Genomic DNA, 144,179 nt, shown 5'->3' on the forward strand with positions numbered 1-144,179 from the left:
CAGAAGGCAGATACTGAATCCAAACCCACACACACTTGGCTCTGGAATCTACCTCATTCAGTGGTCTTTTAGTGACACATAAAGCAAATAGACACCGGTGATTTTTTTTGAACATGTCTTGCTGGTAAACTCACCATTCAGCCTGACTGCAGATGTTTCTCAAGAAGAAACCGAGGGTTTGGATTCATAATGTCAGTGAGTAGGGTCAGTTGAGCCAAGTGATGACTAAGCTGTGATGCCTAAAACAGCCCATGAGCTGGTAATGACCCAAATTTCAAGGAAAAGTGGAAAAAAGTAATCTAGCCCAACATGTGGTTCCACTGGGCATAGTGTTTACACAGTTATACAAGTGCAACAGTAAATAATGAAATAACCAAAATCATCATCTATTACTGTATTGGAAAGATAGTGGCAAGGGAGAGGATATGATGCATACAGGAGGGGATAGAATTCCTCATCTCCCAGGGCAGGAAATCAACAAATTATTCCTAAAGCTGCGAGTGAAGATGGTGAGGAACCCATGTGAGATGCTATTTAGAGACATGAAAGTGAATTTTCCAGAGAATCAGTTTCAAGAGTTAAAGTGGTTACCCTTGGAGTTGGATCAGGGCTGCAGTTGTTCATGATGAACTCTGTAGAGATCTCTGATGCTCTGATAATGATGTTCATGTGCTAACATTAAATAAATAAATAAAATCCAAAGCAAAAGCAAGAAGGAGAGTTCTGATCCCAGATGGGGTTGGGACAGAGATGAACAGGCTGTAATGAAGAGGACGGGGACCTGGGAGACTGGGATTGTTTGCTCAGTCACAGAAAATTTGATGGGGCCTGAACTAAGATTGTGGCTTTTGAGGAGAGGTCATTAGAATGGCTGCGTCACTTGAAACTGGTGAGGTTATGAGAAGGTAAGAGAGTTCCAAAAAAGCAGAACCAAAGGAGAACAAGAAAAGAAAGTGTGGTTATTACACAGGCAAGGTCATGCTCCTCTGAGATCTTTAGCCCTTTGTTGGGGGAGATGACTGAGTGGGCCCTTGGGTTACACAACATAAAATAAAGGTGTGATCTCTCCACCCATTGGGAAAGTTTCCACCATGAAGCCAATGTGTCATTGAATGATGGGAATCACTGAACTCAACCATCCCTGGGGAGTTAGGCCCACACACTGGATACCCCGGATGTTGTGGCCCATGAGGATCCAGGACATGAATGTGGCAACAGTCTGAAGCCCATGCGTACTCTTCCAGGCTCCTGAAGATCAAACGCCCACAGACCTAGAAGGAATCCCAGGCCTGGCTCAGGGCTGTGTCTCTCTGGAAAGACAGCCCTCTGCCTCCAAGGGAACTGAGTAAGCTCAGAGTCTGGGCCCAGAGAGGCCGAGAACTCCAGACCTTGTTCTCTCCTCCAGAATTACAAGGCCTCCTCCAGGAAGATCTTCCAATGAGCTCACCAACTCCCACCTTGCCCTTCTATCACTAGCTTGTTATGGTCTGACTACCAGATATTTAGTCTGTAAAGGACACCTCGGCTCCTGTCTGAGAGATACGTGGTGCAGTAGGGGGAAGCCCAGTCCTTAGCATCCCAGTCCTGGGTTTGAATTTCTCAGCTTTTCTGCATCCTAGCCGTGTGGACTCCTTGAGGCTCACTTTCCTCGTTGGGCACTTTAAAACTGAAAGGCTCAGTTCCAAGAGCTATGAGGCTTAACAGTGCTAACCTGGGCTAAGTGCTGGTCCCCGTGGAGATGAGCTGGAAGGATGACTGAGGCTGCGGGGCTGAAGTGGGGTGGGGGTGGGGGGTGAGTGGTGGTGGTTCTCAGGGGAGTGGCAGAAGGCGTTCCTGCTCAGTCCGCAAGGCCAGCTGCCCTTCCTCAGAGGCCCCTCTGGACTGGGTCATGCTCACGTCCCTCTCACAGGGGCCGGAGCCCTTCTGGCTGCGGTGTCTCGGACAATTATCTACACACTAGAGAAGCGGCAGCTGGTCAAAACCTGCATGAGATGCTGGCTAAGGGCAACCACCCTCGAAGTTCTCTAGGAAACCGAAATCTGTCCTCTGGGCCCCGTTCACAAGGAAAAGCAGATCAGTGCACCGTTCTGCTTCAGACTAGGCTTTGATCTTGCTCTCTGTCCCTCCCCATTCCCAAATATGGGTTCAGGTGGCACCTGCCAGCTCCAGTGCTTCTCTTGTACATTCTCTGGATGGCCCTGTGTCTGTAACCATGCCACTGGGGCCTCCAGCCAAGGTACATCAATGCCCACACGGTCCCCAAATTCCAATTCTCATTCTCCCTCTGTCCCCATGGGTCTCACCAACACCTTTTCCCACCTTTTGTTTTCTTCCATCGTCACAACAATCCTGGGACAGGTGTCCGGGAGGGCAATCCTCTCCACTGTAGAGATGAACAAACTCACCAGAGAAGCAGAGCGTCTCACCATTTCTGTCCAGCCCGCGGGCCCCACAGTTATCTTCCTAAAGCCAGGTGGGCCTTGTAATTTCCCTTCTCATACCTTTCTGGCCGCTTCCCAGGGCCCAGCAAGTGGAAAGCCTGGGCTGACCTGCCCAGTGCCATCACTCCCATGTCCCTCCCTGCACCCTACACCGCATTGATCACCTGCTGTTTTTACTATCTATTTTCCCACCTCCCTGACTTCATTCATGCTATATCCTCAGCCTGGTACTCTTTCCCCTCCTCTGAATGTCAAAACTGAATTAATCCACTGAGGTCCAGCTCAAATGCCACCACCTCTTTCGGAGGCCCCCCTCTGCCATTCCCCAGGAGATGATTGTTGCTCCTTTCTCGGCACTTGCTGAGAGCTCTGCACTTACCTCCCTCGGTCCATCCATTGCACTCTGACCAGGTTTGCACAAATTAGTCTCTCCCAGGGTCGATGAGCAACTTGAAAGACAGAACCCCAGTACAGTCACTTGGCTCTATGACCTTAGGAAGTAACTTTCTGGTCTATTAACGGGAATAACACCAGCTTTTCCTGGTTGGGGTGAGGATTAAACAAATCGCGCAGGTCAGGGCCTTCACTACCTCTTTGGAGAACGGTGGGGAGTGATGACTGTGAACCAAGTCAGTTACAGCTTGGGGTGCCTGGCCCCTGGAGCCCAGGAACCACTGTGCTGTTCCTGCACCGCCTTCTTCCCAGGATGTCTAAATCCACCTGGGGAAACGAGACGGTTGTGGTTCTTAAAGGCAGCTACATATTGGAATCGCCAGTGACCTGTTGCATTGGAATCCCTCAGGGCGCCTGCTGGAAATGCAGAGTACTAGGCCTCACCCCAGACTGTCTGAATCACCCCCTACCCTGGGTGGGGTCCAGGAACCTGTGTTTTTAACAAGCTTCCCAGGGGATTCTGATGCAAGAGCTCTGATCACACTGGGTCACAGTAAACTTGGAGGCCAGCTGGGGTGGGGACATGATATCCACACCTCCCGCTTTGCTTAGGTGACAATGGAGGTGGATCTGGGGATTAATGATGCCAACGGCCAGTGCCACTCCCGCTCCCCAACCAGTCTTTCTTTGAGCCCCAGCCCAGAGCTGGATACAGGGCTGGTCAGCAGCCAAACTCGGTAACTGTCTCCCAGCCATCGACAAAGTACCTTGCCAAGCCTGGGTGCGCAGCAAATATTTGTTAAGCCAACTGAACTCCTCTGGGGTCACTCCAGCAGAAGACCAAGGACCCAGCCTCTGGGCTAGGCCCCAGCCCCTGTCCTCACTCTGAACCTGGCTGTCTCCCCGACAGAGCCAGTGGGGACGGCCAGATGGGTATCTTGGGAGGGTTGTGCAGAGTGGTGGGGGAGTGAGCCGAGGGGAAAGTCATTCTCCAAGGAAGGGAAGCTGGGGACAGGAGTAAATGTCTGTTCCCCTCCCCGCTTAGAAATAGAGGCAGACACCAGTCAACAAGAATTTACTGAGCTGAGACCATGAGCTCTGACTTAAAGCTTGCCCAGGCCTCTCAATCCAGCTGCACAGTAGAATATCTGAAGAGGTTTGAAAAATACCCGGGCTTGGGTCCATATCATGTCAAAACAGTCAGAGCCTCTAGGATGGTGCCCAAGCATTGATATTTTTTGTAAAGCAACCCACGTAGTTCTGTTGCGTGGCTAGAATTGAAAAACTGCTGGACTGGCCCCTCCTTTCCTCTCCTTTCTCCTCCTAATTCTTGCAGCCTCACATTACCCAGACACTTATAATAATGACTGCAAATCTGAGTGAGCCCTTTCTGTGTGCCCAGCATCACACTGGTTACTGTAGGCACAGTAGGGAATAGGCTAGACTTGGCTCCTCCCTTCACAGAGCCCACAGGCTGGTGGTGAAGACAGACTAGTAATAATTCCTAGTTATTTTAATACAGGGTGTTGGGGGGGGTGCCCCGGAGAAGCCCCTGCCTCAACTGCTGAAGTCTGGCAAGGATGAGGGAGGTCTTCTGGAGAGGGCAGAACTTATGTGGAGGTCTGATGGATAGGTAGGACAGTTGGGGCTGGCCAGTGGGGAGGCAGAGAGAAATGAGTCAGTCAGGCACACGTGTGGGTGCGTGCTGGGTTGTGTCCGACTCTTTTCGACCATATGGATGGTAGTCCGACAGGTTCCTCTGCCCATGGGGATTCTCTAGGCATCTCTTATGTCTCCTGAATTGGCAGGCGGGTTCTTTACCACTAGTGCCATCTGGGAAGCTCCGAGTCAGACATATGCAAAGCCTCAAAGTGAGACAGAGCTTGGTTCATGGAAGGCAAGAGGGAAGTTCAAGTCTGCTGCATTGTGGATGGAGGGCTACCCATGGGAGGGGGGAAAGACAGACAGGGCTATATCACACCGAAGTTTGTAAACCATGTTCAGGAATCCACTTTTTAAAATACTTTTTTTTTCTTGACTGCACCGTGTGGTTTGTGGGATCTTAGTTCCCTGACCAGGGATTGAACCCAGGCCCTCAACAGTGAAAGCTTGGAGTCCTAACCACTGGACCTCCAGTGAATTCCCAAGGAAGCCAATTCGATCCTAAAAGTAGTAAGAAGCCAATGATGGGTTTGTGAGAGGGACAAGTAGAGGTTGACACGGACAGATTTGTGTTTCACCTGCTGCAGGGCACAGAATGAATTGTAGACGGGGGTGTGGAGGCAGGGAGACCAGTTTTCGCAAGATGATGTAACAGTCTGGGTGGGAGATGACGGCTGCCTAGACGCAGGTGGTAGCAGCAGTGGAAGTAGATAGGTGAATTTGAGAGCTCCAGAGGAACTGGCGTTAACAGGGCTCAGTGGTTACGGGAAACGGGAAGAGTGAGGGTGCCCAGGGTGATGCTTGAGTTTCTAGTTTGCAAAGCCAGGTGGGTGGGGTGCCATGTACTGAGCTGTGGTCCAGGTCGAGGAACAGGTTGGAAAGGAAATAAGGGTGTAGTTTGAGGCCTGTTGAGCTTGAGGACCAAAACTGTTCTGGCTATCACTGTTCCCCTTCTGACAGGTACAGAGTAGTAGCCACATAGTCATGGAGGAGTGGAAATGAGATGTCCAGGGACCACCTTCTAGGTTTACGACTCCCCATGTGACACTGACAAGCCCCTGACCGTGCCGGGGGCCCTCTGGTAACAGGGCCGATGGGCCTTCCGGGCCCTGCACCGCGTGGGCCTTGGAGGCCTATCCCCACCAGCAGAGCTCCTGGGACTGGGCCTCAATGCCTCTCAGGGGTCAAACGCTGTTGTTCTTGGTTCTCCCAGCCAGGATGTTAAGCAGGAAGGGGGCCTGTGCCCCAGGGAGCCAGGGAAGTGCAAACAACTCGGAGTTGGCAGCGGCGCCCTGCTCCGCCTGCTGAGGCTTCCTCCGGGAGGTGAGCTCCACTAGGTCCCCAGGCAACCTCGCTTGGACCCAGGAGGCCTGGCGCCAGGGCTGTGGGGAGCTGAGCCCCAGCAAATTCTGCTTCTGCTCCTTCAAACACCAGGGCCTTCTCTCCTCCTCATCTCACTCTCCTGCCTGCTCCAGAGCTAAGATTGCCAGATTCAGGAGAAAAAAAAAGGATACCCATTTAACTTCAGTTTCAGATAAACATTAAAATATTGTTTAATATAAAGTCCCAGGCAGTATATGGAACTTACTTACACTCAGAAATAAACTTGGCACTTATCTGAATTTCAAATTGAGCTGGACATCCTGTACTTTTATCTGGCAGTCCTTCCCAGAGAAGATACAGGAGCCAGCCAACCACCAAATGAGAAGAAAGGGCTGGTTCTTCAGCCCCTCCCCCCTACCCCGCTCCACTAGCTCCAACGGAAGGCTGGTGAGAACTTGTCATTCCCCAATCCTTGGCAAGCTACACGCTTCACCAGATGTTAGGGCTGGCTTTGGAGCCAGGGTATCTTTGGAAAGGTGTCACGTCTAATTAACCTAATAAGTAGGTTGTAAGCTCAGACCGGAACCAGCAGAGGATTCACCCTGACAGATGGGGAGGAATGGGTCACACCTGCTGCGGGCGCCTGCCAAGAAGCCACTGGTATGGCCTGCGGAAGAACTAATAGGAGGCTTTGACTCTGCATCAGATACGAGGCCAGCAGAAGTTACACCAACATCATATTAACAGTGATAATAACCGCCATTTACAGAGCCCTTACTATATGCCAAGCACTGAGTAAGCATTATCTCATTTAATTCTCACAACTGTAGAAGGCAAAGGCTATTATTATACCCATTTAACAGATGATGAAACTGAGGCCACAAGAGTTTGAGCAACTTGCCCAAAGTCACATAGCTAGAAAGGGATAGAAATGGGAATTTCAACAGCCATTTGGACTCTAGAGTGCTTTTAGCTGCTGACTCCTTGCTTCCTTCCCTCACCTCTTCTCCTTACCCTCAATCATTTCCAAAACATTTGGTGAAAGACATATATAGTGAGATGGAAAGAAAGTCCATTTATCCCTTCCATCAACTATTTTTAATATTTATTTATTTATTTGGTTATACCAGATCTTCGTTGCCGCATGCAGGATCTTTAGTTGTGGCATGTGAGCACTTAGTTGTGGCATGTGGGATCCAGTTCCCTGACCAGGGAATGAACCTGGGGCCCCTACACTGGGGAGCTTAGCGTCCCAGCCATTGGACCACCAGGGAAGTCCCTTCCACTAACTTCTGAATCATTGTCTGTGTTTAAGACATGTGGTAGTCTAGTGGGAGAGACAGGTATCAGTAAATTATTATTAAAGAAATGAAACAAAAATGCTTAATGGGACTTTCCTGGTGGCTTAGTGGTAAAGAATCCGCCTGCCATTGCAGGAGACAAACGTTCAGTCCCTAGTCTGGGAAGATCCCACATACTGTGGAGCAACTAAGCCTCTGCCCTACAACTAATGAGCCTGTGCTCTAGAGCCGCATCCCAGGAGCTGCAACTACTGGGCCCAAGTGCCACAACAACTGAAGCCCTCGCAGCCTAGAACCTGGGCTCTGCAATAAGAGAAGCCGTCACAATGCAAAGCCCACACACTGCAACGAAGAGGAGGCCCAGCTTGCTGCAGCTAGAGAAAGCCCATGAAACAGTGAAGACCCAGCACAGTCAAAAATAAAAACTAAATTAAAAAAATGTTTAATGAAAGAGCATAAGTGCTATAACACAAGTTGCTATCAAGAGAAGCAGTAAAACATGGTGGTCAAAGGGTAACTTACTTTGTTTCTTTGCACCTCAGTTTCCCTGTCTGCAAAATGGGCATAATACTACCCACTTTACCACGTTGTAAGGGTTAAATGAATTAATACTTGGAAAGCACTTGGATAGTGCCTGGCGTGTAGTAAGGACTTTATTCAACAAGTACTTTCTGAGTGGCTGCAAAGTTCCAAACACTGGTCTCAACTATTGGGATACATCAGCAAACAAAACAGATTTAAAAACCCTGCCTTTGTAGAGTTTGTACTATTGCTTACCTTCTCTTGACAGCTATTATTATTTTTACGTGAACTATTATTACATAAATAATATTAACTGTTAGCACTTTTAAATTGCTATTTTAGGTGATCTGTTATTATTTAATAAACCATGCTCTGTTGATCTTCAGAGGGCACAAAGCTGAGAAATACTGAATCCTCTGAGTTGGCCCAAGGACATTTCCTGTGGTTTCAGAGGTGGGTGGGTGAATTCATTTTAAACCCCTACTGAGTCTGGAGGTGCTTGAGGCGGTTGATAACCTACCAGCCTCAAGGCACATCAGTTGAAAAGCTGAGGAGTAACAGGTCCTGCAGGATCAAGGTTTAGGGGAGCCCAGGAGTCAGCAGGGGGTGGACAGAGAAAACTTGGGCGTGGAGGGTGAGGGTGGTTTGCCTGCAGAGGCGGAGAGGGTGGGTGCCGGTCTTTTCCTGAGAATCCTTGTGCAACGTTGGTCTCAGGAAAAACCTGGCCCGAATTAGGTGGCTAAAGTCCATAAAGGCTAAGGGGGGCAAGTGAACTTGGCTTTGGGAGAAAGGAGGAAATCTGCCACCGCTTCTGGCAGCCCTGATGAACTGCTGAAAACAGGGTTCCAGCCACGGGCCTCTCCACACTCCAGGGCCCCACAGACTTCTAGGCCTTCAGCCTTGGCCCCCCGGCCCTGCCCCCTAGCCCTGATACACACCTGTTCAGCAGAGAATGACTTTTGATTTGTCACCTGTCATGCTGCCAGCCTGCTCCAGAGGGTGGGGAGGGCCCCGGAAGCTCTGTGGGAAAACCGAAGCTGTTGTGTAGATTAGAAGGGGGAGAAGAGGGAGGCAGGTGTGTCTGGGAGAGCCCCGGGGACCAGGTGCCCTGTTCTCACGCTCTCATTGTCTAGAGGCAGAAGGAGCCTCTGGCTGAGAGCAGGGATGTCACATGTCCAGCTGGGTGGCCCCCCTCCCCCAGCCTGTGTGCCAGATATGGGGCTTGCGGTCCTGCAGTGTGTTTCATTCATAGTCAATGAGGGCCCGGGAGGCCTCTGGGACTGTTTTTGTTTAGAAGAACACACTTGAAACTTCTGGTTAACAGGAAGTATCTTTGGCCCTGGGGATGAGGGGGATTTCTGGCCCACTGGTAGCTGGAAGTGCACATGTGTAAATGCAGCATGCTTGTGTTGAGGAGGGCATGTCTGCTTTGCATGCCTGCACTCATCTCTGGATAAATCTGCGCGTGCGTGACTGTGAGTCTGTGTATATACATGCTGCTGCTGCTAAGTCACTTAAGTTGTGTCTGACTCTGTGTGACCCCATAGACGGCAGCCCACCAGGCTCCCCTGTCCCTGGGATTCTCCAGGCAAGAACACTGGAGTGGGTTGCCATTTCCTTCTCCAATGCATGAAAGTGAAAAGTGAAAGTGAAGTCACTCAGTCATGTCCGACTCTTAGCGACCCCATGGACCGCAGCCCACCAGGCTCCTCCGTCCATGGGATTATCCAGGCAAGAGTACTGGAGTGGGGTGCCATTACCTTCTCCGGTGTATATACATGAGTGTGGTCTGTATGTTGGTTTGGGGTGAGCAGGAAGGACTCTACAGAGCAAGTCTGAAAATGTCAGTTCCCTGGGTCTCCTCCCAGCTGGGCCTCTCATGGAATGAGCTTTTGGGGGTCTTGCTCTGCGGGTCTCCCCTGCCACAGAGCCTGTTACTCAAGCTCCACCGGCTGGCGCTGGTGATCCTGAGGATGCTGGGTTCTCAGCACAGTAGCCTGGACTGGGGAAAGGATCTGGGGCCCAGGAAGCCTCCATGGATGGGCACAGGGTCAGAGGATGCAGCCCATGACTGGCTAATTGGCCCCTTAGCATGGGCCCAGGCGCCAATGTCCTGGCACTGCCGCCCTGTTTCCAGCCACACCCTTTCAAACAGGCTGCTCTGGGGGTAGAAAGAGAAGCTCAGCCAGCCTACAGGCCCACCCAACCAGCAGCCAGGCCAGGAAATAAATCAGTGTTCAGTGCTCAACCCAACCTCCTGGTCCTGGCCTGCTCTGTCCACTTCTTGTTGGAGGCAGAGCCTTTAGGCCTCTAGACCTCATGTTGAGAAAGTGACATTTTTGGAGAAGCTGCCCAGCATGGATGTTGGCAGGGAGGGGGTTGAGGGTGGTAGCCATCCCCAAGTCTCCAGAAAAACTGGGAACTCTCCTGGTGGTCCAGCGGTTAAAACTCTGTGCTCCCAATGCAAGGGGCACAAGTTCAGTCCCTGGTGGGGGAAGTAAGATCTACATGCCACACAGCTTGGCCTGAAATGAACAAACAAACCAACCAAAAATTTCCATGCCACCCACCCATTTCTGCTCAGACTTCCTCTGTCTCCATCTCTTCCTCTTGTTCCCACGCTGGTTGCCCTGTTGGAGAAATTGTAGCACAAATGCTCTCAGTGGAACTTTCTGCAATGACGGAAATCCTCTCTATCTGTGCTGTCCAACGTGGCAGCCACCAGCCACATACATGGCTACTGAGGACCTGAACTGTGGCTAGAGTGATTGAGGAACTGGGTTTTTCATTTCATTTCATTTTGAAAAACACAGCTCTAGTAAGCCAGTTCCTACAGAAGGGACGAAAAATGCAGTTGCCTCCAAGATGCATGTTTGATGCTGTATCAATGCCAAGTTCTTCCATGTCCATCTTCTTTGGAGCCTCCCAGCAACACTGCCAGGCCAGGGCAGGAACTACTAACCCCCTTGCACAGAGGGCCAGATGACTTGCCCAAGGTCTCCCTATTAGAGACAGGGTGGTAGAGTTGCCCAGGTCTTCTAGTTCTAGAAGTAAGACTTTCTCCATCACTAGCCTCTTCCTAGCAGACCTGCAGTCAGGCACTGAGAACAAAAAACAATGCCTGATGCTAGAAGTTCAGTCCAGGTTTGACCTGTAGAGAAGAGGTTTCAGGGGTGGTATTGGAACTTCAGTTTCTCACTCTTTGTAGATGAGGAGAGGGAAATATGGATAGGTCTAGGGGTACTTGTATGCCAGACACTGTGTTAGGCTCTTTGCAAAGCTTAGCTCTTAACCTTGGCAAGGTCAGGTGTTCTCCCCATTTTACAGATAGGGGAATAGAGGCTCAGAGAGGTGACTCAAGTTGTCCAAAACCATACAGCAAACGAGTGGGAGCTGGGCTTTGAACTGGGCACTTTGACTCTGCAGGTTTCTCTTCCACTCAGCTAGTAAAGAACCCACCTGCCAATGCAGGAGAAGCAAAAGTCGCTGGTTCAATCCCTGGGTCAGGAAGATCCCCTGGAGGAGGGCACGGCAACCCACTCTAGTATTCTTGCCTGGAGAATCCTATGGACAGAAGAGCCTGGTGGGCTAATAAAGCCCATGGGGTCACAAAGAGTCGGACATGGCTGAGCTACTAATACACACCATCTGGTTTGGGATGTAGGCCTGATTTAGAAAAAACTGATTGTGTGAGTCAGATGGCACTCTGAACTGGGCTCCCACTGTGTGTATATCTGTAGCTTAGGCTCCTCGGGGGTGGGGGGATGAATAAGGTCCCTTGGACCCCAGCCCTGGAAACCTTCTGTCTTTGCTCAATAAACTGACACAAGTGAGCCAAGTATTGGCCCATAAACAAAGGAAAGGGATTGAAGTGGCCTGGGTGAGCCAGGCTGGTTCTGATCTGCCTGGAGAGACTTCTCCAAGGAAGAGAGAAGCAGCTTGTCAGTGATTCACCTGCCTGGCTCACCCAGGCCTCTCCAGTCCCATTCAGCATCTCCAAGGGCAGCTTCCTGACCCATTTGTTTCAAGTATGGGTTGTAAGTAACAAAGTATTTCAAACATAGTGGCTTAAAAGGACAACAGTTCATGTTCCGGGGGCCCAGGCAGGGCTTGGAGGGTGGGGACAGCTCGCGTCTACTCACATGGCATCAGCTGGAACTGTTCTTCTGTTTGTCTTTCTGGGGGGAAGGGGGTCATGTGTGAGGCTGCATCATGCTGGCTGGGGGGCCGACTGAGGCCCGGGCTCAGTGGGAACACTGGGATGGCTGGGTTTCTCTGCTTCAGCATCAGGTCAGCCCCTCTGCAGTTAACCCCTCCAGAGAAGAACTGGACTTAGCCAGAAGCTGAGGGCCCCGAAGAAGCTGCAAGGCCTTAAATATTGAGGCCCAGAAAGAAAGAACACCAGACCCTGTCTCGTGGGGTCATTCTGAGGTTGCAGGATGGGATGTATGTGCAGACCTATCCTGGGGTCTGGAGCTATTGCCAGCAGCTCGCTCTGGTGCTATGTCTAAAGCACCAGAATCGGCCTCCCTGACCTGGGTATGTGACGAAGCCCTACTGAGCCTTCTAGTTTTATCTTCAAAGCTCCTCCTCTTGAAGTCCCCTCACTAACTGAATGGCGCTTCACCAAATACACCTGTACCTTGGGACCTCTGCACGCTCTGCTTCCTGCCCCGCATGCCTGCCCTCCAGTCACCCCTCCAGCCCATTCTCCATCAGCTCCTTTCCTCCCAGGACTCTTCCTGACCCCCTGCCCCAGAGCTGGCTTCCTCCACTCTTCCCCACTCATTCATGGGTCACAGAGGCTCACCTGGACAGTGGAGGCAGGCAGGTCCCGAAGCTTGTAGAGTCCTTCTCAGCAGCCCTGCGGGAAAGACTGCAAGGGAGTCTGGCCTTGATAATGACAATGGACCCCAGTGATCATACGCAAGGGCTCTGGAGCCAGGCTCTGTGGTTCAGATCCCACGTACAACCTAACAGTTCAGTAATGTCTCGTCTGTACAGTGGCGATAAAACAGTACCTAGCTCCTCAGGTTTGTTGCAAGAGTTCAATGAGAAGATGACATGGAAGGTAACATGTTCTATGTGGTTCTAATGCTCCCTAGTTACTGCTCTTACTTTGTTAACACGTGCTGCTCTTAGGCCTGGCTGGGGACGTCTGACCCCCTGAGAACAAGGGAACCGAGGCTGACCCCGCTGTGACCTTCGGTCAGCTCCTCCCTCCCCCAGCCCCTAGAACCCAGCTGGAGCCACTGTGCCAGGTGTCGTGAGGTGTCCTGTGGCTTAGCTCCCAGTCCCCAACACTCTGGTCAGCGCCTCCCTGCCTGGACCTGCCCGGCCACTGACCCCAGGCCGTCTGGGAGGTGTGAGCAGGAGGCCACGGTCCTCCAGCAGCCCAGGCTCCATGTGTCACAGGAAAGAGAGGTCTGACACGTCCCCTCTCCTGGCTGGGCACTGCTCTTTCCCTCTCCAGGTAGGTCTGGCAAGGTGGGCTGTGGAATAGAGTGAGGTCTGGGCCCCTTTCCCGAATCTGGCTGGTGACTCAGTATTAAGCTCATACCCTTTGTCACTGGGCCCTGAGGCATGTTTAGGGAGTGTCAGCCTCAGAGTATGAGGTGGGCCTGCCTACTTAGCTAGTCAGTCAGTCACTTCTGTTGTTCTTTCTTTTCTCCATTCCACAGTCTCCCTGAGCACCTACTCTGTACAGATACACTTGTAGATACTGAGGATATAGACAGAGCAGGACTGATCAAAGTGGAGCCTGGGAGAAGTGTGCCAGGCCTGTGAGTGAGCAGCCACTTTGTGGCCTTGAGTTCTGTGGGCCCTGTTTGGTCCCCTCTCTCACATCTACCCATGCCAGGCAAAGGAGCAGAATATAATCTCTGGACTCCACAGTCAGAATCCAGTCCTGGCTGTGCCTCTTACTCACTGAGTAACAACTTGGCTCAACTCTTAAATCCTCAGTGTTCTCATCTGCATAGTGGGTGTACCATTAAGAGGGCCAAGGAAGCAACACTACCAAGGATTCAACACTGCGGCAGAAGCTTCTTATGACACAGCAAATGGCCTTCGTCCACCTACTGCCATCATCTGCCACCATCTCCCACCTTGCTGGGCTGGAATCTTGCCCTTCCTTCTGACTTCCTGGGCAGCATGTGGCTTTGCTGACAGTAGCCAAGTCGCCTTCTGGACCCCGGAGGATGCCGGAGACCTTTCTTGTGAGCCATTTGCCCCCTGATGCCGGGGTCACAGAGGTCTTCAAACCTCAGATCAGAGAAAGATGAGGAGGAGGGTGACAGAGGCCATATTTCAGGGGCCTGGCCCAGCTGTTAGCAGGGATCCCTTCTCCATCAAGGACAGATGGGACCAGCCCTCCAGAGTCGGGATGGATTGGGCACCTGGGTGGAAGCTGACACCAAGGGTGAGAAATTCATGTGACCCTGTCATCTCCCATCAGGAGACTCCCACACTCTTCTTCCTGCAGCCAGGAAATGAAGTGACAGGTCACTCTGAGGGGCAACTGGTGACAGGCCCCCTCTATAACATTTTTTAGAACTGGCAGCCCTGTCTCCTTCCAAAAGGGACTAAGGGACTGCTCTGACATTTGCAGGAGGACTACTGGCTAACCAGGCCTTTCTGCATTCATGCCATCATCAAATTCCCATAAGAACTTCCACTTCAGTGATGAGGAAACTGAAGCTCAGAGAAATAAAGAGACTTGCTAATGTTACCCAGCTAGTCCAAGGCAGAGAAGCCTAAGGAATCCGGTTCCTCTGACTGTTAATTTTTGCAGATATGACAGGATGACAACAAACTGAAACCATAAATCTATCAAAGGACAGAGAGAACAATGTTCTTAACTTCCAGGAGAACCTTCTGAGAAGAGGATGTACATAATGCACTTATAATACTGATAAATGAGGTCAATAGTTTCTGCAGGGATATATAAGAGGCCATGAATAGCACAGCCCTTTGGGAGGAGAAACTGGTATGGGGGAGGGATAATGAGAGAATTTTGCATCTCATTCTATGTCTTTCTGTAGCAGTTGAATGATTTTCCATAAGCATTTAATAAGCAGAAGTAAGGGGTCATCAACTAGTAGGAGTATGGATCATTTTTCATTGTCTTCTTGATTTTTTTCTGAGATAGGAAAAGAAAGAGGGAATTTCCTGACAGTACAGTGGTTAGGATTCCAAGCTTCCAATGCAAAGGGCCACGGGTTTGATTCCTGGTTGGGGAACTAAGATCCTGCATACCACAGGCGTGGCCAAAAAAACAAAACCAAAAAAAGAATTATATTTGTTTAAAAAAAAAAAAAAAAAGACATCAGGAAGTTAATAAAAACTGAATCCCAAGAAAATTTCACAAATACATTCATTTGTACAACTAAGAACTCTTTGGGACTTCCCTGGCAGTCCAGTGGTTAAGAGTTCACCTTCCATTGCATGGGGTATGGGCTTGATCTCTGGCTGTGAGCTAAGATCTTACATGCTTTGGGGCCAAAAAGCCAAAACATAAAACTGAATCAATACTGTAACAAATTCAATAAAGACTTTAAAAATGGTCCACATAAAAAGAAAAAAACAAAACAAATATTTGTTTAAAAAAAAACACCTCTTTCTGGGGAAGATTAGAATAAATATCAGAGGGAATAAATTACTTAAAAGCCAAGCTATACCAAGATTTTCATGACTAAAAGCAGGATACAGTTTTCTGATATCTGCATTGAAACTGCTGTCATCAATAATTAAACATGGAAAAACTAAAACATAGGCTAATGCAGTTTCTGGAATGAAATATTTCATTTTACTTTGAGCTCCATGCCTTAAATGGAGCCTGGAACACAGTAGATACCCCCCAAAATCCACTGGTTAATGGATAATTGACTTGTGCTCACAGGATCCTGAAGTGGGTACCCAGTCAATACCTGCTAATGGAAATCAATAATAAAATGCTATCCTTCTCAACCACTATCCCTGGATCTCAGCTTTGACCCTAATCCAGGGTGAGTGTCATCAGCCTTGGCAAGGTTGAGAGACTCTGAGCTCCCCTCCCTGGCAAAAGGAATGGGTAACCAGAGGGACCGACCCCATCACAGCCCAGTGTCTGGGAGTGGTGAGCACAGGCAGGTCTTTCTGTCCTGATTGCCCTGTCAATACAGGCACAGAGGATGTGCGGGCTAGCCTGATTCAATATTTACTGCCCTTTCCCAGCCTACCCTGCCTCCTGCTAACACAGGTGGGTGTGCAGAGGACCAGACTGAAATCCCCATTCTCACATCTCTCTAGGAGCCAGAATCCAGCCCCACAGGATTCCTCTCCTCCGACCCAGGAGATGAGCTAGCATCGTGGGCTTGCCATGGCCTTGAAAACAACACAGCTCCACCTGAGTGTACCATCTTCCTTCAAACCAGTCCTTTTCAGCTTCCCTCTCTGACCACAATCTCACATTCCCCTCATCAGCCCATCCTACAGCCTCCATCTCCAGCCCACTCCTCAAATCCACTCTCCAGTCTCTGGGTGTTAAGAGCACTTCCTCTATCAGGTCCACATTTTCATCCCCTCCAGTCTTACTGACAGCCCTTTCACCAATCATCTCATGCCCGGACCACAGCAGTAGACCCCTAACTTGTCTCCCTGCTCCCAGGGCCTCTGTCTCCAAGCCAGCCTGCAAAGAGATGCAGTTGAACCAAAGTAGAGAACCCTTTCCATCCATGCAACTTCCGGCCCAGAAATAGCTAAGAGCTTCCAGTTGCCTTTAGAGCAGGGTCTTACTTGCTCACCAGCATCCATTCAACTTGACCAACATCTATATATCACACTCACTTGGGACCAGGTACTATTTGGTCCAAGTGCTTGCAAACATGAATTTACTTAAGCCTCATAAAATGAGGTCAGTACTGTTATGATCACTGCTTTACAGGTGGGGAAACAGGCATGAAGACGTAAAGTAACCTAAGGTCACATCATTAGTAAATGACAGAAAGCAAATTTGAATACAACTAGTCTAGCTCTGGGGGCTTCCCAGGTGGCACTTGTGATAAAGAATGCATCTGCCAATGCGGGAGATATAAGAGACACAGGTTCGATCCCTGGGCGGGTAAGACTCCCCTAGAGGAGGGCATGGCAACCCACTCCAGTATTCTTGCCTGAAGAATCCCATGGAGCTCTCCAGGCTTTGGTCCATAGAGTTACAAAGAGTCAGACATGACTGAAGCAACTTAGCATGCACACAAGCAGCCTGTCTAGCTCTGGAGTCCACGTTCCTGTCCTTGGGCATCTGCGGCGAGGATGTGTGGGCCACATCCCCCTTGTTTTCCTGACCTTCTCTGCCAACCCCTGGGATTCATGAGCTGATGAGCATGGGCGTCCTCTGCTCCTTTTCTTCCCACGAGGATGCCTTTGCACGGCTTCCCTCCTCCTCACTCCCCACGTCCTCCGCTCTGTCCAATTTTCTGCCCTCTCAAGGCTAAGTTCAGCCCACTTCCCTGACTCCTCCGCCCTCCAGCTTCACTCACCCGCATCTCCTTTGACTTCCCTTCAGCCCTCCTCTGGTGTTCTTATCCACAGACTGCACTGTCTTCCTTCTGTGGGGTCCAAGTAGAGTCTTTCTCCCCCATTCCGTGAAGGCAAAGGGAGAGCATGTTGCAATTCTCACTCATCTCCCATCACAACCCATCACCAGAGGGAGCAGGGAGAACCAAGGGAGCCAGCGAAACCAGACCAATAGTGAGGCAACCACAGGAGAGGAGGGTGAGGGCTTCTTGGAGGAGGTGGACTTGCACGAACTCATCGGGCCCTGCAAGGAGTGAAGGGAAGGTCCTGGGGATTAGCCTGCTACTGCTGCCCCATCACCCCTCCTCATCAAATTCCTGGCACCTTCCTCCTGATTCCTGTCCTGGGGCATTTGTGGCAGAAATGCTTTTCCCAGGGTGCTTGCAAGACGGATTCTTCAAGAATAACCTCCTCTTCAAGCCTTTCCCTGACTGCTCTCTCTCATGCTGCTAGTTCCTTGTCTCTCTCTCTTTTGCCCTGTTTTATTTTTATTTCTGATATTTCTCAGTTCCCAAAGGTCTTTACTTTTTTCCCTTGCTGTTGTTTGTGGCTCCCACCAGCCCATTTAAACCTTCCTTCTTCACCTCTGAATTCCAGCAGTTTGTGCATACCTGGCACATAGTAAGTCATTAATAGTTATTTATTGAATGAGGAATAAATGAAGGGCCAAATGAGAGCATCTTGTTTGTTGTGGACCCGGGGAAACACAATAGGGCTGTGGTTCTCCCACCCTCTTTGGTTGGGAAAGACCACTTGGGCCCACACGTGGCTGCAACACAAGACCTCCCCCAGACGAATGCCTTTGGCAAGACCCCAGTGAGGCACTGGGGGCCAATAGGGGCAGTCAGGACACAGGGGTGGTCTTGGTCCCCAGAGTTTCTAGTGAAATGAGTGTCTTTGGTTTCAGTCCTGAGGCAGATCTTTCATATGTGTAGGTCATTTTGACCATTGTGGTAGGCAGGATTAGTTTAATGTAGATATAACTATCTTAACCAACCATTTTCTTACTGGACTCTTATATGAGGCCTAAAAGGTAAGTAGGACTCTGTTTTAATGGAAGATGAAGTAAAGGTTCAAAAATATTAAACTATTCATCAAAAATTACTCAGTTCTATGATCTTATTTTAGATCAGAGTATTATTGAATGATGTCTGATCATTTAATTCTTTTGGGGGGTAAAGGGGATATTTGTGTAGAAAAGATCCTAAGAATAATAGGTATCAATACTATTTAACCCTCGGCAAGCTATTTCTATGTGCCAGGCACTTTTCTGAGATAGTTACATGTAGAAACTGATTGAATCCTGACGTTGCCTTGTGAGAAAGGACCAATTGTAATTCTCAATTAACAGATGGAGAAACTGAGACACAGAGAGAGTAAGCAACTCACCCATGGACCTATAGCTAAGCAGTGGATGTGATAACAATAGTATGTGTCTGCAAACACACCATTTGTTTCCGACCTTCTTCCAATGAAGCTGAGACTTGTTCTAGTCAATGAAATATGAGCGGAAGAGACATCTGTCACGTCCAAAGGGAGGCCAGTGAAAAGCCCAGGCGTGAGCCTCCAGTCTCTCCTTTCCTCTGACATGAAACAGCAGTGATGTGCCTACGGCACCTTCAACCACTTGCATCCCTAATTCACTGTGTGGAGCAGAGTACCTACTCTGCTGCCTTACATGGGACATGCAGCTTGGGAAGAAATAAACTTGCATTATGTCAACCACAGAAATCTGGGGGGTTGTCTGTCACCATGCACCTCCTGGTCAGTCAGTAGCAGATCAAGGCTCAACTAGCTCAGTCTCAACTGGGGATTCTAAGGCTCAACCCTTAAAGTATCTTGGTATGAATCTTACCTGTGATGGCCACCAAAATCCCCAGAACAAATCTGTCATTTCTCTCCTTCCCCTGCCCGCTGCAAATTTGGAGAGGACATAGCTCATGGAGCCCCTGTGCGTGTTAAAGCCCTTATTAGTAACACCACTCTGTCCATTTGGTTCCGGTGGAGCCCAGGACCAGCCTGGCCAGTGAGAGCACTGAATCCTCCAACCCTTAATGACTGTGCACAAACTCTGGTTGGTGCAGAGAGGGCAAAACCCAGGGCTTGTGTAGGATTTACCAGGGCAAGAAACACTCTCTCTTCTGCTCATCCTTGGAGGGTGGAGGCCTGAGCCGATGGCCATTTTGCCACCCCATGGGACGTAGGTGTGAAACCAAGCCCCATGTTGAGTGCTGAGCTGAAAGGTAAGACCCACTGGTGCCATCTGAAGCACTGGACTCAGCTGGGTCTGAGACCAGCTCTACTCAAATGTCTGTGGTTGACCAAAGCAGTTTGAATGGAAATTTTCTGTCACTTGCAACCAAAAGGTTCTGAGTGGGATGTCACTGCGCCCTGTGGCTCTGTCGTGCTGCAGAGCACTGTGTGTTCTGGATGGAGGCAGGAGAGATGCCTTGGGACCCAGGAGCAGGGAGCACCTGTAGTAGTCAGACTTCTGGAGGAGATGGTGGGCTTGGGCAGAGCAGGGCTGGGGTGCTGGCAGGATGCCTGTGTAGAGGTGCTTGGCAGGTGGGGAAGGAAGAGTGGATGCCAGTCTGAAGGGTGCTAAAGCCTCTGATGCAGATGAGGGAGACAGCCACTGAGTGTGTGGGAGGATGTGACCATGGGTGGAGTCAGAAAGAGAACAGAAACAAGAATGGAGTCCAGACCTCAGGGAGCGGGACCCTCACTACAATAGAGAAGGAGTTCAGAGGGAGGTGTGTGTGTGGCCTGGGGCTGGCTAGCTTCTGCGCTACTCTTACCCTCAGTCTCTTTTTTGAGTTAAATGAGTTCACGGACTCCCAGTGCCATGCTGCGGTGAGGATGGAGGTGGCAGGGCCAGCCCATCTCTGAGTGCTGGAGCTCAGCCCGCCTGAGCTGGTATTAATTAAGTGGAAGATGGGAGGTGGAGGATACAGCAAGGATGTGAAAGGAGAGGCCTGTCCAGGAAGGGTTGCTTTCTCCCTGGTGTACCCCGAACACGGCTCTCACAGCCTGTTCTTCTGAAATTGCCTGTTGCCACCTGAGTTCCTCAGGTAAGAAGCAAGACCTGTTTTCTTTGTATCCTAGAGGCCAGCTGGTACAGGGCTGCCCCGGGCAGGCACTGGGGGAGTGTCGAGGGCAGGGGGTGGTAGGGGTATGGAAAGAGGACCAGCTGCCCCACTGACCTCTACAGAGCAGGAGGAGGAGAAGCCCAAGAAGAGGCCATGCAATTTGTCTCCTGAGAAGCCACTGGTGGGATTTCCCCAGCGGTCCAGTGGTTAAGAATCTGCCTTCCAATGCGGGGGACACGGGTTCGATCCCTGGTCAGGGAAGTAAGATTCCACATTCTGGGGGCAACTAAGTCCACAGGCTGGAACTACTAAGTCTGAGAGCGGCACACCACAACAAAAGCAAGCAAACAAACAAAAATTAAAAAAAAAAAAAAAGAACTCACTGGTGGCTGTTGGGCATTGCAGTGTTGACCTAGGATCTGCAGCCACTCCTTGTGTCCCTGTCCTTGCAAAAGTCACTGCCCACCAGCAGCAAGTGAAAGGAACTGGGGGACAGGAGCCTGTGCCTGTCACTGAGTTTCCCAGGGGCAGCCCAGACTGGTCACCAGTTGGCGGGTAGCCAAGACTGCTGCCCCCTCAATGTGGTGGGGGCTCTAATCTCAGCCGCTGGGGGAATCTGACACCTTTGACCCCCTTTCATCTCTTCCGGGGCAGTCCAACAGGCAAAGATGCTCCAAACAGCAGCTGGGTTGGTCCCCAGGGGGGCCATGCTTGTATCAGTGATGGTAGTACCAAGGCCAGCCCCCAGGAAACCTGCATCTTGAGGATCTTGAGTGATGTGGGGGGTTAATCTGATGTGGGCTGGGGCAGAGATACCTAAGAGAACCCTCTGCTCCTAGGAGAACCCTCCGCTCCTCAGTCCCTACATTGCAAAACTTCGTTGGCCTTGCAGCCCTGCATTCCACCCTTCGGCTTGCTGTGAGTCCTCCTTTAAGATGAAAACACCCCCCAGGGTAGGACACATTCACTGTAGAGAATAAAAAATAGCCCCACAGCTGTGGCCTTGAGACTCAGGCACAACAGAACCGGCTGGAAGGGAAGACACAGAAGAAGTGGAAACAGACCTCAGCAAACCCTTCCCTCCTTCACAGTGCTGCCTCTTCACGGTGGGGTGGGGCTGAGCTTCCTCCTGCCTTTCTTCCCTTCCTGACTCCATGCCAGTTTCTGGGTCAGGTGACAGGGACATCTGCTTCGTTCAATAAGTCCCTTAAGGTGAGAGTGAGGCAAGATCCGCAGAGCCTGGAAGTGAGCCCCTACCTTGCACCCCTCTTGCCTTCCCCCTTGTCGCCCGGTCCCGTCTCAGTGCAGAGGAGAGGCCCAGGCCCAGGGACAGGGCTCAGAGGACAGTGGGGGACTTGGGAAAAGCCACCCTTGCCTCTGGATCCTCAGTCCCTGACTGCGGTGGGATGATCCTCCAGGGTCTCTTCCAGTTGAGACCATCGCAGTCTTCAATGCCACCCATCTCATCATCCTGACTCTTAAGAGGAGATGGTTTCCCCTTCTCCCCAGTCCCAAGTAATTCCCAGGGGTACTGGACAGGGGATGAGCATTGTTCCACGGTGGAGCCTGTCTCTGGATCCAGGTGAAGTCCAAAAGGCACAGTGAAAGCTCTACCTGGAGCAGTGGCTCAAAGAATAATAGGAGGTGATACGGATGCCTCTAGTTAGAGAAACAGGGACCCCAAGAAGAGCCAGTCTAGAATCTGTGGGGGGACTGGGTAAGAAGTAGGGCTTCCCAGGTGGCTCCAGTGGTAAGGAACACACCTGCCAATGCAGGAGACATAAAGAGACGCTGGTTCGATCCCTGGGTCAGGAAGATCCCCTGGAGGAGGGCATGGCAGCCCACTCCAGTACTCTTGCCTGGAGAATCCCATGGACAGAGGAGCCTGGCAGGTTACAGTCCATGGGGTCGCAAAGAGTCGAACACGGCTGAAGCGACTTAACACACACACTCGTGCACAAGTAAGGAGTGGGGACAGGGAGAGGACATCCCAGTGGCCTGGCTATTGGCGGCAGGTGGGTTTCTACACGGGAAGGAGCTGGGTCACCTCCAGGGTCAGGAGTCTGGTCCTCCCTCCAAGCTGGGGATGCACATGGTGGGCAGGACTGGGGAGAACCAGTCCATAGTTTTCATAAGCTGTTCAAAGGGATCTGAAACCCCAGAATACCAGAGCCTTTCTTTGAAAAACTTTCATTTCATACAAAATTAATATTTAGAAACATTCTCACCAGAAAAGGTCAAATCATCCCAAAATACAGGGAGCAACAAGAAAAATCCTCCCCGGAGGCCCCCAGTGCTAGAGCCCTCCCCAGAAGAAGCCACTGTTATCTGCTCAGGATTTGTCCTTGGAGGACTCAGGCTCTGGGTCTCTTCTCAACGATGTCTCTGGTGTGGTGGCTATTGAAGCAAGAGAAAAAAACAAACAACAAACAAAAACCATGTTCACACACACACACACACACAAAACCATGTTCACACCACATGGAAGCATCCTCTTTTTCCTGAGCCCTCCACACCCCTACCCCAGTCATGCCTACCCTACCTGACATACACACTCTGACAACAGTCTGAACTGAGGAAACTCTCCCCAGATCCTTGACCTGGATGGCAAACCCTAAGCTCACAAGCACTGGGATGCCGAGGAGCTGCGGCCTCCTTCGGCTCCAGGGCAGGCAATCTTTGGCTCCCAGAAAGCCTTCTCCGGAACCCAAGGAAAGGAGGATAGGGATTGGAAGGCAGGTGTGTGCACTTGTACCTTTATCCTGAGTGGGAGTCCAAAGTCCGTCTGTCCCAAAGGCCTCCAAAACACTAAAAAGGATTAAAACCACAGTTGTAAATTGATTGCCTCTTAATGGGGAAGAGTATATTAGTAAAAACAATTCAGTTGTTTCTGGAGTTCTTTCTAATTTACAGTTGCAGGCTCCAGAGTCCTGCCTGGGAATAAGGCAGCCTCCCCCTCCCCTTGAGCTTGGGGCTGGGGGCAGCGGGGAAGAGGGAGGAAAGGAGCGAGAGGGAGGAAGAATTAGAGATGAGACAAGGAGTGAAGCTGGGGAGCAAGCCAGGCATCGCCCCCCAAAAATCCATGTCCTTCCTAGAACCTCAGAATGTGACCTTATTAGACAAGGCTTTGTAGCGATCTACTATTTATTACTGGAGTGTTGCAGTCATTAAATTAAGATGACGTCATACCAGAGTGGGTAGGCCCTTAATCCAATATGACTAGTGTCCTTATATGAAGAGAAGAGACAGTGAGGTCACAGAGGGGACAACACCACGTGATGGTGGAGGCAGCGACTGGAGTGATGCGTCCATGGGCTGTGTTCATGGGACTGCTGGCAACCCATGGACTGCAGGAAACAGTCTCAGGAACCAACCCTGCCGGGACCTTGATTTGGGAATTCTAGCTTCCAGAACTGTAGGAGAGCGCATTGCTGTGGTTTAAACCACCCAGTTTTCAGTACATTGTAATGACCGTCCTAGGACCCTAACACGCCAAGATAGTGGCTGCAAAAAGCAGAGCTCAACAGAGGTCTAAAGTCCCCAGCTCTCAGTAACTAAAAGGGCCAGGCCTCTTTGGGTCAGAGAGTCTGCGCCGTGTGCCCCCTTGCTGGGGCTGCGCTCACTCAGGTGTGCAGGCAGCTCTCAGCCTGGAGAGATTTCTCCTAATAAGCAGCAAAACCAAACACATGTTCCCGTCCAGGCCCCCGAGTCACCTGCCACTTGGCATTGAGAGGATGTCAGCCCAGTTCCTGGCTGGCAGCGCTGACAGGCGCCCATCTGCTCCGGAAGTGCCCGGCCTGGGTAAACACAGCCAGGCTCTGCCTCCCACGGCCGGACCAGCGGGGCCAGGCAGGCTGTGCGAAAGCCCTGGGCCTCAGGCCCCCTCAGGGTCACTCTCTACCCCAACCTGGCCACGGCTGGCTGCCCCTACTGGAATGGCATCCTGGAAACCCAGAAAGGAAGAGTGGGGAGCAGGGGTGGGGGCTCGACACAGGACCCGGCCCACCTCCCAGGTCACTTCCTCGAATCCCTCCCTGCTGGGCCCAGGGTCACTGCCCCCTCCCACAGGCCCTCCCCTCCCCACTCTCACCCACGTCAAGCCATCTGCCACCCTCGCCCCCCTGGCGGGCACCACAGCCTGTGACTCAGCGCCCAGCCCTGAGGCTGCTCTGTGGGTGGCGGCTCCGGAAACCTTGGTGGGGAGGGAGCCTGAGCTGGGGGGCAGGGGTGAGGGCTGGAGGGAGAAGACATGTGCAGACCCCAGGTGGCCTTTCCCTGATCACCAACCCCTGACCACACTGCCTTCATCCGGTTCTTAAAGGACAAACTCTCCAGCAGAGGTGTTTCCTAAAACGTAATGGTCTTGTTAAAATGTACCTAATTCAGTTCCTTTTTTCCCTTGGGGATCCACCCCCTGTTCTTCAGGCCCTGACCCCGGGGCCAAATTGGGATCTGCTTCTCTAGTGTATTCCACCCTCATCTCATGTGCCACCCCCAACCCCTTGCAGCCTCTGGAATAGAATATTCACCCCACACACGCCCTTGTGTGGATAAATTCCCACCAAGGTGTTAGAGACTTCGTGTCACCTCCCTGCAAAGGGCTTGACCCCAGTGTGTCTCCCAAAGGAACAGTGGTAATGGGGAGACTGGAGGTGTCATTCTGGGGGGTAAGGGTGAGGGGCTGGACCTCGCCCAGCGCATCTTGGGAGCGGGCTCCTGGTCTGCTTCTGAGTCAGGAGCTCTTTACATGTGTGTTGTTTCCCCTCAAAGGGGCTTGGCCCCTGGAACTTGGCTCTGGAGGAAAAACCTGGAGGCTGGGCTTGTCCCACCGCTTGAAGATTGGGATTTGAGGCCCGGCTCCAACCCCCCGGAGGTGAGGATAGGCCTGGATCTCCAGCCCCAGAAGACCTGAGTTCCCAGTGCACAGGATCCTGCTTCAGGCATCTGTCTCCACTCACTCCTGCTGAGCCCCCTTTCCGAGGGTTCAGCCTCCTTCGGGGCCTCTTGGAGATTTAGCTGCCTTGCCTCAATGCTGAACGGAAGTCCTCGGGATTCGGCCCTGGCTCCCCTCCTGACTTAGCGGCCCTCTGGCGTCCATCTCGGATTCTCCTACAGAACCAGGGAGTGGTGCCCCATCTTCTTTTCCTAGCCCTGTTCCCCCCCTAAGAAGCCCACAGCCTCCTTTCATTTCATAGTGGCTATTTTACTGCTGATAACCGCAAGGAAACAGATCGGGCCGAGCAAAAGTAAAGAATCCTGGAAAACTCCAAGAAACCTCAGACTTGTAGCAGGAAGAGTCTGAATGTATTTAATTCCTGGAGCTGCAGCCACGTGTGAATTTGAACAAGACACCCTTGTCTGCACCTTGGTGGCTTCAACTCCAAGTGGGGGGAAAACACAAGTGTCCGCCCCACAGGGCGGCTGTGAAGGTTAACTGGGGCAGAGGGAGGACTGCGAAAATACACCATCTGAGATTGTCGGTCTGGTTCTTCTGAAGCGTACACAGTCTACTAAACAGTAAAAATTAATCACAGTCACGTGCATTATTCATTTAGCACTTTCTGTGCTGACACAATGAGTGTCAGACATTGTCTGAGGATGTGCCTCCCATAAGTCTGTGTTCTTTTACCCCAGTCTTTCTTCCCACACTTTTTTAAGAGACAGTTCAATGCCTCCAGGGGGGCCCCCTCCCTCCCCCTGGGTACTGGGATATGTTCCAGGCTAACCCTCTCTGGAGGAGAGTCTCCCGGGCACATATGCTGCTTCCCAGAGCAGGAAGGTGGGCAGAAAACGGCCCCAGCTGGAAAATCAGAGTTTGTGTTTCCGCACAACTTCTTCAGAATAATAGACTTGTAGGGAAAAAAAAAAAAAAAAAACACAAAAAGCTTCACTCAGAGAACAGCAACCTGTTTTGCCCAGGGTTCTCTAAGCCTGTCCCACTTCACAGCTGCAGAAGTTGTGATATTTCCTGAGGCCACGCAGCAAGTAACCAGCAGATATTCCACCAACATTGAGCACCTGCGACATAGCAGGTATTGTATCCAACAGGGCAGCTACTGTATCCATCCACTTGGTAAAGACCCATGGCACCCACACCAGGCTTCAGGGAGGCAGGGATGGGAATAGCATTGACATTCTATGGAGAGGGATCAGACCCACACAAGTCAAAAAGGTCATTGCTGAGACGGATAAATTCTATGGAGAAAATAAATCTGGGTGCCAGATGGAGAGGTGGGTGGATTTAGGGGAGGAGTCACTCTCTACCTACTGTAGTCAAGGAGGCCTCTGAAAAGTGACATTTTTTGACATTTTGAAAAGATGAGACACAGGTATGTGAAGGGCGAGAGGAAGAGGCATTCAGCTGAAAAGAAGAGCAGGTGCAAAGGCCCTGGGGCAGGAATGTGCTTGGGCTCTCCCAGGAACACAAAGGCCAGAGTGGCTGAAGCAGTGACAGAGAGGGGGCAGTCAGGGTGGCGAGGAGGAGAGGGAGTCAAGAGGCCCCACAGCCATGGAAATGAGCCTGAATTTTATTCTGAGGGCAACAGAAAGCCATAGGAAGCTCTCTAAGCAGGGCAATGACGGTCGTGATGTGTCATTTACAAAGATCACTCAGGAAGCTGTGTGAAGGATGGATGGAAGGGTGGCAAGGAGTTGTGAGGAAGCTCCAGTGGCCTGGACAACCACGCCAGCTGTGGGGGTGGAGCGAAGTGGAAAGCAGATCAATGCCGGATACCAACACCTGTGAAGCATTGAGCATTGGCCTGGCACGCTCCAAGAGATATTCAACATAGAGCTGGGGGCCCCAGAAGAAGGGGTGCTGGTGGCTAGCTATGTGGCAGGGTTAGGAGACTGGGGACTGTTTTTCCTGGGCTTAAGGCCACAGGAGACCAGCAGCCCTGGGTGGGAGTCTGCAGGGACAAATTCTGGGGATCTCTCATCCTCCTTTCAGTTCCCTAACATATATGATGTCTTTCTCTTCTTAAAAGGCCATTGTCAGAGGCACTACTTGTGACAGATCAGTGTTCCAGAAATAAGAACCTGGAAGCAATTAAAACAGGAGACAGCTTACTATATTTGTTTTTCTATTTCCAAATTGTGTTTAACTTGCACATACACATGATAAAAACCTTCAGAGTACAGAGCACATAGCAAGAGACAAATCTCCTTCCACCCTATCTCTATCCCTAGAACATATTCTCTGTTATCTATTCATTTTTAATTTTTCAGAAACATTCTCAGCATATAATACATATACATCACACATCCTATTTTTAAACATGGAAATCAATTCAGTTCAGTCGCTCAGTCGTGTCCAACTCTTTGCAACCCCACAGATTACAGCATGCCAAGCTTCCCTGTCCATCACCAACTCCAGAAGCTTGCTCAAACATGGAAATAGAATAGTAAATTGTTTCGTATCTTTTTTCCCCCAAGCCATATGCTCAGAGGTAAAGAATCTGCCTACAATGCAGGAGACACAGGAGACCTGAGTTCGATCCCTGGGTTGGGAAAATCCCTTGGAGAAGGAAATGGCAACCCACTCCAATATTCTTGCCTGGGAAATCCCATGGACAGAGGAGATTCAGTCCATGGGCTCATGAAGAGTTGGATACAACTGATCACAGAGCATATGAATCACTATTTCATTCTTTTTTAGTGGCTGCATGTTACACCATCACAAAGTTGTATCATATAGGAAAGTGGGTATTTAGATGGTTTCTAGGTTTTGGCTAATACCAACAATATAGCATCAAACATCTTCATATGTAGGTCTTCAGTATTTCTACTGGATAAATTCATAGAAATGGTATTTTTAGCTCAAGGGATAATTACATATTTCCAGTTTGAATAAGTATTGGCAAATCGCTATTTAGAGCAGATGGACCAACTCACTCCCTACTCTTAGCTTCTGCTGACCCTAACAGTAACCCCCTTACAATGTCAATACAAGGCATCATCCAAATGTTTCATTTTTGCCAATTTCATGACACCTGACAACTTGCATGTGTCAAGTGTGAGTCCACCTTCATTGGTGTGGTGGGTCTTATCACCCTCATTCTGCAGATCAGAGAGCGTAATTCACTCACTCCAGGACAGAGCCAGTGTCCCAGCACTGCTGTGAACCAGAGGGATGACAGAAAGTCCAGCTGGGAACAGGATAGGCAAGACCAGGAGTGAGGAAGCTAAGGCCAGGCAAGGTTGTGGTTGCCTACGCAGACACTCAGGCTCTGGCGATCAAGATGGGGAAGTGAACCTGCAGGTCAGAAGCCAAGAGACCCTTCAATGATCAGGTTTATAAACCCATTCTTCCAGGACCTGGGACAAAATGCTCCCTCTTCTGTGCGCATGCCTGGGCCAGCCTGAGCACTGGATGTGGGAGTCAAACAGCCATATCAAGGCTATGGGAAGTAGGTCAGCCACTCTCTGAAGGAGTAGGGAATTTAGGAGCAGAGATAAGAGTGGATGTTGACATCTGGGACCAAAGCCCCAAGTTTCCTCTCTTCCCACCATGAAGGTTGGCGGTTGCAAAGCAGGAAGATGCAGGCTCCATTAAAATTGAGAAAGGTCCCTGTCAATAAGCCACAGTAGCCAAACGAACCTAAGTTTAGCATCACACTCTAAGCCTGTTTGGGAGCCTCTTGACTTTTCTAATGGGCTCCATTTCCGTGAACTCAAAGGTAATGGAATCAGCTTCAGAGAAAACAATGTTCTAAATAAAGAAATGCAATCAGAGCTGCTGACCTTCGACAAAAACTCTTCTCATAGGCCTTGGATTTGAAGTAAGGAATGTGCACTTTGAGAGGGTGTGTGTGTATGTGTGTGTGTGTGTCTGTGAAGATTGTGAATTTCAGGTGTGACTGAAACCAGAGAGAAAGTCCCAACATGTAACTAAGATTGGCTTTTTTTAAAACAAAACAAAAACAAACCACAACAACAAAGAAAACAAAAAAGTTTAAAGAAAAAATTAGAGTAAGGGGGCAGGGAAGTGTGACTGTTTTGAAACTGACATTAGGGCCCATCCAAGTGTAGTGGGTATTAGACAGAGATAGGTTGCCCAAAGGAGTGGGTTTCCAAAGATCACCCTCTCAGACTCACTGCGCAGCAATTTGAAAACATGGAATGTTCCAAGATGGGAAGGGCCAGGCTCTCAAAGCAGGCTCATCCTTGAAGCTTGTGTGCATAAGGTGAGGGTTTGCTAAGCCATGAAGGTCAGACTCAGGCAACCATGAAGGCCTTCAAGGGAGTCCTAGGGCATCAACCCAGAGAAGCCCAGAGTGTGGTCTGTATCTGGCACTGACTCTCTGAGATACTAGAGTTTCCAGTTCATCTTTCTGGATGAAGATGGTCTCTACTCCTCCAATTTTCTGGAAATTTCCACCATTTTCCATACCATCTACCCATCCAGCCCATCCATTCCTCTGTCTCAAGCAGTCAGTAAATAAACCATTTTTTGAGCCCATGACAAATCAAAGACCACGCTAGGCGCCATGTGAGAATCAGAGCAGGGCTACTGGGTGCTGTTGGGACACCGGCAGTGGGGGGTCTTATACTGGTCATGGGGAGTAGAAGTAAGTGTGACCACTGTGGAAAATAACTTAGCACCATTTGCAAAAGCTGAACTTGCACACTAAGTTCCTCTCCTAGTTATATACCTCCAAAATTCTTGCACCTGTGTGAAAGATGTGCATAATGATGTTTAAAGAAGCAATGTTCATAATAGTAAAGCTATGAAAAACTCAGATGTCCACTACCAGGAGAAGGAATACTTTGTGAGTTATGGGTTATTCCCACAATGTAATATTATGCAGTGCGAAATGGAATGAACTATATTTATATGCAATAAGATGGATGAATCTTAGAGACAGCTGATGAGTTTTTAAATAGTTTCAAATTAACAAAACTATAAATCAGATATATTTTAATAAATTGTTTAAAAAGCAAGTTTCGGAAGACTACATATACTATGTCATTTTTTTCTAAAGCTTAAAAAGAAGCAGAGCTAAGTAATATTTTTTAAGGAAACAAAAAAATACATCTTAAAATTTTTTTAGAGTCAGGAAGACTGAGCATAAAATTTAGGATCGTTGTTACCACAGGGGGCAGACAGTTTACAAAAGAGGGGAGGAGCCCACAGGTAGGGCCAGTGATCTCAGTCATGCTTTAGTTCTTGGACCTCATAGCAGTTATCAAATGTTTGTTTTGTTATTATATTTTATTCACTGCATATCAATGCATATTCTTTGATATTGAAAACATTTGAAGGCAATAACTCTTGGTCTGAAGGAGATTGCCAATCATATGAAAAAAACAGAAGCACAGACCCCTGAAAAGGTATTTTGTATGTCATAGTACAAGAAAGAACCTTATGAATGAATGACTGTTTGAACTCGTTGCAAGTGACCAAAACCAAATGCAAACTAGTTCAAGCAAAAGTAAGTAGTAAGTAAATAATACCTAAGTAAATCTGGCTCATTAATCCAGGTGAGGCCAGAACCAGGAACTCTAAAAACTCAAATAACGAGCAACTCACTTCCTCACTCTCCCTGCCTCTCTCTGTGTGTTGGCCTCTTTCTTGGGGCGCTTCCATCTGGTAAGAGGAAGAGAAGGGATGAGGACCGTGCCAGCCTGGCTTGCATCATGTCAGTTTGGCAAACCCAAAGGCAGAGGGGGATTTCTTCTCCCTGTATATCCCATTCATAAAGTCCCAGGCAAGGATTCCAATTGACCTGTTTGGGGTCTTATGTCCACCCTTGGGCCAATCACAGTGGCCAGGAGAAAGGGTATTAACGTGATTGGAGGAAAACGCAGGTGGGGGGCGGGCGGGAATGGGAGGGTTACCCAGAAAAAATGGAGTCATGTCGTCAGAGGAAGCAGAAGAAGGGACGACAGGGCAGACAACCATGACAGGTGTCCACTCCCAAGGCTCAGACAGCAAAGGGAATAAGAGTTGGGGTGTGCGGAACACAGTGAGGCTCTTTGGAAGAGAAAGTCCTAACCTGGAGGCTGCACAACGGGCAGAACTTGAGGCCTTAGGGAGGAAGGGAGGCTCCGCCAGACCCTGGAGGCAGGAGGCTGACTGTAAGGCAGGAATGGCTCCGGGGGATCCTGGGGGAGCCATTTTAATTGTTCTGTGGGCTAGTCGGCTCCAGGGTGTAAAAACAAACCCTGATGGGAGGGATTCCCTGGGAATGGAAAAAAAGGTAGGTAGACGGCAGAACACAGGATATTGCGGAAGCCCAGCGGCCGCCCCCACACAAGGCTCGGGCTGAGTCAAGCGGACGTCTGGGGCCGTGGAGGGGGCAGGCTGGAGGCAGCTGGGAACAGAGCGCAGCGTGGGGCCAGGAGCTCTTCCCTCTAGAAGGAGTTGCCTAGAAGGATGTTTCCAGCCCAGCTGATCTGGCTCACCATCCCCAAGTCGTAGCTCTCAGGAATCCCACACTAGTTACATGGCAGAGGGGCGACCCTCAGCGTAGGACCAGGGTCTAGCAGGCCCAGCGCCCATGTTAGTGGCCTAAGACGAGGGGGGCCTGCAGGCCCAAGAGTCCCTGCCTCAGAGAGAAGTAGGAACAGGGGCAGGGGGGTCTAGTCACATCAACTCAACAAGCGCCACATATCCATTATGAGTCCGGGGCTCTGGCGTTTGCCCAGGATACAAATCCTTATTCTGACATTTGACACATCTGGGACCTGGGCCACGTGCTTCACTCTCTGAGTCCCAGAGTCCCAGTCAGGAAAATGCCCATAACACAGTGTCATACCTACCTGAGAGGCACCCATCTGAGGGGCGAGTGTGAGACCCATGTGAGAAAAGGTCATGATTGGCAGGAGGTTCTGCATCAATGTTTGTCATAGTTACAGGCAGTGTGAGTCGGCTGTCCTTTCTGACTTTTTGCGATCCCCATACACTGTAGCCCTCCAGGCTCCTTTGCCCATGTAATTCTCCAGGCAAGAATACTGGAGTGGGTTGCCAGTTCCTTCTCCAGAGGATAATGACATGATTTCATAACCTAGCGTCCCTGAGGTGAAAGCTGTGAGCGCCTGACAGTGCAGACGGTCACACAGAGGCTAAACAACCCCACGCTGAGGACACTGTAGAAGGCACAGCACCCTGCATTTGAGGCAGTTTCCCACCTCACGGACTTGGCTTGGAATACACTTACCTTGGATCCAACATGGCTCACTCCTCTTGATCCAGGTTTTGGATAAATGTCATCTCCTCAAAAAAACCTTCTCTGATCACCCTACTAAAAATGTAACCTCCCTATTCTCCATCCAATTACTCTCATTTATGATCTCCCTTTCATTATTGTTGTTGTTCAGACTCTGAATCATGTCTGACTCTTTGCGACTCCATGGACTGCAGCATGCCAGGCTTCTCTGTCCTTCACCAACTTCCAGAGTTTACTCAAATTCATGTCCGTTGAGTCAGTGATGCTATCTAACCTTCTGTTCCTCTGCTACCCTCTTCTCCTTTTGCCTTCATTATTACCCTTTTATATTAATTTATATATTTTATTTGCTTATATTAATAATCTGTTTCCCCTCTGGAACATAAGGTTACTGAGTACAGACACCTGTTTCGCCACTGTATGCCTACCCTAGCATGGCACATTGACAGGTACTTAAATATTTGTGGAATGAATAGATGAAGAACACCCTTATAAAACTCAGGCCATGCATTTCAACTAAGGATCAGAGAGGTTTGCTCTCTCTCATGGCCTTATTTACATCTGGCTTCTCAGAGTTCCTGGGCATGAGGTGCTGGTTCAAGTCAAGCCATGGAGTCACCAGAACTGGGTACCACCTCTTGTACCCCCTTACCAACCTGGTCCTCCCTGGGGTTCTGTGGTTCACCCAGAACCTGTGTGAGGGACTGGAGTTAGCCAGTTGGAGTTTAGCTAGATAGACCATTGATAGACCATCATGGATAGGTCTATTGATAGACCATCAATAAACATTTGCAGAGTCCCTTGCTACCCGTCTTTGGGGAGTATCCTGGGCTGGCCTGGGGAGACAGAGCCTGTTGGATATTCTCCTTGGCTGCTGTCCTGAAGCCTTCTCCATGGCATCTACTGGGTGAATGACAATTCATGATTTTATACTGAAAAATGTCACTGACATACGAGCCTGACACTCCGGTTTGCTGATTGGCATGATCTCTGCCTGCAAGCCAGTGCTTTTCAAGACATGGTCTGTGGCCCATCTATAATGAATCACGAGATGCTTGGGAAAACAAACAACCAACCAAAAACCTACACAGGCTCCTAGCCAGCCTGGACTTGTTAGATCAAAATCTCTGCAGCAGGTTTTGAAGTCAGCACTTTTCTTTAGAGTAAATAACTCAGGCATGATCACATAACTAGTGAGTAGTGGAGGACCAACCCAGGCAGTGGGGCTCCAGAGCCTGTGTGTGCCTGAGTTTTGTCTGATGGTAGCTCTCTATTCCCCACAGGCCCACGTCTGCCTGTCGCACCAGGGACTCAGCAACAAACTCCATTTGCACACTTTCAACAAGCAGGTCCAGCCTCCCTGCTGATGGCCACCTCCTTCCTTTGATGGAGTCTGATGTGAGCATGCAGGTCTTCTGTCTACCCCATAAGTTTAGAGGGTAAACAGTTATTTAGATCATTTCTGTATCCCTGGAAGCCAGGACAAGGCCTCACCCAGACCAACTCCAGTCTCTGTGGGTTGCAAATAGGATATATTCACCCACCTAACACTTCTGTCAGTAATGCTGTGAGAGGCCCTGCTTTAGGGAGAACCTTGTGGGATGTTCACCAGGAGTGGATTAGAATTAGAAAGAGAAACCAGAGGAGGCTGTTAGAAGGTGCAGATCTGCAGGTTCCGCATCTGCTCATTCAACCAACTGCAGACTGGAAATATTTGGGAGAAGAAATTCCAGAATGGTCTTCAAAAGCAAAACAGGAATTTGCTACCTTCCAGCAACTATTCACGTAGTATTTACATTGTACTTACAATTATTTACCTAGCATTTACATTGTATTAGGTATTATAAATAATCTAGAGATGATTTAAAGTCTACAGGAGGATTTCCTTAGGCTATGCAAACACATCACCATTTTATAAATAAAAAGGACTTGAACATCCACAGATTTTGCTATCCAGGGGTCCTGGAGCCAGTCCATTGTGGATACTGAGAGATAATTATATTAACATGCCCTAGACTAACATGCGGAGAAGGCAATGGCACTCCACTCCAGTACTCTTGCCTGAAAAATCCCATGGACGGAGGGGCCTGGTAGGCTGCAGTCCATGGGATCGCGAAGAGTCGGACATGACTGAGCGACTTCACTTTCACTTTTCACTTTCATGCATTGGAGAAGGAAATGGCAACCCACTCCAGTGCTCTTGCCTGGAGAATCCCAGGGACGGGGGAGCCTGGTGGGCTGCCGTCTATGGGGTTGCACAGAGTCGGACACGACCGAAGCGACTTAGCCACAGCAGTACTTCTGTGCCTACCCTGTGCCAGGCCTTTTGTGGGTGCTCAGGATACAGCAGTGTAAAACCAAACAAAAACCCCTTCCCTCTAAGGAGTTTATATTCTACGTACAAGTGAAGTGATAATGACCTCTGCAAGGCCTGCCTGGAAGTAAATGAAATAAGCTGCAAGTTGGAAAGAAAAGTAAGAACTCTGGGGACTAATGCAGTCAAGGGGGACTTCCTGTGAGAGGTTTCACTAGCATCACCTTCCTTGTGATTGAAGTCACCTACGATAAGTCTGTTGAAGACTTGGATTTTCTCTGTAGAGCCTCACTGCCAGTGGCCAGTGCTAAGGACGTGGTGTATCAGGCACAATTCCCACAGTTCAAAGCACCTTGATCAGGGTCTGCAGGGAAGGTGTGGGAGTAGGGGAAATGAGGATGGAGGGGCAGGGGGACATTTATTAATAGTGATGTTATTTTGAGTGAAATCTTTGTTCTGGAATCCAACCCCAACTGCTTCTCTTGGGTTGCTGTGAGGATTAAATGTGTGACTCAGACAAAGGAGGAGAGGTCAGTTAATGGATGGCATTGTTGCTGTTTTGGGTAGAAAACACTCTCAAGTAGTCCAAGCTCATCTACCTAAGTGGGCAAGAGGGAAAAACAAGAGATGGTCTGGAAGACTCCCAGATTATGTGTGGCCTTGCAGACCAAGGTGAGGAGAATGGATTTAATTCTGAGATGGGAAGCTACTGCAGGCTTTTAAGCAGGTGAAAGATCACCAGCTACTTAGGGAAAGGACTACTGGCTGGATAGAATGGGGACAGAGACCAGTTAGGAGGCTACTGCCAAAGTCCAAGTGAGGGACAAAGGGGGCTTGGATGAGGGTAGCAGAACAGGAAACATTTCTGTGAAAGTGAAAGTGTTAGTCGCTCAGTCATGTCCAACTCTTTGCAACCCTATGGACTGTAGCCCACCAAGGTTCCTCTGTCCATGGGATTCTCCAGGCAAGAATACTGAAGTGGGTAGCCATTCTCTTCTCCAGGGGATCTTCCCAAATCAGGGATAGAACCCAGATCTCTTGTATGGTAGAAGAGGAAACGTTTCTGTGAAAAGACACCTATTTTGGATATGTAAATGTGGCGGGGGTCGGGCACAAGAGAAAGAGGAATCAAGGAGGACCTCAGGTTTTGGGTTGGTAAATGGGGGTATCATATTCTTAAATGGGGAAAGTAGAGGAAAAGCAGGTTTAGGAGACAAAATCAAGTGTTGCTCATGTTGGTGGGAGTAGCTGAGGAATGCCCCCCTCATGACAGAACCTGCGCAAGTATAACCTGATATGGCAGAGATTTTGCAGATAGGATTAAGCTGAGAATTTTGAGGTAGGCAGATTGAATTATTTTGCTGCGTGTATGCATGCTCAGTTACTCAGTCATGTCCAACTCTCTGCAAGCTCATGGACTGCAGCACCCAGGCTTCCCTCTCCTTCACCGTCTCCTGGAACTTGCTCAAACTCATGTCCATCGAGTTGGTGATGCCATCCAACCATCCTCATCCTCTGTCATCCCCTTCTCCTCCTGCCCTCAATCTTTCCCAGCATCGGGGTCTTTTCCAATGAGTTAGCTCTTCACATCAGGTGGCCAAAGCACTGGAGCTTCAGCTTCAGTTTTTCCAGTGAATATTCAGGGTTGATTTCCCGCAACTAATATAATATTGTAAATCAACTGTACTTTAATTTTAAAATAAATAAAAATGAAAAATGAATGTGAATTAGGAAAGGAAAAAAAAAAGACAGTCCTTGGTATATGGCCACAGAAATCTAGAGTCTGAATGCTATCAATCAGCTCCCCTTGAATTCACTAAGTCTACTATGTACTATTTCATGGGAGGCAGATGGGGAGAAGCCAGCCAGGAGCTAGCTCACAAACCAGGAGGAACTCATCGAAGGGAAGGAAAGAGAAGGCTGAAAACTCAAATACAAGGCCCCAAGCAGAGAGAGTTGAGTCCCAGGAGCTCAGGGAAGACGGGCTCTGCTTAGACAGAGGGAGGAGGAAGAGACAGGATTACAGGGGCTAAGGGTTCAATAGCTGGGGAGAAAGGTAAGAGGATGCTCTCTTAGCTGCTTCTGAGAAGGAAAGCAAGGTTAATTCAAGAAAATTCTGTCCGAGGAGTGCAGGCAGCCTAAGAGCCAACTTTTGCCCCAAGCAGTTTGCAATCTAGCTCTGGAAGTGACCAGCAGAGCCTCGGAGTGATGCAATGCAGGGTACAACTTCTGGACTCAGTTTAGCGTCAGGCAAGCCTAGGTCTTTGCCCCATTTCTGCCACTAACCACTGCGCCTGTGCTTCAGTGTCCTTATGGGAATTTTACCTCCTTCACCAAGTTGTTGTGAGGCTTAAAGGAAGATAGTAAATCTGAATTGCTCAGCAGAGAGCCCTGCACACAGTGAGTGCTCAATAAAATGCAGCCATTATTATTAAAATAAGTAGGTGGTTCACTGGGTGGGAATCTCAGTATTTTTAAGATTCCAGACTTCTGTCTGGAAACACCCACCTGTGTTTCTCCAGCAGACCACCTCAGAGACTGTGGTAGGATCCAAATGCCACAGTTTAACAACCCTCGCCATGCCCACCCCCTTCACCCCTGACGTTCAGGCCACTCAAGGCCTGCTTCAGTGTGAACCATGCTCAGACCAGACTCCCCTGGTTTTCGCCTTTCAAAGCAGCGCATGGATGGCTTTCTCCTGGGAGCATCATAGAGTCAGAGTGCCTGACCTGGCCTTCAGTTTTCCCCAAGCCAGGGCCTTCCACATACAATCAGAGAAACGCCTGGTTTGCGATCTCCGATGGGACTCAAGGAGACTCTTAATAAGGATGGGGTTCAGAAATCTGCAGAGACTTGAGCTCCAAAGAACACCAGCTCACTCACTCCCCATAATTTACCTCCTGGGTAACTCTCCCAGGAACCCCTACCACTTTCCTTGTTCAATTTTTATCCATGGCATTTACAGCGGCTCCACAGGCTACAGGTCTTACACATTTTGTTTCGTGTCTATCTATCTCCATTACAGTGTGAGTGCTCTGATGATGAGCTTTTGTTTGTTTGTTTGGTCTTTTGTTCTGCTTTGGTCTTCTCTGTACAGGCTCTATCCCTGGGCTTAGAACTACTGGCTGGCAGACCACCAGCCCTCAGTAAATACTCACTGAACAAGCAAATGAGTTGGATAGCTCTACTTCCTTCCTGCCCCAGAAGCTCCCAGTTCAGGAGACAGGACAAACCTGTGTCTCTTCTCCAGCCCTGTCACCAGCTCGTCCCTGGGGCAGTGTTGGGGGTGGCCTGTAATCGTTTTGCTGGACTCCTATTAAACGTTTCCCCCTCTCCCATGCCAGTGTTTTCTTTAACTGCTCCTCTTGTGAGAACAGAGAACATTGCGTGGGGCACTTTCAGAGCTGGCCGTTTAACAGGCAGTCATTCCCTATTCTTTCTTCCTCTCTCACATTACTTTTTATGGGGCTGAGTGTACCATAGGAAGAAAGGGGCCGCCTCAGAATACCCCTGTCCTACATTTACATATATAAACATTTACATGTGTGTTGTTTTTGGTTATACAAGTAATAATAACAGCTGACCTTCCCTGAGTGTTTGCTGAATGCCAGGCATGGTGCTAAGCATGTGCATCTCCTGGTTTAACCCTCTCAACACTCCCGTGATGTTGGTTGTGTTACTGCTCTTGTCTCACCTTTACATATGTGCTGCAAGAGCTTCTGTCTGATCCACAGACACATATCTGAGTTTGAAGGCAAACCAGATGGTCTGATTCCAACATATCCCTCATTCCTCACCGCTGCAATAACTGCCTTTCTCAAAAGATGTGTTCATTTTCAGAAAGTCAAACAATAAAGTGGTTAAGACTACATGCTTCCATGGCAGGGAGCATGGGTTCGATTGCTGGTCAGGGAACTAAGACCCAGCATGCAGTGCAGCACAGTCAAAACAATTTTTTTTAATACATTTAAAAAAAAAGTAAACAAGAAGAGAGTCCCCCAACCCCCTCAAAGAGGCTGCTGTTAGCTGATAATGCTTTTATACTAGGGAACTTCTTATACCAGCAGTATGTACATGGGCTTTTTCTTTTCCTACAATAGTTGTCCCAAACCTTTTGTTTCACTTAATTTTTTCACTGTCTAATATTACAATACGTTTTGGATCAGATCTTCACTAAGTGATGCCTCCACTCTTAGAAGCTTTAGGTTGATGTTCTGGCTGCAGGGGCTAAGGATGGAGTGATGTGATGAAGACAAATCTATGGATATAGTAGGAGATATACAGGATGCTGGCCAGACAGCTGCTGGATGAATTTGGACTCTTACAGCTTTAGGAACTGCCTTTAGAAGTGGGAGCTTATTTGTTTAGTTCTTGCTTTTTAGCTTAGTTAGTTCAGGGTACCATCCCATTGACTGGGAAATGAATAGGCTTCCCTCCCATTCCTTGGTAGCTCAGTCAGTAAAGAATCTGATTGCAATGCAGGGGAGTAGGGTTCGATCCCTGGGTCAGAAAGCTCCCCTGGAAAGGGAAATGGCAACCCCCTTCAGTATTCTTGCCTCGGAAATCCCATGGACAGGGGAGCCTGGCAGGCTACAGTCCGTGGGGTCACAGAAGAGTCGGACACAACTTAGCGATTAAACCACCAGCCCTGAATCAGAGGATCTCAAAGATAAGCTCTCCTGGACAGTCCTAGGTAATCTCAACGCAGGCTGGGCTAAAGGGAGCCAAAAGGCTTGCCTTCTTAGGATCCTTAAGGATTATGCCCATAACTCATTGCTGAGCTTCCAGGCATAGTCACTGTGCTAGATGCCAACCTCATGACAGTAGTTCATTTGATCTGCACAACACTATCATGTAGGTCTCACTGCCCCCACCTGACAGATGAGAAACTGATACTCAGAGAAGTTGTTAACTTACCCAGGATCACACAGATAGTCAGAGTCAGCCCTGTGTTTTTCTCCCTAAGGCCTCAGAGAATCGCCAGAGAAGGTTGGAGCTGATTGAAACTCTGGGCCCTGATTTCATGTAAATGAAGCACACAGCCCAGAGCCCTAACGCAGTTGGCTGCCGGCCACACAGCAGGTGTAAGGAACTGGCTGAGGTTCCGGTTTTTCAAACTCTATTTGTTATAAAAGACCTCCAGGGAAGTTGGTAGAAGTGAATGGAGTGGAGTCAGTCCTACATCCTGGTAGCCCAGAGGCATTGGAATAACTGACTTCCTGAAGAGGATTTGCCCACAGCCAAACAGAATGAAGCTGCATGTCAATATGAATCCAGGGCAGGAGGGATCCTAATCTATAACTTCCCCCAGAGAGACAAGCCCTACTCCTGCCAAGGGGGGTCAGCTGATAGAACTGCCCCGAGGGTAAGTGTCGGGATATTATTACTGGAAACCAAAGACTGCAGAGAAACTCATCCTTCAAATAGAACTGCTCACTCCAGCCAGTCATTTTTACCAACAGGGATTGTCCTCAAATCTGGAACCCCTAATTAAATCCCTCTAACTCCAATCTGCCCGAGCCACCTAGAAGTACTTTCCCCCCTAGTTTATTCTTTTCTGCTAAAAACAAACAAACCACCCTCTGTCCAAAAGGGTCTAGATTAGGATGGCCCTCAATAGGAAATACAGATAAGAAAAAGTATGCCAAATCTGTACCATGAAATGTTCTAAGACCCCTCCCCTCCCCACAAAAGAATAAAGGACATCTGAAAGATGTTAAGATCACTGAGACCTACTGGTAAATGGAAAAAAAAAAAAAAATGTTGCAAAATGATAAGCAGAATTGTTGCTTAGTAGCCAAGTCGTGTCTGACTCTTGCAGCCCCCTGGACTGTAACTCACCAGACTCCTCTGTCCATGGGATTTCCCAAGCAAGAATACTGGAGTGGGTTGCCATTTCCTATTCCAGGGTATCTTCCCGACCCAGAGTCTCCTGCATTGCAGGTGAATTTTTTACTGCTGAGCCACTGGGGAAGCCCTGATAAGCAAAATGAGTAACTGAAAATATGGAAAAGATACAAAAAGCATATCATACCTACATAAGGAAAAATTTGGAAAATACAGAAAGTAGGGAGGAATCACCCCCCCCCAGACCTCCCACCCCCAAAAAAGAACCATTGTTAATATTTGATATATTGCTGTCAGGTCTCCTGGCTAGAAGCGGTCATGTTACATCAGGCAGTGGTCAGCACACACTCGAGTGTGACCACAGCTCCAATCCCAGTTCTTCCACCTCTCCCTGAGAGAGCCTCATGCCACGAAACTGTTCCATGAAAGTCATTCCACCCCACTGGAGTGGTTGTATTTATTAAATGAGGCCAAATATGGAAAGCTTGAATGCCTAGGAAACAGCACTCAATAAACGCAGCCACTGTTACTATTTGTAACGGGCCATTTCCCTCAACATTGTAACATAACTGATTTTGAATGTTCAGAATCTTTGAAAACATCCCATGTAATGGCTGTTGGATATGCCGATTTCTTCACTAGTCTCTTGATTTCTTCACTATTTTCTTATGAGAAATGTTTTGGCTGCTTCCATTTTTACCTTCGTATAAATAGCTCTGTGATGAACACTGTTGTGAATATAGCTTTACCTCCCCCGTGTTTTGGAGATTTTAGTTAAGATCATTTCCCAGAAGTGGAATCACTAGGTCAAAGGGTAATCACCATTTTTAGACTTTATAGGCACAGGACCTGATTGCACAAAGCAGGCGTTATTTCCTAGACCTAACCTCCTTATCGTTCCCAAAGTCTTCCTGCCCCCGACTGGGATGGCCTCCTTCTCCCTGGAGAGGACACCTGGCCGCCTCCACCTGCCATTCCTGCCTCCTCCTCCCTTGTTCCTCCTGCAGTGGCGGAGCCTTTTCAACTCTGCCTGTGTAAATCCTCTATGGTTTCAGTTCTTACTTCTCCCTTCTCCCTGACCCACCCTAATGGCTGGCCCTCTGGATATACCAGCCCCTTGAATCTGTAATCAAACCTAGCCTGATTCAAGGACCCTCTTTCCCTTTCAAGATGTGGATTTGGGTCCATAACAACCAGACAATAAGCCCCTGAGGTCAGGAATAAAGTCCTGGGCTCTTCTTCCTTCCCCTCTCAGCCTCAGAATGAGCCCTAAAGTGCCAGGACCTGAGTTCCCATTTCAAGTATTCACTGAGTAAAAATGTCTTACTAGGGTCAGCTGTGGGTCAGGCTGGGCACTATGGCTACAGGGTCCTTAAGAGCTGGCTCGTCGATCAAGGCGAGAAAAGAAAATGTCAATAATCAAGAGTAACCATGAAGGTCGGGGATTCTGATACAGGTTCATAACAGAGGAAGGGAGGGTGTCAGGTTAACCTGGGCTCTGCCCAAGGTGTGAAACTTGTTGAATGTCTTGCTGTGTGGCCCTGGACCGAGTCACTTAACCTCTCTGAACCTGGATGCCCCTATCTGCATCAGGCTTTCTTCACTGGGATGCAATGAGGTTAAATTGGTTATTCAGGTGAACATGCTTAGCAGGTACTCAATAAATGTTTGCTCATGGTGAGGGCTTAATGCGGACTCATGGGTTAATAAAGGGGTTGCACTGGCAGGCTGCTTACAGCCTTGGAACTCAAGCATCTCTGTTCTTCTCGTTTAGGAACTAGGTTGCTGGATGCCCATTTCTTCCACTGAGGGGCAAGTTTCTTGTAGGTTCTGGCCCCCTGGTTTCCAGCCTGGAGTCTGGAGGGATATGAAGAAGGGCTGGAGTCTGCTGCATGTGATATATGCTTGCAAGGAGCTTGCTCGTGAATTACCTTCGCCTCCAGTGCAGTGAAGCAGTGGGATGGAATGTTGAAATGCCTCCTTTTATATCCATTTTCTGAGCACGCAGCAAGCCTGCTCCCGTTCAGGCTGCAAATCATCGCCCCCCCTCCCTGCTCCCCCTGCCAAGCAGACAACACCTTGCATGAGGCCCAAGGAACAGAGGCTTCCGGGGGTGATGTCACTCAGAGCTCAAGGAATGCCAAGCTGGGCTCTCCAGTTATTCATCCTCCCTGCAATCAAGGCAGGCTCAGAGCAGACCCATCCCTGCGACACATGTGGCTCAAGGTTACGGCCAAGGTCAAGCCTGTTATGTGTCCTTTAGTGGTGGGGGTGTGCAGAGATTACTGGCCTCAAGTTTGGACTTAAAGCTGAGAGAATTCTTAGACGCCATCTAATTCAGTCACCCTTCCCTTTGCAGAGGGGTATTTGGAGGCTCAGAAACGTCAAGAGATCTGGCCAAACTCACTTCACACAGCTATGGCAGAGGTCATAAAACTAGGGCTTACTTTTTTCAAACTCACAGTTAAAAGAACTCTCATCATCCTCTGCTCTATCTGGGCTTCTCTTTTGGCTCAGACGGTAAAGAATCTGCCTGCGATGACAGAGACATGGGCTCGATCCCTGGGTCAAAAAGATCCCCCTGGAGAAGGGAATGACTACCCACTCCAGTATTCTTGCCTGGAGAATTCCATAGACAGAGGAGCCTGGAGGGCTACAGTCCATGGGGTTGCAAAGAGTCAGACCCGACTGAGCGACTTTCACTTTCATTTTTTTTCCTGCTCTATCTGGGGTTACCTCTCAACACCCCACCCCACCCCCCACCCCGCGTGCCATATACACCAATCACTATAATATTGACATCTATTGCATAAGTCCCTGAAGGAAGCACTGGGCTAAATGTTTAGGGTGTATTGTCTAATTTAAGCCTTTCAAAACCTCTAGGAGTTAAGTACAGTAACTCCTTGATATTCCAAGTGTGGGCTGTGGCCGGCAGCATCAGTATCACCTGGGAGCTGGTTGGAAATGAAGAATCTCCAGTCCTAGGAGGAGAATTTGCATTTCAATAGGCTCCCAGGCGACTGAACAACAGGTGATCTTATGCACAATCAAGTTTGAGAAGCACTGCCATAACTCTTCCCACTTTAAACAGGAAATGGAGCTTTGGGGCAGGGAAGGTGTGTGTGTGTTCAGGATGGGGTGGGGGTGGGGTTAGGAGTGACTCCCACAAAGTCCCACAGGAGGTCAGGTGCGGAGCGCTGGTAGAACCTTGGGCACTGCTCTTGCTCTGAAGTCTGTATGTTTTAGGAATGTTTTTCCACTAGTTCTAGCCCAGAGGAGGTAGGATACCAGGCCCCACCTTCCCCAGGAGCAAGGAAGTTACTGATAAAAGGAATAGCCCAAGCATTTTACAAGGTACTTGCACTTCTATTATTTTGTTTCTGCTTTACAACTTCTTAATTATCCCAACTTTACTCAAGAAGCAGCTGTAGCTTGGAAGAGTTTAAGCCATTTGTACAAGGCTACACTGCTGGCCACTTCCAGAGTCTGGGCTCGACACCAGTCTCCTTTATTCCAGAACCCAATCACTGTTTCTCCATGCACAAGTTGGCATCCTGGTGGCAGGAGAGGAGACTGTAGGTGGTATACAGATGAGAGTTTCCCATCTGAATTGTCATAGATTTTAATTTCTACTACAAAAAAAATTGAATTAGGTTATTAAACCTCAGGGACGACAATTTAAGACAAAATGTGGGCTGGTTTTTTTTTGCTTATTGTTTTTAATGAGTCTCTGTAAAGTCGATTTCAGGATGATAGAGGAGGTGTCACAATACATTGTGAAGTCCATGAAGGTGGTAAAAGACTGGAGTCTGGAAATCATCTTCAGGAACCACATTGAGAGGGAAGGGGGAGAAACCAGCAGCCAGAGATCTCTACCCAGAGGCTGTGGGCTTTTCACTTATAGGTGGTTTTCTCCCCACAGTTTCCCATCTTCTTGCCCCCAGGGTCTTAGTATAGAGCATTTATGATGCTCACCTAAGGGTAAACACTCTCCATTTAAAAAAAAATAATAATAGTAAGTTTTACCAGTTATCTATCTTTCCAGCCAGAATCTTCATGGCAAAGCTGGAGAGACCACAAACTTGCTCCTTCTAACATCCTCTCACCTCCAACCCACTTCCTGTAGTTTCAAGAATGTACCCCCTCCCCACTCATTTAGACCAGACTTGAAATGCTGCAAGGGGGAGGCTGGGAGTGGGAAGTAAAAATCCCCCTCCCATTCCTTCAGATGGGACGACAGAGGAATTGATGGTTGAATGGCATCCCCGACTCGATGGACATGAGTTTGAGCAAGCTTCGGGAATTGATGACGGACTGGGACGCCTGGGGTGCTGCAGTCCATGGGGTTGCAGAGTCGGACATGACTGAGTGACTCAACTGAACTGAACTGATTCCTTCAGAAATAGTCTGTGGCTCCCCAATGGAGAGGACGACCCGCATCTTTGCTTTCAAGTATTGGCACTCTTCCATCTCTTCCTTTCTCTATCCATGTCCAGGGACCTTAATGGGTACTCTTTTTCAGTTGGACCTTTGATTTTGAGTAAATGAACATTCTCTGTTGCACCCCTGTTTCATTCAGGGATCACAAGTAAAGAGTTCTGGCAAATAAATGAAAAGTCTTCCAGGAATCCTGAAAACAGTTATGTAAGGAACAAGGACTATTATCTTAGAAAAGATAAGGTGGGGAAGGGACAAGATGACCATCTTCAAATATTTCAGAGAGTCTAGATTTACACAATATTTCTCCAGACCTGGAAGCAAAGAGTAGGAGATACGGGAAAGTTGGCTTCAGTTCTTTGTCCTTAGAAAGTAAAGTCGCTCAGTCCTGTCTGGTTCTTTGTGACCCCATGGACTGTAGCCTACCACACTCCTCCATTCATGGGATTTTCCAGGCAAGAGTACTGGAGTGGGTTGCCATTTCCTTCTCCAGGGGATCTTCCCAACCCAGGGATCAAACCTGGTCTCCCGCATTGCAGGCAGACGCTTTACAGTCTGAGCCACCAGGAAAGCCCTCTCTTTGTTCTTGGCCCTCTCTCTTTGTCCTTGACCAACTGTAAAATTGGGGCAATAGTACTTCATCATAGGGTGGCTGTGAGGATTTAGTGACATGCTTAGGACATACCTGGCATCTCATAAAAACCCCAGGATATGCTTGTTTCCTTTTTTGGCCTCATTCAAAAATGCCTCATGAGGCAGTAAGCTCCCTCTCTGGAAAATTTCAAAATAGAATTACAATTCCTTACTGCCAAGATTCTGTGCTTCCGTGCTGCCCGTGACTTTTCATAAAGAAAAATACTGGTTCACACGGAGCCTTCACCATGCTCCAGGCACGCAGAGAAGAGCTTTTCATAGGTACTCCATTTAATCTTCTCATCAGCCCTCGGAGGTAGGTACTATTATTATCTCCCCCCAATCCACTTTTTTTTTTTTTTTTCCAGATGAGAGAACTGTGCCTTAGAGAAGTGAAGAAACTTGCCCAAGGTCACACAATCAGTAAGCAGCTGACCAGGGGCTTAACTGTCACACTCCAAAGTCCTTGCTCTTAGAACTAGAAGAGTTATTTACCCCTCTCCCAGACTCACCTGCTCTAATGCTCCTGGCTTTATTGATCTCTCTTCTACAAAGTTTCTTCGGGTCTCAATATCAAAACCATCCAATTTAGCACTTATTAACTGAATGGCTTCTTGTCACTTCTAGTTTACTGTAAGTTGGTCTGGAGATTTTTACTCTTAAAATATCCCCTCGAACTCAGTAAGCCTTGAGAACAAGTTCAAGGGCTTCCAATAATTCTTTCACTGCCAGCTGAATTAAACAGCAAGTACCCCTCTTCCTCCCTGCCATGCCTATTCCCATCTTATTTTTCCTGCACCATTAAAAAGTCTTTTCTTGGCTGGAACAAATATTACAGCCTGTTCAACTAGTTAATGTTTACTGAGTTCTTAACATGCACCAGGCATTCTAAGTAGCCATCCGTTCTAAGTAACTTAACCCACTGAATCCTGATAGTAACTTATGAGCTAAGTCCTATTTTCATTCCCATTTTACAGAGGAGGAAACAGTGTACCAGTGTATCGGGATTTGGCTGAGTAAATGCTTTGCTGATGGATATTATTATTATTAGCAACAACAACCATACAAATACCTTATGCTTACATCATGCTATAGCTTTATGTACATTATGTCATTGTCACTCACCATGTACAGATAGACGCCAATGCCTCTACTTTATAGAAGAGGAAACCATGACAGGAAACAAAGGGTGAGTGATTCTAAACAGTCACACACAAGTGCCTATACCCTGAAGTGACCTTTGTATTCACTCCACTCCAAGGTCCTGGGGGTGAGGGAGACGGGAGGGCCATAGGGAGAAAAAACACCTACACACACAGAAGGCGCTCTACAAATATTAAAGAAACAACAAAAGCTGGTCATAGCAGAGGCTGAACAAAAATCCAGCTCTTTGACTCCTAGTCCAGTGCTCTTTCCTTTTTGCCAAGATGGTGTGAAGCAAGTCTTGGGTCCAGACCCAATAGCAGTCTTGAAGAAACCAGAGAAAGTAGTACTCTTAAAGGAAAAAAAACATCATTTTCACATCTCTGCTTTTCCCACATTTTCAATAATGAGCATGTGCTACTTTCATGATGAGAAACAAAAAAGTCAATGAAGTGAGGTGGCAAAATGCATCCACTGGAGGGCTGGGGCTGCTAGTGGACCCTTGGGTTGTCTTCAGAATGACTCTGGGCCCCTGCCCTGATATTCTGGGGTACCCTCTGATCCACCCCTACAGGCCACCTGGCCCCACTTTATGGGCAAAGGAAGGCAGCAGGGGCAGACATAGGTGTTCCCAGGTCTGTGAAACTTCCTAACACTGGAAGCTGAAAACTGTGTGTGCACTTTTCCAAGGAACAGGCCTACACTTTTTAGAAAGGGGCACTATGACCCTCCACCAGGTAATAACATCAGATCACAATAATGAATCAGGGCCTGAGGGCTAAAATGACGGGTCAAAGGAGGGACAAGAAACACAAAAATTTTCTTGCCCAGCTCTGAGTAGAACTGGCATCGGAGAGAGAATGACAGATAGAGCAAGGTCTTGTCTCATATACTCATGATAATGTAAATTCTGCTTTTTTTCCTGAAACTCCGCCCGCACCCCCCCTCCCCCCCCCCCCACCTCCCCGCCAGTTACTCCCATTCCCAAGCAGTGGTGAGGCTGGGGGTGGGGAGGAGTCAGACATCCTCCCCTTCCGAATTTTACTTCCTGATCCTAGGACCTGTGGGTCCACAGCTTCCTGTCTTGTCTCCTGATCCAGGGTGTAAGGCCCTTATTTATGTTGTGGCCAACTTTTTCCCCTGCATGCCTACTAAGAAGCCTGTTGCTTTCAAGTCTCAGCAAGCACCAGATTTCATTCCGCCAAAACTGTGTGAGCTCCTGCCATGTGCTGGGTGTTATGATGGGGTCACTGATAGTGGGAAAAGTCCTGAGTGTGGCCTGGGAGCCTTCAGACTAACAGCAGGACAGATAACACTCCTGTGACGGGCTGGGGGAGGGGCAAACTGCAAGAGCGTGAGAACCCCCAGGAGGGCAACTGATAAACAGGCTGGCGGATCAAGGGGTCACTTCTTGGAGGTGAAACCATAGCTCTGGAGCTGGTGTGTGAAGGTGGAGAAGGATTCCTAACAAAGGAGAGAGGGAGGCACTCAAGTCCTATAGGAAAGAGTGGAGGCAGCAAAATGCTGGGCAGGTTTAGGAAACAGGCAGTTCTGTGTGACTGGAGGCAGGAGCTGGGAAAGGGGGACGGAAGGAGAGAAACAAGGCTGGAGGTGGGTGATGACCAGTTGGTTAGAACATGGATCTTGGTGTTCCACTAAGGAATCTAGATTTTTATCAGACAGTGCGTAGGTGTCACTGAAGGTTTCTGAGCAGAGAAGGTGGGCTCTGTGCTCTGATCTAAGCTTTGAAAGATCACATTGCAGAGGACAAGAGAGCAAGGGGAGAACCTCAAGATTGGGAAACAGGGTGCTACTGTAGGGCCCAGTGGCAGGGCTAAAGGGGCCCTTTAGCTTATACTGTGGATGGCATCACTGACTCAATGGACATGAGTTTGAACAAACTCCGGGAGATGGTGAAGGACAGGGAAGCCTGGCGTGCTGCAGTCCACAGGGTCGCAAAGAGTCAGACACGACTTAGAGACTGAACAACAACAAATGGGAGGCACCAGCTACATAACTCATAGGACCCGGTACCAAAGGAAAAGTCAGGGCTCCTTGTCCGAAAATTATTAAGAGTGTCAACAGAGTGACAGCAAGCATTAAAGCAAGCACTGTGCCCTTCTAAGTACGGCCTTGTGCAGCTACACAGGTCACACACTCAGGAAGCTGGCCCTGGCCATGGGACTAGAAAGTGCAGGTGAGGAAGGAGATCTGAAAGGCAGAGTCCCGGGACTTGGTGAACTGTTGGGCATGGGAAGTGACAGATAAATCCGTTGACAGATGACCTTCCTGCACTGCTTGCCAGGTCACCCTACCACTATTCCCTTGGGTTGCCCACCATCAACTTCTACTTATTAATAATCTAAACTTCACCCCCAACTCCTGCTACATACCCAGACTTGTTCCTACAGGGTCCCTATCTAAAGGTGTCGCCATTCACTCAGTCACCTTCTACCCCTCTCTCCCTCATCCCAGCCCTTCCGGCAATTTACTTCCTAACTGTCTCTCCCATCTGTGTGGCCTCTTCAATTGCTGCTATCACTGCCAAGTTCCGGCTGGGGCCTTATCAGCTCAGGCCTGGATTACCCACAAAAGCCTCCTATCTGTCTCCCTGAGTCCAGTCTGGACCCCACCCCCACCCTCAAATAAAACATCCTTCCTCCACAGGACGACCTAAATGAGGTCCCCAAATGCTCACCTGACCAGGTCCCTGAGTAACATTCTCATCTGGGGCTGTTCCAGCCAAAGGCTAAGATCAAAGGCCTTACACAACACACAAGTCCCTCTGTCACCTGACCTGCTTAATCTTCGAATAAATACCAGAAATGCCTTAGTCTCTTACATACCGCCAGCACATACCATGCTGGGTTCTTATTGTTTTGTTTTGTTTTTTCCTTTACCTTCCCTGGTGGCTCCAACGGTAAAGAGTGTGCCTTCAATGTGAGAGACCTGGGTTTGATTCCTGGTTTCGGGAAGATTCCCTGGAGGAGGGAATGGTTACCCACTCCAGGATTCTTGCCTGGAGAATCTCACGGACAGAGGAGCCTGGTGGGCTACGGTCCATGGGGTTGCAAAGAGTCAGACACAACTGAATGGCTAACACTAAGCACTAAGCAACTAAGCAAGCAGTTACCTCTGCCTGGAACGCTTTCCACTCTCTCCCTCCACAGCCTGGCTCTCCTCGATTCATTCCTGTAAGCTCACCTCAGCTCTCTTCTGCTCTAGGTGGCCTTCTCCAGAGCTCCATCCTGCCCCATCTCATACACATGGGTGCTCTGTCACACTGACTATAGGTCTGTGGCTGGGCCGAGCCTCTTCTCTGAGCTGGGGGCAGTTGGAGCAGTCCTGATCACATTAGTGCCCAGCGACCAGTACAGAGCCTGGCCATGTGGGTGCTCCATACATGTGTGGTCGTAGGTTGAAATGTCTGGAGGTAAATAGTTCTGGTGACAGTAGAGGAGGGGCAGACGGCAGGAAAGGCTGGCATGGATAACGGCAAAGAGAAAGAAAACCTTCCACACCTTCATTAAGACTCCACTGGCAAGGCGAGGACAGTCCCTCTGACTGAAGGCAGCTGAGACTCAGAGGCAATGACCAGCTAGCTGGTGTCTGGTGTGATTGCATTTGATTTCAGAATTCAATTTCTGCTTCCTTCTAAAAACGTTATTCCCCTTTGTAGCAAACAAGCCCCTCCCTATGGGAGGCAGCCTATTTTCCATCAGGCAGTCCCCTCTTCTCTCAGGCTCACAATAAAATGGTTAGTTCTGAGACTGAGGGGAGAACCCTGTTTCTCTAAGAGTGTCTCTGCAGCTACCGGGACACAGAACTGCCCTTCAATAAATACTTGCTGAATGGGTGAGTGTGTCCAGTTCCCCAAGACTTGGGATGGGAAGCCTAAAGCTGCTGGGGACTGGTGGGGGCAGACAGCCTGGGATTATACTTTATCCACAGATAATCCCCCAAATCCCAGAAGCCACCTGGACAGTTGGCTGGGCTGAGCTCCATCAACAGTGCATGCTGACGCTGCAGCTGAGTTCACCACAGATATTTTCTGGGTGACAGAAAATGGTTCCTCAAAAAACAACCATTCTAATTTTTTTTTCAGTGAAATTTTAGCTTTATTATTATTTTTTTTATTTGGGGGGTATAGCCGATTAACAATGTTGTGGTAGTTTCAGGTGAGCAGCAAAGGAATTCAGCCATACATACACATGTATCCGTTCTTCCCCAAACGCCCCCCTCCCATCCAGGCTGTCACAAAACATTAAGTAGAGTTTCAAGTGCTGTACAATAGGTCCTTACAACCATTCTAATTTTTATCTGGGAGTGTGACAAAGAAAAGGACCATCGATCCTTTGAGGGCAGAATCCATTTGGGGAGATTAATCGCAGGCTCTTCTCTTCCTATTTTTACTTTCAGGTACTTTTATGGTGGAAAATTTCAAAATATAAAGAAAGTAGAGAAAACAGTATAATGAACCCCCAGGTACCCATAACCAAGCTCCAATGATTACCAATACAAGCTCAAACTTGAGTCATCAATAACCCAGACCTCGAAGCAAATTCCAGCTATCATCTCATTTCCCGCGTAAAGACTTCCGTAACGCCTGAAATCTGCTTCTGATTCATCTGGGGGCACGGCCGAGGGCGCCCCTAGCTCTGCCTACCGCACTGTCAGGCACGGCCCCCAGAAGGTCCAGAACCTACGTCTATGAAACTCAAAGCCTATGGTGCGACGCTAGCTCTGCCTCCTCCGCTTCCTCCTCTTCCCGCACAGCGTGGGTCACCTCGGCCTCCTGGCATTCCTGACAACCCACCGGCAGTCCACGGTGATGCGCAAGTGAGTGTCTGCGCGCAGCACCGCAGAGAACACAGCGAGGCGCCTTCCACTTCCTCTTTCTCGGGCTGACTAACCCTGGACGCCCGTCCCGCGCGTCCCGCCCCCTGGGGGCGTGACCGCAGCCCGAAGGGGCGGGGAAATACCCATATTCCGCCTTATATGGGCAGCCACGTCACAGGCCGCACACCCATTCACATAAAACGCTGCGCTGCCGGCGGAATCCCCGGCTTCTGCGGCAGCGAGTGGCCCGGCCGGGCGCCGAGCGTACGGGGCGGGAAAGAAGAGTTGAGCGTCCGCTCCGGCGCCGGGCTCGGTCGGCCGGCCGCAGCCCTGTGGGGTCGTCTTCCTGGGCCTCGCCGGCGGGCACCCTGGCTGTGGGCACCTGCGGCGCGCACGGCGCGGGGCCGCTGGGCGGCGGCATGAAGGTCACGTCGCTCGACGGGCGCCAGCTGCGCAAGATGCTTCGCAAGGAGGCGGCGGCGCGCTGTGTGGTGCTCGACTGCCGGCCCTACCTGGCCTTCGCCGCCTCGAGCGTGCGCGGCTCGCTGAACGTCAACCTCAACTCGGTGGTGTTGCGGCGGGCCCGCGGCGGCGCGGTGTCGGCGCGCTACGTGCTGCCCGACGAGGCGGCGCGCGCGCGGCTGCTGCAGGAGGGAGGCGGCGGCGTGGCTGCCGTGGTCGTGCTGGACCAGGGCAGCCGGCACTGGCAGAAGCTGCGCGAAGAGAGCGCCGCGCGCGTCGTGCTCACCTCACTGCTCGCTTGCCTGCCTGCCGGCCCGCGGGTCTACTTCCTCAAAGGTGAGCTGCGTCGGAGCCGCCGGTCCTCGGTCACCCCCCACCCACCCCGCGCCAGGACGGCCCCGGGCTCTGGGGTCCCCTGCTGGCGCCGGCGCCTTCCTCGATCCTGGCGCCGGGGAAGTTCTGCACCCTGGGGCTTGACGTGCGCCGGGAAGGCCACGGCCGGTGTCAGCGCTCGCAGTTTCTCCGTCCCCACCTGCGTTCCTCGAAAGCGTTTGACGGCCTGGCTGCCCGGGCAGGGGGTGGGGGGGTTGCCGCACGCTGCTGGGGGCGCTGCTTCTTAACAGTTGGGGAGCGCCCAGCACGAGCCGGGTTTCCCGGCGCCGGCTTCACGTCTTTTCCTGAGGCCGACGGTCTGGAGCCTTCCTGATGGACAGATCTGAAGGGATCCGCGGGTCGCCATCACCCCCCCATGAGCGTGGCGCCGCGGTGTCCCCTTTCCTCCCGCCTGGACAATTAACGTATGTTAGGCTGTGTCTTCATCGACCCTTTTGCCTTTTTGACCCTGGTGAGTCCCTCCCCCCTCTTCCTTTTCATTCCATTTTATTGCTTTTTATTGTTCCTCGGCTTCCCCTTCTCCCCTCCCAGGCCTTTCTAGCTCCATTTGGAGCTGACAGTCTTTAGTCTTCCCACTCTTTTTCACCTCCTCTCTCCCGCCCCGAGATCATCCCCTGGACTGGTCGTGGGCCAGAGCTGGGGCACCTAACGCGGTCTCCGGGGGGCGGGCGGCAGGCTGGCTGGAGAGCCAGGACCTAGGAGAGGGTACACAGGGTGCTTGTGAAGGGGACTGCGGCGCATTGGGTTTGAGACCCTCCAGTAGCTGCTTCACCAGTCTGCACGTTACACCTGCTGGGGGATATGACTGGAGGTGGGTGGGTAATTTACTGTCAAATTCCAGAGTATTGATTTCTGGATCACTTCCTGTGATTGCTGTCGCCTTTTATTTGAGTCCGTTTTAACCTCAAGTGTATGGAAAGCTTAGCCTGTAGGGAAGAGACGACGAGGACTCAGCCCAACCAGCTCTGGGAGGTCGCCTTGAGATGTAACATAGCTGGGATTCAGAACTCAGGTGCGGTGAGCTGAGAACGTGAGGGCGCTGTTTTAGAATCGTGCAACGTGTGGAGTTTTACATTTTCCAGGCTGGGAGATTCCAGAGGTACAGGGGCAGCTCCCACCTCAATTAGCACCTCTTGCAGGCTGTCTGTCCCCAGTTGATTCCTGTTAGGGAAACACCAGAGGCAGAAGATCTTTCTCTTGCGCCCAGGAGATGGAGAGTGCCCTCTAAACTCTGCAGAGCTTTCACACAGGGCCCCTGATTTCTTTGTCTTCCCGATACCCTTTTTGGTCTCCTCTTCTTAGCCATGAGAACAGAAAAAGTTTCTGTCTCTCCAGCAGCATGAAAGATACCTTCCAGGAAACCCCAGGTAGGCAGCTCTGTAGACTCACATCTCAAGTAAAAATGTTTTTTAAAAAAGTTTTTTAATGAAAGTAACATGCTGTACAATGAAAAGTGGATCTTCCACACACCCTAGAACCCAGTTCCACCCCCCCAGAGGCAACAGTCAACTATTTCTTGTTCATCTTTAGATAAATCAATTTTCCATGAAAATTAAAATCTTTAAAAAATATTTAAAATAGAATATTTTGTATATCTTTTAAAAATAGAATGATTTTGTATATTTCCTGTTCCTGCCTCTTTCACCTAACTAGATCTTGAGAGACTTGTCCATATCAGAGAATACATGTCCTATTCACTTTTTAAACTCATCCCCTGATGATAGCCGGTAAGTAGATTGGTTCATGCCTTAGTATTTGAAGCAGTGTGGGAGAGGATATCTCTGTCCAAATGCTTTTGTGTGTGCACTATCTTTTAGTAAAATTACAAGAATCGCCAGGTCACAGTTTATGTCCATTTTAAATTTCAGTAGAAATTGCTTGATACTTAGCCTTTCAACAATGCTGAACTTTTAAGTTGTTGCCAAAGAAAATAATTTCTTCACCTAACTCACGTCCAGATAGGAACTCAGGTTTTTGATCTAGTGGCATCTCAGACCATGGGGACAATGTCTTGTACACTTCTGTTAATGCCTTCTGCACACACGCACACACACAAACCCCACTAAAATGAATTGACCAAATGACATTGTCAGTGTGTATTTATAGACAGTGTCCGTCCTCTTTCTCTGCTCAACTCCCCTGGTATTGCGGTGGTGATCAAAAACAGAACCACTCTGAAGACAACTGAAGCAGCCAAGAGTTGCTACAGCTCTTGCATCTCAAGTAAGGCACCAGAGAGGAATGCTCCATCTCTCCACCCCTCTGGTGGGAGTGGGTGAAAGACAGAGACCGTCTAATCTGGAGGACTCCTGACCCCAACTTGAAGAGGCAGGACACTGTTTATCTGTCCCTCGTCACACTAAGACTCTTTGTCTGCCTGCCATATTTTGTCAACAGGCAGGCAGGACCCAGCCCACACCCGCACCTCCTGTCTGTCCTCCTAACAGCCAGCTCTTTTAAGTGCTCTATTTAAAGCCAAGAGATGGGGTGACCTGAAGGCTTTTCTTTCCCAAGCTTCATTCTGAAGTTTGAGAGGGCCTGGGCTGCTTTACTTCAGATTCCTGTCCCCTATCGCTCATTGTGTCTCCTAGAAACGCAAGTGTTGAGGCGCAGGAAGTGCTTTGCTTACTAGGGACACCTCTTCGGAGGAGGCCGAGGGTCCGTGCAGGGGGCAGAGGCAGTGGTGGTGAAGGAGGGGAAACTAAGCCGCAGATACCTCCAAACTTTCCACCTCTGCCCCCGTCCGGCATGACCTGTCATCATGACCGGGAAATTGGTCATTGTGGAGGTCCAGAAGCTCATCTGGGGAGGCCCGGGTGGCTGTTTGCTGCAGTGACCACAGGGGAGATTTGGGCGTGCTTGGTGGGGGCGGGGGCCGTTCCAGCACAACGAGAGGAAGCAGTAATGGTGAGATGACTCATTCTAGGAATTGGCCGAAGCTTCTGAAAGAGAGCTGAGACTGCCGAGTAATCCATTAACCATTTGCCTATGGCAGGGGTTTTAAAAAGCCACCATGTGCTCCACTGTGGGGCTATCACAGCACCAAAAGACAGAAGGAAAAAAGGGGGGCCCGTTGGGGAAAAAAATACATGGTCTCAGAATGCTTCTTTAACTGATGATTGAAGGAATTCCTTGGCAGTCTAATGGTTAGGACTGGGTACTTTCATTGCCAGGGCCCAGGTTCAATCCCTGGTCTGGGAACTTAAGTTCAGTTGAGTTCATTTCAGTTCAGTCGCTCAGTTGTGTCCGACTCTTTGCGACCCCATGAATTGCAGCACGCCAGGCCTCCCTGTCCATCACCAACTCCCGGAGTTTAGTCAGACTCATGTCCATCGAGTTGGTGATGCCATCCAGCCATCTCATCCTCTGTCGTCCCCTTCTCCTCCTGCCCCCAATCCCTCCAGATCCTGAAAGTCACAGAGTGTGGCAAAAAAATAAATAGTGTTTTGACCCCAATTCTCTGGAAAAAGAAGCAGGTTTTCTGGAGGCTCTAGGAAATGCCGTAGGTCCCTTTGGAGTGGAAGCAGAGGGTTTCCCCACACAAGGCTGGCCTGTTCACCCAGCAGCAGTTGGCATTCTCAGGCTTCAGGGCCAATTTTTTTGTTCAGTTCTTCCCCACTTCCTGCACGGGCCCAAGAATTCACATACTCAAGTTTCTCTGATTTGGTCAGAGTAGTTCTTACCTTAAGTGATCCAATTGGAGAAGTTTAAATGTAGTTAGGATTTTTATAGAATCATACCTTGAGGTAGTTGACTTATCAGTTTGAGGGTGTGTATGCACACACAAGGGCGTGTGTAGCTGGGGAGAAAGTTCAGGAGGGGAGGGTAGTAAGGAGATAAAGGGAGAGTAGGTGGCCATCAAGGGGAAAGCAACGGGGGTTGGGGGTGGAGATAAGAATTAAGTTCAGAAGGCCTCATTCCTCTAGTTTGGCTTAGAAGGTAATTAACTAGATTGATTACACTGGACCTGTGGAGAGGACTGTCATCAGTGTTCTTAGCACCTTGGGAAGGAGAAAGGGCAGGGCTGTTTTATGGCCCTGAGGTTAAAACCTCATGTAAGCCCCCATTCCCTTATAGAGGGTGTTTCATCTATAATCCTGTTTAGAGCTGATTGGCTATGGATGAAACAGACCAGTTTAGGAGCTTCTTTCAAAAATTAATGAAATTCTGCACAATCACACCTGAATTTTAGATAAATGTGAGAAAATGGCTTTTGTTGTCTGGAGGGGTTTGGTTAATATTTGCCAGATGTCAGATATATTTCCTTTCACAGTTTAAGCTTCTTCTGATAGACATAAAAAGTTAATCATTGCCTTTGAACTGTAGCTTTTTAGGAGAGAAAGAGTGAGTGTGTGTGTGTCTGTGGAGCCCATTTCTATTCTAAAACTATTACTTGTTTTGGCTCAGTTTTTTTATAAGGCCAGAATGTATAGTAACTTAATACCTTTTTTTAGTATTCCACTCTCAGGGTATTGATCAATTCTAGGCATTTTCTGACAGACTGAAGAAAAAAAAAACAATCAATGCTTATATCTCTCTTGCTTTTTTATTTTTGTCTTTTAGGGGGATATGAGACTTTCTACTCAGAATATCCTGAGTGTTGCGTGGATGTAAAACCCATTTCACAAGAGAAGGTTGAAACTGAGAGAGCCCTCATCAGCCAGTGTGGGAAATCAGTGCTCAACATCAGCTACAGGCCGGCCTATGACCAGGTACGTGGTGTGGAAGCGCCATCCGGGCCCCTGGCTCTGTTGCTTGCACAGCACCCTGGCTCTCCCTCTCCCCGATCACTAACGTTGGTTGGTTCTTCTGCGGATCAGGGAGCTGGCAGAGGCCTCTAGCTTTAGAGAACCTCTGTTGCTTGCCAACTCAAGTTTCCATCCAAGAGTACATGGGCTTCCTTCCAGCAAATAAGCTGTCAAGAGCGAACATGCTTCAGGATGCTCGATGGCTTCTGGAGAAAAGGGGAAGTGAAAGATGTATTATTGTTAGCTGGCCTGGGAGGTGCAGAGAAGCGTCGAAATAGCAGTTTAGGTTTCCCTGAAGACGTTTTCAGAGCTGACATTCAGGCTTCCTGTGTTGGTCTTCTGTGTAATTGTTCATGCTCTGCAGTTTCTGCAAACCAGCCTGGTACCTGTAAAGACATGTCTTGGTATTTTTAACTGAAGGAGGAAGATTGGGGGAGGGTTGTAGAGAAACTACTGTTTGGATGGTTATGCAGCCTCCTTTAGGGGCTTCTGATGCTTATAATTCCATAAATTCTGAAGACAGATCAAGAGACACTAGAGGATTTCATGTGTCTACAAACGTGTGGGTTTTTTCCGTTCCTAGAATTGTACTTTTTGGCAACCCACTAAAGGCAAAAAAAAAAAGTGGACGGCTCAGCCAGGGGGTTACCTATGATGCAGGAGGATGGGGGGGAAAGCAAGCAAGGACCCAGATCTGCACAGATCTCTGCACAGAGACCAGAGAGCAAAACCCACTTTCCCATTTTACAGAGGGAAAAACTGTCACAGCTGGTGGGTGGTTGATTTTTGCCAAGAATCCTGCAGCTCGGTTCATGGCAACACTAAGTTCAGAACTCCCTTCTCTTCATCCCTTGCTCTGGTCCTTTTCAGGACCCTGTTCTGTTTGCCACTTGCTTTCTTTGGAAGAGGGTCATTCTAGTGGTTACCTGACTTGGTAGGAGGAACTTTTTAGGTTCTTCACACAAAATAAGAACATATTCAAATCATAAGAAGGAAGACTTCTAGATGCTGCTGCCTAAGATGCCAGCTGCCTGCCACGAGCAGAGCTCTGCCCCTGGGGATAGACTTCCAAGTTTAGCCAGGTGGCTTTGGTCAGGAAACCTATTCGCTTGGCAAGGTGCCAAGGTTATTATTTTGTTTGTTTTCTTTGTTAAAATTACAGAGTATGATGAACCCTGGGTTTTCAAGCCGCGGGCATCCGGCTTAGCTGGATTTCCATTTGCGTTTGTTTGTTTGGGTGGTGTTTTCCCCCCTCCCTTTCTCAGAAAGTGAAAGAGAAACGAGAATTTGCAGGATGTTGTGAAAGCACAACAGCCCTTTGGCCAAGCAAGACCCGGGGGAGGCCCTGAAGTGTCTCCAAGACTCATCTGGGGAAGCCCCTAGTGTTACTTCTTAGAAGTGCTTCTGCCTTGAGAAAAGCTGGGGGAGGTCATGTTAACCTTTGAGGTTTCTAAAGGCCTTTGGTTTCTTCCTCTTGAGTCTAAGAAGAAGATTCAAAAAAGGAAAGAAATATGGTTTCAGGGGTGTTGGTTGGGCTAAGCTCCAGGAGAAACTGAGTAAGATCCCAGGTCTGGTGTGGCAGCATTTTCCAATCTCTAAAGAGAGGGAGACATCTATGTAGTTGCATCTTAAGTGTTAAGCCCAGGGGCCAGCTAACAAAAGTACTGGTTATTACTATTACTACCGTTTGTAAAATCTCTTTCAGTTTCTTTCAAGTGGTCAAACTGGCCTTTGCCTTAAACACCCGACATCACAGGAAAGGAAAAGCAGACACCCATGTAGGATTTTCTGAGAATTGCCGCCTTCTACCGGCCCTCATCCCATGCCCCTTTCCCTATCATGGGTCTGGCAGAGAGTTTCCATTCCACTCTTATTCCAGGATAGGAAATGGAAACACAGGAAACGGATGGATGATATGAGAAAGGCTGCCAAAGACACAGCCACCGTCACCCCAGCTCTGTTTTGTCCTGCATATCTCCAAGGGTTCCCATTGTTCCAACTATGGAACGATAGCTTTTCTGGCCACTCTGAAAATGCTGAGACTGCCAGAGTTTGATTAGCCAGCAGTTCTTTTTAGCTTTGCGTCAGGGTAGATGGTCTCTGGTTCTTTGGATCCTTTGTAACTAGAAACCTCAGGTATAGGTTGTCTCCCAAAAGAGTAAGGATGTAAGCATCTCTCAGCAAAACTCAGCTCTACTAAAGATCAGGCCTGGGACTTCCCCGATGGTCCACTGGTTAAGACTCCACACCTCTACTGCAGGGGGCATGGGTTTGATCCCTGGTCAGGGAACTAAGATCCTGTATCCCACATTCTGAGCAGCACAGCCAAGAAAAAATACAACAAAAAAAGGCCAAGCCTCTGCTCATGGCCTAACAACTTTTCCTTATCTGAGGATTTCGGATAGATAGTGGTTATTTTCACTTCTGAGACGTATACTTTTTGGGATGGTGGGAGGGCACACTTTGATGTTGCTGAGATCCAAATGCCTCTTAGCATCAACAGTGTCCTAGGTTTGATGAAACACATTACATCCAAGGTCAAGATTGTAAAGGAAGGGGCTCACCTTGTTGGACACTTTTCCATTTTATCTAGAAGGAAATCAAGGTTGCCCCCAAGGTTCAGGCCTTGGCCTGGCACTCATGGGGCAGCTAGAACTTCAACATGGTCTTCTCAAGTCTTCCATCACTCCACCCTGCTTCTCATCCTTGTCAGTCTAGAAGGGCTGCCGACATTTCCTGCCACCTCAATATATAAGGAAATGAAAATCTCAGCTGTGTGAGATTTGCTGTCCCTGAGTCCCAAGGCAGTGACGTAGGGTAGAGAGTTTACCAGGACAGAGGCTCTACCCAAACTCTTGGTTAAACTGCCCTGGTTCTCAACTCTTTCTACCTGGAAACCAGAGAGGGAACCTCCCACCTGAAAACCCCAAAGAGCAAGCTGATCAATATTCCCTGGTTGTCCTTTGCCCCTGCTTCCAGGGCGGCCCAGTTGAAATCCTTCCGTTCCTTTACCTTGGAAGTGCCTACCACGCATCCAAGTGCGAGTTCCTTGCCAACCTGCACATCACAGCCCTGCTCAACGTCTCCCGGCGGACCTCCGAGGCCTGCACGACGCACCTACACTACAAATGGATCCCCGTGGAAGACAGCCATGCGGCTGACATCAGCTCCCACTTTCAAGAAGCAATTGACTTCATTGGTAGGTGCCGCTGTCCTCAGTTATTTAGGGGGGTGTGTTCTTGGATTTTGATGTGCTGATGGAGGTCACCCCATCGCTGAGAAGAAAAGCATCTTGTTTGTGCAACCACCACAAGTGGGAGCCAAGAAGAGATTCACCTACCAGAACGACAGAGGGGAGGATTTAAGTTGCTGTTTAATAGGAGCATTAATTTGCAGGGTAAATGTATTAGTTAATATCATCTTAAGGCAGTACTCACTACCGCTCTGTTAGGGTTTCTGGCTGGGTGGGAAGCAGAGTGCGTTCATGAGTGATGCTCCATGCCAGGGACGCAGGAGAGGGAAAGAACCACGCAGACTGTACTTCTACGTAGATTGGGATATTTTTAAAAGCAAACAGAAGGATCGAGAGAGCATTACTTACGCACTGAACCCCCGGGGCCCCAGCAGCTTTCCAAGGTTTTTGGCAAACTGCTTTGGGGGCAATTTGTTTTGCATTTTCAGCTCATTTTGGATTAACGGTAACACTCGACTCAAGCTCCGTGCTTTATGCACAGAGAAGTTGGCATCTTTTTGCATCCTTTGTATGTTCCGTAAGGTAGTTATCACTTACTCCATTGTGTAGGCCTGGGAACCTCTGGTCCCTCTGCCTAGAAAGGGCTTTTGGGCCTTGGGATTTCAGCTTCTCAGAGCAGACTGGACTGCTCTCTCGTTTGACATCTTTTTCTCCCATCCGTCTCCCTTGGGGACTAGGCTGGACACCGCTCCCTACTCCTGTGGACTTGCTTCCCTTTGCAGAGTCCTTTTTCCTCTTTAACGTGCACAGCTGTTGAAGCTGTCTTCCTGCTTCTGGCTGTGAGGGGATGTTGGAGGGGAAAGGCTGGTGTTGAGTGTAGCAGTGATTTCTTAGTGCAGGGAGCCATTAAAGGGCCCCCCTCTTCTGCCACGTGGTGGGCCCTCTGCTCATCACACACAATTTCTGCTCCATGGAAATCCACCAAGAAACTCACCGCGAGCAAAAGGCTGAGCCTGCCCTCCCTGGCCCCTGAGCCTCTGGGCTGAGACGGTTCCTCTGGAGCCTCCGAGGGGCAGCCAAAACGATGGGCTCAGGGTGGGAAATCCTTGACTTGTTCTCCCTGTCCCTGGGAATGCCTTGCCCTTCTCAGCCTGTTATTTAATTACCTAGATAGCTTCTCGGTGAGGTCATGAAACAGCCCCCATCACTTCTCAGAAGCCTCCCTCCCCATCCGGTTGTGCACTGTGTCTGTTGTGTACACAACCACACAAACCCACAGCATTCTGAAGGCACAGGGGCTGCTTTTCCCCAGGCCCCTCCTCTGCTGAGGGAGGGAGGGACTGAGGCCAAACCGCGCTCGCACTGACCCCTTCCAAGGGCCACATGGAAGGCGAGCCCCGAGGGGTGGAATGGAATCCAGAAGCAATGTACTGTAGGCTCTTTGGCTTCTGGGATTTGGCTCTGGGCCAACTAAAAGCTGGATGACAAGGAGGCCAGTGGAGGAGCAGAAGAAAATTGTGGAGTCACGACCCTGTAATCCTAGGAACTTGGAGTCCCCTTTGAACTAGTTTACAAGAACTTTTTTTTTCTTTTGAGTCAGAGACTATATTGGGGGCACCTCTAAGGAGCTATCCTGGGGCATCCTTTGAGATTTTCATTCTGGAAACTCAAGGGATCCTTCCTGACTGCTCAGAAACCTGATCGTTTAGATCTTAGAGATGCATCTGCAAACCTTTTAAACATGAGGAAGGAGGTGGGTAAGGGGGCTGACTTTTTATTGGCCTTTCAAAATCTTAAATGTTTTTGCATTCGGTGGCCTGACATAGTGCCAGGTATGTCTAACTTCCTGTGATGTAATTGTTTCCTCACTAGCAAGAGGGAATTGGAAAGACTTTTTTGTGGTTTTTATTTGATATGTATGTATGTTTAACCTTTTACCCCTGCCCATTTTTAACAGTTAGAGCTCTTTTTGGGGTAGGAGTAGAACAGAAAAGGAGGGCACCCCCTCGCTTTGTCATATTGAGCTAAACCATGCTAACTGACGGTGGTAGCTTTATAGCAGCAACTCCCATTGTTGTGCAAGATGGAGTTTGCCAAAGCCATTTATATCCTCCGTCTCGTAAGCGTCACTTAGCCAAGGCTATAATTAGCGGCTGCACACTATTTATTGTATGTTTCATTGGTGGGAACCCTGGGGGCTGAGCCAAGCCTCCCGCCCTGGCACAGCCAAGCAAGGAGCCCGGGGAGGCTGGAAGGCCTCTCCCAGGATGGGGACTAGGTCATCACCATTAGAATCAGACCCTGAGAGACAGAAATTGCTTTTCCAAGTCAATCTTTGAGCCTCTCAGAAAAATGTGAATGTGCAATAAAAACTTGCAGGCAGTTTGAAAGATTTTCCCAAAGCCTTCCTGACACCCGTTTGTGGAACCCAAGTTAAGATGGCATCCCCAGGAAGGGGTTACTCCAGGTCGAGAGCCTCTCCAGTGGCAGAATCTGGGCAAGTGCCCTGACAAACTAAGGTTTGTGAAGGTCCTACAGAGGGATGGACATCAGTGGGACTCCAAGGTCTCTCCTCACCAGTGGGGATTAAAGATTAGCAGAAGCCTAGTGTGGGACCACTGCTGTTGAGCAGACATAATGAGACTTGATAACTCGGTCACTTTTTTTTAAACCCAATTGCCTTTGAGTCCCCATCCCAACTCAGTCCCACTGTCTCTTCTTTCTTCCAGACTGTGTCAGGGAAAAGGGAGGCAAGGTTCTGGTTCACTGTGAGGCTGGGATCTCCCGCTCGCCCACCATCTGCATGGCTTACCTCATGAAGACCAAGCAGTTCCACCTGAAGGATGCCTTTGATTACATCAAGCAGAGGAGGAGTGTGGTCTCGCCCAACTTTGGCTTCATGGGCCAGCTCTTACAATATGAGTCTGAGATCCTGCCTTCCACGCCCACCCCCCAGGCTCCCTCCTGCCAAGGAGAGGCCGCTGGCCCTTCGCTCCTCGCCCACTTGTAGACCCTGAGCCCTGACGTGCAGGCTTCCTATTGCACGTTCCCTACCTCGGTGCTGGCCCCGGTGCCCACCCACTCGACAGCCTCAGAGCTCAGCCGGAGCCCCCTGGCCACAGCCACATCCTGCTAAACCCGAGCTGGGGGAGCCAGCCCAGCCCCAAGAACAACTGTGATTTTGTATTTTGACTCGTGGACATTTCATACCTGTGCAATACTGAAGACCTCACCCTGTCCTGCTGTCCTGGTGGGACAGTGAAGGGGTCACTAGGTTTGCAGACAAACTTCAGACTGACCTCGGGACTGAAGGAAGGCCAAGCCATCATGAGAGCACAGTGCGTGCTGACTACTGAACTTCCAGACCCCTGCCCTCAGGACTGCCCAATCTTTGCACCTCAGAATTCGCCTTTTCATTTCAAGCATAAGGCAATAAATACCTGCAGCAACATGGGAGAAAGCAGTTGCTAGACCAGGAGAAAAGGCAGTCATGAAGCCAATTCATTTTGAAGGAAGCACAATTTCCACCCTTTTTTTTTTTTTTTAAATTTTGGCAGTCTCTGTATCTGTCTCTGTTGCTTCAGGGCATAAGCTGATCACCACCTAGTCAGGAAAGTAACCCTGCAGGGTTTTAGGGACATGATGTATATGCCAATTTGAACCCTCGGATGCTTTTGAGACTCCATTTCAGATCAGGTGGAGTCAGCTGGGTGAAGTAGTGAGATGGGAACACTTCCGGTTTCCTTCCCACTGTGGGTTCTTCCCTGACTTTGGACTTGGGCATGATTCTTATTCATACTTGAACCTTTCTTGTTGCACCTCTCCTCAAAGCAACTCTTGTGTCATTTGAAAAGAGTTCTTTAGACCATAGACCAAAAATCACCCATTTGAGGTAGTGGCAGTGGGTGCCACAAGAGAGAAAGGGTACCCACTTCCTGGGTCAGTGGCATTGAAATGGTCGTCACCCCAGCTTGCTGTCTTTATATGTGCTTGTCTCGTCTCTGGTTGGTGACACTTGTGTTCTTCCCTGCCCCTGGGGGTTGTCTTCAAGCTGTTGACTTCTGGGATTTGCAGATTTCTCAATGTGGTACTACTTTTTTTTGTCTGTAGGTTATTTCTCCAGGGGAAAAGGCAATAATTTCCTAAAATCCATATGAATGTGAAGAAAAGCAGTATGTTACTGGTCATTGCCGTCATTTTTTTTTATAGTGCAAAATAAAAATAGTAAAAAGAACAAAAGTGCTTCTTCATGTTGATGAGTTCAGGCTGGGATACCTTGAGGTGGGGACCCAGCCTACTTTTCTGGGCTCTATCCAAATGAACTCTTAAGGTGATGGTGGTGAGTGTGCCGTTGCAGACATGAGGCTGTCTACTCAATGCTTTCCAGTTGGGAGCCTTCCCTAAGCTCGCTCCCAAGAGAATTCCTTAGACCCAGGCCATGTGGGGAGGTGGTCAGAGCATCTGTCCACCCTGAGCTCTTCACTCCCTTAAGTCTCAGGTAAAGAGTTCAACTTGAATCTCAGCTTCTTCATCCATGAAATGAGTGAACTAAGCTAGATGGTCCCAAAAGTTCCTCAGAACTTGAGACCCTTGATTGCAGCAAACCTGAGTGGCAAGCTTGTGGTCAGCCTTCTCCCCGGTACCTGTGTATGGCAGACTCTCAGAAAAGTATGGAAAAATGACCGAGGGACAAATAAGCAAACAAAGTGAGGGTTTGCTTTAAATGCTTGTTCTTCTTTTTCACCCTTGGGATTAATTCTTACAGATAATTCCCTGAGGAGTTCCTAAGTAAATCCTTCCATGAGTGGGTTTAAATCCAAGGCTGAATCAGCTTGCCTTCTGAGTAATGTCCTCTGTGTGGTGGAGGAGGGAAGGGACAGTGTTTGCTTATCCCCATGGCTTATGCCTCTGCTCCAGCCTACTCTTGGGGACTGTTTCCTAATCATGAGGAACAGGAAACTGACTGGGATTGATACCACACATTCCTGACACAGCGATTCTAATCCATACTCCTTGACTATGGGGTATCCAAAAAGGCCTCCATCTCCCCCAGCAGGTGCCATGTCAGCAAATAGCAAGATGGCATTCGAGCCAAGGGTAGCCCAGCTCTTTCTAAATGTCTCACCTCAAAAGCTTTGCTTGAGGCCTTGCTCCCCATAAAACTTCCCTTCCCCACAGATTCCTTGGAAAGACCTCAGGTAAAAATGTCACCCCTACTGGGAAAGCTGCTTTACCTTCAGCATTTACATAATCCAACCAGGGCTTTCAGGGGAAGCACCGCACAGGAAGGGAAATCCTGGCTTCTAGCCCTCACCCTGCCCCGAGTCTAGTGCTTTAGAGCTAATCTATAATCTTGCTGGACCAGACTTTAGGGCTTGGTCCACCTGAGGTCTCCCTACTTTCGTATCTCTGAGCCTCTGTTCAGCCCTGGAATGTGTCCCATTGTGCAGGCCTGTCCAGGTGCTGAGTGGCTGGAGGGGCCTCGGGCAGGGAGAGGCAGGGAGGGGGAAGCTGGGCACAGGCTGGGGTGATACGCTAAGCCGCGTCCCACTTGCTGACATTTGCTTTATTGCATTAAGGTCTTTCTCTGAAGGGTGAGTAAGTCCTCTAAATCAGGCATATGAGGATTGCTCATAAGCCCGTGAGTCACTGGCGGGTAAGCCAAGTGAAGCCCCACAGCTGGGGATGGCTCTGTAACTCTCACTCCCATAACATTCTCCTTATTAATTACCCTTCCATTTTTGCCAAAGCCAACTATACACGGGCTTCCGGTGCCAGATGTCGAATTAAAGCTGGTGTGGTCCAGTTCCTTCATCACCAGGTTTTGAAGCAACACCTCTGCTGGTCTGCAGCAGTGCTCCAGGAGGAGATGTGTCTGGGAGAATAGAAATGTTCATTCTCTAAGCTGTTTCCCAGCTGACTCTGTGGGTAAGCCCCTCAGGTCTACCCTGGCTCCTGAGCCCGGCCTGACCTAGGGGCAGGAAGTGTAAGAGCAGTTCACACCAGTGTGCTCACTGGAGCCCCGTGTACCCATGGGCGCTCCTTTGTGTGAGGACCCAGGGAAAAAGTACCCCAGGTCTTAGCACCCTGGAAGGCCGCAACTCACTGAATTGTTGGTGGTTTATCTTCCCAACCCCATAAAGTTGGTGACTGCCCTTGTTTTCCTCCTTGCTCAGGCCACCAGGCTAGTCAGAACCAAATTTTTAGCCTACCTCTGGCAATTTTATAGGACTTTATGGCATATGTTTTGGGTATTGACTCCACTGGGTTTCCATTAAAATTTTCCAACTGTATTTTTCTTTGCTTCCATTGCCCCGGTGACTTTAAAAAAAGAACAACCCTTGAGTAATGAATGTTAAACATACCACAGTGCATTTATGGAATGAGGAGATATATAAATACACATGGAGAGAAGGCTATACATCCTCCAATGTTGCTACTCTCCGTCTCTCTCTGAAGGATTCATCCAAGGGACTAGGTAAATCTTTGCCTTCTCAGTAAGTCTGACCAAGTTCTGTATTCTTTTTGGAATAAATCTTGTCCAGAACCCAAACCCCATGATGAGAGCCTGGCTCCAGGTCTTATCTTAGAATCTCAGGCACTGCCGCCTACTTTCAACACTGAATGCTGATGCTGGTGACCTTCTATGGGGTGGCGGGGAGCCTTGGCCCTGATGAAGAGGTTGCTCAAAGCCACAGTGCAGATGCTTCTGACCCCCACACACTGCCCGTGATGGATGTGACTGTGCCTAGATAACTATCATCCCTGCGTCCATTTCACACTGAGCATCTGCTAGAACCTAGGATTCAGTGGGGAATGAGGGCTTCGTAAGTACTGATGACTGTTCACTGGGCTTTCTGTCCCAGAGTGGAGCTGGCCTCTCAAGGTGTGCTCATGGCCCCAGCCCCACACAGCCCCCTTCCCAGCTCCCCTCGTCTTGGCTCTAGCTCCATCCTCTCCCCTCTATCCCCAGCATGCAGAGCTCCTGGATATGCCAGCCTATGGACACATGGCTGTGTTTCCCTGTGCTTACCATCTGACCCCCGCCTTGGCTCATCCCTTAGGTTCTCCTGCATCATTTACTACCTTGTTATGAACACTGTATTAATCTTGCTCCCACCTCCACCCCAAAAAAGTAGCGAGTTTTTGTTGAGCCCCGGTTCTTTCTCAGTCATTTGGCTAATATCAAAAGTGTATATTAAGCACTATTGACTATATGCTGCAGTCTATAAATAATCCACCTGCAATGCAGGAGACCACCTGCAATTCAGGAAATGTGAGTTCCATCCCTGGGTTGGGAAGATCCCCTGGAGAAGGGAAAGGCCACCTACTCCAGTATTCTGGCCTGGAGAATGCCATGGATTCTATAGTCCCCAGGGTCACAAAGAGTCGGACACGACTGAGCAACTTTCAGTGATCTTGCCTGGGAAATCCCGTGGACAGGGGAGCCTGGCAGCCTACAGTCCCTGGACTTGCAAGAGCTGGACATGATTTAGCGACTAAACCACCATCATATGCCACAAGTCAAGTTAGGCATGCACATAGGCCTTGTCTCTTTAATACTCATCAAAACTCTGTACAATTGCTTTTTTTTTTTTAAAGAGATTATTTTCACATGGAAAATAATTTTAAAAGTCATTATTTTTAAAGTCTTTATTGAATTTGTTACCATATTGCTTCTGTTTTATGTTTTGGTTTTTTGGCTAAGAGTCATGTGGGAGGGACCTTAGCTCTCTGACCAGGGATCAAACCCACACCCCCTGCACTGGAAGGCGAAGTCTTAACCACTGGACCACCAGAGAAGTCCCTGTACAAATGCTTTTATTGTCTCTATTTCCAGATGCATAAACGGAGCCTCAGAGATACTAGGTAACCTGCCCTAGGTACCATAGCTAGTAAATGGTAGAGCCCAGGATGAAGCTATTTCATTGATCTTGTACTCCTCTCAGCATCTGAGGTATACAGTAGGTACTTTTGTTCATTGGACTTTTGTGTCCAAGGAAGAGAGTCTCCTTAGGCCACATTAAAAAAAAAAAAAAGACATTTTCTGTATAGCTACAAATGGCATTTAATGCCCAGATGCACTCTACTCCAACCAACCACAGTGGTTTTATGACAGTCCTTTCAATAAGCCATGCTTCCTCCTGCCTCTTTGTTCACACTAGCTCTTCTGCCAGGAACACATTTCTCCCCTAAATTCAACCTTCAATTAAATAACTCCTACTTGTCCTTCACGTCTCAGCTCAAATGTCATCTCTCCAGGCAAGAATTCTCAGACTTCCAAACTAGGTCAGACATTCCCATTCAGTCTCTCATAGCTTCCTACCTATAGCTTTTCTTCACCTTTTATCAAAGATTAAGAAATATTCGTTTATCTGTAATTATATTTTATTAATGTTTGTCTTCAGACTAGAAGCACCAGGAGAACAAAGATTATATTGAATTTCAAGAGGGATCTAGTGCAGGGCCTGATTTATAGTAGGTGTTCAATAAGTATTGGTTGAATGAAGGAGTGAATGAGTGACAAGCTGGGAAACAAATGCTGTCAGAACCAGAAGTTGCTCTTTCCATCTCTCTCAAAGCCCAAGCTATCCTCTGCACATAAGCTCATAAGCATGTTAACCCCAGGTGCCACTTTTGAATCCCTTACCAATTCTAAAGGAAACACGGTTCCTAGATTTAATTACTGCTCTCCTATTGGTCAGAGTCCATGTCACCACATCACCTCATTGGTCACTTGTCGGTCTGTGGGTGGGCTGCCCTTGGGTCAGGTGTCAACCCTGGCATTAGTCAGTTTCCTCTAAGTTCAGAGACCTGCCTACCTCAGACTCCCTGAGCAGAGTTTGGAGACAGAGCAGTCTCAGTCAGAAAGGGTGGAGATCCTGCCACACACTTGCCTAGCTTGCCACTAAAGGATTTAATTAATGCCTAAAGACTGAGTGTTGGATAAGAAGGCCTTGGAGATGACCAGATAGCCTGGGCACAATAAAACTCAACCCTACCCCTTTTGTCCCACCTCCAGTAAGTGACTTCATATTATCAATTGGGGTACCTAAATTTAAAATCTTGGTAGTATTTATTTATAGTGGCAGGTCTGATCCCTTCCTGCCCACACATTCACCCCCATTCGCTTATAAAGTTTATAGAAACCTAGAAGTTACTAGGTGGGAGTTTAAAATAGAACCTTGAAGCATCCCTTTGCTTACATTCTGGGCTTCCCCAGCAACCAGGAATGAAAGTGCTGCTTGAGAGAAATAAACCTCCCAGAGAGTGAAGCCTCAGATATATCTCTAAGGTAGGAAGGTGAAAACAGTTTATCTCCAGCCCATGAGGAAAAGAACAGTAGACTTAAAATCAGGAAGCGTAGCTGCCAGACCCTGGGGAATCTAACAGTTTAGGACCTTTAAAATGACCTTTAAAAAAGCACTTACTATTGGCAGGCTGTATGCTGATCGTTTTGCATATGTTCTCTCACTTAAGATTCACAGAAATCCTGCAAGAGTAATATTGTTAGCCCTGTTTTACAGATAAGCAAACTGAGAGGTTATAAACTTAGCCCAAGGGTTACATAGCTAAAGCCTGTGAATGTCAAAGCCAGGATACCCAACTTGCATTGGACTCCCAAGAGCATACTCTCTCCCTACACAGCACTATTTTCCAGAAAAGAAAATTCAAAAGATTCTCAGTTATCTGTCTCCATGTCTATATCCCTTAAATAAGGCTATGAAATCTATTTGTTCTTCAGAACAGAGTTTCAAATGACCTCATTGTAATAATTCCTTAACTTTACAAAGCCTTCTCTTCCAACATTATTAAGTTTAGATTTGGGAGCTGAATTTTCAAGTGGGACATGGACAAACTAGCATGTTTACAGATGATGTTTACTGAAGGGTTTGGAGATTATGTTATATGAGGAGAGTTTGGAAAAGTAGTAGGGTTTGGTCTGGAGAGGAGAACCAATCAATTGTCTAACTGAAGTTATGTACAGCAGTTTCTTGGAACTCAAGGGCTGGAATTTCAAAAGCCTGAGTTTGAATTCCGGCTCTGCCACTTGCTAGCTATGTGGACGGGAACAAATTACTCCATCTCCTTAAGCCTCAAAGTTCTTATCCATAAAAAGAGTACTAATTGGATCTACCTTGTGGGTACAATTTTGAAGAGTAAATCTGATGAGGTATAATTGCCTTGTATGAGGTCAAAGACATAGTAAGTCCTCAATGAATAGTGGCCATGATGATTAATTACAATAATTACAATGGTGACCTACCCACTGGTGTGAGGGTTAGGCAAGCAGAAGTGGATTTTCTATTGGGAAGTCTGTTGCGAGAAGGACTTAGGTCTCAGGGCCTTTGCACACCTCCCTCCCTCTGCTTCATCCCTTTCCTTTTTCACCTGGTCATTTATGGGCCTCCTTATGCCTCATTCGTGACTTCACTTGCTCAGGGAAGCCTTCTCAGATTTCAGGATTCCTTAGTAAATGCCCTTCTGGTACCTATACCTTCCCTTCAGAGCACTATCACATGGAAATTAAATAACAATGCTCATAATTTTTAAAAATCAATTTTGTAGAGGTATTACTTACATAGTATAAAATTCACCCATTTGGGTTTTGAAAAATGTGTGTGTACAGTCAGGTAACACTTCCATAATCAAGATATGGGACTATTTTATTCACCTCCCAAATTGCCTTGTGTTCCTTTGTGTTTACTCCTCCTTCCCCATCCCAGACTTTGGTAATCACTCATCTGTTTTCTTTCATTTTAATTGTGCCTTTTCTAGAATTTCATATAAATGGGAACATACAGTATGTAGGTTTTTGAGTCTGGATTATTTTACTAAGTATAATGCATTTAAGATTCATCCATGCGGCATGACTACTAATAATTGATCCCTTTTTATTGCTGTAATAGTACTGTATCATAGTGATATGCTGACCTTCGTTTATCAATTCACCCATTGATGGACATTTGGGTTGCTTCCAGCTATTGGCTATTACGGATAACGCTGCTATAAACATTCACAGACAGCCTTGCAGTCAAATGGTAAGTATGTTTCTAAGTTTATAAGAAACTGCCAATTATTTTTCAAAATGGTTATACCATTTTGCATTTCAAGCATTAACGAATGAGAGTTCCGGTTTCTCTGTATCCTAGCTCATACTGGCTTTGTCAGTTTGTTTTTTTTTAAGGTTAGCCATTCTAGTGCATGTAGAGGTACATCACTGGATTTTTTAAATTTGCATTTTCACACTTATGATTTTGAGAATTATCTCATGCTTATTGGCCATTCATATATCTTCTTTGATAAAGTATCTGTTGAAAATTTTCTTCAAATAAGCTGTTTTATTATTGCATTTTCAGAGTTTTTTATGTAATCCATTGATCTACATGTCTATCCTTATACCAGTACCACACTATCGTGATTATTGCAGCATTGAAGTAAGTCTGAAAATCAGGAAGTCCTTCAATTCTTCATTCTTCTTCATGTGGCTTGAGGGATCTTAGTTTTCTGACCAGGGATTGAACTCAGGCTCTAGGCAGTGAAAATGCAGAGTCCTAACCACTGGACCACCAGGGAATTCCCTATTATTCATTCACAATACTGTTTTGTCTATTTTGGGTTCCTTGAATTTTCACTGGGATTTTAGTATCAGTTTGTGGATTTCTGCCACAGGATCAGCTGGGATTTTGGTAAAGAAAGTGAAAAGTGAAAGTGAAGTCGCTCAGTCGTGTCTGACTCTTTGCAACCCCATGGACTGTAGCCCACCAGGCTTCTCTGTCCATGGGATTCTCCAGGCAAGAATACTGGAGTGGGTTGCCAGTTCCTAGTAGGACTTGTGTTAAATCTGTAGATTTGTTTGGTAAGTTCCTTAACAATGGTAGGTCTTCTGATCCATGAACACTGGTATCTTTTCATTTCTTTAGGTTTTATTTAATTTATTTCAACAATGTTTTGTAGTTTTCAGTGTACAAGTCTTGCACTTCTGTTGTTAAATGTATTCCTAAGATTTTTTCAAACCATTGTAAATCAAGTTCCTTTCTTAATTTCATTGGTGGTGGTGCTTTAGTCGCTCAGTCGTGTCCAACTCTTGTGACTCCGTGGACTGTAGCCCACCAGGCTCCTCTGTCCATGGGATTTTCCAGGCAAGAATCCTGGAGTGGATTGCCATTTCCTTCTCCAGGGGATCTTCCCAACCCAGGAATCGAACCCAGGTCTCCTGTATTGCAGGCAGATTCTTTACCGACTGAGCTATGAGGGAAGTTCATTACATGGATTAATTTGAGTGTTAATCAAACCTTGCATTCCTGGGATAAGCCTCACTTTATCATGATGTATTATCTTTCTTATATATTGCTGGGTTTAATTTCCTAGTATTTAAAGTATTTGTGTTAATGTTTATGGGGGATATTGTCTCTAGTTTCTTCTTGTCATGTATTTGTCTGATTTTGATATCAGAATAATTCTGCCCTCATTAAAAGAAGGGAAAGAGTTTTTTGCTCTTCTGATTTCTGAAAGAGATTATATAGAATTGACATTCCTTAAATGTTTGGTAGAACTTATCAGTGAAGTCACTGGGGCCTGAGGTTTTCTCTGTCAAGCTTTTCAGCTATAATTTCCTTTTCTTTAGTAGATATAAAGCTATTCCATTGATTTGTTTCTTCTTGAATGAATTTTGGTGGTTTGTGTCTTTCAAATAATTTGTTTATTTTCATCAAAAGTGCTGAACTATGTAGCATACAGTTGCTAATAATATTTCCTTATTATCACTTTAAGATTTTACAATATATAATAGTGTTCCCTCCCTCATTCGTGATATTAGTAATTTTTGTCTTTTCTTGCTTTTTCCTGATCAGCCTTGTTAGAAATTTACAATTTTATTTATATTTTTAAGGAACTAGCCTTTCAGTTTCATTGATTTTTCTGTACTATTTGTCCATTTTCTACTTCATTGATTTCTACTCTTATCTTTATTTTTCCCTCTTCCTGTTTATTTTGCATTCAATTTACTCTTTCTAGTTTCTTAAGGTGAAAATCAATAATTGATTTTATACTTTCTTCTTTTTTTAAAATAAACCTTTAAAGATATGAATTTCCCTCTAAGCATCCTATACATTTTGATATGTTGTGTTTTCATTTTCATTCAATTCAAAATATGTTTTAATTTATCTTGTAATTTCCATTTTGACCTATTTATTTTAAAAATTTGGGAGATTTTCTAGATATCATGAAGTTATTGATTTCTAGTTTAATTTTATGGTAGTCAGGAAACATACTTCATGTGATTTCAATTCCTCAAGTTTGTTGACACTTTGATTTTGTGGTCCCTAAATACAGTTTGTCTTGGTGAATGTTTCATGGCATTTGGAAAAACAAATGTGTATTTCTCTCTTTTGGGGTGGAGTGTTATGAACTGTCAAATAGGTCAAGTTGATTGCTAATGTTGTTCAAGTCTTCTATATCCTTAGTGACTTCCTGTCTACTCTTCTGTCAGTTACTGAGAAAGGAGTATTAATGCTTTCACCCTCAATTGGAATTTGCCTGTCTCTCCTTTGAGTTCCACCAGTTTCCGCTTCATGTATTCTGAAATTCTTTTCAGTGCAGTAATGTTTAGATTAGTGTATCCTCTTGATTGGGGGCTTACCAGGTGGCACTAGTGCTAAAGAACCTACCTGCCAATGCAGGAGACATAAGAGATCTGGGTTCGATCCCTGGCTTGGGAAGATCCCCTGGAGAAGGGTATGGCAACCCACTCCAGTATTCTTGCCTGGAGAATCCTGTGGACAGAGGAGCCTGGCAGGCTATGGTCCGTAGGGTCCCACAGAGTCAGACTCAACTGAAGCAACTTAATACAGCACAGAACATCTTCTTGATCAATTGACCCCTTTATTGTTATGTAATGTCCCCCTTTGTCTGTTGTTCTCGTCCTTGTTCTGTTGTCTAGATTGTCTCATACTGCTACCCTGTGGTTCAGTCGCCAAGGCATGTTCGACTCTTCGTGACCCCATGGACTGCAGCACGCCAGGCCTCCCTGTCCCTTACCATCTCCCAGAGTTTGCAGAAGTTCATGTACATTGCATTGGTGATGCCATTCAATCGTTTCATCTTCTCTTGCCCTCTTCTCCTCTTGCCGTCAATCTTTCCTAGCATCAGGATCTTTTCCAATGAGTCAGCTCTTCACATCAGGTGGCCAAAGTATTGGAGCTTCAGCTTTGGCATTAGTCCTTCCAATGAATATTCAGGGTTGATTTCCTTTAAGATTGACTGGCTTGATTTCCTTGTTACTCTATGTATCTTTTGATTGTTTGCATGTTATATCTTTTTATTTTACTTTTAACCTATCTGTGTATATTTGGAGCTGTTTTTTTGTACACAGCATTTAGTAGGGTCTTGCTTTCCTTATTCAATCTGACCATCCCTGTCTTTTACATTACCTTTAATGTAATTATTAATATGATTAAGGTTAAATTCAGTATTTTTCTGTTTGTGTTCTATTTGTCCCCTTTGCTTTTAAATCTTTTTTTCTCTTTTCCTGCCTTTTTTGGACAAATTGAGTATTTTCTATAGTTCCATGTTTTGCCCACTGTTGACTTATTGGTTATACTTATTTTGTTGTAGTTAATGGTTGTACTGAGGTTTAAAATATCCATCTTTAACTTATCACTACCTTCAAATAGTACTATTACTATTATGTGTAACTGGAAGAACTTCTAATTATATATTTACTTGTCCCTCTTTCCAATCTTTGTGCTACTTTGTGTTGTAATGAATTTAGTTCTACATTTGTTATAAACCTCATAATAACTTGCTATTCTTTTCGCTTTAAACAGTTGATTATGTTTTAAATAGATTGAAAAATGCAGAATAAATTTTTATGGACCCTTGATTTGCCCAGTAATTGACTAGCTCAGGGAGTGTGAAGATGGACTCACAGCTACATCTTGGGGTGATTTCCAATAAGAACACTAGACAGTCCCTGAGTCCCCAGCTGCCTACAGCTCCACTCCAAGCCACATGTCTTCCTTTGTATAATGGTCTCTCTTAGCTACAGCCCTCACAGTGGGGGACTCACAGAGCTCCAGAGCTGGGCTTCTTTCTAAGTCCTCTGTCCCCACAGATGCCTTCAGCCAAGGATAGGCTGTGATGTGCCCTTAAGCTCGTTTTTAAAGTTTACAAGAACATTGAGCTTCATGCCAGAGCATCAATAATCATGACGGCTTACATTCATTGAGCTCTTTCTATATGTCAAACACCTTGATCAGCCCCTTGTGTTCATGATCTCTTAATTCTCACTGCAATCTGTTGAATTAGGTCCTGCTACCCTTTTTACAGCTGGAGAAATTGAAGCAAGAAGGTTTAAGTAAATTGCCCAAAGTCATACAACAAGATCAATAAGGGAACCACAGTTTGGTTCTCAGTGGCCTGATATCACAGCCAACCAGTCTCAGCTGCTGTGTTCTATGTCTCCCTAGTCACCTGCCTGGGGACACTTGGTGGCCTCTTAACACACACACATACACACACACACACTTCCATTGGTATTATACACCTGGAGAACCACTGAGCTCGGTGCCTCATCTTCTCTGTTCCATTCTGCGTGTCAGTGCCCGTGGTGGAAGAGCATATGTGTGTGGTGTAGTGGCGAGAGCACTGGACTGGGAGTCAGGGCACTCCATACTCACTCCAGCTCTGTGGCTCACCAGTCATGTCTCTTTAGACAACTTAGTTCATGTCCCAGGGCTTAGAGTTTCTCAATACCTAAGGGAAGGGGGTTGAATTAGATCAGCTCGAAGGCTCCTTCAAGTATCAACATCCTGTGAGTCTATGACTGTGGCCTTGCTGATAGAGAGCTAATAATTACCTAAACTGGCAGGACATCTAAGATTTATTTACTTTTACAATATTTATCAAAACCCAGAGCTTAACTGCTCACTTTATACTCATATATCTTCTGTGGCTTCCTGTTTATCTCAAAGGTTATCTTTTCATACTGCCCTTTGGGCTTATAAAATCTCCTTTGTGTTCACTACATATTATTAAGTGAACAAAAATCAGGTTACACAACTGTATGTATATCATTTACTTTTTAAAGTATGTTCATACTTGTATATATAATATATATGGTATATAATAAAGTATATAAGTATGATTTATATAAATATTATATGTGCTTATATTTATACGTAACATTTATGTAGTCTGAACAAATGTGCATCAAAACATTAGAATGACTTTTTCTGGATGGTGAAATAACCGGTGATTTTCGTTTTCTTTTCTCTTGATATATTTTTGTCCTTTTTCAATTTTTGTCCAATGGAATTGCTTATATATTTAATTCTTACTGCTTACAAACACAGTAGTTCACAAACCAATAAGTTATATCTCTTTTGGACTCAGAATCCCTTGCTCCTTTAACTTTGTCTCTTGTTGTTTTCCCCCAGGTTTGCTATATGTCTTTCTGTTTTAAATAATAAAACAGAGGAGGAGGGTACATGACACATGAGACCAAGTCATCTAACATCTGGGGAATTAGCCATTTCCAGCCCCAGATTTTGGCTCTCCCCATTCATCCCAACGCCCACTCTCTCTCCTTTTGTGTCAATATGTTGGGGACTGACATGTTCCTCAACAGGTCTTCCATTTTAGTTTCTCCCTCTACAATTGCTCTTGAGCACTTCTAGCACTAATTTGCTCACTCACTCATTCATTCATTCACTCATCATAAATCATGCATGAATCAGAAAAACCGAATAAGCATGTGGTTTAGAGTTGAGGGCTGGGGTCTGAGTCTGAACCTGCCCGAGGTATACCAGGATCATGTGAAAAGCATTTGAACAACTGTGAAGACTGGACCAGTGGGAACTGTTATCACTTAGGCCCTGTGCTGACCCCTCTGGGAAATGAAGGGGAGCGTCTGTCCTCAAGAAGCTTAGAGTTGTCTGAGAGAGTCCGGGTGTAAATGCAAAGGGGAGGGGAGAGCAAGTAGGGATGCAGAGATAATGTCCATAGACATGGCAATGAATGACTGGATTCTGCAGAGCAGGAAGAAGCATGAGTCAAGAATCACCATGGGGCTTGGGGATGGCGTGACTGAGAAAATAGTGTGCCATTAATGTATTTATCAATCCATCTACTCATTCATTCCACAAATACACGCTGAGCATCTGACAGCAGCCTGATACTGTCATAGCTGCTAGAAATGAAACAGCAAAGAAAACAGATAACAATCCCCCAACCACCCCATTCTGCTTATATTCCATGAACAGCAGAGAAAGAGGAAGAAAACAAGTACATAAACAAGATCATTTCCAAAGGTGATAAGTGTTATGAAGAAAATAATACTTGGTAGTGTGTCAAAGAGCAACCAGGGGAGGTGACATTTGTTCTTGTGTGTCATCGGCTGAAATAGAATTTGGGGTCTGGACTGAGGAGGGAGATGGTGAATTTCATAGTGGGGCTGCTGACTCAGAGATGCTAAGATTCGCCTCCTGGTGAAAATGTTTTACCTCTTATTCAACTCTGCATTGTATTATCCTCTGGCTCAGAAACTCAGTGGGTTCCAACTGTCCTCTGGATAAAATTCTAATTCTTTAGCTTGACATTCAAGGGCCTTCACAATCTCTCCCAGCCTGCCTGTCTGCCTGCCCACATCCTCTCATAAACCTTGCATTTGGCCTCGATGGGCTCTTCACTATCTCCACTTAGGCTGGGTCCCTTTGTAGCTCCATACTTGGATCCTGGCAGTCTCCCAAGTTCTCTATGCCACAACTATCCTGCTTTTCTTGGGGATCTGGCCTTTTCTCTGCCTCCCTGCTCTCTGAGATTGTTAAATGTCTCATAAACGAAGACCCTCCTCTCCTGTGAGAATGCAGTCTCCTTAAGAGAGGGGCTGGCCCCTTCATGACCCTCTCTCCATTGGATTTGCTGTGTACATCTGCTCAGAAGCACATTAAGCAGCTTTACAGATCAATTATCTTCTTGTATAAAATAAGAAAAGACAGAATGAGAAGAGTCCAGAAAACCAAAGAGTTTCCCGCCCAAATTCACAGAACCAGGAGATGACAGAATTTGGCCATGGTCAAGGGTTCAGAAACAATCAACAAAGACGTGATTCAGTTTGCTAGTGGAATCAGAAGTTGGAATTGTGTATCTAGGAATGGACCTGCTCTGTGTTGCATTTTCTGAGCCAGAGAGCTCTGGGATTCCTCCCATCCTTTGAGGGGCAGTTCACACAAGGGGCAGAATCTGGACTCAGGTCCAGAGGAATCCATAGCCCCTCTCTCCAAGGAAATCAATCCTGAATATTCATTGGAAGGACTGATGCTGTAGCAGAAGTTCCAATAATTTGGTCACCTGATGCGAACAGCCGACTCATTAGAAAAGCCCCTGATGCTGGGAAAGATTGAAGGCAGGAGAAGAAAGGGGCGACAGAGGACGAGATGGTTGGATGGCATCACTAACTCAATGGACATGTGTTTGAGCAAGCTCCGGGAGATGGTGAAGGACGGGGAAGCTTGGCGTGCTGCAGTCCATGGGGTCGCAGAGTCAGACACAGCTGATCCACTGAACAATAGCAACCAAGGCTTCCTTCCTCAGTTTCCTTGGCTTCATCCTAATTTCCTCCTTTTAAGCTGTGGGGGAATGGAGCAGTCAGTTTACCCATCTGAAATGCAGGATCATGGGGGATGAGCTGCCCCTGCACTTCCTACCTCCCCTTCAGCATCATTTGATACTGATGCTCACCTTCTCTGCTTTGAGGCTGTGACGTCAGGGCGATGGAAGGTTAGGAGAGAGACACATGATTGTCATGACGGATGTTTGGGATGAAAGTCAATACCATAAACAGATTCATCGTGACACTCCTTCTGGTGCATCTTTCATCTAGGGAATCTCAAAGCCCTGGACAAATGGTAATTAATATTCACAGCAGCTTCCAGGGGAGGATGTGGTCTGTCTGCTAAACGCCAGAGGGCCATTCTTTCCGTACCCCTCCCCAACCCTCCCAGCTCGCTCCCAGCTGCTGCCTGCCCGAGGTGATAGTGCCAGGTGGATATGATGTCCAGGTCTTAGACCCCTTCAGGGCATCTCTCTGCCTAGAAGGCTCCAGGGGGCAGAAGGAGACTCCCAACTCACCTCCTGCCCCCACCCCTACCCTGCTTTCCCAGAGGATGACTAAGCGCAAACCAGGGCAGGAGTGGGAGCATTTCCTGCCTCCACTGGCAGGCTGGGGCCAAACAACTAGTTAGTTGACTCAGCAGGAACCACATGGCTCCAAAAATACAACTACCTCTGCCCAGATACACCTCATGCTCCCTTGGCCCTTTAGACCCTGTCACCTGCTCATCCTTCCTCCTCCCCTACCCCAGGGGAGCGACTCCAAGTGGTGTTTGCCTTCCCTCTGATTCTAGAGGAACCATATGCTCATCACAGAACACCTGGAAAACACAGAAAAATATAACAGGGAGAATTATTTTAGTCATCCCATAATTCCACAGCTCCCCAAATAACCACAGTTGAAATCTTATGTTTCCTTTCTGTTTTTTCTACATTTGGGAGGGTTTATTTAAAAATTAATACATGATCATGGCAAATATATATCTAATATATGTAATATTAGATATATCTAATATATATTAATAATAATTATTATTATATATAACATAATAATTAATATAAATATATCTAATATATACCTAACATTACATGCTGCATATATGTTACTTTATATATTATATATTTATTGTATTATATATAATTAATATATATTAATATATAATATTATATATTATATATTACTTTATATGTTGTATATTACTTTATACATATCAAATAGGACAGAATGTTATAAAGTGAAAAGTCCTCTCCAACTTTCTCTTCCTACCCAAGGGGAAAACACTGTTCAGAGTTTCTTGTGTATCATTCCAGAAATTGCTATTGCACGTCCCGGCATGCATCCGCACACTCATTTTACATGGCTGAGGTCATACAGTATGAATAATTTAGCCTTATCTGCACTTCACATGAACATGTGAGTATTTTCTATTCTGTTAAAAATTATTGGTTAAACGCCTTTTTTATTGATTGCCTGACATTTTATCTTTCTGGTGTTCCATAGTTTATTTAACCTTTTCCCTATCATTGGGCATGTACCCAGGTGAGGTTCAGCGGGAGAAGGAAATGAGCCAGAATGAAATCTTGGGAGGAGGAAGCAGATTTGGAGAGTCTGAGGGCCTACTGTGTGCCACCTACTTTTCCTATCTGCCCAATCACTCAGTGTGAGAGTGATTGCACTGTTCCCATCCTGCAGATGAAGGGCTTCGGATAGCTCAGTTGGTAAAGAATTCGCCTCCAATGCAGGAGACCCCGGTTTGATTCCTGGGTTGGGAAGATCCCTTGGAGAAGGGATAGGCTGGCTACCCACTCCAGTATTCTTGGACTTCTCTGGTAGCTCAAATGGTAAAGAATATGCCTGTAATACAGAAGACCTGGGTTTGACCCTTGGGTTGGGAAGATCCCTGGAGGAGAGCATGGCAACCCACTCCAGTATTCTTGCCTGGAGAATCCTCATGGACAGAGAAGCCTGGTGGGCCCCAGTCCACGGGGTCCCAAAGAGTCGGACATGACTGAGCGACAAAGAACAGCACACATCCTGCAGATGAGGAAGCTGAGGTTCAGAGCAGTTAAAAAAGAATCTTTTTATAGGTAGGAGACCCGGGTTTTGATGTTTTGTTTTGTTTTTTTTGCCACACTGAATGACCTGCAGGATCTTAGTTCCCCAATACAGGGATTGAACCTGTATCCTCTGCGTTGGAAGTGCAGTCTTAACTACTGGTCTGCCAGGGAAGTCCCAAGAGTCATGTTCTGAAACAAAATTGTCAGCTCCAAAGTCCATGGCTGTTCTAGTTCACCACGATGCCTTGGAAAAGTCCAGGGTTTAAGATTTCCCACCGCTTAGCACGGGAATGGGGAAAGCCGTTCATGCGTTTATTCTCTCATTCACTCCAACAACAGGGATGCACCAGGTGAGAGGAATTCAGGGTGGGAAAGACTCTGTCCCTGACCTCTAGAAGTCCACACTTGCATGGGGGTGGACGTGTAAACAAGTCATCAACCTGGCGTGGGAGAGGAGGATGTAAGGTGCCATGAGAGTCAAACTCCTCTCCCAGCCTGCAAAGGTCAAAGAAGGCCTCCCGGCTGAGGACACTGGATGCTGAGTCAGTCCTCAGGCACCGGCCAGGAAGTGCCAGTGAGGCCTGAGACGCCTGTTTCCTCTCCTCCCCAGGCCCACGCGCCCCAGTCACTGGAAGCTGGAGTTGGCTCCGCCTTGACCTGGCTTTTGTGTCAGGCTCCCTGCCCTTTAGTTGATCAGCTTGCCAGGCTCCCACGCAACAGAGTGGGCGGGGGGCTGCTAGTTTCGGAGAAAAACTTCAAGCTGGTGTTTCCGGTTTGTTTTCTAGGAGTTCAGGAAATGTTTATCACACTCTGGGGAAGCTCGGAGTATTAGTGACAAAAGGTTTGGTTGAGGGCTTCCGCCCTGGATGGACAGGTCAGAATTGGGGTCCTGCTTCCATCCTTTGCTCTGAGACTGCAGGAGAATCACCAACACCAGTCAGAACTCTTAGGAACAAGCCACAGAGATGGACCCAATGATCTCAAAAATTGTTTTTTAAAAAAAGGAATCCAATGCAATAGAATGGGCAGGGATTCAAAAGGGTCAGACTTGGGAAAGGAGAAGAAATTAAGGTCACGTTCAAGACCCGGAGCAGCAGAAGGCACAAAACCATCCCTTGGCCAGGAAGTACTTAGTCAAGACACTAATGATGCCATTGCAGCCAGCTATCAAGGCAGACAGAGTTCTAACTCTCTAGCCCTCCGGGTCCAGGGCCCAAGCCTCAGGTCACGTGCCCACACCCGTTACCAGAAAGCTGGAAGCAGGAGGATTTGCCCTTGGACTTCAATGATAGTTAACATATAAAGGCAAGTCTTGCACACGGGCCAGGGGGGCTTTGGAGACTGGACTGCCCAAAACTCAACATTGTGGACATGCTCTAACATCTCAGAGCTTTTGTAAAATAGACACATTAATAATAGGATAGTTATGAGGATTTAAAACAAAAATAGGTGAAGTGCTTGCTTAATACAGATACCCAGTAAATGCTCAGTAGATGTTAGTTTACTATTATTGTTGTTGCTATTGTTTATTATTATTACTATTATAATCCACTTTCTCTCTTTTAAAGTAAAACATGGATAGTTTTCACTATAAAGTAATATATGCCATAGATAGATTAAAAAATACTGAAAAGTTGAAAGAAGAAAATGAAATTACCCACCACCCACTGAAAACCACTGTCAACAATTTGGTGTTTCCTGCCACCCTGTTTTCTATGTATTGGTTTGGGTTCTTTCTTCCCTTTTTTCCTTTCGAACAGCTGTGATCACCCTGTGGGTATAGTTGTGTATCCTACTTTACAGCCTCTGCATTTCCTTATGTTATTAAAGACTCTTTGTGATCATCATTCTTAGAAACTGTGAACTATCCCGTGGAGTGAATAGGCTCATTCCCCAAGTATTGTTTCCAGTTTTCATAGGGGTAGGGGGGACATGCATTTACAAATTATGAGTGTTTTTTTTTTTTTTCAGAAACTTTCTGATTCTGGAATGCTTCTTTGGAGTATCAACTGATACTTAATTGACATCAATTAAGCAATTTGTCCCAAGAAACTTTCAAGAGACCATTTCCTAAAATTCCCACAAATCTGATGCAGGTCAGGGGACAAGACCCTACAGGACCTGTACCACCTCACTGAATTTTGACGGGGCATTTTCACTGCCACCAAGAGTATGAGCGCCACAGTCCCACAGCCACCTGGAAAGGGCTGGCCTGCCCACTGCTTTCTCACGTTCCCAATATGCTCAACCACTGATTAGACTGGGGTGGTTCATCCTGCCTGTGAAATTACCTGCCATTAGTGCAGTGGGAAGTGCCTCCACTCTGCCTTTTGGCAGCTTGGGACTCAGGGCGATTTTCTTACATCTTCTGGAAAAAAAGAGAATCCTAGATAAGTTCACTTAGACTGTGTTTATTCTCTTTTCCTGGAAACTTTCCTATTCTTCTCGTCTTCACTTTACATTCCCCACCTACATACACACCCCAACTCTGCCCCAGCCCCCACCAGCCTCCGGGCACCTGTGGGTCCCAGGCTGGGTTCCAGGAAGTGGCTCTCATCTAAGGAGGGGACGGGGATCACACGACCGACCCGGCTCTCCAACCGGGGGTGACTAAAATGCCAGAGACGCTGATTGTTTGAACTTCCTGGGCAGGGCCCGGCATCTGCCGGTAGTGGGGCTTTGGAAGCAACAATAATTAATATTTTGCCGAGTGTGATTCTGATCGTCCGGCCGAGGAGAGGGTCCCACCCAGAGCTGGGAGCCCCGTGGGAACTGCCCCAGCTGCATTCCTGGGCAGTGATTGCGCAGATGGGCACCCTCGCCCCACCTGGGAGGGCTCCAAGGGTGCGGCGGCGGGCAGAGGATGTGCCCCAACCTACCCTGGCTCTGCCCTGGCCACCGGTGTGGGAGTGAAGTGACCAGAAAGGGTGACTGAGGAGGGCAAAGGGAAATGAAATCGTCCTTTGCCGTCCCAGCCACACCTCCCGCCCTTCCGAAATACCATTAGAACCTAGTAGTAGCAGGGGCTCAGAGGCCTCCTTGCCCAACTTCCTCCTGTCACGTGGCTGGGAGCTGAGGTCCAAGCAGAAGTGAATTGCTTGCTCTACTTGAATTTTCTGTGAGAAATGACTGAATGACAGTGGCGGGAGATTTCAGAAGCACTCTCCGTGACATTGTTTATTGCCTGCGATTTCAGTGACTCAGAAAGGCTCTCAGGCCCCCCAAACTCTCCTCCTACTCCCTCCCCAGCACCTGAAATGCCACTCTACTTTCAGACTTTGATGCCAATTAAAAATTAGCTTCCCCTAGCGGGGATCGCTTCCCGTGTCAGTAAGTGGTACTTTCTATTCCCTTTCTGAGAGCAGGTGATGGAGGGAGGGTAGAAGGGCATAAAACCTCATCATGGCAGAAGTCCTCCGATCACTTCCCAAATGTGGCGTTTTCAGTTTTTAATTCACTCGAGATGGGGCAATTTCTGGTCACCTTCGCAACCGTGCTGTGAGGTGGGAGAACACTTAACTGTCACTTCCATTCATCAGATGAGGAAATGGAGGTTCTGAGAGGTTCAGTAACTTGCCCAAGGACATGCAGTTAGTAAGTACCCAGGCAGGGTTGAAATCTTGACACTCAGCTGCTCCCCAAAGCCAGAATAAGGGTGTGATGTTAGTGTTTTTGTTGACTGGTTTATAGAAAAGTGTGAAACAAGTCATAGGACTCAAGACTTGAGAGGGCTTGGAGTAATACAATGCAGAATGCCTCCCTTCTCTCATTTGAGCCTCATGACAGCCCCAGGCAAGCATCATCCCATTTTCTGGAGGAAAAGCCTGAGGCTCAGAGATTTACTATTAATAAATTAATTCAGCTCTAAGTACCTCCAGGGAAATGAACTGGGTCACATCCCCCTTTTTACATCTGAGCCATAACTTTATCAATGAATGTTTGTTGAATATTTGCAGAAGGAATCCTAACATAGCCTATACATTTTACAGATGAGAAAACAGCTCTGCAGCATAAAGGAATATTCCTGGGTCACATAGTGAGTGGCAGAGCCTGGACCTCAGAGCTTTCGATCCCCACGCCAGTGTCCTTTCTACTTCATTCATCCATTCATCCATTCATTCATCCAACTGTGAGAACTGAGCTGACCTCCAGGTACTGTGCTGGGCTCTGATAATACAAACAAACAGGACAGGGAACAGTGCGAGGAGAGTTGTGTACTTGCTTTGAGTCCTAAAACCTAAGGGAAGGGTGGAGTGCCAAAAAGATAATATTTTAATGCAATGTTTTTAAAAACTCACATGCTAAACTATGGCCCATAGGCCTGCAGTTTATTTTTGTGAATCAAGTTTTGTTAAGATTAAATCTCAGCCTCTGTTTTGAGGAGCCCACAGTTTGATCAGAGGAGAGAAGCCCACATGGAGTATTTATTTAATTCTCTGTGAGTGTCCTCAGGAAGCCAGCCAGGGGGTGCGGGGGAGAGTCGGGCAGGGAAGGAAATGTGCAGAGGGACGGCTATATGAGAGCTGGGGTCATGGAGGGGAAGGACAGCAGAGTTCTCTGGTGCAGGAGAGACAGGGTGAGGAGGCAGGGGAAGGGGTGGTGGGTGAGCAGGTCGCAGAGATAAGGGAGAGGAGAGAGCAGTGCAGGGTGCACTGGGCTGAGAAGGGTCCTCAAAGGATCCGGGGCTGGTGAACTACCCTCCGGCCGACACGAGAACAGGAGAATAAGACCCAAGCCAGAGTGGGCAGCATGCGTGGGTGCTAAGTTGCTTCAGTGGTGTCTGACTCTGTGCGAACCCATGGACTGCAGCCTGCCAGGCTCCTTTGTCCATGGAATTCTCCAGGCAAGAATACTGGAGTGGGTTGCCATGCCCTGTACCAGAGGACCTTCCCAAGCCCGGGATCGTACCCATGTCTCTCATGTCTAACCTGCATTGGCAGGCAGGTTCTTTACTATGAGTGCCTCCTGGGAAACCCAGAGGGGTCAGATCTTCCCTCAGAAATACATTCACAACACAATGAATATATTTGGCCAGTTGTCCCTGGATGTGCCTAGGGTATCTGCCCCCCTCTATTCTGTGTCCCCCACCCTGGGACTCTCCCAAGGGCGGAAGATGCCCACAAGCTGAAGCTGCCTCAGCAGAGCTGCTCAGAGCCAAGGAACACCTTGGAAGAAAGGGAACTTCCGAGGAATTCTTGTCGTTTGCTGAGAATATTATAAATGCACACCTAAAGATATTCTATGTGGGAACCTCCCTGGGGGTCCACTGGTTACGATTTCATCTTCCAGTGCAGAGGGTGTGGGTTCCACCCCTGGTCTGGGAGCTGAGATCCCACATGCTTTGCAGCCAAAAAACCAAAACAAAACACAGAAGCAGTTTTGTAACAAATTCAATAAAGACTTTAAAAATGGTCCACATCATAAAAACCAAAATCGTAAAATATATTCCATGTGAATCACTCAGAAGAGAGTCTGGCATAAAATAAATACTAAAAAAAAATGATGGCTATTACTTTATGTTTACGATAAGAGTATTTTAAATAGTTTTTTAAAGTTATAATTTGTAGGACCCATGTTTGAAGGACATTGTCCTTCATATGCTTGTCCTTCCACGTATGTTTACATTGGTTGTTGATGACTGCAAGATGAATCTGCTAAATCAGACTGTCAGCTAATAGTTGGGAGGGCAGGGTTGTTTGGGAGGGAGTAGAATCCTGGGGAAGATTTAATCAAAGACAACTTCCTGGAGGGGGTGCTGGGCGAAGAGTTTTAAAGGAATTGATGAGAAGATGGATGGAAGCATGCTAAGTGACATGGTATCTGAAAGATGGAACAATTTTGCCTACCTTCTCTGAGACTTAATTGATATCATATACATTAAATGGATGGCATGTAACAGGAACCCAGTTAGTGGCAGATGATGAAGAAGGAGGGATGCAGGGGGCAGGAGGCGAGAGAGAAAGAGGGAAAGGGGCCAAGAAGCAGGAGACCTCAGTTCCAGACATAGGTGTGCCTCTGGTTAGCAATGTAAGACTTTGGAAACATCACTACCTTCTTAACACCTCAGATTTCTTTTCTTCAAAATGGATTATTCAGGTTAAGATGTCCACCTCTGGGAGTCCTTGATTATAATAAATACAAAATTATAACAGCTATTGTTTATTACTGCCTACCATATACCAATCACCTTTTTAAATGATAAACATAACATCTTATTTGATTTTCACAACAAAGCTGTTCAGTTCAGTCGCTCAGTCGTGTCCAACTCTTTGTGACCCCGTGGACTACAGCACGCCAGGCCTCTCTGTCCATCACCAGCTCCCGGAGTTTACTCAAACTCACGTCCATTGAGTGAGTGATGCCATTCAACCTTCTCATCCTCAGTTGTCCCCTTCTCCTCCTGCCTTCAATCTTTCCTAGCGTCAGGGTCTTTTCAAATGAGTCAGTTCTGCACATCAGGTGGCCAAAGTATTGGAGTTTCAGCTTCAGCATCAGTCCTTCCAATGTATATTCAGGACTGATTTCCTTTAGAATGGTCTGGTTGGATCCCCTTGCAGTCCCAGGACAAAGCTGTTAGTGGTAACAAGTAACAAAGCTTAGTGGACTTCATTATTATTCCCATTATTTGTTAAGGAAATAGAGGCTCAGAGAAGTCAAGTAACCTGTACCAATGGTAGCTTTAGTAAATAGGGTCTCTGACTCCAGGAAGGCAGAGAGATGCTGTCTCCTGGGAGCCATCCCCTCTACAGAGAAACTTTTCCCCACATGGCTGGGATTGGTGTTGGGTGGCTCACTGGAGGCAACAATGCTACAGGAAGGAGTCTGCTGTCCTCCCCGGTTTCACCACCCAGTTTCTGTGGCAGCCCTGGCCCATACCTTGAACATCCCCCTACCCACCCACACCCCCCACCTCAGCATAGTGACTTTTCCCCAAAGCTGTGTCACTCCCAACAGATGAGACTCAGGAAAAAGCTCCGTGGTTGAATCACAGTGACCACTTCCTGTTTCATTCAGGGTCCCCTGTGCTCCGGAGCCCTCACTCTGCCATGCCCTGTTTAGTAATAAGAGTCATGGTATGTATGACCCCCACCACCACTCCCCACTGCTAGGGAGACTTAGTCACCCTTTCCTGTGCCCTTAGCCTACCAGGCTGAGGGGCGCAAGCTCTCAGCTTCCGCCCTGTTCCACACCCCGGCTACAGAGAGCCCAATGGGACCCTGGTTGTCCTGGGGCTGGGTAAGGAGGCAAACCAGGACCCCATCCCTCCAGACGGGTGATGTAAGACTGATGGGGACAGGTGGGCGGACGTTCAAGCCTCAGCCATGAAGCAAGGAGTAGTCACTGACCCCGTGGGCACCTCGTGGGCACCCACTCAAGGCATACTGCTGTCTCTAAGCCCAGGGGTCAGGACTCTGTGTGGAAAGATAAACACAGATGGGGTTGTGTGTCTCGGGGGAAACCCCAGTCCTCTCCCAGTTGCTCAGAACAGGCTTCCTGGAGGTTGACAAACTGCAAGGAAGGTTGAGTGTGAGAGCGGAAGAAGTCATCAGATATTTGAGAGGGTGTCTGGTGGGGGACACTTCCTCTGGGTAGAGGAATCCAGGAACATTGTTTAAGATCTTTTGAAGTCTTAAGCCTCTAAAGGTATTTCTTGCCCACCCTCCCCCCAAAGGTAATACAAAATTAAGCATCTAATTCTTAAAAACAAGTATAATGAAGTCCAATAAAGTTCTGAGTTTTCTCATGAACCACCTTAGTGCTTTTTTCCCTTCTCTTTTTAATAATAGTTATCACATATCAGTGTCCCTTGAAATTGTTTTTATGCTTTAAGATGCCCCCACTTTGCTGTTCCAACAGCCCTGATGGTCGGCCTGTTGGATAATCCTGCCCTGGGAACAGAGGATGGGCGTCCCTGGGCCACATGTGTCGTCAAGTAGAGGGAAGAGCTTTCTCACCATGTGTGTTGTATGACCACTGAGTGGGCCGCCTAGGAAAGGAGCGCCTGGTCCTTGGTGTGTTCACACCCCCACGAGGTCAGAAGTCCCCATGACGAGGATGGGTGGTGTGGGAGAGGGAGTCTGGAAAGGGTACTCTAAGGTCCCTCCCAGGCCAGTGATGCTAGGGTTGGAATTCCAAGCACCTTGGAAAGAAAGCATTCTGAGACTTGCTCCAGGCTAGCGGTCAACCCAGCTGTGGGTTGGCCTCTGGGGTCCTTTTGGGGACTTTGAGGAGAAGAATTTCTCTTCCCACAAGGAAGGCAAGCTTAGACTTGCCTTGGAAGCTTTGGGACCAACTCTGCAGGAGCACCTGGAAAACCAACCACTGCCGCCAGATGGCACTGGTGGGGGGTGTGCCAGGACCAAATAGGCGGGACTACGGGGCATCTGGGCCACCAATCCAAGCTCTCTGTGTTTAATGCTTTTTAGGCAAATGCTGCCCCAAGTCCTTCTGATTCATAAGATCTCCTTGAAAGTCGCAGCTGCTTTATTGGGTCCTTGTATGCCTGGCACCAAGGCTTCCCTGGTGGCTCAGACGGTAAAGAATCTGCAATGGGGGAGACCCAGCTTCACTCTCTGGGTCAGGAAAGTCCCCTGGAGAAGGGCATGGCAACCCCCTCCAGTATTCTTGCCTGGAGAATCCCATGGACAGAGGAGCCTGGCAGGCAGCAGTCCATAGGGTGGTAAAGAGTCGGACACAACTGAACAACTTTCACTTTCACTACATGCCTGGTACCAGCTTCCAGTTAAATTAATTGAATGACTAGAGTCAGGAGAAATGGGGTGGCATATTTCTTTTAGGCTATACATAAATGCACATTCTACAGACAATAAAATGCCTTCTGATTGTTTAGTGACTTTGCAAAGGATACACAGAAAACTTGTCGTGGCATTTGCCCCTGGAATGGGAGACCAAGGGGTGAGGTCTGGGGGTGGGAGGGAGACTCTTGGTCACTTAATATTATTTTTATCATGTGCAATTATTAGTTACATAAACTAACATAGAAACGTTGGCTTAAAAATTTTCCAAAGTGCTTTCAGCAACTACGGCAGGTGGTTTAAGAGGTGGAAAGACATACTGAATGTTATAGGTATGCGACCCTCCCTAGAAGGGGCGCTCGACCTTTTACTCAACTTTATTCACTTTCAATTTATAATTTTCACAACACTGAAATGTTTCTTGTCCAGGATAGAGCTCATTAAACCCATCGAGTTAAAAGTGGGTTTGTGGTGAGGGCAGGCTACTTTCCCCAGGAGAGGAGTCTGAACAAGGGTACCTCAATCAACAGCCACCAAAATGACCAGGAGTTACTGGCAAAAGATTACATTGTAGTAAAAAAAAGTTGGGGGGGCCACACCCCATGGCATGTGGGGCCTTAGTTCCCCAACCAGTAATGGAACCTACCCCCTGCAGTGGAAGCACTGAGTCTTAACCGCTGAACCGCCAGGTAAGTCCCTGTAGTCTCTGTTTAAAGTGAGTCATAATACTTTCTTGTTAAAATCAGTTATTCCAGACAAGCTGTGCCTTGAGAGTAAACTGGTGAACCCAGCTAAATTCTAAATTCTCAGAAAGCTTCCTTAAAGTCTACAGAGTTTATTTCACTGCACCAAGAAGATTTTCACTGACATTGTCCATGAAAAAGAGGGGATTTCCACCTCAAGGACCAATGCTGGCCACAGAGCCCTTCCTTGACCTCCAGCTTACTCCAAGGTGAAAATCTGCCTTTTCTTCTATCATCTGTGTAGATAAGCACTGGACACCTTGACCTTGGAGAATTGCTCAAACTCTCTGGGACGCAGTTGCACAACATCCAATTTTAGAAATTAAAATTCCTACACTACATTCTGTGTTCTGATTGTGATGCTATCAGCATGGATCTAAATGTTTTTAAAATGCATAGAACTGTATACTAGCAGAATCTACTGTACAATAATTTTAAACCAAACAAGAAAACTTAATTCTATGCTTCAAGTAAGAGACTCCTTATATGGCATTCTTTTTACCTGTTTATTCCTGGCAAGGTCTAGTTGTTATTTGTCGAATGAATAAATATTGGAAAGAGCAGAATACTGATGGCAGGCAGGCACTCAATAGTTTGTTCCCACCACCTTCCCTTTAGTCATTTCAGATAACAGGACACAGTGCAGGTCTTCAGAAAATACTAATGCCTTGATCATTTCTCAGTCACTTGGGCAATGTTTGACCCAACAGGAGAGGAAAGGCAGCTGCTGGCACAGAGAGTGACCTGGGTGGTTCCCTGTGGCCATGGATACATTCTGTATCAACAAAATGACTTCTTCCTGCCAAGCACGTGGCAGAATAGAATAGAATTAGAAATAAAATCAATTTAGGCACATCCCTTTCCTTGATCTACTTACATGATGGAAACTGAGCATTTATCTCAATGCCCCGGGTTAACATATACTGGGGAGTTGCCCAGTTAAGAACTTCACTTACTTTATATGGTTTCAACCTCACAACATCTTCCGAGGAGTGACTAGTATTATTAAGTGAGGAAGTGAGAGCTCAGACACAAAGATAATGTCCAAAGTTGCGCAGCTACTGCAGGGTCCAGCCTGAGTTCCAACTGAGGCTTGTTTGTCTCTTAATTCAGGCTCTTACCCACATGCCATACTGCCTCCAGCAGTTCCAGACAGCCTTTGGAATGAGAACATCCGGTGTCCCTACAGAATCGAAACAAGCCTAAGGTAGGCGTGGGGTGAGTTCCTTGATGTGTGGGCCCCTCTTCCTTTGAATTTCAAAGGCTCACTTCAGTGAAGTTCTGTTGAAGTCAAAAGGTGACATCCTTCCACAGACAGTTGGCCAAGTCTGAGTCCAGCTCTGGCACCTCAACGGCTGGTTGTTAAGGCAACTCTGGATCACTCTGTGGTTCTATAGTTATCCCCTCTTTTTCTTTCTTGTTCTTCCACCTTTTCAAGAGAATACTTGAGAGATGGCAGCTCTAAGTGGCCCACTTGTTACTGATTGAAGAAGATGCTGACTTGAAATAAAAACAGTTCCCAGGACCTTCAAGGCCTCAAATAGAAAGAGCTATATTCTTTACACACTTTGATTGCAGAAGCCGATTCACAGCTGTACCCAGAGCCTTACAAGGTGCCAGGAACAAGGTGGTACTCAGCAAATGTTGAAGGAACTAATAATGAAAAGTGAAAGTGAAAGTTGCTCAGTCGTGTTCAACTCTTTGCAACCCCATGGACTATATAGTCCATGGAATTCTTTGGGCCAGAATACTGGAGTGGTAGCCTTTCCCTTCACCATGGGATCTTCCAAACCCAGGGATCGAACCCAGGCCTCCTACATTGCAGGCAGATTCTTCACCAGCTGAGCCACAACAGAAGCCCATTTATGAAAAGAATTCCCTAAAGAAGTCAGCTAGAAAACTGGGATAGAGAGATGGGCTAAGAGTTGTAGTGACGATTGGAATAAAAGTACAGGAGTGTATGTGCATGTACCCCAGAGCAACGGTTCAGCAACCCCTGTGATGAGGGGAGACACCACCATGTCTGTCCACTTCTCCTCCACATCTTGTGAACTAGAGCTGTCAGTGTAGACACTTCCTGCCCACCCAGGCTTCTGACCTGAGGAATGAATCAACCTCTCTCTCTCTAAAATACACTATGTGTACATTAAAATACACATAGTGTAGAATAACATACAGCATCTTCCAATCTGTCCCTTTAGCCTTGAGTTGTTCCATTTTTACCTACTATCTTGGGATTTGGGCTTCCGTGGTAGCTCAGCTGGTAAAGAATCCACCTGCAATGCAGGAGACCCTGGTTCAATTCCTGGGTCTGGAAGTTCCCCTGGAGAAGGGATAGGCTACCCACTCCAGCATTCTTGGGCTTCCCTGGTGGCCCAGATGGTAAAGAATCTGCCTGCAATGTGGGAGACCTGGGTTCAATCCCTGGGTTGGGAAGATCCTTAGAGGAGGGCATGGCAACTCACTCCAGTATTCTTGCCTGGAGAATCCCCATGGACTGAGGAGCCTGGAGGGCTACAGTCGACAGGGTCACAAAGAGTCAGACATGGCTGAGCAACTAAGCACATACACACACATCTTGGGTTTCAGCTGTAAATACAAAGACACTGGGCTTCAAACTCTTCATTGAGTCTTACTGTGGTACAGTAGAGTATTGGTACCAATAAATGTTCACCTGGTAATTGATCTTGCTCTGCTTTATTTTTTTGCTATACTTCATTCTTGTAGTTTAAGATCAAGTTTGGCTTTTTGACACACCCAACAATTACATGCGAAATGCTGGGCTGGATGAAGCACAAGCTGGAATCAAGATTGCTGGGAGAGATCCCAATAACCTCAGATATGCAGATGACACCACCTTTATGGCAGAAAGCTAAAAAGAACTAAAGAGCCTCTTGATGAAAGTGAAAGAGGAGAGTGAAAAAGTTGGCTTAAAACTCAACATTCAAAAAACTAAGATCATGGCATCTGGTTGCATCACTTCATGGGAAATAGATGGGGAAACAATGGAAAGAGTGAGAGACTTTATTTTCTTGGGCTCCAAAATCACTGCAGACGGTAACTGCAGCCATGAAATTAAAAGATGCTTGCTCCTTGTAAGAAAAGCTATGACTAACCTAGACAGCATATTAAAAAGCAGAGACATTACTTTGCCAACAAAGGTCCATCTGTTCAAAGCTATGGTTTTTCCAGTAGTCATGTATGGATGCGAGAGTTGGACTATAAAGAAAGCTGAGCACTGAAGAATTGATGCTTTTGAACTGTGGTGTTGGAGAAGACTCTTGAGAGTCCCTTGGACTGCAAGGAGATCCAACTAGTCAATCCTAAAGGAGATCAGTCCTGAATATTCATTGGAAGGACTGATACTGAAGCTGAAGCGCCAGTACTTTGGCCACCTGATTCGAAGAACTGACTCCTTAGAAAAGACCCTGATGCTAGGCAAGATTGAAGGCAGAAGGAGAAGGGGACGACTGAGGATGAGATGGTTGGATGGCATCACCAATTCGATGGAGATGAATTTGAGTAAGCTTTGGGAGTTGGTGATGGACAGGGAAGCCTGGCTGTGCTGCAGTCTATCGGGTCGCAGAGTCGGACACGACTGAGGCACAGAACTGAACTGAACAACTATAAGCACTTCTTGACTGCCCTCTAGTGGGAATGGTGAAGAAGTGAAACTCAGAACAATGTACATCTTTCCTGCTAGAAAAAAGTGGCCCTTCTTTTCCTTAACTCACAGGACTTCACATTACTCAAAACTGTAATCAATCCTACACACCACCCAATGTGTAAAAGTGATAAACAACAAGGATTTAGATAAGCACAGGGAACTATATTAAATATATTGTATAACCTATAATGGAAAAGAATCTGAAAAAAAAATATGTATATATTTATAACTGACCAATCCCTGGATCGGGAAGATCCTCCGGAGTAGGAGATGGCAACCTGCTCCATGTTCTTGTCTGGAAAATTTCATGGACAGAGGAGTCTGGCAGGCTATAGTTCTGACTGAGCAACCAAGCGCATAACTGAATGACTTTGCTGTACGTCTGAAACTAACTCAATATTGTAAATCACCAATACTTCAGCAAAAAAAATAATAGTGGGATGAATGATTCTGACTCAGCCAAAGTCCTGCATCTTGATGACATCAGTAGTAATCAAATCAAAGATGAGCTCATGGACTGACATACTCCAATCAGAGTGGACCCCAGAATGTTTTCTAGAAATGCTAGGATAAAGATGCTCACTATTTTTCACTGAATTTCAGCATAGAAGGATGCTACTCCAGGAGCTGATGACTTCATCTTTCACACTTAAGAAGGGAACTGCCAAGAATGGAGACAACGTCAAGGCAACACAGCTGAGAAATGTAAAGAGAAAACTAAATTTTGGAAATATGGTTTGGGCCCTGAGTCAAGTCATATCTGAAGCTGATGTCTTTGAATTGCTTGATTTACAAGAGCCAATAAATACTTCTCCATGCTTAAGCCAAAAAGAAAAACAAAATTGTGATCTATCCAAAGTTAGTAATTTATCCTCATGTTATATATGAATCTGATGCATAGAATGGTGCTTCTCAAACTAAATGTGGTGAAGGGCCAGTTTTCATATTTTCTTGATCTGTTGTGAATCATCCCATTTGTAAAATTCAATAAAAATGAATTACAGAATAAATGACATTAAAAACCAAAGACATACAAAATAAAAACCTAATTGTTATCGGATTCAATATACAATATTACATTTCAATAAGCATAATCAGAACAAACATAGCATAGGGAAAAAGTAAAATAATTGCAAAATCTGTATGTGTTGTTCATTGAATGTAGATGTTATGAGAGATGAATAGAGAGAACTACTTTTATACTAATAATTTTTTTGTCATTCTTCAGGCATAACTAAACAAAAATTGTAAGTAAAATATAAATGAATACTATTTATATCAACATTGTTTTTAGTGGACTAATATGCTCATAAGGGCTTGTTAAGTCTAGCTAAAGCAGGCAGAATGGAATATAATGCTACTTACAAGGTACAATGACTATTGAAACTGTTTTTATGTTTTGTTTTAATAAAAGCTCTAGTGGAGAAACCAGTATTACAGAGGTTTGTTAACAGGAATAGAAGAAGAAATTTTAAAGCCATTCCAGGAAGCTCAAGATTTTCATCTTTCACTTTTATCGAAAATAAAACAAGTGATTCTGATGTTCAAAATCCGCAATCCATTGGCATTTCCACCAATTTATTCTTTAAGTTTATAAAGTTGAAAAGTTACCTTTCAAGGAAAGCAATGGTTTCTGGATCTGTAAATTTCCCATGCATGAATCTTCTTTTGATGGATATAAAATGTAAACAGTTCTGTCAAATCTGTAAGGCATTTGGCCATAACACTTCCCACATGTGCAATATCAAGATCATCACCTACTTTACTGATAATTGTTGTTAAATTAAGGAGCATGTTATATAGTCTGTGGAAACCCTCTTTTTCCAAGCTTCTCACTTTCATTTTTGCTCTTCGATCCTACCTGCCATTTTAATCATATCACAGTCTTTCCTTGCTTAGAAGTAGAAAGATCATCAAAAATGCCCAAAATATCACACAAATAAACAAATCTGTCATCCAAACCACATTTTTAAAAGGCAGAGACCTTATGAAAGTGTTTTTCACTTTCAAGGAATGCTGCAAATTTGTTTCACATTAAGACATTGCTAATAGAACGTTCCACTTCAGTCACCGCTTCAGTCAGCTTGGAATCTCATGCCTCCTACCATATGCAACAATAGCTGTTTGCCTGTTATCACATAATAAAGAGAAAATCTCAAACCTAATACAGTGGTTTTTGCATAATTCACAATTTTTTACTGTGTAACTTAACACTGTTTAGTTCAGGTAAAATTTTTTCAGTGCGAAGCTATCTTGATGAAGGAAGCTGTATGTTGATTTATACGCTCATGCAAGCTCTTTAATTTGGGTAATGACTTCAGAATGTTTTTCTGTCAACGCAGCTGCACCATTAGAACATATTCCTATACTAAATTTAAACCACATTCCTTAAGAGTGTAATCCTTCACAGTTTTATGTGGTTCAGATTTAGTTGTGTTTGTCATCAATGAAGCTGAAAAAAATTCTTCCTCGTATCTCTACTGTGTTCAAATTGCATATGCATGCATGCTAAGTTGCTTCAGTTGTGTCTGACTCTTTGTGACCTATGAACTGTGGCCCACAAGGCTCCTCTGTCTAAGAGATTCTCCAGGCAAGATTACTGGAGTGGACTGCCGTTCCTTCCTCCAGGAGATCTTCACCTAGGGATTAAACCCTAGTCTTTTGCATTGACAGGTATGTTCTTTACTTCTGGTGCCACCTGGGAAGCCCCAAATTGCATATACATATTTCAAATTAATTATCATGTTAGCAGTATGTGTGCATTCAACAATTTGAAATGAAGAAAAAACAAAAATACCTTGCTACCTGTATTTTTGTGTGTGAGTTAATCTGTCACCGTCTTGAGCTAGTTGTTGAATTTGTCCAACTATGAAGAATGATATTTGATCTACCTACTTAGACACAATTCACCCAGAATTTCCAAGATTCTTGAGAGTTTTGCACTATTTTTTAAATCTTAGCATCCCAAAGTGCTACTTTATTAGGCACAAGGAACAATGCTTATATGGGAAATTTTCAACCTCCACGTCTACCAACTTTTAAAAATTCAATAATCTTTCAGAGTGCTCTTTAAGTTTTGAACTTAATCTTTTGTCGTCTTTGTAAATGCTACCTAAATTTGATGTTTATTTATTTACACAATTTTTACAGGCTACACTTCACTTATATTATTACAAAACACTGGCTACATTCCCCATGTTGTACAATATAGCTTGTAGCCTATTTTGCACCCTGTACCTTCTACTACCCCACCTTTATATTGCCCTTTCCTCATTTCCTCAACAGTAAACACTAGTTTGTTCTCTTTATCTGTGAATCTGTTTCCTTTTTATTACATTCACTAGTTTGTTGTATTTTTTAGATCTCACACATAAGTCATATCATGCATTGTCTTTGTCTAACGTTTCACTTAGTATGTTGGGTGTGTCGTGTGTGTGTGTGTTTAGTTAAGTCCTGACTCTTCTGAGACCCTATGGACCATAGCCTGCCAGGCTCCTCTGTCCATGGGATTTCCCAGGCAAGCACACTGGAGTGGTTTGCAGTTTCCTCCTCCAGGGGATTTTGCCAAACAAACCTACATCTTCGGTACTGGCAGGCAATAATGCCCTCTAAGTCCCTGAATATTGCGGCATATGGCAAAGTTTCATTCTTTTTTACGGCTGAGTAGTAGTCCATTGTGTATGTGTGTGTACACACATATACATAAACACACCACATCTTTAGCTGTTCATTTGTTGTTGGACACAGGTTGCTTATAATGATGCTATGTACATTGTAGTGCACATGTATTTTTGATTTGGTGTTTTTGGTGGGATTTTTTTACATACATCTATATAGCCCGGAGTGGACCTTCTGGGTCATACAGTAGTTCCAATTTTAGTATTTTGAGATACCTTCATACTTTTTTCCACAGTGGCTGCACCAATTTACATCCCCACCAAACAGTGTTGGAGGGTTCCCTTTTCTCTGCATCCTTGCCAACATTTGTTCTTTGTGCTCTTTTTGATGATAGCTATTCTGACAGGTGTGATGTGGTTTTTGATTCACATTTCCCTGATGATTTAATGATGTTGAGTATCTTTTCATGTCCCTGTTAGCCACCTGCATTTCTTCTCTGGAAAAATGTCTATTCAGTTCTTCTGCCCAGTTTTTAATCAAGTTGTTTATGTCTTGATATTGCATTGCAAGAGCTGTTTACATATGTTGGATAATAATTCCTTATTTGTCAAACCATTTGCAAATATTTTCTCCCATTCAGTATGCTGTCTTTTTGTTTTGTTGATGGTTTCCTTTGCTGTGCAAAAACTTTTAAGTTTATTTAGGTCCTATTTGTTTATTTTTGCTTTTTTTTCCCTTTACTTTATGAGACAGATCAAAAAAAGAAAAAAACTTTCCTCAAATCTACTTCCCAATCTTCCCACCCAATCTGTAACCCCAGGCAACTACTAATCTATTTTATGTGTCTATGAATTTGTCTGTTTTGGACATTTCATATAAATGGAATCATACAACATGTGCTCTTTTTGTGACTAGATTCTTTCACTTAGCTTACATTTGAAAGATTCATCCTTTTTTTTTTTTCCCCTTGGCTGCATTGCATGAGTTCCCCGCAGGGCTTGAATCCAGGCCACAGCAGTGAAAGCCCAGAATCCTAACCACTAGGCCACCAGGGAACTCCCTTGGTACTCTTAAGTGTATGTGTCAGCACAGTCTTCAGCGTGTATCAGTATTACTCTTTATTGCTGAAGCATACTTTATTGTATGGATTGAGCACATTTTACCCATCTGTCAGTTGATGGACATTTATTTCTACCTTTTAGCTGTTAAGAATAATGCTGCTATGGACATTCATATACACATTTTTGTGTGGAAGTTTTCTTTACTTTTGCATATATACCTAGAAATGAAATTGTGAGTCATGTGGTAATTATATATCTAACTTTTCGAGGAACAAAGTGGCTGCATCATTTGACATTCTCAGCAGCAGTAAGACAGTTCCAATTTCTCCATATCCAAGCTAACACCTGTCATTGTCTGTCTTTTTTATTTTAGCTATCCTAGTGCACATGAAGTGGTAGCTGACTGTAGCTAATGATGGTGAGCATCTTTTTATAAGTTTACTGACCACTTGGGAAAGCTTGTATTCAAATCTTTTACCCATTTTTAAACCAAGTTGTCTTTTTATTGTTATTGTTATTGTAAGTGTTCCTATATATTTCAGAAACAAGTCCCTTTTCAAATAGATCAATAAAATTCACAAATATTTTCTTCTTGTTTTATTTCTTTAGATGCACAAGTTTTTTTTTTTAAATTTTATTTATTTATTTTCAGCTGTGCTGAGTCTTTGTTGCTGTGCTCAGCTTTTTGCTTTTCTCTCCAGTTGCAGAGGGCGGTGGTGGCGGGGTGGCGGGGGCGGGGGGGTGGCCGTTGGGGGAAGTCGCTACTCTTCCTTGCACTACGAGGGCTTCTCATTGTGGTGGCTTCTTTTGCTGAGAAGCACAGGCCCTAAAGTGCGCAGGTTTCAGTAGCTATGGCTTGCAGGCTCTAGAGTACAGGCTCAGTAGTTGTGGCATATGGGCTTTATTGCTCCACGACATGTGGGATCTTCCCAGACCAGGGATCGAACTTGTGTCCCCTGCATTGGCAGACAGATTCTTAACCACTGGACCATCAGGGAAATCCCTGCACAAAAGTTTTGATAGAGTATAAATTATGTTTCTTTCATCACATGTGCTTTTAGTGTCATGTTTAAGAAACCATTGCCGAATCTATAGTCACAAAGATTTACTTCTATATTATCATCTAAGATTTTCTATTTTTAGCCCTTACATTTAAGGAGTCTATGGCTACAGCTAAGACCACGTTGTTCCTAGGAGTGAAACAGGCAGCCAGTTGTGGTAGAGGTTCATTTACATACCACATTAGATTAGGCTTGGGTGAGTGGAGGCTGATGTCAGTCACACAGCAGAAAAATCACAACCCCTCACCCAATTTCTAGACTTTGGCCAGATCCCACACCACAGCCCATAAGTTGAATAGAAGGCTGGGTCCTGAGCAAGGCATATTCCTCCTGCAAGTATATTCAATATATTTATTCCTCCAATCTGACCCTGAAACTTATCAGAGTAACTGACCCATGGGAGAAAGGAAGCAGTCAGATTTTTGAGCATTACTGAACCCAGGCAGGACCCTGGGGGCCCTGCCATATACCAAAAGCCTTTCTGTGTCGACCATTTCTTGTTTGTAGGAAAAAGGCTTCAGCCTCCTAGACTTTCCCTGAATTCCAAAGGGCATATTCAAAGTTACTAACTAGGGGAGTGAGGGAATGTAGAAAGAAATTAAAAGGAGGCAAGAGCCAATAGAGCAGTGACGGGGAGAGGTCCTGGTTCATTCTCAAGGTCCACACACTACAATCTGATAGACATCTCTTGAGTTCTTCTACAGGCACTAAGTCCCCCAAGCAGATCAAGAACGCTAACTGAAGGCTGAGCACACGCATGTGGACCCCAGACTGGCTGGAACAAGAGGGTTGATCATTGAAATTCCTGGAATACCAGCCTGTTACTGTACCAGAAGGTCACATACCTCTGCAGCCCTTCCTCCAAAATTTGCCTATAAAAACTCTTCCCAGAAAACCATTGGGTAGTTTGCGCTTTTTGAGCACAAGCTGCCCCATTCTCCTCGCAATAAACCTTTCTCTGCTTCAAACTAAAACATTTCAGTTTGGCCTCACTGTGCATCAGGCACACGAACTTGGGTTCAACAGCACTATATTCAACAACACTATTCAACAAGACAAGATCTGACACTGATGCCAGGGGAGCTCAAACATGTTTCTGGGTCCTGAGAGACTGGAGGTGTGCAGAGGCCAGCTGAAAAATGAAGTCCTGGTCCTTATTTGTTTCATATGGGTTGCAATGGATCCAAAAACTCACTGCTGTGGTCACTTTCCTGGTCCATGCATGCACAATCACAATAGATGTTATTAACAATTGACAAATACTGTAAGCAACTAGGGTAGGGGGTCCCTGGAGGGAAAGAACTGGATATAGCTTTTGGACATCAGACAAGCCATTTTAGTCCTAAACCATTTTGTGACCTAAGCCTGACTACAATGCTTGCCCTTGAACAGGTCTTAGTAATAATGATCTTAAGGGAACGAAAGAACAAACTGCTAACATGCAAGAGAAGTAACAATAGCAAAGACAATAAATCAGTTGTAAACCCTCAGTTCTGTTTCCACAGTAAAGATTAGCCTGAAGAAATTTCTTGAACTGTTTTGCAAAATATAAATCCTCCTTGCAGGGCTCAGGGCTTCCCAGATGGCGCTATTCATGAAGAATCCACTTGCCAGTGCAGGAGACATAAGAGACATGGGTTCGATCCCTGGGTTGGGAAGATCCCCTGGAGGAGGGCATGGCAATCCACTCCAGTATTCGTGCCTGAAGAATCTCCATGGACAAAGGAGTCCTGGAAGGCTACAGTCCACAGGGTTGCAATGAGTCAAATATGACTGAAGTGACTTAGCATGCATGCATGCAAAGTGCTCAACCACCAGATCAACTGGAACCTAAGGGATGATGATGTTGACTTTTCCTGACCCTCGTGACTTCAACCAACCAAAGCTTTGACTCTGTCTCCCTTACCCTAGTTCTATGCTAAATTCTCCCCTGCTCAAGCCTCTTAATGAATATGCATCCACCACCCAACTCCTTCATGAATATACATATACCCTCAGCTTCAGTTCAGTCGCTCATTTGTGTCTGGCACTCTTTGTGACCCCCACGGAGTGCAGCACGCCAGGATACCCTGCCCATCACCAACCCCCAGAGCTTGCTCAAACTCATGTCCATCAAATCAGTGATACCATCCTACCATCTCATCTTCTGTCATCCCCTTCTCCTCCTGCCTTCAATCTTTCCCAGCATCAGGGGCTTTTCCAATAAGTCAGTTCTTCACATCAGGTGGCCAAAGTATTGGAGTTTCAGTTTCAGCATCAGTCCTTCCAGTGAATATTCAGGACAGATTTCCTTTAGGATTGACTGGTTTGATCTCCTTGCAGTCCAAGGGACTCCCAAGAGTCTTTTCCAACACCACAGTTTAATTCGTCATCACTCAGTCTTCTTTATGGTCCACCTCTCACATCTACATATGACTACTGGAAAAACCATAGCTTTGACTAGATGGACTTTTGTAAGCAAAGGAATGTCTCTGCTTCTTAATATACTGTCTAAATTTGTCATAGCTTTTCTTCCAAGGAGCAAGGGTCTTTTAATTTCATTTTAATTAAGCAGTGTTTTGGAGCCCAAGAAAATAAAGTCCGTCACTGTTTCCATTGTTTCCCCATCTATTTGTCATGAAGTGATGAGACCAGATGCTACGATCTTCGTTTTTTGCATGTTGAGTTTTAAGCCAGCTTTTTCACTCTCCTCTTCACCTTCATCAAGAGGCTCTTTATTTCCTCTTCCCTCTCTGCCAAAGGGTGATGTCATATCTGAGGTTATTGATATTTCTTCCAGCAATATTGACTCCCAACTTGCCTTTCATCCAGTCCAGCATTTCGCATGATGTACTCTGTATATAAGCTAAATCAGCAGGGTGACAATATACAGCCTTGAGTACTCCTTTCCCAATTTTAAACCAGTCTGACTATGTAACCTTTCCATACTCAGGGTGGGTGGGTTGAGGGGTAGGGAGAGTGTCACAGTTCTTGAGGCACTAGCCTATTGTGTTCCTTCTTTGCCTGGCAAGTAATAAAGCCACTCTTTCTTTCTCCTCCATAATTCTGTCTCATATTTCTGTTCGGCATTGGTGCACAAAGAGCCAAGATTTTGGCAACAGAGTGGGTAGCCATTTCCTTCTCCAGGGGATCTTCTTCACCCAGGGAACCGGGGACTCCTGCATTACAGGTGGTTTCCTGCATTACAAGTGTATTCTTTACTGCTGAGCCAACAGAGCCCTCATAATATAGTCTGGAGTCGTTAATTCTCTTATCACTGAGCAGATTATGATGCTGGTCCCCTATATTGATATCAAGCTTCTCATACCGGGGAAGGAGGACCTGACAGGTATACTCTGGATACTCTCTGGAAAGGATCCAGAATCCACTATTGTGGCATAAACATTATTTAAGGCTGAAAGTATGACTTTCTGAAATCTCTTATCTGCCTCTCAAAAGAGCTTAAAATAACACACTTGCCATAAATCCTCTCCCTGGGAACACACGGGGAAGTCTGACTCATCACTGAAGTAATACTCAAAGTATTACTACTAGCGACTTCCATCTCTTCTCCTAAGGGCCGGTTTGACTTTCCTAAAAGTCGTATGTTTTCCCTGAAGTGCTCTTTCTCTTTCCCTTGCCCCCTTCTAATAAGTCATTTGTTTTCCCTTAAGTGTCCTTGTCCTTTTCATCTATTTAAAAGATACATAAAGTCTTCTTCCAGCACCAAGAGGTGTTGACAGGGATGAAGTTAGTCATTTGAAATAGTTCAACGTAGAAATAATCAGCGTTAGAACTGCCCGCCGTAGCGGGACGGGTTGCGAGGACCGACCAATTTGAGTGACTGCTGAGTGGCAGGTAATTTTACAGCGGCCCAGAGATCCGGGTTTTTCTCCTGCGATTGAGGCAGATCAGATACGCCCAGGGTTGCCACTAGTACCTCCAAGCTTTTAGGCTCTTAGGAAAAAAGGCGGGGGAGGGGTTTTAATCTTAACTAAATCTTTGCGTTGCAGTCGTCCAATCTGCCTAGATTTATAGCAACTGGCAGAGCAGTAACAGCTCCGGGATATTAATAACTATGACAATATTAAAATTAATTTTCTAGCGTCAAGTCCATTTGGGGCTGTCCTGAGAGTGGGGAGTCCAGAGCCAGTGGGAGCCATTCTAAACTTATACAAAAGAGAGAATAATAGAGGACCAGGGATTCTGCTCACCGAGTTTATCGCCCAGTCCAGTACTCTATAGGTTCGGGCAGCCGCGCCGCCCGCCCCAGCTCGCTATTTCCAAACAGCGCGAGACCACGGGGCCGTCAACTCTCACCGCTACTGGCGCTTGGACACCCTCTCAGCTTTGGCGCCGAACCTTTCTCCACCTTGTGGCCGCAACCATTGGCTGCGCGCTCGGAGGGAATGCAGGTCAATCTCATGACCAAGGCTTTTCCGAATGAAGTTTCCGACTAATTCTCAGGAAAAAATCACCTAAAAATTGAGGAGGCAAATGAAATTCAGCTAACGACATCGTAGAAGGATCTTTTGCTAAAAAGACAGAGCAGATCTGACTCTGATTCCCCCACGCTCCGAGGGAAGCTGCGAGGGTGGTTCCGTCCAAGGCGGGGACTCCGCCTCCCTGGGCGCCGCCATTTTGTTTGGCTAGAGGGGTGCAAGCGGCGCTTTGGGGGGAGGGGTCTCTCAGGCGCCTCACCTAACCCCGCGGCCGAGTTGTTGCTTCTTGCAGGGGAGCGCTTCTCCCCGGCTAGGGGCGCGGAACCATGTACATAAAGCAGGTGAGGCCTGTGCGTTCCTCCCGCCCCTCAGGCGCTCGTGGGGACCGCTCCTTCTGTCGGGGGTGTTGCTTCTTGCAGGGTGGCGCGGGGCTGGACAGGGACTGTGGGGGAGGGGTGCAGCTCGGGGCGCCCGCGGAGAATCGGGGCGCCCCTTTGCAGCCCGAGCCTCTCCGCAGGGCGCTTGCCTGAGGGAGGCGGGCTCTCGCGGAGAGAGCTGGAGGGGCTGGCGAGGCGGGCCTTTTGGAGGGAACCGGGCCCTCCCGGGTGGACGAGAAGCAGCTCGGTCCTGCGGGGCTGGCCAGCCCCCTCGCGAGCTTTTTGCGTGGCGTGTGTGGAGAGAGGGTATCCCCGGCCTGTGGGGTCCAAGCTGGGATGTCAGCTTAGCCAGGGGCCTCGCTTCTCCCCGAGTTACCGGAGACGTGAAAGGGTCCCTTCTTCTTGCAGAATGTGTAGCGCCTCCTCATTCCGTTGTTTACTTTCTGTCAAAATGGTCTTCCCGCGCTGGAGGCCACCCCGAAAATGAGCCCATTCACACGCCTTAGGAGAAATTTTTCGGCTGGATGTGATGGACTCTGAGCAGCCCTGTCCTGGATGGGCAGCTCTGTTTTGGCCAGAGTGTGACTGAAAGGGGCGCCCAGGACCGCTGAGCCCCCCTGCATGCTTGATAGACTTTTATCCGGTCCTGTGATGGTTAGTGTTCCAGCCAGCCTTATACAGTGTATTTGATTTTGAGCGCTCCCTAATAGGCTACTAATTATAACTTCTAAAAAACACTGGCAATGACTACTGATATACGGGCAGTTTTGAGATTTTTAAATCATTTTCCAAAATAAATTTTTCTTCTCTGACATGGAAGTTTCTCTATTTGGCATTAAATGGGAAACCAGAAAGGGAAGGAGGGCTACAGGAAAATATTAGCTTAGGTTATTTCTTTTGGGGTGTGTTATTTCTTTCTGAAAAAAAATCTCTCTTCTGTTTGTTAGGTTATTATCCAGGGTTTTCGAAGTTATAGAGATCAAACAATTGTAGATCCGTTCAGTTCAAAACATAATGTTATTGGTAAGTGTTCATCGTTTACTCCGTCAGTTTTATGTCTATATAGTCGTTTAAATTTGCCTATGTTAGGCTTAAGGAGACAGGAATTGTCTTGAATATCACATAAATTTATATGGTTTTTTTCTGTATTAATACTTTGCTTTTATCTGCACTGATGAAGTTACTTCCTTTTTATGTTTAAAATACTTGGAAAAGACAAAGTATTAATTTTATTTGGTAGCCTTGTATTTATGTCTTTTAATAGATTCAAGTTTATAGTGAACAGCACTAAATTTAGCATTTCAGCTATTCTTGGTATGTCATTTCCTACTTTTAAAATGGTCACTATTACCTTATTTCAAAGATGACCATTCTTTATTCACAAATTAGGTTGTTCTAAGATTTTTTTTTTCATATTATAATGTCCAAGGACAGACCATGCAGCTGGGTGGGAAAAGCATAAACTTTGGATCATGGCAGAGTGGGATTTAAATCCCAGTTCTGCCATGTATTCTTCAGACTTCCTGATGCTTCAGTTTTCTCACTTGTAAAGTGGAAATAATGATACATGTTTCTTAGGGCTGTTGGGAAGATTAAATGAGAAAGCAATTATGTGAGTATAAGGGGGCTAATGATGATTGTCCTTCAATATAATAGTTAATATATAGGTTCTACAGATGATAGTGATACAGACAGCAGTGTTTTCTGACCATCTGCTGAGTTTTTAAAGACTAGATCAAATGAGTGCTTCTAGACACCAGAAAAGCATAGAACTGCTATCAACATAGATTTCAGCTATACACTGTCCTAGTTGGTTTGGTCTGCCACAACAAAATATCGTAGACTAGGTGGCTTAAACAACAGGGATTTATTTTTTCACTGCTCTGGAGAACCTTTGTTTGAACCTTTCCCTCTTGAAAGAGCAGTAGTCCTGCCATAAAGGCCTCACTCCTAACCTCATGTAAATTACCTCCCAAAGACCCCCCCTCATCTCCAAATGCTTCATATAGTGGGGTTAGGGCTTTAACATATGAATTGGGGGTCAGGGAGAGTGTGTACCATGGAGTCCATAGCTTGAGGTGAGGTAAGATTCATACTGTTGACTGAAAAAAAAATGCACGAGTTGGGAATTAAGTTTTATCTGGGGCAGAATGAGGACTGCAGCCCAGGAGACAGCACCTCAGATAACTCTGAGAGACTGCTCCACAGAGGCAGTGGGAGAAGGTCAGTCTATAAGATTTTGGTGAAGGGGAAGTTCAGTGCCTTCAAGCCCTTTGGTTGTTATTCAGTCACTAAGTCGTGTCTAACTTTTTGTGACCCCATGGACTGCAGCATACCAGCCTTCCCTGTCCTTCACCGTCTCCCGGAGTTTGCTCCGACTCATGTCCATCGAGTTGGTGATGTGATCCAACCATCTCATCTCTGTCACCCCATTCTCCTCCTGCCTTCAATCTTTCCCAGCATCGGGGTCTTGTATAATAAGTTGGCCGTTTGCATCATGTGGCCAAAGTGTTGAGCTTCAGCTTCAACTTCAGTCCTTAAAGTGAATATGAATATTCACTGGAATATGAATTCAGTGGATTGATTTTCTTTAGGATTGACTGGTTTGATCTTGCAGTACAAGGGACTCTCAAGAGTCTTCTCCAACACCACAGTTCAAAGGATCAATTCTTTGGTGCTCAGCCTTCTTTATGGTCCAACTCTCAGATCCATACATGACTACTGGAAAAACCATAGCTTTGACTAGGCAGACCTTTGTAGGCAAAGTAATGTCTGCTTTTTAATATGCTGTCTAGGTTGGTCATAGCTTTTCTTCCAAGAAGCAAACGTCTTAATTTCATGACTGAAGTCACCATCTGCAGTGATATTGGAGCCCCCCAGAATAAAGTCTGTCACTGTTTCCTTTGTTTCCCCATCTGTTTGCCATGAAAAGATGGGACCGGATGCCATGGTCATCGTTTTTTGAATGTTGAGTATTAAGCCAGCTTTTTCACCCTCCTCTTTCACTTTCAGCAAGAGGCTCTTCAGTTCCTCTTCACTTTCTGCCATAGGGTGTCACATGCATATCTGAGGTTATTGATAGTTCTCCCAGCAATCTTGATTCCAGCTTGTGCTTCATCCAGCCGGGCATTTCGCTTGATGTACTCTGCATATAAATTAAATAAGCAGGGTGACAATATACAGCCTTGACACACTACTTTCCCTATTGAACCAGTCCACTGTTCCATGTTGAGTTCTAACTGTTCTAACAGGTTTCTCTGGAGTCAGGTAAGGTGGTCTGGTATTCTCAACTCTTGAAGAATTTTCCACAGTTTGTTGTGATCCACACAGTCAAAGGCTAGCTTAGCCTGTGAAACAGAGGTGGATATTTTTCTGGAACTCTTGCTTTTCTTTGATCCAGTGGATGTTGGCAATTTGATCTCTGGTTCCTCTGCCTTTTCTAAATCCAGCTTGAACATCTGGGAGTTACCCGTTCAGGAGAACTGAAGCCTCTCGGAGAATTTTGAACATTACTTTGCTAGCGTTTATTTGACACACAGTTTTCTGCTCGTCAGGAGGAGCGGATGTCATCATGAAGGGATTTAGCTATTTTCTAGATATGAAGAGATGCAGGGATTGGGATTGTGAAATCAGTTCCTGAAAATATCAATCTGAAGACCTGTTGCACCAGTTTCCCTAGTGGGAAAGTGAGAGTGAGCAGAGAGTGCCTGACTCTCCACCCTGAATTCAGCTCGGGGTGTTGAAGGTCAGCAGCTGCAGCAGCATAGGGTTCCATCTTTGCAGAGGCAAATGGCAAATGCCCTTGTTGTTCTGTTGCTGGCAAAGCTCTTGGCAAGTGCCAGTTTAGTTGACAATACAGAAATAAGTTAAGGGTGAACAGTGAATACTGATGGTCCCAGAGAAACTTTTGAGAATCATATTTTATTTTGAAATACATAATAAAATTTAAAAATTGAGGGCAAGAGAAGGCCTGCCGTTGAAGCATGAGTTGCAGCTTTGTAGTTGGTAATAAAAACATACTTTTCTTTCTGCCTTAACCTACTGAAAAATCATTAGTTGGTGTGCTGTAAAAACAGATTGATTGTACTGGAGTTTTACTTGCATTTTGATTATAAGTATCTTCTGATTTTCATCAATCAGAAAATCTTTAGAAATGGAGAAAAGTGAGTAATTACTAGATATAGATTATTTCCTTAACTTATAAATTAAAAGTGGTTAAATATCTTAATATCAGTTTTATACAGTTATAGTTTTTCCTTGGTATCTTGGATGCATGACTAAAACTTGTTATCAAATCATAGTCTTGTTATCAAATCTATGCATATAACCTAAGCATACCCCTAGATTACTTGTAATACAATGTAAATGCTATGTAAATAGCTGTAAATACAATGTACATCATGTGTAAATAGTTGCCAGCTTGTGGCAAATTCTGGCTTGTTTTTAGAACTTTCTGAAACCGCCCCTGCCCCCTGTCTGTGGTTGATTAAATCCTTAGGTTTGGGACCCAGCAGTTTGGAATTTGGAGGACTGACTGTAATTTTATAAATGAACTGTAAGATGATGGCCATCATTACCTAGAATGATTAAATTATATCTGTAGGGCCTCATATCAGGTAGCTATTTTACTACTTTGGTTGCAACATTAGGATTGTTAATAGTCACAGTTACAAAGGAAATTATCTAAATGTTCTTTTGTTTAACTGAAAAAAAAAAACACCATGATATTGTTTAATGTATTTTAAAAACAAGTCCCTTAATCATGTAAGAAAGACCAAAAGTAATATACACTGAGATTGATCCTAAACATATCTTTTGAAAGCTTTGTTTAATGATTTTTGACCCTTGGAAAAATAATGATTTGAAGGCAGGGAGATACCCCATGTGCTGATACTTATTTGATGTTTAAATGTAATAACCATAAACCTTTTTGAGGTTATCTTTTTTCCTATCCTTCTAACAAAAGAAATATACATGACTTTGTAGAACATAAAGAGCATAGAAGCTAAAAGGAAAAAAAATTAAACTGTAGTCATTCTACCCAGAGATAGCTATTCTTACTGTTAATGATCTATACTTTATACTTGAGTTAGTCCTGCTTTCCTGGAAAACAGAGCTCTGGGCCTGCTTAGCTGCTGAGGCCTTAATGGGAGAGTGCAGTTTGAGGGCAAGAGTGAGGGGAGAAGTGGTCATACCTTTATAAAGAAGATAAATCTGGTTTGCGGTCGCATTGGATAACTTCCAGACAGATTTTGTGTAGCCATCTTATATAATCACAGTATAGTTATCAATGTCAGTAAATTTAGCATCAATACAGTAATCTTTTTATTTTTATTTTCTAGTTATGTTGATTGACCCAGAAATGTTCTTTATAGCATTTCTCCCCCCTCTAGCATTCCCTCCCTCTAGTACAGGATTTAATTTACGATCAGGCATTGCATTTAGTTATCATGTCTCTTTATTCTCATTTAATCTGGGTCATTTCCACAGCCTTTGTGTTTTACATTGTTAGTTTTGAGAAATATTATGTAAATGATGTGTCCTTTTCAGGGTATTCCATGTGGAGGCACATGATATCCATCTGCTTCTTATTGATGATGATACTTTTGATCAGTAAAGGTTGTGTCATTTTCCCACTATAGTTAGTGTTTTTTCCTTTGCAACTGATAAATAATGTGGAGAGATTTTGAGACCATGCAAATACTGTATTCCTTATCAAAATTCCCCCTTAGATTTAGTATTCATCAATAATTCTTGCCTTTATTCTGGTAGTTACAGGATGATGATCTATTTCCAGCACTCCTTTCACATTTACCCTTTGTTGTTCTACTGTAATCAAGCATCCTTTCTCCTTATCTGTTTATTTATCTTTTTATTTTCAGTATGGACTTACGAATTATTCTCCTCCACTTCCACCCAAGCCCTAATTTATAATTCATCTAATTATTTTGGTGCTCAAATTGTCCTAGATTTCCCTAGAAGAAGCCCCCTCCCTTCAAGGTGGCCTGTGTCTTGTTACATGCCTTTTTTTTTTAAAGCACTTCATTACTTTCTGATCTCTTTAGAATTTACTTTGGAGTAAAGATAATGACTTTGGGGCTAATTTGTTCAGGATATTGGTCAAGATTGAGAGAGAGTGACAGTTATTCATGACTCTTAACAATGAAAATTCTGAACAGAAAAGTTCAAGTGAATTCATTATATCTGATGCATTTGATTTTCTCTTATGTATAGAATTGCTTATTTCTGAATTCAGGTAGTAAAACAAGTGCCTTATGGTTGTCTGTATTTTTGGGATTCTGAGACTATACTTGATGTATAGGGCTGATCAGAAAACTGTTTAACATGGAAATGGTTTGTGAAATTTTAATGACTGTTTAAGTATTTTAAAATTTTAGCATGTGAATCTTTAAATTGTTAAAAGTATTATATACAATTAAAATAAAATTACATGTCCATTGTAATGATTATAAATTATGAAGACCAGGTAGTATGTTTAGTTATTCCTGTTAATTTTAAACTATGGAGAAAGAGCAAAAAAGTAAACAATGAAATAAATTGCTTTAAGAAAAAAACTGAACAGTATACAAAAACTGTACTTATTTGGTAATTAAAGTTGTTTTATTTGCTGTTCACTGCTCTGTTGTATTTAAGTTTTAAGATGTTTTGTTAGAAAATAAGATTTTCTATCTTTGAATACTTTCAGTATAAAATTTTACTGTTTTTTATACAAAATAACATATACTTTTTGAAATTTTATAGTGGGCAGAAATGGATCTGGAAAAAGTAACTTTTTTTATGGTAGGTATTGTATTTTTAATTCTAAATATAATAAGACCTAGGTATCTTAAGGTAGTTTATCTGAGGTTATGTCTGCATGAAACAGAAGAAATACTTCTTCAAACACTATTGCAATTTAATGTAGAGGGTTTAGAGTGTAAGAATCCGTGCTCTACGCTAGTGGCTAATTAGCCATGTGAGATTACGCAGAACAACTTCTCAAAGTAGTCTTTCACTTTAAAAACAGGTATTTACCCTGCCTACCTTAGATGAGTTGTGAGAATCAAATGAGATTATATGTATAGGAGTGCTTTCTAAACTTCAGTGCCATATATAAATGTTGTAAATGCAGAGAGAGAGAGAAAGAATATAAGTGCAGTAGAATAGTTAATATTGTTATGGGAAATAGCTTATCTGTTTCATCTAAATCAATTATTTTAATAAAAGATGGAGTATAAAAAACTGTATAGACTCAACAAAGAGTTGTCAGAAGGTAGTAAATAGAGCTTTGAAAACTATCTCTGAAGATAAAATGCATTTAAGAATAGTACTGCCTGTGTTAAATTCTTTGGGGAGAAAAATATTTTAACAGATTTGGACTATATAAGGAGTAGGTGGAAAAATTTTTAAACATCTTAGTTGAGTGGTGCTTGAGGAAAAGGGAGCATTAGTAATAGCAGAAGTTTTGTCTCTTCTCTGCTCATGCTTTAAAGGGCACTCTGTATCCCATCAGTAGTTTTAATTTGGGGATGGTGAGAAGGGAAATATTTCTCTAGGAGTTTGAATTTGTCCCCTCCAAGGTGATTATAAAAGAAAACCAATCCCCACCATCACCCCCCAGCATACACATTCATATACACACACACACTCTTTTAGAGTGTCAAAAGTCTCTCAGATGGATGGGGAATACAACAGTTGAATGAAGAGTTGGATTTCTAGGAGAGGGTGGTCCAGTTACGCATTCTGTGGAAGTGGCATGAATGATACCTTATTTATAGACGAGAAAGGGCATGTAAGTACTGCAACAGAGAGTAGAAATCTGAAGCATTTCCCAGTATTTCCTACATAGTTCTGTTTCTTTTGACAAAGTATCCAATTAAGGATATTATAGGAATATATCCTATTTTGTTAAATATTTTAAGTTATATCGTTTATATGTAGTGGATAAAAGCAAATATAGCATGAAACCTAAACACATATACTTTGATCAAGAGTTATACCTTAGTTCCACTTGTCTTTTTGTGTATTTCAGTGTTTTCTTTTTATTTTCTTACCTTAAATGTTTCCGTGAAAGCTTGTTAATATTTTTCTAATATCATCATTTTGTAGCTGAATAGTCTGTACAGGCAAATTTTTTGCATTCCTTTTGTCTATATGAAACAGTTAATCTACTTTATCTGTATTGTTCAATACCTGATAGATACACTGTGTTCTCTGAAGGTATGGGAGATTATAACTAAAGCACAAATCTTTTTTAGATTGTACTAATAGTTGTTTTTATGTTTCTAGCAATTCAGTTTGTTCTCAGTGATGAGTTTAGTCATCTTCGTCCGGAACAGCGATTGGCTTTGTTACATGTGAGTGAGACTGCTTTAAAACATTACAGGTTTTAAGTACTTCTAAAAATACATTGTCAGTGCTGCTAAACAAAATTATTTTTTCAAGTTTCAGATCTTTTGTGAACATGACACAATATGTTTCTTATGTATATGTTCTGCTGTGAAATTTAGTGTACTATATTAATGCAGGATGAAGGCTTAATTTTTATATAATGGTTAAAAAAATTGTAGGAGTTCCCTATGGATGGATATATGTTCCATATAAATATAAATTCTTTATACTTTGAATAAAGAATCTGGAATCTGGCTTGCTGAGGAGAAAAAAGAGTTAGGTTGGGAATTAGGAACTTTAAGACTCAGAAAGTGAAGTTGCTTAGTCGTGTCCGACTTTTTGCGACCCCATGGGCTATAGCCTACCAGGTTCCACCGTCCATGGAATTTTCCAGTCAAGAATACTGGAGTGGGTTGCCGTTTTCCTTCTCCAGGAGATCTTCCCAACCCAGGGATTAGACCCGGGTCTCCCGCATTGTAGGCAGACGCTCTACCGTCTGAGCCACCAGGGAAATCAGAAGTTAATATGGAGCCACAGAAAAGCAACCATTACAAACTTAACCACATAAAATTATTTTTAGCCATATTGGTACTTAAATGGTAACATTTTCCAATAAGAAAGTTTGTTTATAGTAATGAAAATTGTTAGAATGTTTTCATTAAATTATAAATAATAAACACTTTTAGGTTAAGAAAGTATAAAAGTCTATGATAAAATGATGTACCTCATCTGTCTTATTTAAATATGGCTTGTAATTACTTTTAAGACCAGAAAGCAAGATTCTTCAGTGTATCTACACAGTGTCTCTCAGACTTAAAGTTTTTTTCTAACCATTATCCCCCACCCCCCGCCACCCCTGCCCTCTGTTTTTTTTCCGGTTGTGCCATGTGGCTTGCGGGATCTTAATTCCTCAACCAGGGATTGAACCAAGGCCACGGTAGTGAAAGCACCACGTCCTAACCACTGGACTGGCAAGGAATTCCTTCTTCCCACTCTTAAATTTTAATTAAAAATTTTTTTTTTAATTTGAATTTTTAGTCTGTACTCAGGATTGATTCCGTATAAGAAAATCTCTGTTTAGGTTTCTCAGATTAGCATTAAAAGAATAATTTCTTTAGGTATTATTCTTTATTGTATTGAACAAACTTCATAACAGTTTTCACAATCTAGAAATTATCTGGGCTTGTTAAGTAGCTGGGTCACAAACCGATCGAAACGTGACGTTTTAAATGCGAATGTTTTTGTAGCAGATTTAAAACTATATAGAATATCTCAAATGTTTAAAAAGACAGTTCCAGTAATTATATGCTTTGTTAGGGTTCCTTTCTAACATTAGGATGAATCTATAAGAGAAAAGCCTCAAGGTGTTTTATATATTAGCAAATAGGTAAAATTGGGTGGCTCTGGGGTCTTGTGCTCAAATGAAGTGGTATGTAGAACAAAGCCTATGTATAGCTAACTTTGACATCTTTTGCATAGTTCTCATTTTTTTAATTCAGAGTCAAAGTCTATTTGGGGGAGGGAAAAAAAGGTTTGGCTGAGTATTGTTATCCTAATCCAGCGTCTGCTGCTTTGGCAAGAGGATTTTCTCAGTACAGTTAAGTCGCTCAGTCATGTCCAGCTCTTTGCAAGCCCATGGACTGCAGCACACCAGGCTTCCCTATCCATCACCAACTCCCAGAACTTGCTCAAACTCAGGTCCATCGAGATGGTGATGCCATCCAACTATCTCATCCTCTGTCATCCCCTTCTGCCTTCAATCTTGCCCAGCATCAGGGCCTTTTCTAAAGAGTGAGTTCTTTGCATCAGGTGGTCAAAGTATTGGTATTTCAGCTTCAGTATCAGTCCTTCCAGTGAATATTCAGGACTGATTTCCTTTAGGATTGACTGGTTTGATATCCTTGCAGTCCAAGGGACTCTTGAGAGTCTTCTCCAACCCCACAGTTCAAAAGCATCAATTCTTCAGCGGTCGGCTTTCTTGGTAGTCCAACTCTCACATCCATATATGACTACTGGAAAAACTATAGCTTTGACTAGGTGGACCTTTGTTATCAAACATCTGTCTCTGCTTTTTAATATGCTATCCAGGTTGGTCATAGCTTTTCTTCCAAGGAGCAAGTGTCTTTTAATTTCATGGCCGCAGTCACCGTCTGCAGTGATTTTGGAACCCAAGAAAATAAAGTCTCTCTGTTTCCATTGTTTTCCCATCTATTTCCCATGAAGTGATGGGACTGGATGCCATGATCTTAGTTTTTTGAATGTTGAGTTTTAAGCCAACTTTTTCACTCTCCTCTTTCACTTTCATCATGAGGCTCTTTAGCTCTTCTTCGCTTTCTGCCATAAGCGTGGTGTCATCTGTGTATCTGAGGTTATTGATATTTCTCCCAGCAATCTTGATTCCAGCTTGTGCTTCATCCAGTCCGGCATTACACATGATGTACTCTGCACACAAGTAAAATAAGCAGGGTGACAATATACAGCCTTGACATACTCCTTTCCTGATTTGGAACCAGTCTGTTGTTCCGTGTCCGGTTCTAACTGTTGCTTCTTGACCTGCATATAGATTCCTCAGGAGGCAGGTCAGGTGGTCTGGTATTCCCATCTCTTTAAGAATTTTCCACAGTTTGTTGTGATCCACACAGAATGAATAAAGCAGAAGTAGAATGTTTTTCTGGAGCTCTCTTGCTTTTTCTATGATCCAGTGGATGTTGGCAATATGATCTCTGATTTCTCTGCCTTTTCTAAATCCAACTTGAACATTTGGAAGTTCATGGTTCACGTACTGTTGAAGCCTCGCTTGGAGAATTTTGAGCATTGCTTTGCTAGCGTGTGAAATGAGTGCAGTTGTACAGTAGTTTTAACATTCTTTGGCATTGCCTTTCTTTGGTACTGGAATGAAAACTGACCTTTTCCAGTCCTTTGGCCACTGCTGAGTTTTCCAGATTTGCTGACATATTGAGTGCAGCACTTTCACAGCATCATCTTTTAGGATTTGAAATAGCTCAACTGGAATTCCATCACCTCCACTAGCTTTGTTCATAGTGATGCTTCCTAAGGCTCACTTGAGTTTGCACTCCAGGATGTCTGGCTCTGGGTGAGTGAGCACACCATCATGGTTATCTGGCTCATGAAAATCTTTTTTGTATAGTTCTTTTGTGTATTCTTGCCACCTCTTATATCTTCTGCTTCTGTTAGGTCCATACCATTTCTGTCCTTAATGTGCCCATCTTTGCATGAAAAGTTCCCTTGGTATCTCTAATTTTCTTGACAAGATCTCTAGTCTTTCCCATTCTATTGTTTTCCTTTATTTCTTTGCATTGATCACTTAGGAAGACTTTCTTATCTCTCCTTGCTATTTTTAGAACTCTGCATTCAGATGGGTATATATTTCCTTTTCTCCTTTGCCTTTCACTTCTCTTCTTTTCTTTTCTCAGCTATTTGTAAGGCCTCTGCAGACAATTATTTTTGCCTTTTTGCATTTCTTCTTGGGGATGATATTGATCCCTGCCTCCTGTACAATGTCATGAACCTCCATAGTTCTTAAGGCACTCTATCAAATCTAATCCCTTGAATCTATTTGTCTCTTCCACTGTATAATTGTAAGGGATTTGATTTAAGTCAGACATGAATGGTCTGGTGGTTTTCCCTACTTTGGTCAATTTAAGTCTGAATTTTCAATAAGGAGTTCATGATCTGAGCCACAGTCAGCTCCTGGTCTTGTTTTTGCTGACTATATAGAGCTTCTCCATCTTCTGTTGCAAAAAATATAATCCATCTGATTTCGGTGTTGACCATCTATCTGATGATGTCCATGTGTAGAGTCTTCTCTTGTGTTGTTGGAAGAGGGTGTTTGCTATGACCAGTGTGTTCTCTTGGCAAAACTCTGTTAGTCTTTGCCCAGCTTCATTTTGTACTCGCAAGGTCAGACTTTTCTGTTACTTCAGGTATCTCTTGACTTCCTACCTTTGCATTCCAGTCCCCTGTAATGAAATGGACATCTTTTTTGGGTGTTAGTTCTAGAAGGTCTTGTAGGTCTTCATAGAATCATATAACTTCAGCTTCTTTGGCATGAGTGGTTGGGGCATAGACTGGATTGCTGTGATATTCTAGTCTGATAGAAATTTTCCTCCACTGAATTGGGCTTATTACCTGCACTAAACTTTAAAAATATTTAAAGAATGTGAAAGTACCACTTAAATGACATTAACTTTTTCTTGTGTTTTAGGAGGGTACTGGTCCTCGTGTTATTTCTGCTTTTGTGGAGATTATTTTTGACAATTCAGACAACCGGTTACCCGTGAGTAACTGTTTTTTTCTTTTCAGTAATAATATTGAGAATTTTATTGATGCAGCTGACTTTTTTCATGCTTTGAAACTTTTATTTATAGCTGTACTTAGGCTTTTATGATTTGTATGTGTTAGTCACTCAGTCATGTCCAACTCTTTGTGAGTCCCTGGACTGTAGCCCTCCAGGCTCCTCTGTCCATGGAATTCTCCAGGCAAGAATATTGGAGTGGTTGCCATGCCCTTCTCCAGGGGATCTTTGCAACACAGGGATCAAACCCAGGTTTCTTGCATTGCAGGCAAATTCTTTACTGTTTTAGCTACCCAGGAAGGCTTTTATGATTTAGTTTATACTAAAATAATTATAGCTTACATACTAATTTTATCTTAAAATTTTGAATGTTCTGGTAAACAAGTGGGAATGTGCAAGCTGTTGTAAAAAAAAAAAGGTCTTTGTTGTTGAATTGAGTATTCAATAGCATATCTTTAGTGAGATAATTGAAGTTTCAAAATAACTGCTATGGTGAGGGACTCTAAAATGACCCTATTAACTGAAATGTTTCCAAAACATTTACTATTAGATTTATGTTTGAGCTTTTATGTTTTTTTCTTAGATCGACAAAGAGGAAGTTTCACTTCGAAGAGTTATCGGTGCCAAAAAGGATCAGTATTTCTTAGACAAGAAAATGGTCACGTAAGCATTTTTATGCTTATAATTTCTATACAAAAGAGTAAAAGTATTTTACTTGGCTCATATATGAGGTGCTTTTGCCTCAGGTTCAGCAAATCATTATTTAGAGCTCAAGCATAAGAATCAGAAGATTCCCTGAGGCTGACATAAAAGATAATTTAATGACTCTTCTATACTTTTCATGCTCCTTAACTCAAGGGTTACTGTATTCTTTGCTTATTGTTAGATTGTTATATATTTGAAAAAATTTTTAATTGTTATATCAACAGGAAAAATGATGTGATGAACCTCCTTGAAAGTGCTGGTTTTTCTCGAAGCAATCCTTATTATATTGTTAAACAAGGAAAGGTAAAAAATGTGTATCTTTTTAAATGGAGTTTGTTTTCTGATTATATTCATTAAATGATGAATTTGATTTCATTCTAGTGGTTAAATTTGGGTGAAAATGGACCTTACTGTCTTCTGTTTTCATTGATTTATTTTGCACTGAAGTTTGTATTAAAGTACCTTTTTTGTGGCCATAAAGTGCAAAATAGATCCATTGCACAGTGTGATAAAAGTATTTCAGCAGAATTATTTAAGTGGATCGTGTTTTCTTAGTGATCCAAAGATATTTTTGGTTTGTAGAAGTTAAGAGTATTGTAGAAACTTTATAAAAATCACATTTGAAAAAAGTTACTTTCTGAAATTAATACTCTGTTAGTATAACACACTAGAAAGCTTACATTACCAGAAATCTGCCATAATGCCACATATTATTTTCCCTTAATCAAAATGCGATTTTTCACAGTTTTTAGGAGTTATACTTTCGCTGATTGTTCTGCTATTTCCTCATATATTTTAACTATATATATCTAAAATAATTTATTTTTCTTACAACATATCCTGCAGGGTCTTAATAGTTTTCTATTGTGCTATTTTGGACTAGGGGAGAATCCTTTTAAGATGTCCACTTCTTATTTCATGTTGGAGGTGTTTTTAGCTATGTGTTGGAAAGCTAGCATTCAGAAAAAGGGATTAGGAAGAATATGTGTTTCACTTTTAAGAGCAAGGTTTTTGAAAAGACTGTCTTTATAAGAAGTTTCTTTAAAAGGAGGCTGATTTGAAAGCAATTACCTGAGACTTACTGCATGCATGCAGCATAGGTCCCTTTGTATTATTTCAGTGTCCGCTCATAGGTCATTTCATAGAAGCCATCTATATTGTCTTCCTCTTTTATTAGAGCACTGCCATCACCCTAACTCTTTATGCTATAATTTCTTATTTTGTTTTGTTTTTGGCGTTTATAGTGTAATGGTATGTATACTTCCTGGTTTTTTTCCCACTAGAATGTAAGTTTTTTGAGGGTAAGATCTTTTCTATTCATTGCTGTTCTCCCATTGTGAACTCAGTACTTAAAACTTGGCATGTGAATACCTTTGAAGGTAGAGTTCTTAAAGAGCAATCTATCTCTGTAAATAATTACTATTCTAAAATTTTTAGATTAACCAGATGGCAACAGCACCAGATTCTCAGAGACTAAAACTATTAAGAGAAGTGGCTGGTACTAGAGTGTATGATGAACGAAAAGAAGAAAGCATATCTTTAATGAAGGAAACAGGTAAAATAAATGTTATTCTGCCTTATTTCTTCTATTCTGTGAATTGCTTTTTCATTGTGTTATGATACTTGAGAGAAGTTGTGTATTCTCAGGAGGATATTGTATAATAATTTGCCTGTGGACAGATTGGAAAGAAAATTAGTGGTAGGCAGTTGAAAGTTTGAGAATTCTAACAATTTGTCTCTTTGAATAAAGAATTGTTACTATGAAATAATAGTGTCATTCTAGGTCAGCTGCTTTGTGCCTGTAAAGTCTTTCTCATTATTAGTGAGGATAAGACATTTGGATGTATTCCTCAGGGAAAAAAAATGCTGAAATATCAGTTGGCATTAGGTTTTAATTTATTCAGAAGCAAGTAAATGTAAAACTTAAACTTTGAACTTGGACTCTTTCTTAATATGTTCATTATGGAAACTCAACTTTGCCTTTCAAGTGCTGTGCCCTTTCATGGCTTAAGAGTCAGAAACCCTTACATTCAAAATCTAAATAATAGTTACCTGATATTGAGACTTTAGACTTGACCTCTCTGGTCCAAAGCTTTCCCATTTGTGAAGTCCTTTTTTATAGTTTGTAGTGGCGCATAGAGGAGCACAGTAGCACCATGATTGGAATACAGTAAGTATTCAGTTAGATAATGCTGTTATAAGAATTGAGAATCAGTGACACCAGTGATATTAAGGTTTTGTTTTTGTTTTTCCTGATGTCATGGGGAGGCACATTAACTTTTAAAGGAAGCTTAAACAGAGGCCTGTACCACATGTAATATAAGAATCAGTGTCACCATGTATAAGTTTATTGTCTTATACTTTCCATAATAAATAATTGCCATTTTAGTATCTTAGATTTGGTTATCACCTAACATCAAAGAAATAATGCTAACGTGCTTAAGATTAACACAGTATATTTGAGAATTGATATTAATACAAATTTTATTCAACTCCTTCACCCTTCTCCCATTTTTTTTAAGAGGGAAAACGGGAAAAAATCAATGAGTTGTTAAAATACATTGAAGAGAGATTACATACATTAGAGGAAGAAAAGGAAGAACTAGCTCAGTATCAAAAGTGGGATAAGATGAGACGAGCCCTGGAATATACCATTTACAATCAGGAACTTAACGAAACTCGTGCTAAACTTGATGAGGTAAAATACTTACCTTTGCCACTTGTTTAATTTTATTTTTATGAATATATTTAAACTCATATTTATACTTTTCAATGATTTTTAAATACAGGCCTCAAAATTCTAAAATGTCTTAGTGAATTCATTACTCAGCAGATTTACTCTTTGAATTTACTCCAAGGAAAATGACCCATGTGGTCCTTGCTGTAGTTGTATCTGACATATAATTAGGTGGTGGTGTCAGGCAGACCAGGATGAGAAGAAAACAACTTTTACGGTTTCACGAATTTCTTTCTTGGCTTTTTAAAGTGTATTTTGTAATTAGTATTGCTGACATTTTGTACAAAAATGTGTTTTAGGTAATGCTGAAAACTACAGGCATTTTCTATTTAAAACCACTACAGTTATTTTTGGGGAAAAAATTTTGTAAGTGAATGCTTGTTTTAAGAGATATTTAAAGATTTTTGCTAGATGTTATAAAATATTGAACAAACTCAAAATGGGTTAGAAATCATAGCTTGGTTTTTTCCCCAGCTTTCTGCTAAGCGAGAGACAAGTGGAGAAAAATCCCGACAATTAAGAGATGCTCAGCAGGATGCAAGAGATAAAATGGAGGTAAGGTTATAAACTTGGGTTCAGTTAACTTGTAAGTTAAACTTTTTATACCAGAATTATGGAATGGTAACTTCAAGTAGGGATCACTGGGATTGAGTATTGGAAAGAGAGTAGTACTGAAAGTTTAAATGAGAGAAAAAGAAGAGACAAACCAATGGTGTCCTGATTTTGCTTTTGTATTTCTAGTTGTCTAACTTGTTTCTATTTGATACTTTTTGAATAGGATATTGAGCGCCAAGTTAGAGAACTGAAAACAAAAATTTCAGCTATGAAAGAAGAAAAGGAACAGCTCAGTGCTGAAAGACAGGAACAAATTAAGCAGAGAACTAAGTTGGAGCTTAAAGCCAAGGATTTACAAGATGAATTGGCAGGCAATAGTGAACAGAGGGTAAGTTAAAATGCTGAAAATGAAAGACCCAAGTGTTCAGGTGAGTGGGAACTGCAGAGGACAGTCCCTTCTGTGACAGGGGTGCATGCTTGAATTTTTGTAAAAAATTTGGCACATTAAAATAATTTGCGTTCAAGTTGCAACAGACTACTATCAGTTACTTACATTTAAAAATTAGTTTTATGTTGCAGGGTCAGTTTTCTCATGAATTCTTCTCATGAGAAAGTATCTTATGCTAGACTTATAAATAAGAAAAGTTTTTAAACAGATTGCATTTTTACTTATCTTGCTTTATTTACAGAAACGCTTATTAAAAGAAAGGCAGAAGCTGCTTGAAAAAATAGAAGAAAAGCAGAAAGAACTGGCAGAAACAGAACCTAAATTCAACAGTGTAAAAGAAAAAGAAGAGCGAGGAATTGCTAGGTCTGGGACTTTTTTCACCAATTCTAATTTTCTACATGGTTCCTCTATAGAACCTTATATAAAGAATTATAAGTTAGGAAGTTAGTAATTAAAGGCAAAAAGTAATTAAGGGCAAAAAGTTAAATGCCCATTTCAAAGTAACAGCCAATACTGTGGGCCAGTATTAGTGTATACATATTGCTTGTTTAGAAGCCCTAGGAGATCCACAGTATATCCTCACTATAAATTTGACAGATTTAAGTAATTCAGTAACTTGCAGATTCAGTAACTTGCCCATAATAATTTAGCTAAATTTTGGACTTTTAAAAACATGAATGATGATTGTTCTTTTTTTTACCCAAATTGTATCCTGCTGTGTGTTCATTCTGCCACTTTCTTTTCATACTTGATGTCTTTTAACATCTAGACATTTTAGTTTCTGTCTGTAGATTAGATTTGCCAGTGTTTGCTGACTTCACAATTTAGTACATTATCATGTTTTTATGCCACATATGTTCATTTTAGTGAATTTCCTGTTTATATTCTTTTCTCCATTTTTTTCCTGATTTTTTTTTCTTACTGTTTGATAGCATTGTTTTATATTATCTGGGCATTAATATTTGTCCTGTATGTTGTATGTGTTTTCTCTTGCCTTTTAACTTTTATAATGTCTTTCATTGTAAGGTGTTGAAAATATTTAAATAGTTAAATATAGTTGGAGCATTTTTGAAAATCCCTGAAGTAGGGTGCTAGATTTGTCTAGGTTTACTGATTAACCCAGACCAGGAAGGACCTTAAATCCTTAGAGGATGGGCTGTTTTACCTGAATTTCACTGATTTTGAAGTTAAATTAATGCTATATAGAGCTAGTCCTAGAAGCTCTATTAGATAACAGTTGCTTTTTATACTTAATTCTTTTTTTTTTCCCATGTGTCTTGTGGGGTCTTAGTTCCCTGACTGTCAAAGCCAGGCCCTCAGCAGTGAGAGCACGGAGTCCTAGTCAGTGGACCACCAGGGAATTCCCCTTCTTTCCTTCTTTTATGGAATTATAAAAATGGTTATTGTCTCTCTCTACTCTTGAGGTATTGATTGCAATTAAACTTGGTTATTTTCTGTTCCCCTTTTCAATCCATTCTCTTCTATCTTGTGTAGATTGGCCCAAGCTACCCAGGAAAGAACAGACCTTTATGCAAAGCAAGGTCGAGGAAGCCAGTTTACATCAAAAGAAGAAAGGGATAAGTGGATTAAAAAGGAACTCAAGTCTTTGGATCAAGCTATTAATGATAAGAAAAGACAGATTGCTGCTATACATAAGGATTTGGAGGACACTGAGGCAAATAAAGAGAAAAATTTGGAGCAATATAATGTAAGAACTTTCATAGCTGCTTTGTGAAATCGTTGAGTGTGAACATGTGCAGGTTTACCTGTTTCTTTAGGTTTTATTTGTAAATAGTTTATCATAAAATACACAAGACAGATACTTAATTAGATAAGACCAGCACAGTTCAATATTATACATATGGTAGTTCTTTTTTTAAAGATTTTTTTTTTACTGTATCAGTGTGTGTCCATAGATTAAGTCATATTTTAAAATATATTTTTTATGAGTCAGTAACATGTACTTGGACTGTACACTTAACTGTAAGTGATACCATACAAATCTAAAATGACTAGTAATTTAAAATTTTTCCATTTTTATATAATAATGTAAAATTCTATCAATGTAATAACTTACTGCAGAATATATTTTGTTAACACATTGGTGATTTTATAACACTTACTAAATGAATTAAACATTCACTCTGCATGTTTAGTTAGCATTTTCTTACAAATTGAAGTAGAAGATGAAATCATTACTTTGAATAAGAAAGATTTTAAATTACTTAAAATTAGAAAAATGCTTTCTTAAATGCTACTTGTGGATATAGTGATTGGAAGATGATCAAAGTGGTAAGAAGGGAGTGTGTAGGACAAGTATAGGGTAAGAATATATATATATATATATGTATATTTATTTATTTATATATACACATGCCTAGAAGGAACCTTTTTACCTTACAAGGTCTTCACCTTTGGTATGGTCAGTTTATCAGAAAAGTCACTGAAAACATAAAATCTTAAATATGTATATATATATGCATTTCATGTATAATATTTACATGTATTTATATAAATATTTAAAGATAAGTGTATGCTTATGTACAAGTCTTTATTTTTAGACATTTTTTAAAGAGCATCTTTGGGTTCACAGCAAAATTGAGAGGAAGGTATAGAGATTTCCCATCTCTTGCCTACCCCCACACCTGAATAGCCTTCTTTATCAGCATTCTCCACCAGAGTGTATACCAATATTGATGTAGAACCCAAGGTATTTCTTATGAATATGAGTAGTGATTGGCATTCCGAGGGGACTTTTGTGTTATGAGCCACACATGTAAATACAGTTCTCCTTAAAGTTGGATGAAAACAGTTCAGGATTCAATATAAGATCATATATTGCATTTGGTTGTCATGTTTCTGTTATCTGCTTTAATCTGCATCAGCTCTTCAGTCTTTCCTTGACTTTGTGACTTGACATTTTGAATTACTGTTATAAAGTATGTGCTTGTGTGCTCAGTTACTCAGTCGTGTCCAAATCTGCAACCCCATGGACTGTGGCCCACCAGACTCCTCTGTTCATGGGATTTTTCAGGCAAGAGTGCCGGAGTCAGTTAACATTTCCTCCTCCAGGGGATCTTCCCCGCCCAGGGGTCGAACCGTGGTCTCCTGCCTTCATAGGCAGATTCTTTACCATTCAGTTCAGTTCAGTTCAGTTGCTCAGTCATGTCCAATTCTTTGTGACTGCATGGAGTGCAGTACGCCAGGCTTGCCTGTCCAGTACCAACTCCTCAAACTCATGTCCACTGAGTCGGTGATGCCGTCCAACCATCTCATCTTCTGTAGTCCCTTTCTCACACATTGAATCTTTCCCAGCATCAGGGTCTTTTCAAATGAGTCAGTTCTACGCATCAGGTGGCCAAAGTGTTGGAGTTTTAGCTTCAGCATCAGTCCTTCCAATGAATATTCAGGACTGATTTCCTTTAGAATGGAATGGTTAGATCTCCTAACTGTCCAAGGGACTCTCAAGAGTCTTCTCCAACACCACAGTTCAAAAGGCTCAATTCTTCAGCACTCAGCTTTCTTTAGAGTCCAACTCTCACTTTCATACATGACTACTGGAAAACCATAGCCTTGACTAGACGGACCTTTGTTAGCAAGGTAAATGTCTCTGCTTTTTAAGAAGCTGTCTAGGTTGATCATAACTTTCCTTCCAAGGAGCAAGTGTCTTTTAATTTCATGGCTGCAGTCATCATCTGCAGTGATTTTGGAGCCCCCAAAATAAAGTCAGCCACTGTTTCCCCATCTGTTTGCCATGAAGTGATGAGGCCAGATGCCATGATCTTAGTTTACTGAATGTTGAGTTTAAAGCCAACTTTTTCACTCTCCTCTTTCACTTTCATCAAGAGGCTCTTTAGTTCCTCTTCGCTTTCTGCCATAAGGGTGGTGTCATCTCCATATGTGAGGTTATTGATATTTCTCCCAGTAATCTTGATTCCAGCTTGTGCTTCATCCAGCCCAGTGTTTCTCGTGATGTACTCTGCATATAAGTTAAATCAGCAGGATGACAATATACAGCCTTGACGTACTCGTTTTCCTATTTGGAACCAGTCTGTTTTTCCATGTCCAGTTCTAACTGTTGCTTCTTGACCTGCATACAGAATTCTCAGGAGGCAGGTAAGGTGGTCTGGTATTCCTATCTCTCTAAGAATTTTCCAGTTTGTTGTGATCCACATAATCAAAGGCTTTGGCATAGTCAGTAAAGCAGAAATAGATGTTTTTCTGGAACTCTCTTGCTTTTTCAGCAATCCAACGGATGTTGCCAATTTGATCTTTGGTTCCTCTGCCCTTTCTAAATCCAGCTGGAACATCTGGAAGTTCATGGTTCATGTACTGTTGAAGCCTCCCTTGGAGAATATTGAGCATTACTTTGCTAGCGTGTGAGATGACTGCAATTGTGTTGTAGTTTGAGCATTCTTTGGCATTGCCTTTCTTTGGGATTGGAATGAAAACTGACCTTTTCCAGTCCTGTGGCCACTGCTGAGTTTTCCAAATTTGCTGGCATATTGAAGCAGCACTTTCACAGCATCATCTTTTAGGATTTGAAATAGTTCAACTGGAATTCCATCACCTCCACTAGCTTTGTTCATAGTGATGCTTCCTAAGGCTCACTTGAGTTTACATTCCAGGATGTCTGGCTCTAGGTGAGTGATCACACCATCGTGATTATATGGGTTGTGAAGATCTTTATTATATAGTTCTTCTGTGTATTCTTACCACCTCTTCTTAATATTTTCTGCTTCCGTTAGGTCTGTACCATTTCAGTCATTTGTATAGTTCTTAAGGCACTCTATCAGATCTAATCCCTTGAATCTATTTGTCACTTCCACTGTATAAATTCTCCAAGCCAGGCTTCAGCAATATGTGAACCGTGAACTTCCAGATGTTCAAGCTGGTTTTAGAAAAGGCAGAGGAACCAGAGATCAAATTGCCAGCATCCTCTGGATCATCGAAAAAGCAAGAAAGTTCCAAAAAAAACATCTATTTCTGCTTTATTGACTATGCCAAAGCCTTTGACTGTGTGGATCACAATAAACTGTGGAAAATTCTGAAAGAGATGGGAATACCAGACCCCCTGATCTACCTCTTGAGAAACCTGTATACAGGTCAGGAAGCAACAGTTAGAACTGGACCTGGAACAACAGACTGGTTCTAAATAGGAAAAGGAGTATGTCAAAGCTCTATATTGTCACCCTGCTTATTTAACTTATATGCAGAGTGCATCATGAGAAATGGTGGGCTGGAGGAAGCACAAGCTGGAATCAAGATTGCTAAGAGAAATATCAATAACCACAGACATACAGATGACACCACCCTTATGGCAAAAAGTGAAAGTGAGAGAGAGTGAACGAGTTGGTTTAAAGCTCAGCATTCAGAAAACTAAGATCATGGCATCCGGTCCCATCACTTCATGGGAAATAGATGGGGAAACAGTGGCTGACTTTATCTTTCTGGGCTCCAAAATCACTGCGGATGGTGACTGCAGCCATGAAATTAAAAGACACGTGCTCCTTAGAAGGAAAGTTATGACCAACCTAGCCAGCATATTAAAAAGCAGAGACATTACTTTGCCAACAAAGGTCTATCTAGTCAAGGCTATGGTTTTTCCAGTAGTCATGTATGGATGTGAGAGTTGGACTATAAAGCAAGCTGAGCACAGAAGAATTGATGCTTTTGAACTGTGGTATTGGAGAAGACTCTTGAGAGTCCCTTGGACTGCAAGGAGATCCAACCAGTCCATCTTAAAGGAGATCAGTCCTGGGTGCTCATTGGAAGGATTGATGTTGAAGCTGAAACTCCAATAATTTGGCCACCTGATGCAAAGATCTGACTCGTTGGAAAAGACCCTGATGCTGCGTCAGATTGAGGGCAGGAGGAGAAGGGGACGACAGGATGAGATGGTTGGATGGCATCACCGACACAATGGACATGGGTTTGGGTGGACTCTGGGAGTTGGTGATGGACAGGGAGGCCTGGCATGCTGCAGTCCATGGGGTTGCAGAGTCAGACATGACTGAGCGACTGAACTGAACTGAACTGTATAATCATAAGGGATTTGATTCAGGTCAGACCTGAATGGTCTAGTGGTTTTTCCCTACTTTCTTCAATTTAAGTCTGAATTTTCAATAAGGAGTTCACGATCTGGCCACAGCTCCCAGTCTTGTTTTTGCTGACTGTATAGAACTTCTCCATCTTTGGCTGCAAAGAATGTAATCTGATTTCTGTATTGACCATCTGGTGATGTCCATGTGTAGAGTCTTCTCTTATGTTGTTGGAAGAGGGTGTTTGCTATGACCAGTGTGTTCTCTTAGCAAAACTTTATTAGCCTCTGCCCTGCTTCATTCTGTACTCCAAGGCCAAATTTGCCTGTTTTTCAAGGTATTTCTTGACTTCCTACTTTTGCATTCTAGTCCCCTGTAATGAAAAGGACATCTTTTTTGGGTGTTAGTTCTAGAAGGCCTTGTAGATCTTCATAGAACTGTTCAACTTCAGCTTCTTCGGCATTACTGGTCAGGGCATAGACTTGGATTACCGTGATACTGAATGGTTTGCCTTGAAAACGAACAGAGGTCATTCTGTCGTTTTGAGATTGCATCCAAGTACTGCTTTTAGGACTCTTGTTGACTGTGATGGCTACTCCATTTCTACTGAGCTACCTGAGAAGTCCATTATAAAGTACATATTATCTATTACCATATGCACTTATGTATTATATATTAGAGTTGTTTTGCCCATTTAGTCCAACTTTTAGTGACTCATCTTTGAGTGTGTTCAACACTAAATCAGTTTTGTAAAGAAACAACTTTTCCTTGTACTCATCATCAGTTTATCTAATGTTTAATGTAATCAGTCACCTAAAAACAAAAACATACCGGGGAGCAAACAGAACTGATTCTGTAACCATCAACAGCTCAGCTGGTAGGACAAGTGACCAGGAGTAATAGACTACTGGCCAGTGTGCTTTGGACTTTGGTCAGGAATGGAAAACAGGTTGAATGAGGTAGTCAGTTATTTGGGAATTTGTTAGTATTGTTTCAGTTGAGATAGCTACAGTCCTGTCTTGAAATAAAAGGCATTTTTGTCTTGAGTTCATGGAAATATCAACCTCAACAGATGCCCTTTTTGAAAAAGCTTGGTGCTAAAACAGGACCTTGCAGTGAGAGGTTTTATTCATTCTTTCTTAAGTTTGAAATTATTTTTCAATATTTCAGTCACATTTAAGTGTATCAAAATGACCACTTGTGAGGGTGAACTCTGTTCTTTATTCTGGATAGAGATGATTTTACAGTGCTAATTACATTGTACAAAAAAGCCTTTTGCTTCTTAGTATGTTCCTAAATCTCTTGTGTTCTAGTGTGTTTGTGTGTGGGTAGAGGGGGCCATGTGAAAAGTATGCATTTCAGTGTTTTGAGAATTCATTAATAAATTTTTTTCTTCTAAAATTCTAGAGTATACATTATAGAAGTAGCAAGGTTATTAATGAACAAATTAATTGTTTTGATACATGTATGTGCTTGTTAAACCATCACCACAATTAAGATAACAAGCCTATTGATCACCCCAAAATTTTTCCCATACCCGTTGGTAATTCCTCCCTTCCTCCTTTCCTGGCCACTTCCATCCCCTGATAACAACTGACCTGCTTTCTATTACTAGGGATTAGTTTGTATGAAATTATATTTTAAATTTGAATTATTTTTATTTCCATAGAAACTGGATCAGGATCTTAATGAAGTCAAAGCTCGAGTTGAAGAACTGGACAGAAAATACTATGAAGTAAAAAATAAGAAAGATGAATTACAAAGTGAAAGAAAGTTAGTATAGACTAAAGTATGCCTTAATATTTTTGAGTAATGCTAGTTACTGGCTGTTAAATGGTCTTTAAGTGTTCATTGGAAGGACTGATACTGAAGCTGAAACTCCAATACTTTGGCCACCTCACGCGAAGAGTTGACTCATTGGAAAAGACCCTGATGCTGGGAGGGATTGGGGGCAGGAGGAGAAGGGGACGACAGAGGATGAGATGGCTGGATGGCATCACCGACTCGATGGGCATGAGTTTGAGTAAACTCCGGGAGTTTGTGATGGACAGGGAGGCCTGGCGTGCTGCGATTCTTGGGGTCGCAAAGAGTCGGACACGACTGAGCGACTGAACTGAACTGAAGTTATAGATTAACTACAGAAGTTTAATTTCAGTCTTCCCTCAAAATTGTATACTGTTAGCATATTGTCTTAATTTTAAAATTAAAGACAGTCTATTTTTTATTGATTAGTTACTTGTGGAGAGAAGAGAATGCAGAACAGCAGGCACTTGCTGCTAAAAGAGAAGATCTTGAAAAGAAACAGCAACTTCTTAGAGCTGCAACAGGAAAGGTGGGTAGGTTCTTTTCATTACCTCAGTTTGCATTGAGTCAGTTATTACTGCACAAGAATTTATTAGCTTTCAAGAGAAGAGTGCAAATTACTTATTGTATAAATATGAAATACTGGATATCATTTAAGCACCCATGCTATTAAAAATAGCGCTTGTGATTTCTAGATGAAGGGTCCATTTTTAATGCTAATATCATGGAACAGAATCCATAATACAAGGTGTTGCACGTAGTTGGCATATTTCAAGGGAGTTGACCTATTGTTGGAGAGGGTGTTTAATCTGTGGTATATTTTTTATTTTTTAAAATTTTTATTGGCGTATAGTTTATTTACAGAGTTGTATTAGTTTCAGGTGTTCAGCAAAGTGAATCAGTTACACATATAAGTATATCCACTCTTTTTTTTTTTAGATTCTTTTTTCATATAGGGCGTTACTGAGTATTGAGTAGAGTTCCTTGTACTGTACAGTAGGTTGTTATTAGTTGTTTGTTTTATAGATAGTTGTGTATATGTCAATCCCAATCTCTCAATTTGGTATATTTTTTTAATGTATAGAGTAATGGGGGCATTTTATATCAGCAGGAGTGCCATTAGCATTATTTTACTATTTTTTGCTTTTGAACAGGCCATTTTAAATGGAATAGATAGCATAAATAAAGTGCTAGACCACTTCCGTCGAAAAGGAATAAACCAGCATGTTCAAAATGGCTATCATGGTATTGTGATGAATAACTTTGAATGTGAGCCTGCCTTCTACACATGTGTGGAAGTCACTGCTGGAAATAGGTGAGATTTTTTTTGCTTAATGTTTTGAGTTTTTAAAGAAAAAGGGGAATAAGAATAACCTAAGAAACAACTTTTTGTAGTTTAAATATATCCTCTTTTATTTAATATTCCAATCCTTTTATTTAACGTTCCAATTAAAGACGTCAATGCTAAGTGTTTGTTCCTAGTTGTAGAAACTAGAACTTCTCCGTTTTGTACTTCCTCTTCCTCCATTGGAATTTTCTGAGTAACCCTCCCCATACAAATTGGATGGCATAGAAAAAAGTAACTTGTTTGCTTAAATGTTTAAAGCACTTTGGACCTATCTCGTTCTCTTTACATGTAGGTTATTTTATCACATTGTTGATTCAGATGAAGTCAGCACGAAGATTTTGATGGAGTTTAATAAAATGAATCTTCCTGGAGAGGTTACTTTCCTGCCTCTTAACAAGTTAGATGTAAGGGATACTGCCTATCCTGAAACCAATGTGAGTTGATGTGTGTTAAAGTCTGACTTTCAATAAGTTTTTTTCTTGATTTAGCACATGTTAGTGCACAACAAACACTATATACATTGTGGTTCACATGGTCTGTGAGGTAAGCTTTCCTTTCTTACCGTAGAGGATAGTTAATGCTGGATGAGGAAAGGAAGGAAGACAGAGGTCACAGCCGTGACATAAACCATTGCAAAATGTGCAAAGTGTTAACATACATCAGTACAGGATATTCTGAGAATGTAACTCAAGGAGACAAAAATTAAGATTTAATAATTGGAGAATTCCCTGAGGAAGTATCATTTCAAGTAAATAAGATTTCTGAATATTCTTTTAAATGGCTTATAAATTAGATTAAAAATATCTAACAATATGATAGGCTCTGAAAGCATAACATTGCTCTTGTTATTAGCTGGTATGCTTTTTAACATATTAAAAATATTACCTAGATATCATCCTTGATAAAAATGTAATTGCTTTGAGGTGTTTGGCTTCAGAATGTTGATGGTAGTAGCAATTATTTCACTGTTTTTTAAGGTTAAAGCTAAAACCCTGGGAGAATGATCTACAGTTGAAGAGGAACAGTGAGAATCTTACAAGCTTTTTAAGTGGTCTAGCTTTTTCTTTTAAATCTACAAATTATTTCTGAAGTTTTGAGGAGGAGAAATTGAGTCATAAATGTGATGTGTGAGTGAAGCAAGTCACGAAAGAATGCATATGGTGTTATTCCCTTTATAATACCTGAACAAAAGTAATCTTAGATGATAGAACTACAAGTGCAAGGAAGTGATTACCACAGAATTATAATAGTAGTCATCACCAGCAGGTAACCAATGGAGATAACCACTATGATTAGAAGAGGGCTACACTTACGACTTCTGGGTTTTATGGTAGTGTTTTGTTTCTTTTCCTACATGGTGGTTATATTGGTGTTTGCTTTGTAATTATTAATTTAAGCTTAACATATTTATTGCTTTTTTCTGTATTAGGATGTATTTCCTAATGTAAAAATTCGATTATGCCAGTTGAGAGAAAAAAGGGAAAATAAATTTTATCTGAAAGGTTATATGTGTGTAGATTATTAGATGTAAATAAAGTGAAAATATTTTGAGAATATACTACTAGTTTATATTTGTCCCTTCTGTTTGACAGATGCTACACTAAATGTTTCACATTTATAACTTGCCTAGTCTTAACTTTGTGAGGAAGGTACTGTTATTGTAGTTCTATAGATGAGTACAGAAGTTAAGCAACTTGTCCAGAGCACACATCTGAGAAGCAGAACTGAGACTTGAACTTGAGCAGTCAGGCTCCAGAGCCACTGAGCTCTTTATCACTGTACTCTGAAAACCTCTATACTATAGAAAACCTGGATGACTTACATGAGTACAATTTCCAGGATATTTCAGTAGAATGAATTTTCTCACTTGTTCAGTATAAAAATCAACCGTTTTGAAACGTTAAGGCATTTTGTTTATTTGTATTTCAGAAAAATGTAATTTACAATTAAGATAATGTTTTAACTAATTGTGTTGTGAATTCTTTGCTTGCTAACAACATACTCATTTTTAGGATGCTATTCCTATGATAAGTAAATTGAGGTACAATCCCAGATTTGACAAGGCTTTCAAACATGTATTTGGAAAAACACTTATTTGCCGTAGTATGGAAGTTTCAACCCAGCTGGCCCGTGCTTTCACTATGGACTGCATTACCTTGGAAGGTTCGTAATAGTAATTACTTGCTTTGAACAAATAAATTCCTTTAAAAGTGTTTGAAAATTCATGTGCAGTTACTTCTCATTTTTAAATCCTGTTGGTTTATTTAAGTCAGAATTTCAACAAGGTCAACACTTTATGTTTAATTGATGTCTCATAAGTATAATCATTTAATGCATAGTAGAATTTCTTAACCTTTTTGGCACCATGGACTTGGTTTGGTGAAGCCTCTGGCACCTTTCTCAAAGATTTTTTAAATGTATAAAACAAAATACTTTGGATCAGCAAAGAAACCAGTTGGCATGGTTATCGCAGTATTTCTAGAAATATGACATAGTAATTTATTCTTTAAGATATTAAAAAATGAGATTTAGCAGTGGACCTCCGGAGTTTTATTTTGAGTGAAGGTTAAGAACCTCTGGTTTATGGGTTCACTTGTCCTCATTTTCTGTTGTTTTTTTTCCCCCTATATGTTTGCAGGGAAGCATAAACAGTTTCAGTATAGCACAGTTCTATTTTCCTCCCACCCCCAGAAATTATTTACTTTTTCAAAGAAATTCTTGTGTTCTGTCATCATTTTTTTTTTCATTCTTTTTTCCATTCTATTTGCAGCAGTGATTTCCAACATCCTGTCCTCCAGGTCACTTATTCATTCTTCTGCATCAGTTATTCTGCTGTTGATTCCTTTTTAGTGTATTGTTCATCTCGTTTGTTCTTTAGTTTTTCTGCGTCTCTGGTAAACATTTCTGCATCTTCTCAGTCTTTGCCTCTGTTCTGTTTCTGAGATTCTGGATCATCTTGATTATCATTCTGAGTTCTTCTGGAAGATTGCCTCTCTCCACTTCATTTGGTTGTTTTTCTGGGGTTTTATCTTGCCCCTTCCTCTGAGACAAAACCCTCTGCTTTTTTCATCCTGGTTAACTTTCTTTGATGTGGTTTTGGTTTTAGCTGCTGCGAGACTGTGGTTCTTCTTGCTGCTTTTGTCTGCCCTCTCAAAAATCTTTAGTGTTCTGGATTTGTCTTACTGCTTCCTCTTTACTAGGTTAGGTGAAGCATTCTTGGCATGAGTGATGTGTACATCTTATTACATCACTTTGTGTCCCACTGTAGTGACACCAGGTTTGACCACTAGCATATCTTGGTTGTAAAGGTACCTTTTTCCCTTTATAAGTAATAACTAATATGTGGGGTTATCCTTTTAGGCCACGTGAATATCAGGTTCCCCCAAAAGTTTCTTTGCCAGTGGCTTAGCGTCCTTTGGGGACCCTTGCCTGACTTGGTTTAATACATTGAGGGTTTCAAAATGATCATTCTAAAATGCCGTGATTGCTTCTATATTTATTAGCTGTCACTTTTCTGTAAAGAAAGCCCCTTCCTTTTTTCCTTTTTGTGTATTGCTGTGATTCATGGATTTTTTTTTTTTATTCAATGTGTAACCAAATTGCCATTGCTATTTTTGATTTTCATATTTCCCCAGTTATGGCCATTGGGAATTTCAAGCTAGGTTCTGTGTCCTGTTGACATGTTCCTGTTAGTCTTTAACACTTCTTTCCTTTCTGGCAAATGTTCAGGTTTACCTGGAAGGTATATTTTTTAAGTGCAAGTGTTAATATTGTAAAACAGCATTTTTTCCGAGGTGGCTTAAACTCTTAACTTTTAAGTTCTTATTAAATAGGTAAAACCTTTCATCTAGTTGTTTGATTATGAATCAATTTATTGTTGAATAAAGAAGTTGTTATACAGAATTGCTAATTTTCTTATGTTTTATTAACAGGTGACCAAGTTAGTCATCGAGGTGCTTTGACTGGAGGCTATTATGATACAAGGAAGTCTAGACTTGAATTACAAAAAGATGTTAGAAAAGCAGAAGAAGAACTTGGTGAGCTTGAAGCGAAGCTCAATGAAAATCTGCGCAGAAATATTGAAAATATCTTTTAGTCTTGTGTTGCTGTAGAGAAAAAACTGTTTTGATTGGAATATAGAATCTTTTGAGTGTTAGATGTATTTTCATATATAAGTGGGGGAAAATATCCCATGTGTTTTAGTTTGACTTTTATTTAAGCTTGTGTAGTATGTCCGTTTAACTTCCGAAAACAGGGAGAAAACTAAAAACCATTGTAATAGCCTTTGCTTAGCTGTTACATAGTTAATGGCAATGAATGTATTTCTGAGAGAAAAGAACCTGAGGAACACGGAAATTTAAGATTGTAAAGGAAGCTGAGGAGGGTTTGTCCGACAGTTATAGGAAGAAAACCAGGATAGGGTTTCAGTGGAAGAAGAGTGGGCAGTATCAGGAATGCCACATATTACATAGAAGTTAAATATATAAGGATTGCAAAATGTCTATTAGGGGTTATTATCTTGAGTTTCAGATTTAGTATTAGTGAAGGAAATGTCCATCAAAATGCGAGTCTTAGTAACCATAGTTCTTTCCGTTCTTTCAGATAAAAATGGTGTTCTGTGAAAAGTGACTAGTTCGGCTCACAACTAAAACAGTTGTGCATGTCCATTTTCTTAAAATAACCACGGTATGAGGCAAAAGTGCTTTGTGTATATACCTTGCATTATGTCACACAGTATTAAATACAGGTGCTCAAGCAGTGAAAGTAATTATTTTCACTGCTTCGTTAGGATATTTTTAGTGAAATTGGCATTTAAAAAATCGTGAGTATATAGCTTCTTTGTCATCGGTTGGAAGCAAGAGCACAGAGAAGAAGGCAAATAAACATCTTAGCTTTGACTTTGCATACTTTGAGATCTGCCCAAATTTGGCAAGATTTGAGCACAGAGCCTGGGAAAATACATGAAGCCTCCTCTTCACGTCTAACTCTTATATAGTGCTTTAAGCATAATAGCTTATATAGTAAATACTTGTTGAATGAAAAAAATATATATTTTAAAATGTGTATCATTTAGCTTCCTTTAGGACTTTCCCCTGGTTCTGTTTATTTATTTATTTTGTATAGCAGTTGGTAAAATTGTATGTTATTTTGAGAGAGAAGTGGGTTAAAATGTTTAAAGCTTCTTTTATGACTAAACAGAGTTGACATAGTATTTAATTCTGTGTTGTTATGGTACTTAAATTTGGGGAAATAGCTTAATCTAGGGATAAAGAAAAGGAAGGGGATACAAGTTAATAGGCACTGAAGAGAATTTTCCTTAGCCTTGTATATGGATTAATAATGAAATTGATCAGCTGATGAACCAAATGCAGCAAATAGAGACTCAGCAAAGGAAATTTAAAGCATCTCGAGATAGCATATTATCAGAAATGAAGATGTTAAAAGAGAAGAGGCAGCAGTCAGAGAAAACCTTTATGCCCAAGGTTCGTAAGTATGCTTTTTTAAAATATAATTATATAGATTTGGGGTAGACTATATATTGTGTAAGTTATATAACATATACATTATGTTCCATTTTCATTTAGGCCCATACTTTGGGTATCTGCGTGTATCTTTATCCCTTATTCATGAGTACTCAAGAGTCTACTTTTGTAGGCCAAATTCAGATTTTCCAACTTCATTAAGCAAGTAGGCATTTTGAGCCATGGCATAAAAGTATTGTCCAATAGTCAGCCAGGTACCATTTGTGTCTGTAAATGCTACTTATGGATTTATTTGACTGCATTTTGTCCAAATTATATTGAAATGAGTTAGAAAGTGAACTGTTACTGCTATTACAAATGATAATATCCATTGGTCTCATAAACATGAGTTTTGACAAAAACTACTAATTTTGTACATCAATTATACTAAAACAACAAAGTTAAAAATGTAGTGTATATACCCACAATTAGACCACCCTAACATTCTAGCAACTTCTATATAGTTTGACCATGGAATATGATGTATTCCACACATCCTGCATACCATTGCATCATAAACGTTTTTCTTGTTGCTGCATAGTTCTAATTATCAAATGTAATGGGCATCTATTTAATTGAGATAATATTATTTAAGCTCACTTTAATATCAAATAAAGATGGTCTTTAATTTTTCACTACTCTAAGTGATACACTAATACCGTTACTAATAAATGGAAAATCTGTCATATAGCAACGTAGCTTACAAAGTTTGGAGGCAAGTTTGCATGCTATGGAGTCCACCAGAGAATCACTGAAAGCAGAACTGGGAACTGATTTGCTTTCTCAACTTAGTCTGGAAGATCAGAAGAGAGTAGATGCACTGAACGATGAAATTCGTCAGCTTCAGCAGGCAAGTACAGTTGACAGAAGAAAAAATGTGGTAATCAGCTGTTGTGCAGAGGGTCTTTCTTGCTAGTAAAGGAGTGTGAAAGAGATTATTGAGATAATATAAGACTTATTAGTCTTCCAGTATCCATTAAAGTAAATGAGATTTTAGTAAGTTTTTCTAAACCTTATGATAGGATTGTATAAGAAATCTTTATTTTCTTTCATCTTATTTAATGCATGTTTGTCATTAGTAAAATCGATCTTGTTAACTGCTGTATTTATTGATCTGACCACCTTTACATATTTAAAAATATTGTTTTGATTAAATATTTTAATAACATTTGATTCTTAAATATAGATGTAAATAATTAACACGAAATTCAAAAAGTGAAAAGCAGAAAAGAAAAATATTTTTGGTAGTATGCCTTATGAAAAGAACCAGGCACAAAAATAGCCTTCTGGATAGATAAGAGAGTAGATGAAGAAAATAAAGGTGTTTTTGGAAAGGTATAAAACTCTTGTTTCAGCTTATTTGAACGCATTCCTGTATGTGAAATGAGCATGCCTATGTAGACGAACAATTGTGTTTTTCTTTTTTCTTCTAGGAAAACAGACAACTACTGAATGAAAGAATTAAATTAGAAGGTATTATTACTCGAGTAGAGACTTACCTCAATGAGAATTTGAGAAAACGCTTGGACCAAGTAGAACAGGTGTGTTCTCTTTTGATGGTTTCTTGATGAGCACAGCCTTTTGAAAATGCTCATGTGAGAGGCTCTGATTTAAGAGTATGGACTCGGGACAGAAAGACTAGCAGTCTGACTACTGCTTTGGCTTGGAGATCTCACACTGCCACCTAGTGTGCTGTGTTGGTCAAGTCATGTGATGTTTCTAAGCTCCAGTTTCCTCTTGTGTAAAATAAGCTTAGCAGTATGTTTTGTGTGATTATCTGGCACATTCTAGGTACTCAGTAAATATTAATTATGAATATTTTCTCAGTAGTGGTCAGATGCTAAGAAATTTTTTAGTCATTAATCATTTTTTTCCTGCTTAATGGGTGCCTTAAGTATTTGCAACTATTTGAAGTATTTTTTTGGTTTCCTTAAGTGTTTATTCAAACATATCAACAGCTATGTAAACATTGGCAGTCATAACATTTTGAAACTAACAAAATTTATATTTTTATGGCTTAATGCTCCTGAGTTCCTTTTGTGTTACAGGAACTCAACGAACTGAGAGAGACAGAAGGGGGTACTGTTCTCACCGCTACAACCTCAGAACTTGAAGCCATCAATAAAAGGGTGAAAGATACCATGGCACGATCAGAAGGTGAATTTTTACTTTGTAAAAATGTTTTTTGGTATCTAGTTAAATTTAGCTTATTCATTTTATAAGACTGTGTATTAAAAAATGAAATACCTAAATAGGCAAAAGCATGTACCAGAAGTTTTTGTCATAAACAGTTTCTAGTGAACAGTTTAGGGTGTTGATTATAAATAGTTGCCTTCATTTTATTGAAATGTTTGTGACAGTTTTTAAGAGACCATACGTTATTAGTTTCATTGACAAAAACATGGACTAGCTGAATCAAGTAAATGACACTTAATTGCTGAGAAGAAAATTATTTTAGGTTTTTATAAACATTGAATAATAAAAACTTTATATATGAATCGAATGGCTTGTGTACACTCCCGATTTTATTCTGAATTCTTTCATAAATTTTCACAGGAAAATTTAAACCTGTTTATTTTGATAGATTTGACCATTAAATCATTGATCAGATAACAGTCTGGCCCTAAAAATAGGTGTTATGGAGAATTCCCTGGCGATCCAGTGGTTAGGACTCCCTGCTTTCATGCCAAGGATCTAGGTTCAATCCCTGGTCAGGGAACTAAGATCCAGCAAGCCGCATGGCTCAGCCAAAATAAAATAAGTATTATGGCCTAATTTGGTGGTCCCCCCATTTTAGATTTGGACAATTCCATCGATAAAACAGAAGCTGGGATTAAGGAGTTGCAGAAGAGTATGGAGCGCTGGAAAAATATGGAAAAAGAACACATGGATGCTATAAATCATGATACTAAAGAACTAGAAAAGATGACAAATAGACAAGGCATGCTGCTGAAGAAGAAAGAAGAGTGTATGAAGAAAATTCGAGAACTTGGATCACTTCCTCAGGAAGCGTTTGAAAAATACCAAACACTGAGCCTCAAACAGGTAAATCTAGTTGATTTTAAGTATGAAATCTCATTGCAAATTTCCCTACATGTGAGTTTATCTTATGTTTTTTTTCCTCTTTATAGTTGTTTCGAAAACTTGAACAGTGCAACACAGAATTGAAGAAGTACAGCCATGTTAACAAAAAAGCTTTAGATCAGTTTGTAAATTTCTCAGAGCAGAAAGAAAAGTTAATAAAGCGACAAGAAGAGTTGGACAGGGGGTACAAATCAATCATGGAACTGATGAACGTACTTGAACTTCGAAAATACGAAGCTATTCAGTTAACTTTCAAACAGGTATGTTTCTGTTTGTACAAGCTAAAATATTCAGATACTCAGTTTATCATTCAATTTGTAAAGGTTTTAAAGCTTTTTTTCCACTGATAATTGTTCTAATACTTACAGATATCCAGTGTATACACAACTCTTAAAAGGATCCAATCTGTTATTCTTGTTCTTTGCTTAAAAAATAAAAATATTTTTGATGGCTTTTAAATAATTTTTGTCTTTGTTTTAAAAAGTACATATTCCATTTGACACTTATTTATATATTATTCATTTTAAGGTATCCAAAAACTTTAGTGAAGTATTCCAGAAGTTGGTCCCTGGTGGCAAAGCTACTTTGGTGATGAAGAAAGGAGATGTGGAAGGCAGTCAGTCTCAGGATGAAGGAGAAGGGAGCGGTGAAAGTGAGAGGGGCTCTGGATCACAAAGCAGCGTTCCATCAGTTGACCAGTTCACTGGAGTTGGAATTAGGGTAAAATAACTTTATAGCCAGTTTTCCCGAGAACATTGTCATAGTGGAATATTTTGCATATCTTAAATTGGTGTACTGTATGCAATTTAATTTTAAGAGACGATGGTGATTTTTAACTCTATTTAAATATTTAACTCTAATTAAATATTTTCTCAGGTGTCATTTACAGGAAAACAAGGTGAAATGAGAGAAATGCAACAGCTTTCGGGTGGACAGAAATCCTTGGTAGCTCTTGCTCTGATTTTTGCCATTCAGAAATGTGACCCAGCTCCTTTTTACTTGTTTGATGAGATTGACCAGGCTCTGGATGCTCAGCACAGAAAGGCTGTGTCAGGTACAGTTTTGGTTTCATAGCTTCATAGTAAATTACTAGAAATGATAGCTTGCCTCTTTTATCATATATTTCTTGCTGCCTGAGGTACCTGGGGAGACTAGACAGGGTGTTATTTAATAAACAAAATAATTTCTCTTTTAACAAAGTTTTTTAAATTTAATATTAGACTACAAAGTTTGGTTCTATGAGAAACATGAAATAATTGAAAATCCAACCCCAGTTAAGCTTTTATACAAACGTCTCTACTTTTAAAACTTGTTTGTCATAAACAGATTTGATTCTGTGTTTAAATAATCTATACCTGATCTTTAGTAGTTCAAAAGATCTTGGGGGAGTGGGTAGCCAGGAAAAGGTTGCTTTTGGTTTTTCTGGATGAGAAAAATTTACTTTGCTCTGACATTATTTCTAATCCTGTGTTAGAAAATGCTGCTTTTATATTCTGTAACTAAGATATTGGTGTTAAAGATTTATCCCTAGCTTAAGAAACAAGTTAATGCTTTCTGTGGATGTATGCAAACAGGTAGTTTTAAATTTTAGGTAAGAGTAAAGATCGTTGTTTTTAAACTTTTTAGTTCTGCTGAGAAAACGGTTTTATTAAATTACTCTTTTCTTTTTACAGATATGATTATGGAGCTTGCTGTACATGCTCAATTCATTACAACTACTTTTAGGCCTGAGCTGCTTGAGTCAGCTGACAAATTCTATGGTGTGAAGTTCAGAAATAAGGTAAGATTTTTTTACATGAAGTTTTAAGTTCATATAGTATTTAATCCATTGTATCTGTTGAATTCTTTTTTTGTTGTTACTTAAGTCATGAGAAAAAAATTCAGAAACTTATTGCTTATCTGATGATGATGTCTTTGTGAAGAAAAACTTAAAATGTGTATGAAGCTTATCAGGGTTTTTTTTTTTTTTGCATTTATTGCAGTTTTATTTTCATTGGCATTAAGAGACATTATCCTCCTCTCTAGTCTATTTAGTGCTTATTTAATGCACAGTCTTTAACATTTACATACATTGACTTATATTTGGTTAGAGCACACAGCTCTTCCAGATGTTTTCAGCCTTAAAATTCTTTGAAATAGCAAAGTAATAAAAACTGAACAAAAATATGGTTAAGATATTTAGATGTTAGTACTTATCTGTATTTCAGAGCATTAAAATGCAGAATATTTTTTAAACTCGTGTTGAACAAACAGCATTAAAATAAGGGTTTTATCAGTCAGTGTTTTAGTCAGTTGACTTGAAATATGAAATTTATAGGTAATTGGCTGTATTTTTAAAATATTGCCATATCCAGTGGGAACACTGATAAATTTCTTTACAATTTAACAGATTCTGTTTTTAATGTATATTCTTCAGGTTAGTCATATTGATGTGATCACAGCAGAGATGGCCAAAGACTTTGTAGAAGATGATACCACTCATGGTTAATTGGAAAATACTGCCCATTGGTCTGGAAGATGTGTATAGTAATATGATCCTTTTACCCAGGAACTGTAAATTTAAACCTAAATATCTGGTCATTATTAATAGTTTTCAGACTTAGAGTATACATAGTCCTTTTATATTTCTGTCATTGTATTTTATAACATACTCTGTAATGTTACATTTCTATTCATAGTTTAAGGATTTTATTTCCCACACAACTTTTTGTAAAGTGTTCTCCTGTTTTAAATCTTTTAAAATGTGCTAAATGTTCTTTCCTAATTATTTTATCAAGTGTATTGCCTCTTTTTATAGCTTCAATTAAATTGGTTTTATGACTAACTGTTTTATGTGGCTTTTTATTTATAGTTGTATGATTGGAAACAAATTTTTCTTAAATATCTGCTTTTTGTTTTGCTTAAGAAAAGGTCTGCCTTCACCTAAAAGAAGATTTTTAAAATATGGCTTAATATTCTGTTGAATTGCAACATGATTCCCAATCCTGGCTTTAAATCCATGGAGGGAGCTTTTAAAAATGTAACACGACTTGATTCTTTCCCTAGACCACTTGAATCCAAATCTCTAAGGGATAGAGTCTTGGTCAATGTTAATTCTAAAGTTCCGTAAGGTGATCCTGACCCTCGGTGAGGATTAGAAACCCTGCTATAACTCAATGTAACTGTCCTTTAAAAAGTATTTTTAATTTAAAATGGCAGTGTGTTTAATAGAAGTTAGGAAGAGTATCCAAGAAATTGACCTGTAAAAGTTGTTCCTCCAGATAAGTAAATAGTTTGGAAAACCTTGGTATTGGAACATCGGTCTTTTCCCAAAGGAGAGCTTTGTTGTTTATTGTGTTTTTAAAATTGCTTATTGAGGTAATTCACACACCATAACATTCAGCCTTCAAAACAGTATAGAGCAATTCAGTGCATTTTAGTTTATTCACAGAATTGTGCAGCCATCTGTACAATCAAATTTTAGAGCATTTCAAATCAAAACCACAATGAGGTACCATTACACGCCAGTCAGGATGGCTGCTATCCAAAAGTCTACCAGCAATCAATGCTGGAGAGGGGGTGGAGAAAAGGGAACCCTCTTACACTGTTGGTGGGAATGCAAACTAGTACAGCCACTATGGAGAACAGTGTGGAGATTCCTTAAAAAACTGGAAATAGAACTGCCATACGACCCAGTAATCCCACTGCTGGGCATACACACCGAGGAAACCAGACCTGAAAGAGACACGTGCACCCCAGTGTTCATCATAGCACTGTTTATAATAGCCAGGACATGGAAGCAACCTAGATGCCCATCAGCAGACGGATGGATAGGAAAGCTGTGGTACATATACACCATGGAATATTACTCAGCCGTTAAAAAGAATTCATTTGAATCATTTCTAATGAGATGGATGAAACTGGAGCCCATTATACAGAGTGAAGTAAGCCAGAAAGAAAAACACCAATACAGTATACTAATGCATATATATGGAATTTAAAAAGATGGTAACGATAACCCTATATGCAAGACCAAAAGACACAGATGTATAGAACAGACTTTTGGACTCTATGGGAGAAGGCGAGGGTGGGATGATCTGAGAGAACAGCATCGAAACATGTATGTTATCAAGTGTGAAACAGATCGCCAGCCCAGGTTGGATGCATGAGACAAGTGCTTGGGGCTGGTGCACTGGGATGACCTAGAGGGATGGGATGGGGAGGGAAGCTCGAGGGGGGTTCAGGATGGGGAACACATGTAAATCCATGGCTGATTCATGTCAATGTATGACAAAAACCACTACAAAATGTTGTAAAGTGATTAGCCTCCAACTAATAAAAATAAATGAAAATTAAAAAAAAAAAACAACTTTGACATAGTTACTATTACTAGCTATTACTTGGGAAAATGG

General features: G+C 43.9%; 2 protein-coding genes and 2 long non-coding RNA genes across 4 annotated transcripts; all 4 read left to right on the top strand.

Moving 5' to 3' along the window:
* Positions 1 to 34,199: 34,199 nt before the first annotated feature.
* On the top strand, positions 34,200 to 46,065 carry LOC122709156. The gene is made up of 3 exons (XR_006345423.1): positions 34,200 to 34,324; positions 45,258 to 45,261; positions 46,056 to 46,065. It is a non-coding gene; the product is annotated as an uncharacterized LOC122709156 (long non-coding RNA).
* A 5,812-nt stretch (positions 46,066 to 51,877) lies between these two features.
* DUSP5 (dual specificity phosphatase 5) lies at positions 51,878 to 64,699 on the top strand. Its single transcript, XM_043926646.1, has 4 exons — positions 51,878 to 52,467; positions 57,088 to 57,236; positions 60,252 to 60,471; positions 63,195 to 64,699. Exons 1-4 carry the CDS (start codon positions 52,089 to 52,091, stop codon positions 63,473 to 63,475), a joined length of 1,029 nt encoding a protein of 342 aa, XP_043782581.1. The 5' UTR covers positions 51,878 to 52,088; the 3' UTR covers positions 63,476 to 64,699.
* A 14,198-nt stretch (positions 64,700 to 78,897) lies between these two features.
* On the top strand, positions 78,898 to 85,990 carry LOC122709286. The gene is made up of 3 exons (XR_006345462.1): positions 78,898 to 79,373; positions 80,389 to 80,491; positions 85,125 to 85,990. It is a non-coding gene; the product is annotated as an uncharacterized LOC122709286 (long non-coding RNA).
* An 18,657-nt stretch (positions 85,991 to 104,647) lies between these two features.
* On the top strand, positions 104,648 to 142,612 carry SMC3 (structural maintenance of chromosomes 3). Its single transcript, XM_043926180.1, has 29 exons — positions 104,648 to 104,803; positions 105,787 to 105,862; positions 111,602 to 111,640; positions 113,129 to 113,196; positions 117,456 to 117,527; positions 118,129 to 118,208; positions 118,475 to 118,553; positions 119,688 to 119,805; positions 120,773 to 120,948; positions 121,462 to 121,542; positions 121,766 to 121,930; positions 122,232 to 122,353; positions 123,485 to 123,698; positions 129,701 to 129,804; positions 130,264 to 130,363; positions 130,989 to 131,149; positions 131,475 to 131,616; positions 133,195 to 133,345; positions 135,115 to 135,267; positions 136,514 to 136,665; positions 137,396 to 137,554; positions 138,138 to 138,245; positions 138,753 to 138,861; positions 139,502 to 139,749; positions 139,836 to 140,048; positions 140,317 to 140,508; positions 140,665 to 140,842; positions 141,462 to 141,568; positions 142,205 to 142,612. Exons 1-29 carry the CDS (start codon positions 104,789 to 104,791, stop codon positions 142,274 to 142,276), a joined length of 3,654 nt encoding a protein of 1,217 aa, XP_043782115.1. The 5' UTR covers positions 104,648 to 104,788; the 3' UTR covers positions 142,277 to 142,612.
* Positions 142,613 to 144,179: the final 1,567 nt, after the last annotated feature.

This window comes from Cervus elaphus, chromosome 15, assembly GCF_910594005.1.
Source record: "Cervus elaphus chromosome 15, mCerEla1.1, whole genome shotgun sequence".
Taxonomy (NCBI): Eukaryota; Metazoa; Chordata; class Mammalia; order Artiodactyla; family Cervidae; genus Cervus; species Cervus elaphus.

What these genes read in the sequence shown, in the direction of transcription:
- DUSP5 (XM_043926646.1), top strand. Translation starts at nt 52,089, where the DNA reads ATGAAGGTCACGTCGCTCGACGGGCGCCAGCTGCGCAAGATGCTTCGC. An exon ending in GCGGGTCTACTTCCTCAAAG is followed by an intron (nt 52,468 to 57,087) that starts GTGAGCTGCGTC and finishes TTTGTCTTTTAG; the next exon opens with GGGGATATGAGACTTTCTAC. An exon ending in AGAAGCAATTGACTTCATTG is followed by an intron (nt 60,472 to 63,194) that starts GTAGGTGCCGCT and finishes TCTTTCTTCCAG; the next exon opens with ACTGTGTCAGGGAAAAGGGA.
- SMC3 (XM_043926180.1), top strand. An exon ending in TTCAAAACATAATGTTATTG is followed by an intron (nt 105,863 to 111,601) that starts GTAAGTGTTCAT and finishes GAAATTTTATAG; the next exon opens with TGGGCAGAAATGGATCTGGA. An exon ending in TTAGACAAGAAAATGGTCAC is followed by an intron (nt 118,209 to 118,474) that starts GTAAGCATTTTT and finishes TTATATCAACAG; the next exon opens with GAAAAATGATGTGATGAACC.